The sequence below is a fragment of the Gopherus flavomarginatus genome, chromosome 16 (assembly GCF_025201925.1).
Source record: "Gopherus flavomarginatus isolate rGopFla2 chromosome 16, rGopFla2.mat.asm, whole genome shotgun sequence".
Taxonomy (NCBI): Eukaryota; Metazoa; Chordata; order Testudines; family Testudinidae; genus Gopherus; species Gopherus flavomarginatus.
The window spans coordinates 19,530,554-19,670,028 of NC_066632.1; the positions used below are offsets into that span (position 1 = coordinate 19,530,554).

Consider the following 139,475-nt stretch of genomic DNA (forward strand, 5'->3'; position numbering starts at 1 on the left):
ACCATATACATGGAAATACCATGTAATTCAGCAAAATAAGCCTCAGGGTAACTTGTGACCTTTGCCTCCAAAAACACAGGTCTACCTTGTAAGTCAAATGAGTACTTCCACCTTTTAAGGCTCTTATTGAGCAAAACACCAGCATGTCCTAAGCAACCATTAACTTTAAACACATGCTAAATATCATCCCTCTGCAGCATGGAATGGGACGTATTGGTGCTTTAGCCAGGAGGTGGAAATTGCATACATACAAGCAGGTCTGAAGATCAGTATTCGATTCAGTACAAGGCAGTAGAACAAGCACAAAGTGGTCAGTCTGTTACAAAACTTCTGGGAAAAGGAGGTGTTAAGGGTGGGAAAGACGGAAAGGCAAAGGAGGAGTGTGTGGTGAAACAAGTGATCCCTATACTTCCTGTCTCCCTATGTTCGGCCTCCCTGCCCAGCATCTATCATCTGGCAGGATCCTCCCTTTCCCTGTAGCTCTCCCTTGGATAAAAAAATGCTTTTCTGAAGGAACATATGCTGTATCCTGGCTATTGTCCTTTTTTAATGCATTATGACCCATCATAAAACGAAACACTGCACAAGGTTCTGTTTTACGTAAGGAACAGCATGATTTGTCTTTCTAAACCAATACAAGAACCTGGTAAGCAAACTCACTGGAAAATACTGGTTAAATGTTATAAGAAGATAGTTCTGGTTTTATTATCTGTAGTTTCCATGCGCTGTGAAGTGGCATTTTCTTTTTTTGAGAAATGTGATATTTATGAGCTTAACTGACTGTGCAGAAAGTAAGCTGTTTGAGCCTGATCCAAAAGACATTGGAAAGATTCAGGTGACTTCAGTGGGCTTTGGATTATGCCGTTAATATGATATAGTGATGAAATTACAAGTTCTATTCCAAGATGAGTAACTTCATTAAAGGGACACTGTCAATTCAAAGAGTTTTGTTTATATTAAGTAATTTTAAAACATCGCCAGTTACTAATAGAGTGCCCCTTTAATATTATGTTCTGACTTTTTTAAAAACTAAATTCTGTTCCAGAATGTTGTGCAGGTTTTTCTGCTCCCCTGCTGATGTTTGTCTAATTTAGCAAGGATGAAAATGATTCAATAATTGACCCTGCACTGGAAAGTGTTAAAGTAACTGTACTCAAAATGCTATCAAATACACAAAGTAAATCAGCCTGGAGAAAATAGAGAGAAATAGGTGTAACCATAGTGGGTACAAAATTTTCAGACAGAATTGTGATTTCAAGTTGATAGTGTTTTTTTTAATCTGTTACTAAGTTATGAATATGCATCAAATATTTAAGGGAAAATTATGCTTTAAAAATTAAAAAAATCAGTTCATAAATGTGTGATATTCTAGAGATTCAGAGTTATGGGTGCATTTAAAAACAAAAAGTGGAATGCAGAGTTAAGTTATATCAGACAAAACTCTACTCTATGTTTGTGTTCTAATCTACCCTACATCCAAAGATAGATAACTGAATATTGACACATTATAAATGATCAACATTGGCAATACCAGCTGCATACCCCTACTGTACAATGCTATGCTTGACATATGGACATGTGCACTTGCTTGTGAGTTGCTGGTACCAAGAAAATAAAAACAATTGGAAGTTGTTCTATACTCCATCAGGACCAGACTTACTCTTCTTTACACAGATTTGGGCCCTAGTCAGAGGCCGACATACTCATGTAACCGAAGAGCAGAATTTGACTCTAATATGGGTTCAGTCTCTCAGTTAGGCCTGTCTTTTTATCTTACCTATTGATATGGCATCCATCCCTATAGCAGAAGAGCAGCTGTCCCATTTCAGACAAGATACATCAATATCTATATTGTTTATTCACAATGTTTTTATCTCTGTTGTATTGTTCCTTTTGAGAAATAAGAAAATAGAGTAAAAGTAAAATGTACTTTTTATCTCAAATCTATGTGCCATTCCTGATCTTGTTTTAACAGGACAGAGTGTCTTTCCTTTGGATTAAGAATCCAGCGGAGACAGCTACCCCAGTCCCACACATTCTACAAGGGAATCCAAAGTCAGAGCAATGGCATTCAGAGAAGTGTAGCTGCTCTCTTTAAACATCCTGATAGATGAAATAAAGGACTGGGGGGTCATCATTAAAAGTACCTTAAATGGGAGCTCAATCCCCAGAGCTACGATTGCTGAATCAGGAAAAAACAAGAAAGTAAGTCCTCTCAGGGACTGGCATATTCAAGTTTACATGAGAGATGACAAAGACTGGCTGTGATGTAGAAAAATCAAAATTCAAGTTTGCCAGTAAGAAAAGAGCCTGAGTAATAGTCAACTAAAGAATGGAAGGGAACAGTTTACCTAGGAAGTTACAAAAGCCTTTATTAAAATGGAGAGCTACTTTTGTCCTTCTGTCTGCTTGTTTCTGACAAAGGTTGACTCAGGAATAGAGGGGGAATCTCTTGGGGTCCAGCAACTCTGCTGGCTTGGGAAAGTGGGCACTGCATCACCCACACCTCCCTATGTGAGACAATCTCTGTGCCTGTTTTGACAGTTTAAAACCTTTAAAGATATCTTTCTCTACAGCTCAATATAGAAATTGCCAGAACCTAGTCCTGTACTTTTTTATTTAAACACAAACAAAGAAATGAGGATGTTTGCACTAAAATGATATGAATCAATGTCTGTATTTTTATCAGAGGGGTAGCCGTGTTAGTCTGGATCTGTAAAAGCGGCAAAGAATCCTGTGGCACCTTATAGACTAACACGTTTTGGAGCATGAGCTTTCGTGGGTGAATACCCACTTCTTCTTGCATCTGAAGAAGTGGGTATTCACCCACGAAAGCTCATGCTCCAAAACGTCTGTTAGTCTATAAGGTGCCACAGGATTCTTTGCTGTATTTTTATATATTTATATGCCAAATGAATATATAAAAATCTGCATTAAAATAATGATTTGTAAGTTTACAATATTGAGCAATGGAAAGTTAGGAAATGCCAGGATTCAGGTAGTCTGAGTACAGTGCACATTCATTTTGACACAGTCTTTAATTATGCTATTTTTTTCCACAAGCTCCCTCATTCAGTGGTAATTGAAGTTTTGTTTGTTGTTTGCCTTCAGACACTGGGCAGCTGTGTACATACTTCTGCAACATGAACATATCAAGTCAGGTTCCAGGTCTCAGTCCTTCTCTTCAAGGTGCTCAATGGCCAGGGCCCAGTATATCTAAAATATCCGGTAAATCCCTGGGATTAAGATTAAGATTTTTTCCCTTAGGCCAGGCCTGCACAACTCGTAAAGTGGCGAGGGCCACATTACTCCAAAGAAAACAGCTGAGGGCCGAAACCTCCTGGCCCCACGGAAACACCCCGCCCCCCGGAAACACTCTGCCCCAGTGATTGAAGCCAAAGGAGTTACATGAGAGATGAATCTGGGCCCGTGTATGTGATGTCTGCTCTAGACTGTCTGATGGGAGCTGTCTAGCACATTGCATGCTGTTTGATGTCTGCTGCCGTGGTCTGTTTCCTGGGCAACTTGGCAGAGAGGACCATTTCTTTTTATTAATTTGAATAAGAGCAGAGAAGTCCCTCCAGCCCAGCACCTTTTATAACTTCACCTTTTTTACTGAAGGTGCATCAAACTCTCCACCCCTCAGCTCTTCAAGATATTCTGTTCATGTCAGAGAAACAGGAAGTCTCCTCTGAATGAGTTTCCATACACAGGGCTTAACTGCTGCTCTGGGCCAATGGGGGCTGCTGAAGCAATGGCCAGTAAATCCCTCGGACCGTGCCGCTTCCAGCAGTCCCCATTGGCCCAGAGCAGGGAGCCGCGATCGGCTGGACCTGCGGACGGGGCAGGTAAACACACCGGCCAGCCCCGCCAGAGGCTTTCCCTACACAAGCAGCAACCCCTGTTTGAGAAACCCTGTCTTAGAAGAAGTGATCAGTTTCAACTGGTTCTCTTGGATTTGGCTATTGTCATAACTATAAAGGGAAGGGTAACAGCCCTCCTGTGTACAATACTATAAAATCCCTCCTGGCCAGAGACACCAAAATTCTTTTATCTGTAAAGAGTTAAGAAGCTCAGGTAAATTGGTTGATACCTGACCCAAAGGACCAATAAGGGGACAATATACTTTCAAATCTTGGTGGGGCGAAGGCTTTTGTTTGTGTGCTCTGTTTGGGGGGTTGTTCACTCTTGAGACTAAGAGGGACCAGACATCAATCCATGCTTTCCAAATCTTTCTGAACAAGTCTCTCATATTTCAAACTTGTAAGTAACAGCCAGGCAAGGCGTGTTAGGTTTATCTTTGTTTTCTCAACTTGTAAATGTTCCTTTTCCTAAGTAGGGTTACCTCTGTTTGCTGTAACTTTGAACCTAAGGCTAGAGGGGGTTCCTCTGGGCTCTCTGAATCTGATTACCCTGTAAAGTTATTTTCCATCCTGATTTTACAGAGATGATTTTTACCTTTCTTTCTTTAATTAAAAGCCTTCTTTCTAAGAATCTGATTGATTTTTCCTTGTTTTAAGATCCAAGGGTTTGGATCAGTGTTCACCAGGAAATTGGTGGAGAAGTCTCTCAAGGCTACCCAGGGAAATGTTATAGTACTTGGGAGGGAAATATTCTGGGGGGGTGGGGAGAGGGAGACAGAGTTTTCCAAATGACTCATAAATAATTTGGGTGGTGGCAGCAAAACCAGATTTAAGCTGGTAGTTAAGCTTAGAGTTCTCATGCAGGTCCCCACATCTGTACCCTAGAGTTCAGAGTGGTGAAGGAACCTTGACAAGTGGTGATTTTCTTGCTGGTCCAAGAAATGTCAAGTATATCGTAAGAACTTGGTCCCAATTCAGTCCTGGCATAAAATGGCATAGCTTCTGTGGATTTCACACACCCGCTTATCCCAGGGAGAATTTGGTGCTTTCTCCCTAAAATTCACTCCATTATGGAAAATTCCTCCACAACTGAAGCCTGACCCCTGTGGAAGAAACAAAATCCACTCTCAGGTTGAAAATCATGGACCCTCTTGGTAGCTTCCTCCCACCAATAAACAAATGTTCCCACTGCCCATCATGGATTTTAGGTGACACAAGAGCGCCTCTGAGGCGGACAATCTTATTTAAATCGAAGGTACTTTCTAGTGGGAATTGTTTAGATAAATCATCATGTGTGTAAAAATTCCAATTCTCTAAGTACTTACAAGTCCCGGGACCATAATGCACATACATAAAATAAGCAGGCATGCCTTTCGGTGGAGCGGGAGTAGTCTTGGACTGATTTCCACCCATTCTCTAAGTGTGTGGGGGTGCCCTGTTTGCTGCAGCAGCTCACAAACTAAGACATGTCTCTATCCTGTCCACTGAGTCAGCGGCTCATAAAGCTAATTACCACACCAGTCCTCAGGAACTCACACAGGAAACATTTATCGAGGATGTTGCACCCCTTCTACACCCCCTTCAGCAAAGAGCGTGGGCTAGTCTGGTTCATGCAGGGAGGAGAATGGGAGAAAAGATGTAGTCACACAATCCTAGCCCCAGGCAGCCCCCTCGTCGGTCATGCCATGCAGAGATAGCCCGCCTTGGGTCAGATCTTTTACCGATCCACTAAGATGCAGTATTTGTTTGCCTTTACCTAAAAGGGAAGCCAATATACCTGGACTCACTTACCCCCTCATTTCTACACCCCATCCCTCTCAGCTCTACACCCTCACTGTATCTCCTTCATTTATACACCTCATCCTTCTCAGCTCTACTCCCCCACTGTATCCCCTTCATTTATACACCCCATCCCCCTCAGCTCTACTCCCTCACTGTACCCCCTCATTTCTACACCCCAGCCCTTTAACCTCTACTCCCACACTGTACCCCATCATTTATACACCCCATCCCCCTCAGCTCTACTTCCTCACTGTATCCCCCTCATTTCTACACCTCATCCCCCTCAGCTCTACTCCCCCAATGTATCCCCTTCATTTATACACCTTATCCCTCTCATCTCTACTCCCCCTCTGTAACCCCCTCATTTCTACACCCCAGCCCCCTTAGCTCTGCTTCCCCATTGTACCCCTCATTTCTACACCCCATCCCCTTCAGCTCTACTCCCCCACTGTACCCCCATTTCTACACCCCATCCCCCTCAGCTCTACTCTCCCACTGTATCCTCATTTCTACACTTCATCCCCCTCACCTCTACTCCCCCACTGTACACCCTCATTTCTACACCCCATCCCCCCTCAGCCCTGCTTCCCCACTGTACCCCTCATTTCCACACCCCATCCCCTTCAGCTCTACTCCCTCACTGTATCCCCTTCATTTATACACCCCATCCCCCCTCAGCTCTACTTCCCCACTGTACCCCCCTCATTTCTACACCCTATCCCCTCTCAGCTCTACCCCCCCAATGTATCCCCTTCATTTATACACCCCATCCCCCCTCAGCTCTACTCCCCCACTGTACCCCCCTCATTTCTACACCCCATCCCCTCTCAGCTCTACCCCCCCCACTGTATGCCCAGTCTATATGGGGATAGTTTAAATCCCCCATTATTCTTGAGTTTTTTATTTTAATAGCCTCTCTAATCTCCCTGAGTATTTCATAGTCACTATCACCATCCTGGTCAGGTGGTTGGTAAGATATCCCTACTGCTATGTTCTTATTATTAGAGCATGGAATTACTTTCCATAGAGATTCCATAGTACAGTTTGGTTCATTTAAGACTTTTACTTGTTTCTACACTTCCTTTCTCTCACACCAGCATGACCTGTTCTGTCCTTCTGATCTATTTTGTACCCTGGTATTATTGTGTCCCATTGATTATCCTCATTCCACCAAGTTTCTGTGATGTCTATTATATCAATATCCTCATTTAATACAAGGCACTCTAGTTCACCCATCTTACTATTTAGACTCCTAGCATTGGGATATAAGCACTTTAAATCTTGTCACTTTTAAGCTGTCACACCACAGCATTTGCAGCATAGGGCTTTTCTGAACCCTGAGCAAGAAGTGAAGAATTAGCCTGGGGCCAGACCTTAGGGGAAACATGCCCAGTATGCAGGGAAGGGTCGGAACCAGGAACGGGAGGGGAGGGGTTCAAGTGATGGCCTCCCAATAAGCCATTGCTAAAGAGTTTGGGCCCCCGCTCTCAGGTATTCTGAAAGCTCAGATAAAGCACATGGGGGCCTTGGGCCCAGAGGAGCTCCCATTCCTTATGGGTCAGGTGTGCCCCATGGCTTCCTCCTGCCTCTTGGAAAGGTCTCAGCTCAGTGTCAGAGCAGCAGAGCTGCAGACTGAAGACTGCGCCTAATAGAGTAGCTTCAACTCTAGCTCCAGCCAGGCCTTACCTAGACCAGTCACTCTGTCCCTGTTTGCCAAGGGCTGTAGCCATCAGGCCCCTGGGTGGAGACCCCCAACCCACCCCAACTTGTTTCACATGGGCCACTCCAAAATGGGCAGGATTGGAATATGGACTTCCTACCACATTCCTCAGAGAATGCTATCGCTGTAGAACCTGGACCACATACTGAGGAATGGATAGCAAAGTTACCCAGGCCCACAGGATAAGTGTTAGCGATTTTATTTATTATGATAACAAAGCCCTAGCTGGGCTGACACTGGCTGCTCTGAGCAGCCTCTGTCATATCCCTGGTGCCAGAACTGAGATAGCTTGTGATGCCAACGCAGGTTGAGCTCTTTGGGCTCCACTGTGGTTTCCTCATCCTGTTCTCCTAGGCCCTCTCCCAGTGCCACATGTTCTGTATGAGTTTTAATGAAGTGTCTTTCTCCTCCATCCACCCTAGAGACCCTTTAACAGAGTGCCCACAAGGCTCCCCTCAATGCCCATTGCAGTGTTTGCAACTTTCCTAACTGCACCATGAAATCAAACCAACTTTGTAAATAGATCGCAACGCAACGTGTTAGACTCCTCTGCAAATGCTGCAATTTCCACTCGCTCCCTGTTGAGGCAGAAGCTTGCCATCGTAGAGCTTGGTTCCCAGACCAGTTTGTGGAAAAATACTGACATCCCAAAATGGAGCCCAGTATCATGTAGCCTGGTCACATGTCCTTGTAGAGTCAGAGCAGCCATTACTTACAGGCTGTCTGTAGCATTCTCAGGAAGGCTAACCAGGTAGGAGATAAGCTTCTCCTAAGGCCTATTCTTCTTAATAGCCCATTGCACCGACCAGACCCTTCCCCACTCACTATCTAGATGGAGAGCATCTCAGTGGGTGATACCCAGGTGTAAACACATTTGAAGTACAGATACATAGTCAGTATTTATAACTTCAGATACAAAAATGATACATGCATACAAATAGGATAATCATACTCAGCAAATCATAACCTTTTCAATGACATCTCACTTGACCCGACTTGTACAAAATGCATCATATCATAATAATATTACCGTGAAGAATATGGGGTGAAGTGTGTCTTTTGAGATAAAAGCCCTAAGTGCTAGTTCAATCAATGCAAAAAAAGGCCTCCATTCGAACTCCATTCCAGCCCTCCCAAATGGCTCTGACACAGTGCACCTGGCTGAGGAATGGAAGGGCACTGGAGACACAGCCAAGCACAACTGTACAGACAGGATCTAGCTCCTAAGCTTTTTGGGGGTGGGGGATGTGTGTATGTATGTGGGTGTGCGTGTGTGAAAGGGGTGTATGTAAGTGTGGTGTATGTGTCATTTCCAGGCCAATGCCACTCACTGGATTGTTTTGACAAGGGACACTGATGCAAGGGAGACAGGTGCTGCCCAAGATGAGCCCAGCGCCATTCCTACACAGATAGGCCATGAAGCTATAGGTCAATTCTGGGCCGGAAGCTGGTGGGGCTTGTCTGTGACACCCGGAGCTGCTCATCAGTGCTCTACCCGTCTGTTTAGAACTGCCTGCAGGGGCCCCTAAGGAGGATGGCACAGGTGCCAGGTGGAGTGTGTGTTAACACTGGCTCTGATGAAAGGTGCAAAACCTCCAGAACACCAAGCAGCAGTGTCAGGGTGGCGCTTGGAGGGGGCACCAAGTCACCGACCTGGTTGCCAGGGTGGCACCCACGGGGCAGGAGCCACCCAGTCACCGACCTCATTGCTGGGACAGCTCCCGCAGGGCAGGGAGAAAAGGAGCATCCAGTCACTGACCCCATTGCTGGGGTAGGGGGAAGGGGGAGGAGGACCCAGTAACTCACACTGTCAGTGGGGCAGAAGGGAGGCACCCAGTAACTGACATCATCGGCTGGCTGGGGAGGAGAGAGGGACCCTGTAACTCAGCATTTTTCAAAGTTCGGATTGCAATCCAGCACTGGGTCGCTTTGGTCAGCACCACTGACCGGGATATTAAAAGTCCCGTCAGTGGGGCTGCTCAGCTAATGCAAGCTAGTGCCCACCTGTTTCGACACTGCGCCCTGGAAGCGGCCAGCAGTGGATCTGGCTTCTAGACAGGGGGGCCATGGAGCTCTGCATGCTGCTACCACCCCAAGCTGGCTGTGCAATGCCATTGGCTGGGAACCAGCCAATGTGAACTAAAGAAGAGGGGGTGGTGCCTGAGAGCAAAAGTCAGGTAAGGCTTGCACACCCCTGCCTAGGATCCAGATCTGCTGCTGGCCACTTCCAGGGCTCAGCGAGGTACGCGGTGCCAGGACGGGCAGGAAGCCTGCCTCTGCACCCCCCTGGCTGTGCTGCTGACCGGGAGCCGCCGGAGGTAAGTCTGCACTCCAATTCCCTGCCCCAGGCCTGAGTCCCGCCAAACCAGGAACCCCTTCCTGCATCCCAAAGCCTGCACCCAGAGCCCTGACCCCAATTCCCCTCCCAGCACCCACACCCCCTGCCTCAGCCAAACCAGGAACCCCTTCCTGCATCCCAAAGCCTGCACCCCCAGCCCAGAGCCCTGACCCCAACTCCCCTCCCAGCACCCACACCCCCTGCCTCAGCCAAACCGGGAACCCCTTCCTGCATCCCAAACCCTTCATCCCCAGCCACAGCCCAAAGCCTGCACCCCCAGCCCAGAGCCCTGACCCCAACTCCCCTCCCAGCACCCACACCCCCTGCCCCAGCCAAACCGGGAACCCCTTCCTGCATCCCACAGCCTGCACCCCCAACCACAGCCCAAAGCCTGCACCCCCAGCCCAGACCCCAACTCCCCTCCCAGCACCCACACCCCCTGCCCCAGCCAAACCGGGAACCCCTTCCTGCATCCCAAACCCTTCATCCCCAGCCACACCCCAAAGCCTGCACCCCCAGCCCAGAGCCCTGACCCCAACTCCCTGCCCCAGCCCAGAGCCCTGATCCCAACTCCCCTCCCAGCACCCACACCCCCTGCCCCAGCCAAACCAGGAACCCCTTCCTGCATCCCACAGCCTGCACCCCCAGCCCAGAGCCCTGACCCCAACTCCCCTCCCAGCACCCACACCCCCTGCCTCAGCCAAACCAGGAACCCCTTCCTGCATCCCAAAGCCTGCACCCCCAGCCCAGAGCCCTGCCCCCAACTCCCCTCCCAGCACCCACACCCCCTGCCTCAGCCAAACCGGGAACCCCTTCCTGCATCCCAAACCCTTCATCCCCAACCACAGCCCAAAGCCTGCACCCCCAGCCCAGAGCCCTGACCCTAACTCCCCTCCCAGCACCCACACCCCCTGCCCCAGCCAAACCGGGAACCCCTTCCTGCATCCCACAGCCTGCACCCGCAGCCCAGAGCCCAAAGCCTGCACCCCCAGCCCAGAGCCCTGACCCCAACTCCCTGCCCCAGCCCAGAGCCCTGATCCCAACTCCCCTCCCAGCACCCACACCCCCTGCCCCAGCCAAACCGGGAACCCCTTCCTGCATCCCAAAGCCTGCACCCCCAGCCCAGAGCCCTGACCCCAACTCCCTGCCCCAGCCCAGAGCCCTGATCCCAACTCCCCTCCCAGCACCCACACCCCCTGCCCCAGCCAAACCGGGAACCCCTTCCTGCATCCCAAAGCCTGCACCCCCAGCCACACCCCAAAGCCTGCACCCCCAGCCCAGAGCCCTGACCCCAACTCCCTCTGAGTCCACTTGTGCATCCCAACCCCCAGACCGCACCCAGACTCCCTCCCGGAGCCTTAGGAAGGTGGGGGAGGGAGGGGGCGGGACTTGGACCCATTCTGGGCCTCGCCAAAAACTATACAAAGCTGTCAGGTCTGTGGGGGAGGGGCAGAGAGGGACCCAGTCACCGACCTCATAGCCGGGGAGGGGGCGGGGCGCACCCAGTAACTGACAGTGTCGCCAAGGCAACGCCCCGGGACTGGTAACGGGTCACTGACTCCGCCCCCGGGTCCACCCACGCGCACTCGGACTCGGTCTCCCTGCAACTTAGTCACGTGACCCCCCCACCTTAGCCGCGGAGGAGCGGAAGTGGAGGTCACGTGAGAAGAGGCGTTTCCGGCCTCCCCCGGAGCTGGAGCCGAGATCCTCCCACTTCCGTTAGCTGCGGGCCCGGTAGGTGTAGCGGCCGCTGAGGGGCGGGGGTCGCCAGCGCGGGGCTCGGGGGGGCGGGGCCGGAACACCCAAAGGCGAGCCTGGGCCAGCCCCCGCGGGGGCGGGAGGGACCCCTAGCTCTGCTCCGGTCCAGTTCCTGCCTCACGGCCCCGTGCCAGCCCGTGACTCTGCTCCCACCCCCCGCCTGAGCTCAGACCCGGCCCCAGCCTCGGCCCCCTTACCTCTGTCCATGCCCCCCTGGAACTGCGGGCACCTGGACTGGGATAAGCGGGGTGTGACCCTCAGAAGTTTGGGGACTGCTGGGGTGCGACCTAGAATGAGGGTGCAGGGCAGCAATGCAGAGTGAGCCCATAGGGGAGAAGGGCACATTTAAAAAGGTTGTTACAAAGAGTAGGGAGAAAAGTTGTCCTGTCCTCAGAAGTTAAGGAGAACAAGATGCAATGGGCTTAAATTGCAGCAATGACAGTTTGAGCTGGACATTAGGAAAAACTTCTTGTCAGGGTGGTTAAGCGCGGGAATAAATTGCCTAGGGAGGTTGTGGAATCTCCATCACTGGGGATTTTTAAGAGCAGGTTAGAGAAACACCTGCCAGGGATGGGTATGTACCTGGAGAGGGAGCCAAGAGGAGGAGAGGGTGTGGCCTGTGGCATCCATCACTGGATGGGGCAGGAAAGAATAATCAGTTGGGGATGGTAAGGGACAAGAAACAGAGTGGCAGGGGATGAGGAGGAATGGTTGCGGCCAGGATGGAGGGGACAGGGATAGGAGAGGCAAGCACTGGGTTGAGGGCCAATGGCAGCGGCCAGCTTTACATGCTAGTAAACTATGACCAGCTAAACAGCACAAGTAATGGGGCTTCTCCCATCCACTATCTGTCTCAGTGATGCTAAAATGTTGCTGTTTGCTGGGGCAGGCTGATAAGGGTCACAGTCCAAGATACCAGCGCAGGCCACAGTGGACAGCTCTGGTCCCTACTGCACACCATCCCCACCCCACTGTCTTGGTTAAAGGAGAAAGTTGGGTGAATGTGTCTAGTGTAGGTGGGAGTGCAGGAGGGGATGCTGGGAGTGCAGACACAGGTAGGCATGCAGGCTAGGGTGCTGGTATCATAGGTGGGTGTGAGCTGGGAGTTAGGGGATGGTTGGTAATGCTGCTATTGGAGGTGGGTGAATGGGCAGCCATGGTGAAAGTCGGTGGGTGGACAGTGATACTAGGGTGCTTGAACTGAGTGATTGTAAGTATTCCTCTCCAATTACTAGTCTGACCCAGGCCCAGTGCTTACTGGTACTGGGAGCATTTGTACTGGTTCCTCCCAATGCCTCCCGCTCTGGCAAGGCATTTAGTGTTGGACCTTAAATCTCAAGTTGCTGAGCATTAATGCACATAATACTCCTGGGGGTATTCTGCACAAAACATTAAACACTCTGCACACAATATTTTTAAAATCTGCAAATTTTATTTTTTAATATCACTATATAATCATGCCAGTTTCAATTAATTTTGTAATTTCTTCAAAATACCTGTCTGCAAGCATGTCTGTAACAATACAGACACACACACACACATTCCCTCAGGAGTACAGTGTTAAAGAAACCCCTGTGATAACCCAGTTCCTGATTCTCTGCCCCAGCAGGCCAATGGCCGCACCCAGCTTTACATGCTAGTAAACTATGCCCAGCTAAACAGCACAAGCAATGGGGCTTCTCCCATCCACTGTCTCAGTGATGCCAGAATGTTGCTGCTTGCTGGGGCAGGCTGATAAGATCACAGTCCAACATGCCAGCGCAGGCCACAGTGGACAGCTCTGGTCCCCTCAAGCCCAGCTGGCAGGCCACAAACTCACAACCCCTCCCCACCAGAGCCCAGTCACAGCCCCCACAGCCTAAATTCCCTCTAAGCTGCATGGCCACGCAGCTGCCTATTAAGACTCGTACAGAGGCTCAAGGCTGTGATGGGGAGAGATGTCTCTCCCCCAGTGTGGGACTTGCCCTGGACTTTCCGTGGCCAGGGGAGAGGTGGCCATCTCCGCTAGGCCTAGAGTGACCAGACAGCAAGTGTGAAAAATCGGGATGGGGGTGGGGGTAATAGAAGCCTATTTAAGAAAAATACCCAAAAATCGGGATTGTCCCTATAAAATTGGGACATTTGGTCACCCTAGCAGCGTGTACCTGTCCTGGACTTGCTGCAACAGGGGGAGAGAAGCCCGCCCCTCCCTCCCTTGGCCCGGCCTAGGCCCCCGGAGCTGCTGCAGCCAGCGGGAGGCGCGTCTCCCCCTGCCTCAAGCTGCCGTGGTGAGAGGGGGCTGGAGGGAGTCCTCTCTCCCCAATGCTGCCCCATGGTAGCCTGCAGCCCCAAACCCCTAATTCCCATCCCCGCCTTGGAGCCTAGACCCCCTGCACCTCAGCCCCGATCCCTGTCCCACACCCTAAACCCCTCATCCCCAGCCCCACTCCCAAAGCCTTCACCCCCAGTCAGAGCCCTCAACCCCTTCACCCAACCCTCTGTCTCAGGCCTGAGCTCCTTCCCATGCGCTGAACCCCTTGGCCCCAGCCCCACCCCACCCTATGAATTTTGTTCTGTGCACCGATATGGAGGTGATGTGTCACACATCATCCCCATATTGGTGCACAGAACAAAATTCATTCCGCACATGGATGTCAAATTAGAGGGAACATTGCTCCCAGTCAATATGTCTGACCTCTTCCCCTTCAAAGTCCATTCATGGGGGGGGGAGGGGCGTGGCCCAGACACCCGCACCTCCCCACCCCCAGAGCATAGCTGTGCCCCCCCCCCAGCTTAAACACCCACCCCCCTCCAGAGCTTGGGATCCAGAAGGAGGAACAGCCTGATTCTTGGTACCAGGCTTGCATGGAGTTTTCTGCATGCCATGCTCCCCTTCCCTCGGGGCATGCTGGGAACTGCAGCTGCCAGGAACCCTCTAGCTCCTTCTGCCTCCCCACAGCAGTGTCTTCTATGGGTGAGCTGAGCTCTTCTGGGTCCAGTGAATTCTAGTGGCAGCTAGCAGCACTGCAGCCCATTTCTGTGGAGGAAAGGAAATTCTGCACGCACATTAATTTCTTCAAAATTCTGCATTGCGCAGTGGTGCAGAATTCCCCCAGGAGTATGCTTTCTGCTCTCCTGAGATGACAGAGCCTGCCCCAGTCCTGCTTCCACAGAAACATCCCGAAGCCCTGGCCATCCACACTGAGCATGCCACAAGAGTAAGCGAGAGAGACAGAGAGTCACGCACTCTCACTCACTCACACACATGACTGCCCAACCCCCCCCTGGCAGCGATTTATGTTTCTACTAGCAGCTCCAGGTGCCCATACCAACCTGCCTCTGCTGCCTCTGTCAGAAAGTCATTTTTCTGCAGGGAAGCAAAGAGATCTGCAGGGAACCTGATTTCCGTGCATGTGCCGTGATGCAGAATTCCCCCAGGAGTAATATAACAGGCGTGGTCAGACTGTGGCTCTTTTACAGTTAAAGTGTGGCTTGCAAGCCCCCCTGCCCAACACCATACACTCCCCCAATTTTCCACCTACATGACTGGGCAGGGGGAATCTCAAGGCTTCTCCCCTGCGGGAAGGAGGTCTAAGGGTTTTAGCCCAGCAGAGGGGAATCGGGGCAGAAGCCCCACACACTGGCAGGTGCTGCCCTGCGGGGCAGGTTGTGTGTATCTTGCAGTTCTTGAACTTCTGAAGATTATTGTGGATGGCTCAGAGGTTCAGTAAGTTTGGCCACTCCTAACCCAGAACTTCAACAAATGCATAAATAGTGAATCTTTGTCCCTTGGCATGTTCCCTCCCCAGCAAAGTCTGAGAGGGTACTCTAGGCGACGTCTCTGTAGGTAGTGTCCTTCAGAAAGGATTCTACTAAAGACCTCACTACAGGAGGACTCTAACCATAGAGATTCTTCCTAGAACGTGCTGATGTGGTCATAGAGACAGGGAGCAATGCTGGGCAAAGAAATGTAGGGTGTTATTCTGGCCGTTTCCTTGTGGCTATGGGTATATTTGTGACTGTGTTTAGGACTGGGGTGGAAGGGAGGGATTTTGCAAAGATAGTAGAGTCTGCTTTATGGCACAGCCCCTTGAGTTGAGGATACAAGAGCTGCATGTGACAGCAGCAGCAGTAAGGGTAAGAATTGGAAAAGCCAGCAATTTCACAGGAAGGATGCAGTGCCCGCATTTGTGCAGATGTATATGAATTTGCCTCGTTTACGTATGCCCTATGTCAATTCCTTGCTTCAGCTTCTTGTCAGTTCAGTATATTCTCCTCATCAACCCCATCATTTCTGCCCAGCCCCCAGGTTGGCTCCCCTTTGAATTTCCCCCACATTCCCCTTCAAGTTCTCCCTGCCCCTTCTCCCCAGTCTGGCTCCACTACAGTTCCCTTCCCATCTCTCCTGCTCTGTCCCAAGGAGTTTCCCCCACATCCTCTGCCCCTTATCTCTGTTTGAAGGGGTATTGTCACTTCTCTGTGGCAGTGTTTCATCTGCTAGTATTGCCAGTGACACCTGAGATTCCAGTAACCGAAGGAGGTGAAAAACACATTAATATTTGTCCCTATGTTTTCAGTTTGTCTACTGTGGGCAGTTGGTAGCACTCTACATGCAGTCATTGTCAGTCAGTTTGTGTGGGGTTGTCACACGCCACCACAGGAGGGGGAAACATTTTTAGAATAGAAAAATGAATGTAAAGCCTCTGTGCTTTTCAATGGGAATGCAGGGATGGGGTAGGGATAGGACTTAGCACCACTTTTAACTTTCTCTTTAAAAACTGTCAGGGTTTCAAGTAAACCAGGCTGTTGTCACCCCCTTTAAATGTGGACACAATAAATCATACAAAATAAATTATTTTGGGGAAGTAATTTGACCTGTGTTATACAGGAGGTTAGACTAAATGATCACAGTAGTCCTTTCTGACTTTGGAATCTATGCAAAGCAGAGAAAGGTCTAACATCATCCAGTAACTGGAAGTTGAAGCTAGACAAATGTATACTGGAAATAAGTAGTAAGTTTCTAATGAAGCAAGTAATTAACCATTAGAACAATTTAGCAAGTGTTGTAGAAGATTCTCTATCACTGACACTTTTAAATCAAGATAGAATTTTTTCCAAAAAGATCTGCTCTGGGAGTTATTTTGGGGAAGTTGTATGACCTGTGTTATACGAGAGATCAGACTAGATGATCACAATGGCCACTTCTGGCCTTGGAATCTAAATCTATGAAAAGAATATGACAGCAGCAAACTGGGATTCCACCTACCTCTTTGCTCAGAAATGTAATTACAGCTCAGAAATGAATCTTGCATTTAGAGATGCTACTAAGAAGTGATGTTGGGTATGTAGTGATAACAAAAGTATTTTTAAAAGTGCAGTTAATAACATGACGACATAATATGAAACCAGGTAAAATCCAACAGGTACCTAGGTATTGTAATGCTTAATCCCTAGGATTGGGATCCCTTGTGGAATGGAGTCCTAAATTAGGTGGCCAGTCTCTCCATACAATGCATGGGGAGAGTTGGGTACCTAAGGAAGGGCTTCACAGAAGCCAGCAAGCTGAGTGGGGAGCTGCGTAAGTTAAACCGGAGTGAAATGCAGAAGAAAGGATTTAGGCCCTCAGCCAGCTCCTGTTGGTCTGGGTCTCTAGGGGCCTGACTGACAGGCTGGAGGGATGTGCCTCCCTCCACTCAGTCTCAGCCATAAGCTCTTTCCTGAAGTTACATGGTGCCTACACAAGGTCATCTGCTTTAGTAGCCTCCGCCTTGGCAGTCAAATCCTAGGCCTTTCTCCTTAGGGTTAGTAGAGAGAGCTAACCCATCACAGATAATAGTCTTGTGTTCGGGCACTCACCTGGAACACGGGAGACCTGTTTTCAGGGTCTGGCTCTGCCTCATTTGGCAGAGGTGAGTGCCCTCACCACCGGGCTGGGGTGGTCTCGTTCAGTCTCGTGTATTGGAGCTGTTACACTTGGTACAACTAATTAAATATTCATAGGAGTGAGGACTTGACCCTGGGCCTCCCACATCCCCAGTGAACACCTTGACCCACTGAGCTGTAGAGTCGGTCTCTGTTTCAGGCCCACTGAATATTTAATTATTTATACAAAGAGGAACAGCTTCAACAGGAGAGACTGAGCCCTCTGGCCCCAAATACAATGGTGACTAGGGCACCTAACTGGGTTGTGGGAGACCTGGGTTTAAGTCTCTGCTCCAAATCATGTTTGTCCCTATCTGTCTTTTGTAACATAACAGGTCTTAAGCACGCTCTGTGAACACCTTTGGGATTTGGCCCTGCTGTCAAAGGGGTCACCAGGGCTTTGGTTTCAGTGAGGGCTCTGAGCAGCTTATTAGCTGTGGGTGGCATCAGGGTGTAGGCCGCTTTGAACCTGCCTACTGGTGGAAATTTAGAGGCCTATAGAGTTAGGTGGCAGCTGAGTGTTGGTTTTGAGAATGTCATTGGTGCCTACATGGTGGACTTAAGCACCTAAAGAGGCAGTAACTTTGAGATTGTAACCCACACTGTCTTTCATACAGGACTATAGGGACAAGTGATCATGATTTGATTACGTTCATCATGAGCAAAGAGAAGAAAGTCTAAATCAATAATATATGGTTATTGCTTCAGAAGAGCTGATTCCCACAACAGAGGAATATGACAAGCAAAATTGACTGAGAGGAAAAATTTGGACAGAAAACTGAATGAAAATTTGGGTTTGTTTAAGAAGAGTTTACAAGATGGCTCAAAGGCACAATTGCATAACTGAGAGATGGTAATTTTGGTTAAAAGATCACCTTGGTTAAGAGTGCAGGCAGTAATTTATGTACATTAACAAATGGGAAAAGAGGTAATAGATAGCAAACGATATAAAGGAGAAATTATGAAGTGTAGAAAATTAATAAGGAAAGCTAAAGACATCAGGGAAAGTTCCATGGCTTGGTAGGGCTGAGGTCAACAAGAAGGTTTTCTAAGTATATCAGGAACAAAAGAAATCCTAACAATGGTATAGGCTCATTACTAGATGGATATGATAAAATTTAATGATGCAGAAAAGGCAGAAGTGTTCCATAAATATGTTCTGTATTTGAAAAGAAGCAGGATGATATACTAATATTACAAAAGGATGAAGAAGTACTTTCCTGTCCATTAGTAAGGACAATGTTAAATAGCATCTGCTAGGAATAATTTTTTAAATCAATAGGTCTGGATAACTTACACCCAAGAGTCCTAAAAGATTTGGCCAAGGATGATGGCACACTGATATTAATTTTTAATAAATCTTGAAATACTGGGGAAATTCCAGAAGGCTGGAGGAGTGCCAGTGTGCCAACATTCACAGAGAGTGAGCATAATTATCCAAGTAAATATAGTCTGGCTAGTTGAACATCAGCCCTAGGCAAAATAATGAACAAGCTGATGTAGAATTCAGTCAAACTTTTAAAGGACAGAAACATCATTAATGCCTGTCAACATGCCTTTTTTTTTTTTTTTAAATAAAATAGGTCTTGTCAAACAAACCTGATTTTTTTTTTTTTTGAGATTACAAATGTGGTTCATAAAGGTAACCACATAGTTGTAACATACTTAGACTTTTGTGAGTCATTTAACTTAACACTATAAAACATTCAGAATAAAAAAAATCCACACTAATATCAATAAAGCACACATTAATTGGATTAGGAAACAGCCTGACAGTTCTCAAAAAGTAGTTGTCAATGGGGAAATCACTGAATGGGAGTCTTTTCAGGGGGTTCCACAAGGATTGGTTCTAGGCCTGACACTATTCAATATTTTTAATCAATGCTCTGAAAGTAAATAATCACTGCTGATAAAATTTGTGGATGACCCAAAGATTGGCAGAGTGGTAAATAACAGTGAGGATAGGATACTCTTACAGAGGAATTTGGATTGCTTGGAAAGCTGGGCGCATTCAAACAAAAAACATTTTAATACAATAAAATGTAAGGTCATACACGGAAGAACATAGAATGTAGGCCATACTTACATTATCCTGGAAAACAGGGATTCTGAAAAGAGTGTAGGGACCCCAGTGGACAAATATCTGAATGTGAGCTCCCAGTGACAAAAGAGTTAGTGCAGTCTTTGGATGTATAATCAGGGGAACAGTGGGTAGCAGCAGGGAGGTGATTTGCCTTCTGCATAGGCACTGGTGAGACTGATAGTGGAATACTGTGTCCAATTCTGTATTTGCATTTTTTAAAAAGATGTTTAAAAATATTGGAGAGGATACTGAAAAGAGCCACAAAAGTGATTCAAAGGACTGAAGGAAATTCCTTTATGGTGTGAGACTTTAAGAGCTCTAGCTGTTTAACTGAGCAAAAAAGAGGATCAAGAGGTTGCTTGATGACAGTGTACAAGTACCTTCACGAGGAGAAAATGCCATATACTAAAGGTCACTTTAATCTAGCAGAGAAAGGCAGAACAAGATCTAGTGCAGTGGTGGGCAGCCTGCAGCCAGTCAGGATAATCAGCTGGCAGGCTGCGAGACAGTTTGTTTACATTGACAGTCTGCAGGCACAGTTGCCCACAGCTCCCAGTGGCCAGGAATGGTGAACCACGGCCACGGGGAGCTGCGGATGGTTGATATAAACAAACTGTCTCATGGCCCACCAGCAGATTACCCTGACGGGCCACAAGTTGCCCACCACTGATCTAGTGGCCAGAGGCTAAAGCCAGACAAATTCAAATTAGAAATGAGGAAGAAATTTTTCACAGTGCAGGCGATTAAGCATTAGAACAAACTATCACAGGAAGTGGTGGATTCTCCAAGTCTTGATGCCCAACACTAGTTACTAGGCTTACACTTAGGTTACTGGGTTGAATTCTCTGTCCTGTGCTATCAGAAGGTCAGACTAGCTGATCTAATGTCCCTTCTGGCCTTAAACTCTTATGAATTTAAGTTAGAGATGAATGTAAGTCCCATTTGAAGGCTAGGATTTCATTCTCCACCCCCGCAAAAAAAAAAAAAAAAATACAGCACTTGCTTTAGCTTTCTGAAGTCCTCCTGATACTAGTTACCAGAGTGAAGGGGGAACTGTAGTGGTAAGAAAAGGCATGAATGTAGCCAGAATAACTTTCAGGTTTAATGTCTCACAAACTACCAAGGCTTCCTGGTGGTCTGCTGGGTTCATTTGACCACCCATCACCTTCCATTCCTTAGGACCTTCTTTCCTTCACATGCATCAGCCTTAGTCATAAAGGTCCCACAGGCCAAGTTCTCGCTTCACTTTTGTAGCCCTCCATGGTAACTGTGCAAACCCACTGAAGGTGAATAGGCTGCACAAGTGTCAGTGAGAGCTGAATTTGGCCTGGCCAGCCTGTTACTAGTGATTGTACATGAAAAGGAAAAAGCTCAGTTTGATTCTCCAACCTCGGGGGGCAGCAGGTCCGAAAACAATTTTTTTACTTGTGAGATGAGCAACCTTGCTCTGAAGTCAGTGGGAGATGATGGTTAAAGTGCCGTGTTTACAGATTAGAGAGAGACTTTGTATTTACATAATTAGGATTACAGCATTCAGGGATTGCAAAGGTTCCTAACTCAGCTCAGGGACAGAGTAGTTACCAGCAATGCTGCAGTGATGTTTCATGTGACCAAGCACAGAGGAACCAGTGTCAGCCATCCGTACAAAGGAGGCTGTGGCTCTGTGAGAGAGGTGCTTAGTAGACCAAATTTATCCTACATGACTCCACGTTGCAGATCAGCTGAGTGGACACTTACATGATCAGCCTGAGTGGCCTCAAGGACTCAACAGCAAGCAATATCTTCTCCTGCTGGAAGTATCCAAATATGTACTTATTTGCAACAAGACAACTCTAAATCTCAGTGGTTTTGCTCCAGTTCAAGAGCAGACGGTCAGTTTGTCTTGGATGCATTCTGTCTAGACTGGACAGTAGGTCTCCTTTGTGCATTTCCTGCTCCCAGCTCCTTCAATTGAGAGTTCTCTGGGGCGGGGGGGGACCCCACACACATGACAAAGCCATAATTATTCTGATTGGCCGGGCTTGGGGAAGCTAAGAGTGGTTTTCAGATCAACTGCAGCAGTTTACTAGCCTCTTCCAGGGCCGAATTAACCTTTTGTGGGCTCAGCACCAAACTTATTTGTGGGCCCCCATGGAGGTCAGTCCCTAGAGTGAGGGGCCAGCCAGAGGCAATGGGGCATGGCATGGTAGAGGCAGCCCAGCTCTGCCCAGCCCAGTGTGAGGGCACTATTTACAAACCGGCAGTTGCCAGACACCCTGTCCCACCTGGCCTTGTGCTGCCAGCATGCCTCTTCTCCTCAGGGGGCAGGCTCATGCTGTGCCACACAGCCCCCACCACCCTTGACTCCCTCTGGCCAGAGCCCCCCCAACCCACTATGCCCAGTATCCCCTCAGCCCCCTCCACACAAATGCACAGCACCCTGCACAACACCATCCCTGCCCAGCAGCCCCACCACAACTGCCCAGCACCCTCCACAGAACCCCTACTCCCTAGTGCCCCAACATACACATCTTCCCTGCCCCCCTCACAGCCCAGCACCTCCACCCCCTGCAAGAAACCCCCTTCCTCAAGCTCTGCCTCCCAGCCATACTCGCTGGCCCTACTGGGAGGCAGCTGTGTCTGCCAGGCTGAGACAGCAGTGCAGCAAGAGCTGGTCCTGGGGTGGGGAAATCACTCCAGTCCCTTGGGAGTGGTGTGATCAGCTAGGCCAGGGCCTGCCCTGGCCCTGCTCCCTTAAGACTCACTTCCCCTGGAGGGGCCCAGCCAAGCTTCCTACCCTGTCCCCTTCCCCCACCCTCCCAACCCTGGCTGAGAATGGCCAGGCTTCTGCACCAGTCCCAGGCAGCTCAGCTCCAGGGAGACAGGTGGGGTCCTACAGGTGGTTGGAAGCAGAGACTGCCCAAAGCCAGAGCTGTGCTGGGGTCTGGCCAGGGGTCAGAGAGGAGCAGGGGGATGGGGCTGATGAGACAGCAAGCAGGCAGGCCAAGAGGAGCAAGTGGTGAGAGCCAGAGGGGTCTCAGGGCACAATGCAAGCAGAGCAGGCTGGGGCCCCTTCCGAGCATGGGCCCAGCTCCATGGAGCCGCTGTAAACCCAGGACTGGCCTCTCCCAGTAATTCCAGACCTGTTGACCCAGCAGAGAGGTTGGATTTGCCATCTAGATTCATATTTTCTCCTCTTGACAGCATGGCTCATTGGACTTTGACACATCTGGAACTCTCCTGTTCATAAGTATCATAGCAGATTAAGGTTGGAAGGGACCTCAGGAGGCCCTCTGGTCCAATCCTCTGCTCAAAGTAGGACCAACCCCAACTAAGTCATCCCAACCAGGGCTTTGTCAAGCTGGACCTTAAACCCTTAAGGATGGAGATTTCATTATCCTCCTAGTGAAATAGTGTTTCCTAATATCCATCCTACACCTCCACCACTGCAACTTAAGACCATTGCTTCTTATTTTGTCATCTGCCATCACTAAGAACAGCCAGGCGCCATCCTCTTTGGAACCCCCTGTGACGGGTTTGATCACAGAAACCCCTTTGGGACTGTCATCAGATGTGCTGAGACTATCTCTGAGGCAGTTTGGGCCTCCAGAACCCTGCCTTGTTGAGCCAGACATGCCAGTCTGGTCTAACACAGACCCAGAGTCTGAACCACCTGCCCCAAAGCTGCAGACTTAATAGAAAACATCTTAAGTGCTCCTGTCTCCAGCACCAAGCTCCTAATGGGATCCAAACCCCAAATGAATCAATTTTACTCTGTGTAAAGCTTATACAGGGTAAACTCATAAATTGCCCACCCTCTAATACGGTGATAGAAAAATATGCACAGCTTTTAATACCTGGGGGAGCAATAAACTTACTCTGGGTTAATTAATAAGCAGAAGTGATTTTATTAAGTACAAAAATTAAGATTTAAGTTGTTCCAAGTAATGACAGAACAAGGTACGTTAGAGCAAAATAAAAAGAAGCACACAAGTCTAAGCCTAATACATTAGGCAACGGATTACAGATAAGTCTCACCCTCAGATGTTCTAATAAGCTTCTTTCACAGACTAGATTCCTTCCTAATCTGGGCCAAATTCTTTCCCCAGTACAGTTCTTGTTAGCTCCAGCTCAGGTGATAGCTAGGGGTGTCTCATGACTGGAACTTCCTTTGTTCTTTTCCACCCCTTTATATAGCTTTGGCACAAAGTGGGAATCATTTGTCTCTCTGGGTTCCCACCCCTCTTTCTAAATGGAAAAGCACCAGGTTTAAGATGGATTCCAGTACCAGGTAACTGGGTCACATGTCCTGTGAGACCCCAAGCCTTCATTCTTCCTGACCTGACTTACAGGAAGGCTTGCAAATAAACAGAGCCATTTGCAACCAATTGTCCTAGTTGATGAGAGCCCTCAAGATTCCAAACCACCATTAATGGCCCCCACTTTGTATAATTAAAATAGGAGCTCAGAGTTATTTCATATTTCTAGTTTCGGATACAAGAATGATACATTTATACAAATAGGATGATCACACTCAGTAGATTATAAGCTTTGTAATGATACCTTACAAGAAACCTTTTGCATGAAGCATATTCCAGTTACATTATATTCACTCATTAGCATATTTTCATAAAATCATATGGAGTGCAACATCATGCCCCCCCCTTTCCCATAGTTGAAGCATGCTATCAAATCCCCCCTCACTCTTCTCTTCTGTGGACTAAATAAGTCCAGTTCCCTCAGCCTCTCCTCATAAGTCATGTGCCCCCAGCCTCCCTAATCATTTTCATTGCCCTCCACTGGGGGTTGAGGTGCAGGGTGCACACCGGGGCCAGGGCAGGCTGCCGGCCCCAGCCCCCCTCCAGGAAGTAGCTGGAACCATGTCCCTGCGGCCCCTGGGGGAGGGGGGATGCAGGGCTCTGCGTGCTGCTTGCTGGGCCTCCAGGTACCTCCCCCGAAGCTCTCAGTGGCTGTGGTTCCCCGCTTCAGGGAGTGGGGTGAGGTTTGAGGGGGGCAATCCTGCAGCTGTAGTTTGCCCACCCCTGGCCTGGAGGTAGGCCAGGCGTGGGCCACAGGAAATAGCCCTGCAGGCCACATGTGGCCCACATATGAGACCCTTGCAATATGCCATTAGCCTTCTTGGCAAGAAGGACAGACTGCTGACTCATACACAGCTTCTCATCCACTTTAATCCCCAGGTCCTTTTCTGCAGAATTGCCATTTAGCCAGTGGGTCCCCAGCCTGTAGCAGTGCATGGGCTTCTTTGGTCCTTGTTGAACCTCATCCGATTTCTCTTGGCCCAATCCTCCAATTTGTCTAGGTCACTCTGGACCCTATCCCTACCCTCCAGTGTATCTACCTCTCCCCCCAGCTTAATGTCATCCACGAACTTGCTGAGGGTGCAATCCATTCCATCATCCAGATTATTAATAAAGATGTTAAACAAAACCAGCCCCAGGACCGACCTTTCTATCCACCTATTAGTCCATTCATCCAATCCATACTTCAGGAGGGGCAGGAGGTTCCACTGAACTCCAAGAAAACATTCAGCTCGATGGTGTTGGGATCATAAGTAGAAGAGATTCTCTTTGTGGGCAACTAGCAATAACAAACCCAGATTCAGCTTCTCTTCAATCCACGTTGGAGTGCTTGCACCATTTGAAATCTCTCCCTGCAGTTAGTAGCATCTTGGAGCCCTTGCTGCTCATCATGCATTGGTTGGACAAAGGACTGTGTTCAGCCACAATTTAGTTAAGAGGTTTCTGAAGAGGTTAATGAATGTCTACCCTCTGATTAGAGAGCCCACACTGATGTGGGACCTCAGTCTAGTACTGACTCAGCTCCTGCCATAGACAGACAGCTCCTGGTGCTCTCCTGAGCCTCTTTCATTTTTCAGAAAAGAGTCTAGACGTACCCATAGTTTCTGCCGTATTGGCGGGTAGCGATCGATTTCTTGGGGATCGATCTATTGCGTCTAGATGAGATGCAATATATTGATCCCCAAAAGCAATCCCATCGACTCCGGAACCCCACCAGCACGAACGGCTGTAGCTGAGTCGACAGGAGGAGCCGCGGACATTGATTTACCTCGCGGCACGGGATCAATCTAAGATACGCAACTTCAGCTACGTGAATAGCATAGCTGAAGTTGAAGTATCTTAGATAGATTTCCCTCCCCCCCATGTAGACCAGCCCTATGAAGACTGAGTGAGCTGCAGGCTCTCATAGTTGCCTTATATGGTCATTCACAAAAATAGAGTGTCTGTCCTCCAGCCACATCCAGCATTGCTCCCCAAGCTGGGCACAAAATTCCATCTTAACCAGTCCAACTTGCCAATATTTTCCCCTAGACCTTGCTCTCCCTCAGTAAGCTGCTCACCTTGGATGCTAAGAAGTCATTTAGCTTTCTATTAGAATAGATCTAAGGATCTATACTCTGTCTCTTATGGGGTGTCACATGGGGTCACTCACCACACTGATGCCTCCTGTTGGGCATTTTGGGAATTAGCTCAGTCCCAGTAGGCACACCTGTGGGAGGAGGAAGGGTGGCTCTCCCATCTTCGCTTACGCCTGCAGACCCTTTATGGCTCCTTTCTCTCAACATCTGCTTCGTGGCACAGCCCTTTGGTCGTATCACCATCCAGTTCCCCCCTTTTGTGGGGGGGGGGGCATTTAGGGATCTGAGGCAAAAATCTGTCTAGAGATTGGTCCTGCTTTGAACAGGGGGTTGGACTAGTTCATCTCCTGAGGTCCCATCCAACCCTGATAGTCTATGAATATCAGAGAGTTCAGCCACTCCTCTCAATGGCTTGGCAGTCCACAGACAGGCCACTCCTTCAGTGGCTAGCAGGGGAGGGAGACAGGCCTACCTACTACTCCAGGTCTTGGGACCCTGCAAAAAGCAGCTTCCTGATGCCTCTTCCTTTCAGCTCACTGTCTCTGTTCCCTGGGCTACTTGCCCACAGCCTCAGTTCTTTCTGCTCCCACCTCTGGTTCTGGCTCCATCTCCTTTGCCCTCTTCACAGGGCCTCAAGCCTGTAAGTCCTAGCAAACCACCAGGAATCCTCTAGAAAGCCCATTTTCCTCTTAGGACTTCCTGCAGCAGACTCACTCAAGGTGGTCTGCAGCTTCTTTTTATATGGGCCAGCTGGGCCCTGATTGGCTGGGCCAGCTGCTGCCCTAATTGTCTGCAGCCTCCGCCCTAGTTGGCTGTTTCCCCTGCAGCCCCTCCTTTGGCTGCTTGCCCATCAGCCTCTGTAGGCGGGATTTAACCCTCTCAGCGCCAGTGGGGGGCAGGCATCCCTGTGACATTGTAGTCTATATAATTTTATAAAAATATGCTAATGAGTGAATATAATGTAACTGGAATATGCTTCATGCAAAAGTCTCTTGTAAGGTATCATTACAAAGTTGGTAATCTACTGAGTGTGATCATCCTATTTGTATAAATGTATCTGAAACTAGAAATACGAAATATAACTCTGAGGGCCTATTGTAATTAAGCAAAGTGTGGGCCATTAATGGTTTGGAATCTTGATGACTCCCATTAACCAGGATAATTGTCTGCAGCTGGCTGTGTTTTACCTGTAAGTTTTCCTGTATACCTGTGTGCTGGCAAGTGGGCAGTGATGTCTTGCAGTGATATGTGATCATGTCACCTGAACTGGAATCCATCTTTAACCTGGTGTCTTTCCATTGAGAAGGAGGTGGTGGGAACCCAGAAAGGGACAAAGGATTTCTGCTTTATGCAAAAGATATATAAAGGGGTGGAACAGAACAAAGGGAGGAGAGGAGCTATCATGAAGAATCTTCTAGCTATTACCTGAGCTGGACTAAGGGAAGGAATTGTGCCCAAGCCTGAAGGTGTCCAGTCTGAGGAAATTACTGTAACATCACTAAAGGTGAGATTATCTGTATTCAGTTTGATTAGACATAGATTTGCATGTTTTATTTTATTTTGCTTGGTGACTTACTTTGTTCTGTCTGTTACTACTTGAAACCACTTAAAATCCTACTTTCTGTATTTAATAAAATCACTTTTTACTTATTAATTAACTCAGAGTATGTGTTAATACCTGGGGGAGCAAACAGCTATGCATGTCTCTCTATCAGTGTTATAGAGGGTGGACAATATGTGAGTTTACCATGTATAAAGCTTATACAGGGTAAAACAGATTTATTTGTGTTTAGACCTCATTGGGAGTAGGGCATCTGGGTGTTAAAGACAAGAACACTTCAGTTAGCTGCTTTCAATTAAACCTGCAGCTTTTGGGGCAAGTAATTCAGACCCTGGGTCTTTGTTGGAGCAGACAGGCATGTCTGGCTCAGCAGGACAGGATGCTGGGGTCCTGAGCTGGCAGGGAAGGCAGCTCACATGGGGAAAAGAGAAACAATGAGGCACTCGGATCCTAATGTCTTTCCAAATAGCTTAGACTCTGTAATGAGGAGCATTGTAAACATACCTGTGTTCTGCTTCCACAAGGGTACACTTGATTATGGCAAAGGGTGCTTCCATGGCCTGCCTTATGCATATTTCTGTATTAGAGAGCTTCAGAACTGCCACCTAGAGCTCAGCTCATGCTTTCCATAGATTTTACAGCTACGTTGGCTGAGTTTGGTGAGGCAGCACTGCAGTTCTTATCTAGCTAGGTCTCCTCATCCCACTCCACTGCAGGAGGAGCACTGCTTGCCAGTCTCCCAGGAGTGGGTATGTGTAGAGGCCACTGGAAGAACAAATGAAGGTTGCTCCCCATGATTCTCCAAGATAGACCCTGCTCATCCATGCTCCCTGGCCAACTTCCCTCTTGCTCAGAGTCCTACTTACAATCAGAGTTGGTGAAGGAACTGAGCCAACCAGCTCACCAAACCCCTCCTTTTATAGCCTCACCTCTTAAGAGTCGGGGCCGGTAATGTGAGGGGTACAAGAGAACTCCAATGAGCATCACTGTGAGAAGAGACTAGCTTGCGGAGCTGTTGCATTCCAGAAGGGGTGAATGTGCAGAGTCCATTTTCAAGAACTCCTTACAGGTCAGGAACCTGCATTTCCAAATGCTGCCTGCACTTTAACTGTAGTGTGGGAGGAGGGGATCTAAGCCAAAAGACAAGTCTGGGATCCAGGACTTCTGGGTACTGTTCTCTGCCCCTGTCTCTGTGGGTGCCCTTGGACAAGGCATTTCATCCTGCTATGCCTTAATTCCCCATCTTTAATATGGGGATGATGTGCCTTATCTCCTCCCATAGGGTTGGGAAGGTAAATTCATGTCTGGCTGGGAGGCACACTACAGTTGGGAGCACCATGGAACAGCCTAGTAAAGGGGACACCCCATATCCACAGGTCTTTAGCCTGCGGAGCCTAAGGGCTTTGCTAGCATGTGTGGCACTGTCCTGGCACTCTGGAACAGCAGATGTAAGAGCCAGTGACAGCACCATGTCCCACCTAACATCACGGTTAGACACCTGCGGTGGTGACAGATGATCTTGCTAGATAGCTCTGGCCTCTGCTTGGTTGCCATGTCTCCATCACAGCACCATCTGGGTTATGCACAAGCTGTACAGAATATGGCACAAGGGGCAGCAGAAGGGTTTAGTTGGCACCAGAAGAGGAACTCGCCAGCCATTGATGGTGGTGGGGAAGGGTCTGGCCACTCTGGCTGCAGGGGGAGGGAAGAGGGGTTGGCTCTTCTGGCCAGGGGCAGAAGAGGGGCAAGCTGCTTTGGTGGTGGGGGAAGAGGGACTGGCTGTTCTGGCCAGGGGCAGGGAGTGGAAGAGAGTTTGGCTGTTCTGGTGGGAGGGAGAAGAGGGACTGGCCGCTCTGGCAGCGGAGAGAGTAGGTGGCCGCTCTGGCAAGGGGGAAGAAGGGCCGGCCACTCTAACAGCAGGAAAGGATCTCACCACTCTGGCAGCAGGGGAAGGAGCCAGCCATTCTGGTGGAGGGCAGAGGCTGGCCACTGTGGCAAGGGGGAGTGGCTGGCAGCACATGGGGGAGGGACTGATTATGTTTTGTGCTTGCCTTTTGAAACAGGTGTGTGTGTTGGTGACTCTGCCACTAAAGTTGCCTCCATGGATCCTGCTTCTGTCTCACTCAGCAGCAGCTGCTGCAGTGCCTGGCTTCTTGTGCTGCTGGGGATGCTGGGGACAGCTCTGCTTGCGGCAGCTCACAGACTGGGGCTGATCTACCAGCTCTGGCATAAGGTAAAGCTGAGATGGCTCCCCCTTTCACATAGACTCCTGCCATACAAGGCTTGGAAAGAATGGCAAGGAATGCAGGTGCATGAGGGGAGCTTGGGTAGCATCTGCACTGAGACGGATTCACTGCACTGGTGGCTACCCAGGACTATGTGCTGATGAGGCCGCTAATGGCAAAAGTGCACATGGTGGGGCTGCCCCCCAGCACGAGCTCTCAGGGCCCTGCACTGCTGTCCTGATTCCATAGCTAAGGTGATGGGAGTTCCTGTGGGTTTGGTGGAAAAGTCTCCCTGTCCAGGGGATGTTCATGCTCGGGATGTCCCATATTCACATGCTGGTTCTCAGGCGACCTGGCACCTGCACTGGTTACCTCCCAGGGGAGAGGGATATCAAAGGGTTTCTCTGCATTCAAGTTCCTTGAGTAGGGCCCTACCAAATTCACGGTCCATTTTGGTTAATTTCATGGCCAGGTTTTTTTTAAATTAGTCAAGTTCATATTTTCAGATATTTACATCTAGTTTCACTGTGTTGTAAACATCAGAGTCCTGACCCAAAACACAGGTCACAAGGCTATTGTGGGGGTGGGGAGGGGTCATGGGATCGCCACCCTTACTTCTGCCCTGCTGCCGGTAGAGGCACTGCCTTCAGAGCTCAGCAGCCAGAGCAGAACGCAGCTGGCTGGACATCCAGCTCTAAAGCCAGTGCTGCTGCCAGCAGCAGCAGTGCAGAAGTGAGGGTCACAGGGTAGGAAGGTGGATTACCATATGTTTGGCTTTCCAGCAGTCTCCCACCCCAGCGTAAGGATGTGACAGCTGGAGCCGTGGAGCTTCCAGCAACCAGGGGAGATCCCAGAGGTGGGTCTGACTGGCCCAGGGAGCAGCCCCTGCAAGGGAAGAGGAAGTCTCGATCCCAAGGAGTCCCCAGCTGGGTGCCAGATTTCACAGGGGAGATCATATTTCACCATCTATGATGTGTTTTTCATGGCAGAGAATTTGCTAAGGCCCTACCCGTGAGAAGAGCCCTAGGAAACATCACACGCTGCCCACACAATAGGGACCTAGGATGCCCCTACCTCACTGGTCCCTGCAAACACAGCTGGGGCATGTCCATGCAGCAGCATCCCCATGCCTTGTGGCAATGCATTCTGGGGAAGTCCAGGCTGCTGTTCAATCCTCTCTTAATTAGAGCATGTCTACACATGCCTTGGGCAGTGTGAGCTGCCCCAGCAGCTCTCTGGGGTACCCTACCACCCATAGAGCTGCTGGAAGGAGAAGCCAGCCAATCTGCTTACACAGGCATGTCTGGGGGTCCCATCTGCCCTGCAGAGTCACATGGTGCCAGATTGGATACAGTGCCAACCTAGACTCCTGGCATGACAACTCACCATGAGCTGCTAGGGTTCCTAATCAGATGGGGGATGAGCACACAGCATGTTCAGAGCCAACCAGGTCACTAGCTGGTTATCCCTGGGTCCCAGTGTGTGCTGGAGCTGCACGTCTCTGACCATTAGCACCATCCCTGCTCTGCACAATGTCCCCTCACAGCATCCATGGGGAGCCATCTAGACACTGCCCCACTGGGCTGGCACTCTGCTGGTCTGCATCTGACCCCACCTCCTGTCGTGTCAGACTGGTGCTCTGATGGTCTGCGTCCTGCCCTGCTGGGCCAATACTCTGCCAGTCGGCGTCCTGACCCAGGCCCAGTGCCCTGCTCTGCGGGCCAGGTGCTCTGCGTCGTGCCCCAGACCTCGTCTGCCAGTCTGCATCTGACCTGGTCCCTGCCTCCTGCTCTGCCAGGCTGATGCTCTGCTGGTTTGCATCCTGACCCAGCCTCTGCCTCCTGTTCTGCCAGGACAGCACTCTGCCCGTCTGCGTCCTGACCCAGCCCCTACCTTTTGCCTTGCCAGGCTGGCACTCTGATGGTCCGCATCCTGACCTGGCCCGCGCCTCCTGCTCTGCCAGGCCAGTGCTCTGCCAGTCTGCATTCTGGCCTGGCCCCCTTGCCCTGCCCTGGCAGGCTGGTGCTCGGCTAGGCTGATCTCTGCTGGTCTGTATCCTGCCTCGTCCACACGTTCTGTGCTGATGGGCCAGGGCTCTGATGGTCCTTATCCTTCTCAGGCAGAGCCGAAGAGTACCCGGCACGGTGGGGAGCTTGTTGCAGAGGTCCTGAAGGCCCATGGGGTGCGTTATTTGTTCACGCTGGTAGGAGGCCACATCTCGCCCATCCTGGTAGCCAGCGAGAAGTTGGGCATCCGTGTGGTGGACACAAGACACGAGGCCACAGCTGTGTTTGCTGCTGATGCAGTCGCCAGGCTCTCAGGTATCCACCACACAAGGAGACCTGCCCAGGGTCTGGGTTGGGGGCTCTCTGAGCACAAGGACATTGCCTGGGGTGCCCCCTGCAGGCATGTCCTCAGCAGAGCCATGTCTCCCAGGGGCATGGGCTCTGCCCTCCCCCCACCCAGTTCATCTGTGCCCAGCTCACCTGTCAGTCTCTGCTGGCAGGAACATACTGTGACAGGCTGGCCCCCATGTGGGAGTGAAGTCTGTTTGGGGGGAGTGGCACCTTCCCCCTCCGGTACCATCCACTAACTTCTGGTCCGAGGGTTGAGTGTGGCATGGCTCCGCCCACCAGGGTTAAATGAGTGAGAGGCTCCTCCCTGTCTGGGTCGGGGCTGCCCAGAGGATTTAGGAGGCCTGGGGCAAAGCAATTTCAGGGGTCCCTTCCATTAAAAAATTGCAATACTATAGTATCATGTATTTGGAAATGTAAAAAATAACCAGTGAAATACATTCAAAAATTAATTTTTAATAAGCTGAAAATACACCTCTACCTCGATATAATGCTGTCCTCGGGAGCCAAAAAGTCTTACCGCATTATAGGTGAAACCGCGTTATACTGAACTTGCTTTGATCCACCAGAGTGCGCAGCCCCACCCCCCAGGAGCACTGCTTTACTGCGTTATATCCGAATTTGTGTTATATTGGGTCATGTTATATCGGGGTAGAGGTATACACGAAATACATGATTTAAAAACATTAAATGCTTTAATGGTATGTATACATTTGCAATTACATAATGGGCTGTTGCTGGGTGATGGTGATGGCTAGTGCCAATGGGCTGTCGCTGCCTGGGGGTGGCACTGCTGTTGCCCAGGGCTGGGTAGGGAGGTGGGCTCTGGGTTGGGGGGTGCCCAGTTCACCGGGGCTGGGCTCAGAGCTGTGGGGGGAAGGAGTCAGGGGTGCCTGGCTCAGAAGGACTGCGCTCAGAGCTGGAGGTCAGGCTGTGGGGGCATGGGGTTGGGGGTTGCCTGGCTCACAGGGACTGGGGTCAGGGCTGGGGGGCGGGGCGGGTCAGGAGGGGCTGGGGTCAGGGCTGAGGGTCAGGGCTGTGTGGGGGATCAGGAGGGTATGGGGTCGGGAGTTGCCCGGCTTGGAGGGGCTGGGCTCAGAGCTGGGAGTCAGGGCTGGGAGGGGAGGGGGTTTGGTCAGGGGTTGCCTAACTCGGGGGGGGGGGGGTCAGGAGGGGATGGGGTTGGGGGTTGCCTAGCTCAGAGAGGCTGGGCTTGGAGCTGGGGGTCAGGGCTGGTGGGGGGCGGGTCAGGAGGGTGTCCGACTCAGAGGGGCTGGGCTCGGAGCTGGGGGTCAGGACTGGGGGGGTGTCAGGAGGGTGTCCGGCTCAGAGGGGCTGGGCTCGGAGCTGGGGGGTCAGGGCTGGTGGGAGGGGGGGTCAGAAGGGTGTCCGACTCAGAGGGGCTTACCATGCTGCTTACTCCCGCCTCTCCCGGAGCCTCAGCACGCGCCGCGTCCAGGAGCTGCCCTGCCCCTGGGACAGCGCAGCAACAGCCTGGCTCCGTCGGGACCTGAGCTCACAGCCCTGCCCCCTTACCATGCAGCTCCGAGCGGGAGGCACTCAGGCCCTGACCGAGCCGTGCCCCTTTAGCTCTGTCCAGGGCTGCTCCTGGCCGTGGCATGCTGAGGTGCCGGGGAATGGGGGAAGGCGGAGGTGGGGAGGAGCCTCTGACATTCTCTGGGGGCCCCTGTGAGGCCTGGGGCAAATTGCCCCACTTGTCCCACCCCAGGCGGCCCTGCTATGGGGCTGTGGGCGGTCAATCCACCTCACTACAGGGAGGCACAGGGGGAAAAGGGAGCTGGGGACGCAGACTGACTGACACCCATGCTCTGTCCTCAGCTGGGTGCAGTGCGACTCACTGTGGGACCTTCCTCCTAAAGCTGTGTCTGCCATACTACAATAGACAGGGGCATGGCTATGGGCAAAGGGGCGGTGACCAGCTCACCCCAGCAATGAGCGGGCCATGGCCATGGGTGGCAGGGGCAGTGACCAGGTCACCCCTGTCATGGGCAGGGGCATGGCCATGGGCAATGAGACAGTAACCAGCTCTCCCGAGCAACAGGAAGGGCCATGCGCAACGAGGGCAGTGACCAGCTCAGCCAAGCAATGGGCAGATCATTGCCTGAGTTCTTGTTCTGGCTTGGGGAACAAGGCACAGGCTTGCTGGAGCATGCAATCTGGCTTCCAGCCACCTGCCCTAAACTGTCCCCTGTCCTCCCGCTGCCTGGCCTGCCCACCTGTCTGTGCTAAGGGTGCAGTTGATCACATCTGCCCTGCTGTGGGCTGGCTGCTCTGCATTGCAGGGACAGTCGGAGTCGCCGCAGTAACAGCGGGACCTGGGGTAACCAACACCGTGACGGCTGTAAAGAATGCCCAGATGGCTGAATCCCCGGTGCTGCTAATTGGAGGAGCAGCTGCAACACTGCTGAAGGTGAGTCTGTGGTGCTGCCGATAGCAGAGGTTGCTGCCATGTCGTGGCAAGCAGGTGCCCAGTGCTGACACACCACAGCAGGAAAACTTTTCCTGCCCCAGTCTCAGGCAGCTGGAGCTGTCCAAACAGAAGGACCAATTGGCGCCATTGTGTGGAACAGGAGTAGTCTGACTTAGACCATGCTGCTGGGGAAGAGGGACAGCCAGCCCCACTTGCATTCCTCACTCCTACCCAGGGTCAATACCACATCCCTGTTGGCTGTGAGGTCTCATTCCTCCCAGCCCAATGATCTTTGCTGCCCCATTGCCAGACAGACACTCAGAGGGCCATGCCCCTCTTATCACCCATTGTGCTTGGTCACTGGGGAGGAAGCAGCCTGGCTGGGGACATCCTCAGGCGGTGGGTTCTACATGGCCATCGGCGCATGGATTGTAGTTCTGTCTGTCTGCGCAGGGCCGGGGTGCTCTCCAGGACATTGACCAGCTGTGCCTTTTCAAGCCACTCTGCAAGTTTTCTGCGTCAGTGAGGACCGTGCGGGACATCGTCCCCACACTGCGAAGGGCCATCGCAGCAGCACAGTCTGGCACCCCAGGTAAAAGCCTTTCTCCTGGTGCTTATCCTTCTATGCAGCAAAGGATTAATGGGCTGGGAGGTTTTCCTACCCAGGTCTCACTAGGCCCGTCCCACTACTCTCACTTCTGCAGTCAGATCAAACTCTCTTGAATGTAGGTCATAGAATATCAGGGTTGGAAGAGACCTCAGGAGGTATCTAGTTCAATCCCATGCTCAAAGCAGGGCTAACACAGACTAAATCAGGGGTCTCAAACTCAAATGACCACAAGAGCAACATAAGGACTAGTACATTGGCCCAAGGGCTGCATCACTGACACCCCACCCCACAGCCCCAACCCCACTTCACCCTTCCATGAGGCTCCACCCCTGCCCTGCCTCTTCCCACCCCTTCCCTGCCCCCATTCCAACCCCTTCCCAGATATCACCTCTCTAGGACGGAGACCCACTTCTCTTTGCCTCCTGATTGGGGTTTTGCAGGCTGCACAGCTCCCTCTCCACACTGTGAGTTACCTTGCCCTGCATATATTCACAGAAGGAACCATTATAATCGTTTCATCTGATCCCTGCGTAGCACAGGCCAGAGAACTTCGCTGAAACAATTCCTGCTCCCAGTCCTGTAGTTGTGTTAGAACTAGAGCACTTCTCTCAGAAATACTTCCCATCTTGATTGTAGAACTGACAGTGGTGGAGAATCCACCCTTGGTAAATTGTTCCAGTGGATAATTACACTCACTGTTAAAATATTACACCTTATTTCTAGTCTGAATTTGCCGAGTTCCAACTTCCAGCCCTTCAATCGTTTTATACCTTTCTCTGCTGAGGAGACCAGTATCAGTTTTGTGTTCCTTAGTAGGTACTTAAGAACTGCAATCAAGTCATCCTTTAATCTTTTTGTTAAGCTAATTAAATTCAACTCCTTTTGTCTATCACTATAAGGCATGTTTTCCAAACTTTTTATCATTCGCGGGGCTCTTTGTATCTTTCCTCTGTATTGGAATAGCTTGTGTCTGGGCTGCCCTGACTATGCTGGGCGATGGTGTGGGACATTGGCATCAGCATTGGGCAGGGCCCAAGTTCTGTGGGCCTTTAGCGTTGAGCAGGGGCAGGGTTGCCCATGCCCTATGGGGTGACAATTTGGGATATCAGTGTTGGGCGGGGCTGGATCCTGGTTTGCCTGTGTACTGCGGGGTGATAATTTGGGGCATTAGCATTGAAGAGGGTGGGAGCCTCTGTTGCCCATGCCCTGCAGGGCAGGGATGGTACCTGGATTTGCCACCGCCCCACAGGGCATGGACTTCAGCAGAGCGGGAGCCTGGGTTGTCCATGCCCTGCAGCGCACTGATACTGGGCAAGTCCAGAGCCGAGCTGCCTGTGTCCTGTGGGGCCATGGCTGGCTGACCATAGCTCTTTGTGCTACAGGCCCTGTGTTTGTGGAGTTCCCAATCGATGTGCTCTACCCATACTACTTGGTGGAGAAGGAGCTGGGCTTCAAAGAGACCCCGCGGGGGCTGCTGGGTGGAGTCATCAACTGGTGAGTCCAGCCCTGTCCTGCCAAGGGCAGTGCTCAGCTGAGAGCTAACAGCTGTCCCTCCACCTCACTCGCAGGTACCTGGGCAACCACCTCAGGAACCTGTATGCAGGGGCCTGGGAGACAAGGGACTTTTCTCCCCTTCCGGTGCAGGTGCCACAGGCCACAGCAGAGCAGGTGAGAGCCCCTGGATTGCCTGGGGCCTGGTGCTCTCTCCCTTCAGGGAGCACATCTGCCCCCCCCCCACCCCTTGGGAGCTTCCCCCCAGAGCTCCTCATTAGCACATTGCCCTCCCCCGCACGGCAAGCCTGTGCCCTGTTGGACCCTGCCCTCAGAAGGAGAAGGGAGGCGGGGAGGAGCATTGCAGCACTGTGGCAGGGCAGGGGGTCCCTGGGGTCGTCGTCACCCTCCAACCTTTTGGTGCCAGCCCCAGCCCCTTCTGCCAGCCCTTGACCTCTCTCTGCCTTCCACCTCCCTTGGCACTGGTGCTGTCATGTCCTCAGAGCTGGGCACAGCCTCTTTCCTGCCCTCCCCTGCCTCATCCCTCTGTGGTTCCTGCTAGATCCTTACTTCTAGCTTCCCTGCCAATTCCTTCCTCATGCCACTGGCTAAACTCTGCCCAGGAGCAGCTCCAGGGGCCATGCGACAGCTGCTCAGCCATTGACATTGACCCCACTGACCGTCCAGCCCTGCCCAACCACTGACCACCCCGCCCAGTCACTGGCAGTGCCCCCCAGCTCTGCCAGGTGCCACCTAGCCATTACACTGCCCCCAACCCTGCCAGGCTCTGCCCAGCTGCTGCATTGACCCCAATAACTCCTGGTCTCACCAGGGTGCACCCAGGGCTGCCCGGGGGGGAGGGGGGAGGAGGGCAAGAGGGGCAATTTGCCCTGGGTCTCGCAGGGGCCCCCACAAGAGTTTTTCGGGGCCCCTGGAGCAGGGTCCTTCACTCGCTCCTGGGGGACCGGAAAACTTTTACGGGCCCAGGCCCCCAGAGCTTCTTCCGCTCCTGGTCTTCCCTGGCAGGGGGTCCTTCTGCTGCGGGGCGGAAGGACCCCCCGCCACTGAATTGCCGCCGAAGCGAAACCCACCACCAAAGTGCAGCTGGGTCTTTGGTGGTAATTCGGCAGCGGGGGGCCCTTCTGTTCCGGGACCTGCTGCCGAAGTGCCCCGAAAACCCACGGTAGGGACCCCTGGCGCTGAATTACTGCCGAAGACCCGGCTGCACTTCGGCGGAGGGTCCCGCTTCGGCGGCAATTCAGTGGGGGGGGTCCCCGCCGTGGGTCTTCGGGGCACTCTGGCGGCGGGTCCCAGAACGGAAGGGCCCTCCACTGCCGAAGCAGGGGCCCCCCGCCGCCAAAGACCCCTGGCCTCCTCTGGGTGCGCCCAACAACTGCACTGGCCCCAGTGACTGCTGGCCCTGCCAGGCTCTGATGGTGCTTCCCATTTGCGTGCAGGTGCAGCAGTGTGTGGAGCTGGTCAGCCGTGCCAAGAAACCTGTAATGCTCCTGGGCAGCCAGGTGACCCTGCCCCCGACGCCTGTGGAGAAGCTCAGGTGAAGAGTCAGCTCCATGCAGAGTCCACTCTCTGCCCTGCCCCCGGTTCTGTGGGGGCAGGGGGCACTGCTGGCCAGCCCTTGGTGCTCTTACCCAGTTTTTTCAGCTCTGCCTATCTGCAGGCTGGTGGCCGTGGCTTCCCCCAAGTGCCATGTGTACACAAGGTGAGAGCCACTATCTGTCCTGGCCTGACCGAAAGAGATCTGAGGCTATCAGACCGGACAGAGGGACATCAGCAGAGCTGGAATAGTAGGGGCTGCAGGTTGGGATTGAGGGGCATCAGCAGAGCCGGATGGCACAGGGTCTGCACGGCAAGGGTAAGGCTCACTGGCAGAGCCATCTTTGGCACCTGCTTCCTCTGGTTTCAAGGAGCTGTCCTTTAATTAATTAACCAAAAACGTGTCTTCCCCTCCAAGAAACAAGCATGTGGCATGTCCTGCCGCCACGCGTGCTCCCCGCGCTCTCACACGCTCGTGCTCTCACACACACACACACGATACCTTGCTCATTGGCTGACATGCACCCTACTCAGGCACTGACGCACCCTGCCATGCATGCCCTCCACTGCCATGCATTCCCCCCTCAGGCATGCTGCTGCGCGCACCCTTCTCACACACTCTTCCACTTGCTCAGCTGTCTGAGCGCACACGCACATGCGGGCTGCGCTGGTAGTGCCCATGTTCATAGTAATGTGAAGTGTCCCTTTGCCATGAGGTGACTCAGCTGCTGAGAGCTAACCCTTCCCTGTGCCCCGCAGGGAAGCCCTGGAGGCTCTTGGCATCCCTTGCTTCCTGGGTGGGATGGCCCGGGGCATGCTGGGAAGGGACAGCCCACTACATATCCGCCAAAACCGCCGAGAGGTGCTGAAGGAGGCTGACCTGGTCATTCTGGCAGGTCTGTGGAATGCTGCATGGGAACTGGTCTGGAAGGTGTCGTGACTTGAGAGTGACAGGGAGCTGGGATGGCACATCAGTGGAGTGGGTTGTGGGGCAGGGCTGGGGGTGAGTGTTGGGGTGTTGTGGGGCTGAGCGTTATCAGTGACATGGGGTAATGCTCAAAGTGTTCTGGGGCTGGGGAGTTGTGGGATGGAGGAGCCTTTTGTGGAGGTGTGGTGAGGCTGGGCAGTGGCATTTGGGGGAGATAATGCTGGGGGGTTGTGTGGTTGGGCAGTGGTGGGGAGACAAGGCTCAAGGGGTTATGGGGCTGCAGGGGTTGTGGGGTGGGGGAGTCTGGGTGTGTTGTGGCTCAGCAGTAGTGTGGGGGGGAACCTGATGTTGGGTGTGGTAGTGCTGAGCAGTGGCGTTGTGTGCGGGGAGGGCCTCATGGGGGTTTGGTGAGGCTGGGCAGGTAATGCTGGGGGGTTGTGCAGAGGGGGTGGGATGGGGGAGCCTAATGTTGGGGTGTGGTGGAGCTGGGCAATGGCAGTTAGGACTAATGCTGGGGGGTTGTGGGGTGGGATGCAGGAGTGTGATGGATGGGTGTGATGGACTGGGCAGTGGGAGGGGGGTAATGCTCAAGGCAGTATGGGGTTAAGGGGAGCTTCTGGGGCGGGAGAGCTGACCTAACCCTCACCCTCATTTTGCCCCCGGCAGGCACAGTGTGTGATTTCCGTTTGTCCTATGGCCGTGTGCTGAGCCGGCGCAGCACAGTCATTGCCATCAACCGGGACCGTGCCCTGATGCTGCGCAATTCGGACATCTTCTGGAAGCCCCGCATGGCCATCCAAGGTGAGAGGCAGGCAGGCGCTTGGCGCTCCGCCTCAGAATCAGCTCCCATCCTGCCTCTGCTGGCCTTCCCCTGTCTCAACGAGTGCTTAGAGTGCTGCCCAGGCTCAGATCAGCCTGCACACCCTCCTGCTGGGAGCAGAGCAGGCACAGAAGATGGAATGACAGAATCACAACTAGAGATGATGGGAACAGACCCCGCTGAGTAAGTGGTTCATACAGGCAGCAGACCCATGTTGGAAAGTAGGTGGGTGCTTCAGCCACGTCCCTGCCCTGCTCCTCCCAGCACCCACCTGTCGTCTAAGCCTGCCCACCATGCTGTTGGCAATAGGTTGGGATACGTAACTCAGCTCTGCAGCTGTGCCTCCGCAGACTGGCTCTTCTCTGATACTGGTGCTGCTTGGGGCCCATGGGACTAGCTCCTGCTCAGGTTGGCCTGTCAAAATCTCATGCTGCCTGCTCTCTTCGCAGGAGATGCTGGCTCCTTCCTCCTGAGCCTTTCCCAAGGCCTCAAGAGTTACTCACCACCTCAGGACTGGTCAACAAGTCTGAAGGATGGCGACAAAAGGAAGGAGAAAGCAAACCGGTAGGTGTAGAGCTGATAGGGTGGCACTGTTCCCATAGTGCCACCCCAGGAGGGGTCATAGGCTCAGGTCTGTGCCGGGCAGGAGGGAGCAGTGTTGCCCAGGGAAGGGCCATAGGGCTCAGGCCTGTGCCGGGCGGCCCAGGGAAGGGCCATAGGGCTCAGGCCTGTGCCGGGCGGCCCAGGGAAATGTCGCCCAGGGAAGGGCCGTAGGGATCAGGCCTGTACTGGTCGGCAGGGGGCAGTATTACCCAGCGAGGGTCTGGAGGCTCAGCCTCATGCCGGGCTGCAGAAGTGTGGTGTATGGGTTTATCTGGGGAGCTGAACCTGTGTGTACTCCCAGAGCTTGGGCACTCCCAGGCACTTGCTGTCCTGGTCATGCTGTGAGGGGCTGGCTGGGCTCCTGAGCATGCCAGTGACTGCCCTCCTATGTGCACAGAGAGAAGTCAGAAGAGCCCACGGAGCAGCACCTGAACCCACTCAAGCTCCTACACCATGTGGACAACTTGCTGCCCGAGAACAGCCTGCTGGTGTCAGACGGGGGCGACTTCGTGGGGAGCGCTGCCTACATTGTGCAGCCCCGGGGGCCCCTGCACTGGCTAGACCCAGGTACTGGGGGGGTCTCTGGAGCTGGCACTGCTCACAGTCTGTCATGGGGGCTGACAGTGGCGGATCTCTTGTAAGGCTTCTGCAGTGCAGCTGAGCCCAGAGCTGTGCTCTCACAGCTCTGAGCTGGGGCTGGCAGTCCCCAGAGGTGGTCTCCTGCCCCATGGATTTGGAGCCTGCAGCCCTGGGCCAAGAAGGACAATGCCTGAGGGGGAAGGTGGGCGGCATCACTGGAGGGCAAAACCTGAGGCTGCCCTGAGCTGACCCCGTTTTTCCCCGCTGGTGACGGGAGCCCATGGGAGCAGGTGAGGAGACACTGATCCACTCAGCAGTCCCTCTGCTCAGTGAGGGCTGGGCTCAGGAAGGGACAGGGGTTGGTTTCATGCCCCTGCTTTCCATGGCATGCCCAGGCAGGGCCAAGCATCCCCTCTGCATTGTCCTCTCTCCCCAGGAGCTTTCGGGACACTGGGTGTTGGAGGAGGATTTGCTCTTGGCGCCAAACTCTGCCGGCCGGATTCTGAGGTCAGTAGAAAGCCAGCCAGAAGAGGGCTCTAATGGGGTGCCCCCATGGCCTGCCGGGAGGGCTCTAACAGGTGCTGTGGGCAGGGCAAGTTCCCCCCTCATCCTGATGGGGGCTTTAACCAGGCTTGCCATGGGGACAGGGTAACCCAAGGCTCTGGTGAGGGTCTCCGGTATAGGGGATGCCACATTCCCAGGCTTTCTGATCTGTCTCCTGAATCCCCCATTGGTTCTCCTGGCCCCAGACTCCCAGCTTCCCTCCTGCTTTCCTCACTTTGCCTGCTTACTTCCAGAGGCTCTCTCTGAGCCGCTGGGGCCCCTGACGCTGCCTGCCTGCACACACTAATACCCAGCCCTTCGGGAGGCAGGCGCCAGCACTCTCCCCCACATTAACTGGCACAGAAGGTGTAAGTGTTCACTCCTCCAAGGGCTCTGCCAGGGGAACCTCACTTCCCTCCCCTGCCCTCAGGTCTGGATCCTCTACGGAGATGGCTCCCTTGGCTACAGCATCATGGAGTTTGACACCTTCGTCCGTCACAAGGTAACCTCCTCCAACCCTGTGCCAATGGGGACCCTGGGGGGCCGGTCTCAGCTACACCATGCCCATGGAGTCCCTGCTTGCAGTGACCCCTGGGGGCCGGGCCCAGCTACCCAGCGCCAATGGGGTTGCTGCAGGCAGGGACACCTTGGGGGCCAGGCCCAGCTACCCCACATTGCCCCAAATTCATACACAAAGTGAGGACTGAAGGGGCCCTACACGTGTGGGAGTGGCCACAGCCCTGGAGGCACTGCAAATGATTTTGAGATCCTGTAGTTAGTCCAGGCAGCACCTGTGACCAGGCCCCTTCACAGCCTCCCCTTCATTGCTGTTCCTTTTCCAAGGCAACAGGAGCTGGCATGGACTCAGTGTAGTGGGAGGGGGCAGGGCAGGGCCCTAGGGCAGAGAGGACAGGACACTGGAGATGGAGTGGGTGGGGCCCTGAGACTTCGCCCCTCCTTTCTGGTGCCTGAGGAGCCGCACTTTCCTTGCTTTTTCAGACGCCCATCATCGCGCTGGTGGGGAACGACGCCTGCTGGAGTCAGATCTCCCGTGAGCAGGTCCCCTTGCTGGGCAGCAATGTGGCCTGCGGCCTGGCCTATGTGGGTGAGTCTTGGTCCCCATTAGCTGGCTGCCCTGGGGCCATTACTCCAAGACGCTGTGCAGTGATGGCAGCAGTATGCTCAGCATGGGCCCTGGGTGCCTCCAGATGGTGTTGCCTGTGCAGCCTGTCCCCAGGCGGGCAGACATGGTGTGCTGCTTCTTGCAGGTCACTCCCATCGAGTCCTATCACACCTCTGGGTTCATAGCCCAGAGCTGATGCCTGCTCTGCCCACTCAAGCAGGGCTCCCCAGGGGAAGGGAACTTTTGCGGTTGGTTCCCACGAGCTGGGGGATTCCTTCCCTGCCAGTGTTCTCCTCTGTATTCCTGGAAGCTGCAGACCCCAGCATGCCTTCCATCCCTCCCTGCTGCCTGCCACTCGCACACCTGGTGTGCCCATTGTGGCCATCTTCCTGGAACCAGCTCTGCCTGCTTAGTGGCCTATGTGGGCTGTCACTGCCATGCCCAGGCCCCGCTGCAGCAGCTTTGCTAACAGCCGGTCTCCTCCCTGCGCAGATTACCACCTGGTGGCAGAAGGCTTGGGCGGGAAAGGTTTCCTACTCAGCCGCCAGGACGAAGCCTCCATGGACAACATCATCCAGGCGGCGCAGGAGGCCTGCAGAGAGGGACATCCCACCCTGATCAACGCCCTGATTGGCAGAACCAGCTTCCGGGAGGGATCCATCTCTGTGTAGGGCTGGGGCCAGGTCTGGCAGCGCTCCCTGCCCATGCCAGAGTGCAGCAGCCTGCCTTGGGCCCCCTACAGACACCTGCACAGTACTCCCTTCAGCATTTAGTTGATCATCCTCCTCGTTCTGGCCCCAGAGCTGCTGCAGACTGACACAGCCACCCCTATCAGGGACTGGGGTCCTAACCCAAGCCCCTCAATAGGTAACCGGTGCCAGGACACTGGCCAGTAGGGGTCAACCTGAAGAGAGCCCCAGGACAGCAGGGACAAGAAAGCTTCTCTCAGTTCAGCACTGGGCAGGTGCCTACTTCTGTGGCAGATGGGCCTTGTGCTTTGGCAAGCTCCTGCCAGTAGTGAGAGCAGCTGCAGGGATCTTGTTCTGCTGACAGGAGGGCGTCTTGCAACTGGGCAGCCTAGGGCTGGGCACTGAGGGGTGGGGGTCCGGGGGCTTGTTGCCCAGCTCTGCAAGCCAGGGCAGTAGGCTGGTGCCTCTTTCTGGGGCATGAGCCTGGCCTAGGCCTAATGTTTGGACAAAGTGGAGCTGCTGAGCCCTGCTGAGAGCCTTGGTTGAGGGAAATCTGTCAGGATTCACTCCAGATCCACCAGGGCTGTGATTCTCCCAACACCCTACAATGTGCTATGAGGACATCTCCCTGGCTGACCAGCCCAGGGACCCTGCTGCCCCAGAGCCCTGCCATGCAGAAATGCATTTCCTGAATAGCTTTGGGCAAGGCCCGTCACAGCTATGCTCTCCAGTCCCATAACCAGCACCAGGAGCTGCCATTGCACTGCCACTTCCCTGCTGGGCTGCAGCCGCTGCCACACGTAGGAGCCTAGGGAGGGCCTGCATATTCAAAGGGCACAGGCAGGGCCATGCGTGCTGCTGCTCCCAGCCCCAGGTGCCAAGCTCTCCATTGCCATAGTGTGAGGTGGCGTGGTCATGCAGGAGGGGTGGTACGCGGTTAACTGGGATGTTAACAGAGCAGTTCCCTCTCTCTCTCCAAGCACAGGCACTCCACCCACTTGGTTTTCCCCAACAATAAAGAGAATGATGGCACCAGGCCAAGTGTGGCTCTATAGCTGCTCTGTGGGGAGGGTGCCATCTAATGGTTAACGTGGTGGTTTGATAGGATTGGTGGCCTAGAGCAGGGGTGGGCAAAGTTTTTGGCCTGAGGGCCACATACAGTTCTGAAACTGGATGGAGTGCTTGGTGCAGTGTATTAAATTGCTCCCTGTAGGAATGTGCTACTTAGGCTGCCAGTCCTGGTGCTCTAAGCAGCATGGTATGGGGGTGGAGAGTGGGGGGGTTGGATAAGGGGCAGGGAGTCCCAGGGAGCAGTCAGGGAACAGGGGTGGTTGGATTGGTGTAGGAGTCCCAGGGGGTTGTCAGGGAGTGGGGGTGTGAATAGGGGTTGGGGCAGTCAGGAGACAGGGAGTGGGGGCGGGATTGGATAGGAGGTGGGGTCCTGGGCTGGCTGTTGGAGCAGGAAGTGGGAGGCAGTGGATGAGGGCAGGGGCCAGGCTGTTTGGGGTGGCACAGCCTTTCCTACCGGGGTGTAGTGTATTAAATTGCTCCCCGTAGGAATGTGCTACTTACAGTGTTCTACTTACAGCTGCAAGTTCTGGTGCTCCGTAAGTGGCACATTCTTAGGGGGAGCAATTTAATACAGTACACCCGGTGGCTCATGCAGCTGTGCAGCCCGGCAGGAGCTTGTAGCACTGGCGGCATGGTGAGCTGAGGCTGTGGGGGAGAGGGGAGTAGGCCGGGGGCTAGCCTTCCCAGCTGGGAGCGCAAGGGCCAGGTTGGTTGGTCCCGCAAGCTGGATATGACCCGCGGGCCATAGTTTGCCCATCTCTGGCCTAAAGGAGAAGCTGTAGATGTGATGTGTCTTGATTTTAGTCAGTCTTTTGATACTGTCCCACAGGACAGTCTCATACAAAAACAGGGGAAATGTCATCTAGCTGAACTTACTGTAAGCTGGGTTCACAACTGAGTGAAAGACAGTATCTCAAAGAGTAGTTATCAATGGTTTGCTGTGAAACTCGGAGGGCATAATTAGTGGGGTCCTGCAGGGTCAGTCCTGGGTGTGGTACTGTTCAGTATTTGATTTGGATAATAGAGAGGAGAGCATGCTTATAAAATTTGCAGCTGACACCAAGCTGGAAGGGGTTGCAAGCACATTGCAGGACAGGATTAGAATTCAAAATAATTTGGAGAATTGATCTGAAATTAGCAAAATGAGATTAAATAAAGACCAGTGCCAATAAGTTCATTAAGGAAGTAAAAATCAAATACAAACCTACAAAATGGGGAATGACTAGCTAGAGATAGTACTGCTGCAAAGGACCTGGGGGGTTATAATGGATCACAAACTGAATATGAGCCAACAATGTGGTGCAACTGTGAAAAAGTCTAATATAATTTTGAAGTGTATGAAGAGGAATGTCACATGTAAGACATGGGAGGTAATTGTCCTGCTCTACTCAGCACTGTTGAGGCCTCAGCTGGAGTACTATATGCAATTCAGGCTGACGCACGTTAGGGAAGATGTGGACAAACTGGAGAGAGTCCGGAGATAAACATGATAAAAGGTTTAGAAAACCGGACCTGTGAGGAAAGGTCGAAAAACTGAGCATATTGAGTCTTGGGAAAAGAAGACTGAGGGGGAACCTGTTACCAGTCTTCAAACGTGTTAAGAGCTATTTTTAAAAATGCCTGTGATCAATGGTTCTTCATGGCCATTGAAGGCAGGAGAAGTACTAATGGGCTTAATCTGCACCAAGGGATGTTAGACCATTAGAACAGCCATGATGGGTCAGACCAAAGGTCCATCTAGCCCAGTATCCTATCTTCTGGCAATGGCCAGTGCCAGGTGCCCCAGAGGGTATGAATAGAAGAGGTAATCAGTGATCCATTCCCTGTCGCTCATTCCCAGCTTTTGGCAAACACCATCCCTGTCCATCCTGGCTAATAGCCATTGATGGACCTATCCTCCGTGAATTTATCTAGTTCTTTTCTGAACCCTGTTATAGTTTAGCCTTCACAACATCCTCTGGCAAAGAGTGCCACAGGTTGACTGTTTGTTTTAAACCTGCTGACTATGAATTTCATTTGGTGACCCCTAGTTCTTGTGTTGTGAGAATAAATAACGCTTCCTTATTTACCTTCTCCACACCAGTCATGATTTTATAGACCTCAGTCATGTTTCCCTAAGCTGAAAAGTCCCATCTTATTAATCTCCCCTCTTACGGAAGACGTTCCATACCCCTAATCATTTTTGTTGCCCTTTCCTGAACCTTTTCCAATTCCAATATATCTTGTTTGAGATGCGGCAATCACATCTGCATGCAGTATTCAAGATGTGGGCATTCCATGGATTTATATGGAGGCAATTTGATATTTTCTGTCTTATTATCTATCCGTTTCCTAATGAGTCCCAACATTCTGCTCACTTTTTGATTGCCACTGCACATTGAGTATATGTTTTCAGAGAACTATCCATAGTGACTCTCTTTCTTGAATAGTAACAGCTAATTTAGACCCCATCATTTTTTATATATATAGTTGGGATTATGTTTTCCAGTGTGCATTACTTTGCATTTATCAACATTAAATTTCATTTGTCATTTTATTGCCAAATCACCTGGTTTTGAGAGATACTTTTGTAGCTCTTTGCAGTCTGCCTGGGACTTAACTATCTTGAGTAGTTTTGTATCATCTGAAAATTTTGCACCTCACTGTTTACTCCTTTTTCCATATCATTTATGACTATGTTGAATAGGACTGGGCCTAGTACAGACTCCTGGGGAACACCACTCTCTCCTCTTGAAAACTGGCCTACACTTTGTTTCCTATCTCTTTTAACCAGTTACCAATCCATGAGAGGACCATCCCTCTTATCCCATGACAGCTTACTTAAGAGCCTTTGGTGTGGGACCTTGTCAAAGGCTTTCTGAAAATCTAAGTGCATTATATCCACTGGATCTCCCTTGTCCACATGTTGACCCTCTCAAAGAATTCTAGTAAATTGATGAGGCATGTTTTCCGTTTACAAAAACTATGACTTCCTCAACAAGTTATGTTCATCTATGTGTCTGACATTTTGGTTTTTTTATTAGAGTTTGCCCGGTACTGAAGTCAGCCTGTAATTGGCGGGATGACTGCTGACGCCCTTTTTAAAAATTGGTATCACATTAGCTATCTTCCCGTCATTTGGTACAGAACCTGATCTAAATGATAGATTACAGACTACTGTTAGTAGTTCTGCAATTTCACATCTGAGTTCCTTCAGAACTCTTGGGTGATACCATCTAGGCTTGGTGACTTATTCCTGCTTAGTTTATCAATTTGTTCCAAAACCTTCTCTAATGACACCTCAATCTGGGACAATTCCTCTGATTTGTCACCTAAAAAGAATGGCTCAGGTTTGGGAATCTCCCTCACATCCTCAGTCATGAAGATTGATGCAAAGAATTCATTTCGTTTCTCCACAATGGCCTTATCCTCTTTGAGTACTCCTTTAGCATCTTGATCATCCAGTAGCCTCACTAGTTTAGCAGGCTTCCTGCTTCTGATGTACTGAAAACATTTTTTGCTATTACTTTTTGAGTCTTTGGCTAGCTGTTCTTTGCTTTATTTTTTGGCTTTCCTAATAATACATTTAAAGGATGTCTTTTTGCCTCTGACCGCTTCTTTTACTTTGTTGTTTAGCCACAATGGCACTTTTTTGGTTCTCTTTCTATGTTTCTTTAATTTGGAATATATGTTGAGCCTCAATTATTATGTCTTTAAAAAGTTTCCATGCAGCTTGCAGAGATTTCACTTTTGGCACTGTACCTTTTAATTATCTGTTTCACTAACTTCCTCATCTCTGTGTAGTCCCTCTTTCTGAATATAAATGCTACAGTGTTGGGCTGCTGTGGTGTTTTCCTTGCCACAGGGATGTTTAAATTTAATTATATAATGATCACTGTTACCAAGAGCTCCAGCTATCTTCACCTCTTGGACCAGATGCTGTGTTCCACTTTGGACTAAATCAAGAATTGCCTCTCCTCTTGTGGACTGCAGGACTAGCTGCTCCAAGAAGCAGTCATAGAAGATTAGGGTTGGAGTAGATCTCAGGAGGTCATCTAGTCCAATCCCCTGCTCAAAGCAGGACTAACACCAACTAAATCATCCCTGCCAGGACTTTGTCAAGATGGGCTTAAAAACCTCTAGGGATAGAGATTCCACCACCTTCCCAGGTAACCCATTTCACTGCTTCACCATCCTACTAGTGAAATAGTGTTTCCTAATATCCAACCTAGACCTCTCCCACTGCAACTTGAGACCATTACTCCTTGTTCTGTCATATGGTACCACTGAGAACAATCTAGATCCATCCTCTTTGGAATCCCTTTTTAGGTAATTGAAGGCTGTTATCAAATCCCCCCTCACTCTTCTCTTCTGCAGACTAAACAAGCCTAGTTCCCTCAGCCTCTCCTTGTAAGTCATGTACCCTAGCCCCCTGATCATTTTTGTTGCCCTCCACTGGACTCTATCCAATTTGTCCACATCCTTCCTGTAGTGGAGGTCCCAAAACCGGACACAATACTCCTAGATGTGGCCTCACCAGTGCCGAATAGAGGAGAATAATCACTTCCCTCGATCTGCTGGCAGTGCTTCTATTAATGCAGCCAATATGCTGTTAGTCTTTTTGGCAACAAGGGCACACTGCTGACTCATATCCAGCTTCTCATCCACTGTAATCCCCAGGTCCTTTTCTGTGGAACTGCTACTTAGCCGGTTGGTCCCCAGCCTGTAGCAGGGCATGGGATTCTTCCCCCCTCAGTGCAGGACTCCGCACTTGTCCTTGTTGAACCTCTTCCAATTTCTTTTGGCCCAGTCCTCCAATCTGTCTAGGTCACCCTGGACCCTGTCCCTACCCTGCAGCTTATCTACCTCTCCCCCCAGCTTAGTGTCATCTGGGAACTTGCTGAGGGTGCAATCCATCCCATCATCCAGATCATTAATAAAGATGTTGAACAAAACCAGCCCCAGGACCGACCCCTGGGGCACTCAGCTTGATATCTGCTGCCAGCTAGACATTGAGCCATTGATCACTACCCATTGAGCCCAACAATCTAGCCAGCTTTCTATTCACCTTTATAGTCCATTCATCCAATCCATACTTCTTTAACGTGCTGGACGGAATACTGTGGGCGACCGTATCAAAAGCTTTGCTAAAGTCAAGATATATCGCATCCACTGCTTTCTCCATATCCACAGAGCCAGTTATCTCATCATAGAAGGCAATCAGGTTGGTCAAGCATGACTTTCCCTTGGTGAAGCCATGTTGACTGCTCCTGATCACCTTCCTCTCTTCAAGTGCTTCAAAATATTAGGATATTATTGGATATTGTGAAACACTATTTCACTAGGAGGGTGGTGAAGCGATGAAATGGGTTACCTGGGAAGGTGGTGGAATCTCCATCCCTAGAGGTTTTTAAGGCCGGCTTGACAAAGCCTTAGCTGGGATGATTTAGTTGGTGGTCGTCCTGCTTTGAGCAGAGGATTGGACTACATGACCTCCTGAGGTCTCTTCCAACCCTAATATTCTATTAAAATGGTTTACTTGAGGACCTGCTCCACGATTTATCCAGGGACTGAAGTGAGGCTGATGGGTTTGTAGTTTTCTGGATTCTCCTTCCCATTTTTAAAGATGGGCACTATATTTGCCTTTTTCTAGTCATCTGGGACCTCCCCCAGTCACCACGAATTTTCAGAGATAATGCCAATGGCTCTGCAGTCACATCAGCCAATTCCCTCAGCACCCTCAGAATCATCAGATCTGGACCCATGAACTTGTGCATGTCCAGCTTTTCTAAATAGTCCTTAACCTGTTCTTTCACCACTGAGGGCTGCTCATCTCCTCCCCATACTGTGTTGCCCAGGACCTCAGTCTGGGAGCTGACCTTGTCTGAAAACCGAGGCGAAAAAAGCATAGAGTACTTGACCTTTTTCTAGTTGCTAACATACCTATAGAAACCCTTCTTGTTACCCTTCACATGCCTTGCTATTGCAGCTCCAATTGTGTTTTGGCCTTCCTGATTACACCTCTGCATGCTCGAGCAATATTTTTATACTCTTCTCTAATCATCTGTCCAAATTTGCACTTCTTGTAAGCTTCTTTTTTGTGTTTTAAGTTCATCAAAGGTTTCGCTGTTGAGTCAAGCTGGTTGCCTGCCATATTTGCTAATTTTTCTGCACATTGGGGTGTCATTTAATATGTCAAGAAACTTTATCTCTGCATCCCATCCTGAGGTGACATGTACTCAGTCAATATGGGGATAGTTGAAATCCCCCATGATTATTTTTTTATTTTAATAGTCTTTCTAGTCTCCCTGAGCATTTCACAGTCATATCACCATACTAGTCAGTAATGTATCCCTACTGCTATATTACCATTAGAGGATGGAAATATCCATAGAGATTCTATAGTACAGAGAGATTCATTTCATTTAAGATTTTTACTTCATTTGATTCTATGCTTTCTTTCACATATAGTGCCACTCCCCAACCGGCACGACCTGTTCTGTCCTTCCTATATATTTTGTACCCTGGTATTACTGTGTCCCATTGATTTCCCTCATTCCACCAAGTTTCTGTGGGCATGTTTACACTTACCTCTGGAGTGATCAATCCACCGGGGTTCGATTTATCGTGTCTAGTGAAGATGCAATAAATCGACTGCCCAGTGCTCTCCTGTAGACTTTGGTACTCCACCAGAGCGAGAAGCATAGGCGGAGTCAACAGGGGATCAGCAGCAGTTGACCTACCACAGTAAGTAGCATACCTAGCTATCTCTGTTTCTAATGATTGAATTGCCCATTATTAATACCTGTCTCTTCCTAATTGGAGTTCCCTCCCCTGGAGAGGTATCCTCAGTGCGAGAGGAAACCACAACATCAGCTGGAAGGAAGGTCCCAACTATGGGATCATTTCCTTCTACTCCAGTTGGATGTTCTCCTTCCCTGATACTTTCCATCCTCCTCAACAGCACAGAGGCTGCCAGCCTGGGGGTGGGACCATTGTACTGTGTCCCAGAAAGTCTCATCTGTGAACCTCTGTCTCCTTTAGCTCCTCCAGCTCAACTCTTCTGGTCTCCAATGCCCACACATGGTCTCTGAGGGCCAGGAGCTCCTTGCACTGAATGCATACATATGTCACCTGCCCATAGGGCAGGTAATAATATATGCTGCATTGGGTGCAATAAACTGTATAGTTCCTACCGTGTTGCTGGACTTCTGCCTGCATTCTTTTTTTTTTTTTTTACTCCTGAAGTTCCTTCCTTTGTTGCTGTTTTGTTTTTATCAGGGGGCCTATAGAGGGGTTGTTTTGATCAGGGGGCTTTACGTTTAAAGAATGGTGTATCTAGCACCCTCCCTCCCACACACACACACACACTCCCATGGTGAACTCACTTGCAAAACGCCCGTTAGCCGCTCCTGCTAGCTTCTCTGGTCATTTCGGGCTTTTTAAAGCCCTGGTCTTCCTGAGTAGCCTCACCCCCTGGTTAAGGGTTGATGGGTGCTATAGGGCTTAGGAATCAAAGCCTCATTAAGAAGCTCTCAGCCTTGCCTAGCAAGCTCCCAGGCTCAGCACACACCCAGTCAGCACATGGTTTCCCTAAATAGACCACATGGTATATTTCAGTCAAGCAGCAAGCACACCACAAACACACATGCAACAAACTTACCCAAAGGGTCATGTAATCGCTCCTCCTTCATTTGGAGAACTCCCTCGCAAAGCCCCTGTTCGCTACCTCCTCTGGTCGCTTAGGAGCAAACTTTCTCATGCTGACATTAGTTAAGCCCTGGAACAGACTTCCAAGGGAGGTTGTCGAATCCCCATCATTGGAAGTTTTTAAGGACAAGTTGGACAAACAGCTGTCAGGGATGGTTTACGTTTAGATGGTCCTGCCACAGCACAGGGGCTTGGACACGGTGACCTCTCGAGATCCAGCCCTACATTTCTGTGATTCTGTGGTATTGGCACAGGTGTCCCTACTATCAGCAAGCAAGAGCTGGGCTGTGGCTTTCAGCCCCTGCCTCAGGCCTAACCTGTCACTCCTGCTGGAGTGCCTTGCCAGCATGGGCAGGCGGAGAATTGGGCCAAGGGCTGTACACAACTGGAGCCACAGTCCCCCACCCTCCCTTCCATGTCTTTCTCAGCACATTGAGCAGAGCCCTTGTGCCCCTCACCCAGCCTGTGGTGGGGCAATGGAGAGGGGACTGGCTAGGGTGCAGGGCACAAGGGCTCCTCTGCTCAATGTGCTGGGGGAGGCAGAGGCTGAGAGGGTGGGGTGAGGAGCTGTCTCCCCAGCACAGGTTTGCTGCTCCCTGCCCATTTACTCATACTCTTGCCCAGTTCCTGGAGGTCAGGCTGGGATGAGGGGCACTCTCACTGTGCCTTCTAAGTTAGCTCCTTGCTGCTTTCAGGCTCTGGTGCTCAAGTGCTGCCCCACAGCAAGGCAGTGATCTAGCTTGGCAAAGGGTTAAAAGCCAGCAGAGCCAGCACCCAAAGCAGGAGGCCATGGTTTCTGATGCAGGGGCAGAGTCTGGGGCCAGCTGCCTATGCAGAGAAGCAGTTGTACCTTGCTCGCCCTGCCAGAGCAGTGGGCATGACCTGAGGGCTTGCAGGCCATGCTCCTCCCATGTATCCTTTCTGCCCATTCCGGCTGCAACTGGCACACATTGCAGTTTTAGGCTGAGGCAAGCAGGGGGGCCTTGCTGGCTTCCACATGGCATTTGAGCAGTGGAAACATCTATTCCTGGGGTAATTCTGCACTACTGCGCAATGCAGCATTTGCACAGAATTAATGTGCAGGGGCCACTGGACTTCACAGAGCCCAGCTCCCAAATAGGAGATGCTGCTGGGAGGAGGGGATAAAAGCTGGAGTCATCCCAGCAGCTGCAGTTCCCAGCATGCCCTGAAGGAAAGAGGTGGCATGCAGGAAACCACCTACAAGCCCTGGACCCAACATCAGGCTGTTTCTTCCTCGGGGGGGGGGGGTAGGGGAGTGGGTGCCTGGACTGAGGGGCACCCCACAGCTGAGCTCTGGAGGGAGGGGGGTGTGGGTGCTTGCCCTCCCCAGCTGGGCAGGGAGGGAGAACAGAAGGAGGAATTGGGTTGTTTTAGGGGTATCTTTAACTCTCTGCCCCTGGAGGAAGTTCATTTGTTGTCTGTGTTGTTACAGATATAGTAGCTGACAGGTATTTTTAACTAAATTATCAAAATAGTTGAAACTGATGTGAGTACATTATTATTGTTACAAAATATGCAGAATTTTAAAATATTCTGCACAGAACTTTTAAATCTTTGGTGCAGCATTCCCCCAGGAGTAAACATTGCTGCTCCTGCCTGCAGGGACCCCCAGTTCTAGCTCCAGCACCGTGACACTGCCCAGCAGACAGGAAGGCAAAGCTGGTGCCTACAGCCACCCCAGGAGGGCAATGAAGGGGACAGCCCTTCCTGCCCATAGGAGCCAGGCTGCTGCCCCCCAGTGATGCTCCAGCTTCCCAGCCTGACCCCACCCAGCCCTTGCTGCCATGGCCTGAGTGTTCTGCACCTACAACAGCTGGGTCAGAGGCAGCTGGAGCACTGGCAGAGGCACCCTCTTCCCTTGGTGAATGTGGCCCCCACGCGCGTGCACACAAACACAATGGCGGGTGTAGCCGGTGTCCTTTATTGCTGGTGTTGGCAGTGGGCAGGATGCCCTGGTGTGCATACATGGGTACCATGCTGACTCCCACCCTGGCATGGGTATTTCCTTAACACACAATAAGTAGCCATCTCCAATTCCCCATGGCTGGGGGTGCCAGGCAATGGGGGGAATGGCCGGACCATACATCCCCCCGCCCCAGACAGGGCCCCCCAAGGCATAGCTGCTTCTATAACATGGTGTGAACCCTTTCTTCAGTCCCAGATCATCCATGGCAGGAGGCACTGCAGCTCTCCCTTCACATTCACATGGGGTCCCTTAAGCTAATACTGGGTGAAGGGCCCCTGCCCCCAAACTCTGGGCACTTTTCCTCCCTGCCAGAGCAGCTCAGAAGGGGGCTACTGGGCCTTGTGCTTTGAGAGAGGATGGGGTAAATTTCCATTAGAGCCTGGAGTGAGGGGAAGAGCGTGTGTGATGGTTTTGCCCCTTCCCTCTGCAAAAAAAAAAAATGGCTTTTTTCCCTATAACTGAGTATTTTATAAACATTGTGAAAATCCAGACGTTAAATATCCACAGAGCAGTCAGTCTTCACGACCATGCGCACACAAACCGCATCCCTACACCACACACATCTCACCCCCAAAGATGTACACACAAACATATACGCACATCCCACTCACAAACGTCCACACACAACTGTCCATCCCCACCTTCTCAAATGTATACACAAACCACACCTCTACACCCTTCCACACACAAACATCCAAACATACACACACACACACTACACTGCACACACACCCACACATGTATACACACCCCCTACATCATACATACACAAGCGAGAAATCTAAATAAAGCTGGCCTCTCCAGTACCAGGCTCCCTGGAGGATGGTTGTGCAGGGGGATTGGGTGCATTTCCATGAGGCCCTGCAGTGAGCACCCTCAGGCAGCTGTGCCTGGGCACCTGGCACACTGAAATCAGCGCTGCAGGCACAGGCTCTGCAAGGCACAGCAGCACTGGGTATCCCAGCAGTACCCAGGGAAATGCCAGAGCTGGCCTGGGTGCAAGAGGGCACTTGATACCTTGAGCTGAGTTTGGGGCTAGTCTGCCCATGTGTTGCCCTTTCATGGGATCCATTTGGGGAAAGGCACATCCAGGGAATCAACTCCCGCTCCCCACCAGCCCTGCGCACCCACCCAGCAGGGCCACAGTTTGGAGCTCTGTTTGCTACTGCCCAAGGAGGCCAGTGGCCTTGGTGCAGCCTCCGTACTAGCCTCCCCTACTCTGCAATGCAGAAGGTGGAGGTGACAGCCAGTGAGCTGGAGCCTCCAGATCACATCTAGGGGTGTGCCTGCTTCTGCTGCTCAGTCAAGAGTGCATGGGAGGCCTCCCTGCCAGGCCTGGCCTGGCCTGAATAGCAGGCGCAGGGAAAGCCCAGGCTGGAAAGAGCTGGGGGCTTGGCTGCCAACCCCAGGCCCTGGGCTCAAGGGCAGAGATTGGGAGACCAAAGATGCTCATGAGAAGCAGCCACAAAGAACGCCAGGCCCCAATTTCTTGCTCATGTTGGTCTGTCCACGTGCCATGGGATCCCAGGGCTGCAGCTCCCCTAGGGTGACCAGACAGCAAATGTGAAAAATCAGGACAGGAGGTGGGAGTGGGGGGGGGGGTGGTAATAGGAGCCTATATAAGTAAAAGATCCAAAAATCGGGACTGTCCCTATAACATCAGGACATCTGGTCACCCTAGTCTCCCCTCACTGTTCCACCAGGAGCTGCAGCCAAGCAGGATTGGAGGCAGCAGCCAGGCTAGGGGAGCCTGGAGTAAAGAGCCTGGAGTATTGTCAGGTTAGGGGAGGATGTAAACGTGGCACCAAGATACTAACTAATGCCATGGCAAGCTGAGAGTGAGGTGCCATACATAACTGGCACAGCCCCTCCTCCTCCCTGGCAGGGTGCCGTAGATTGTGGCTTCTGTGTGAAGCAGCCCCGGAGCAGAGCACACATGATGGAGGTCAGGGACCCTTGTCGATATTCTAACACTATACGGGGGGACGCCTAGCCTGGGATGGAGGGAGGCCAGGAACAGGCCTTAGCCCTGGCTCTCTCCTGGCCCAAGGCTGCCCCCCACCCAAGTGGGACACAGGGTGGCACTCAGTAGCAAAACACTGACAGCGAGGCCACTCCCACAGCAGACCAGACTGAGACCACTGCAGCTAGAGCCCCGCGGCAGCCATGAGACCCATCTTCCTGAGACCCAAGTCAAACTCCCACCTGCAAGGAAAGCTCCACTTGGGATGCTAGAAGGGGCATCAAAACTCACCACCCTTGGGGGCTGGGAGGGCTATTACCCCCTGGAGGCTCCCTGCTGACCAGAAATACATGCCACGGGAGGGATAGGTACATGGTGCTCCTGACCCAACCCCTGTACCACGCCCAGGGCCTGGCGCTGCCTTCCCGACTAGCCTGCATGAAGCACCATATTGGCACAGCTGCTACAGCCTGGAAAGCCCACTGCCAGGGTCACACAAGCAGTGCCCCCAAACTTCTGCTCCAGTCCAGCCAGGGGACAGGCTCAGGCTCACAGGCTGATTCTTTGGCTTCTGAAATCCAGAGAAAAGGCGGCTCAGGAGGGAGCCGCTCCCCCTGCCCTGTGTGCTCCCTGCACGTGGTATTTTCCAAGGGCTGGGAGCCAGACCAAGGGAACGCCAGGATCCAGGCTCCTTCCAGCCCATCACACAGGGCTGTGATGCTGCCCTGTACCAGATAGCGCTACTATGTCACCCACAGTAGGCTTGGAGTGACAAACACTGCAGCAGTGAGTGACCCTGAGTGCAGCCCCCTGGCTGGCTCAGCCCCTCATCCATACTCCAGCCCCAGAGCCCCAGCCTCAGTGAGCTGCCACACACTGGCCTGGTGGAGCACTGCCCTGGTGTCTCCAAGCCCCCATCCATGCTGTGCAAATCAAAAGGCTGCGAGAGCCAAGTGCTACACAAATTTGGTCACACTCCAAATGGCTTTGGCTTAATCTCTGAGTTCCTATTAATACTGGGAGCTTGGCGGCCACGCCTGGGCGCGTGCCTCTGGGAGCTCGGCAGCCACACCCAGGCGTGCACTGTGTTGGTCTCTCCCGAGCTCCAAGCCCAGAGGGCAGAGTGTGCTGGAGCCCATGAGAGAGCATGAGAACATCTCCCGTACGCTGTACCTGCTGCTCAGGGCCTCTGCTCCTGGGCAGGTTGCTGGATTAAGGCTGACCGCATGAGTCATCGCCTGCTACAGGGCTGGGCCAGGCTCCTGAGCGTGGAGCCTAAAATTCTTTAGCTGAAGCCCCACCATCTGGTTCCTGGCACCTCCCCTGCTGGCTCATGTTTTGGTGACTCTAGAGCCCAGCAGGGGATGTGGACGGTCCCAGGGAGTGTTGGGGCAGGGAGAGCCAGGCCACTCACAGGCACACATTGATCTGCTTGGAGAGCTCTCGCTCCAGGTCCAGGATGAGGGCATCAAAGTCCTTCAGGTTCAGGCGGGGGCTGAAGGGCGCCTCAGGGTCGTCAACCAAGGCAAAGTCCCCCACGAAGACCGTCTGGCTGGGGCCACCCAGCCCCTCCCGCAGGTCCAGCACCTCATTCTCGCTGTCGCTGCCGGCCACCTCGGTGTAGTTGATCTCGTGCCCTGGCCCGGCCACCAGCCCATACTCCTGGCTGCACACACTCCACTCCCCAGCGTAGCGGTTGGTGGGGGGGCTCTCCAGGCCTCGGGGCCGGTGACGAGCCACCACCTCGCTCTCCAGCAGATCCAGCCGCAGTGCAGGACGGCGCCTCTGCCGCAGGCAGGTGGACTGGGCCCTTTCCCGGCCCTCCACATCACGCCCTTTCCTGTAGGGGGCTGGGGAGACAGATCGCAGTTACCACAATTCTCTCCTCCCACAGTCAGACAGGCTAATCAGGGGCTTCAGTCCCAAGGGGAGAAGCCCTGGCGGCGCATTCTCTCCCCACCCCGCAGCAGGCCCCTGGCAGCATGCTCTCCCCTCAGCCCCACTGCGCAACAGGCCCCCGGCCGCATGCTCTCCCCCCACCCCTAGCCTGCAGCAGGCCCCCGGCCGCATGCCCTCCCCCCACCCCCATCCTGCAGCAGGCCCCCGGCAGCATGCCCTCCCCCCACCCCCATCCTGCAACAGGCCCCCGGCAGCATGCTCTCCCCTCAGCCCCACTGCGCAACAGGCCCCCGGCAGCATGCTCTCCCCCCACCCCTAGCCTGCAGCAGGCCCCCGGCAGCACGCTCTCCCCCCACCCCCAGCCTGCAGCAGGTCCCCGGCAGCACGCTCTCCCCTCAGCCCCACTGCGCAACAGGCCCCCGGCAGCATGCTCTCCCCCCACCCCTAGCCTGCAGCAGGCCCCCGGCAGCACGCTCTCCCCCCATCCCCATCCTGCAGCATGTCCCCGGCAGCATGCTCTCCCCCCACCCCCACTGCGCAGCAGGCCCCTGGCAGCATGCTCTCCCCCCAGCCCCACAGCGCAACAGGCCCCCGGCCGCATGCCCTCCCCCCATCCCCATCCTGCAGCATGTCCCCGGCAGCATGCTCTCCCCCCACCCTCACCCCGCAGCAGGCCCCCGGCAGCATGCTCTCCCCGCACCCCCAGCCTGCAGCAGGTCCCCGGCAGCACGCTCTCCCCCCACCCCCACTGCGCAACAGGCCCCCGGCAGCATGCTCTCCCTGCACCCCTAGCCTGCAGCAGGTCCCCAGCAGCATGCTCTCCCCCCACCCCCACCCCGCAGCAGGCCCCCGGCAGCACGCTCTCCCCCCACCCCCACCCCGCAGCAGGCCCCCGGCAGCATGCTCTCCCTCCAGCCCCACTGCGCAACAGGCCCCCGGCCGCATGCCCTCCCCCGACCCCCATCCTGCAGCATGTCCCCGGCGGCATGCTCTCCCCCCACCCCCACTGCGCAACAGGCCCCCGGCAGCATGCTCTCCCTGCACCCCCAGCCTGCAGCAGGTCCCCGGCAGCACGCTCTCCCCCCACCCCCACTGCGCAACAGGCCCCCGGCAGCACGCTCTCCCCCCACCCCCAGCCTGCAGCAGGCCTCTGGCAGCACGCTCTCCCCCCACCCCCACCCTGCAGCAGGCCCCCGGCAGTATGCTCTCCCCCCACCCCCACCCTGCAGCAGGCCCCCGGCAGCACGCTTTCCCCCTAATCCCATCCTGCAGCAAGCCCCCGGCAGCACGCTCTCCCCCCACCCCCAGCCTGCAACAGGCCCCCAGCAGCACGCTCTCCCCCACCCTCATCCTGCAGCAGGCCCCCGGCAGCATGCTCTCCCCCAACCCCCAGCCTGCGCAGGTCCCCGGCAGCATGCTCTCCCCCAACCCCCAGCCTGCGCAGGTCCCCGGCAGCACGCTCTCCCCCACCCCCACCCTGCAGCAGGCCCCCGGTGACACCCTCGCCCCCCTACCCTGCCGGAGGCCCCCAGGGCGCTCTCCCCTACCCCCCAGCAGTCCTGTGGCCACACGCTCCCTCCCCTCAGCTGCACTTACCAGGCCAGGCCTGCAGCAGGTAGTGCAGCACCTCAATGTGCCTCTTGAAGTCGACAGCACTGGAGATCTCCTCGCAGTGGGCATAGCTGCGGGCCCTCTGGCACCATGGCTCCTGATTCTGGTTGAGCAACACTGGCCCAAAGCACACGGCAATGTTCTGGGAGTTCATGCGGTTAAAGTCGTGGAAGGAGGCCACCAAGCTGAGATGGTCCAGCAGCACGGTCAGCGTAGCCTGGGGAGAGGGTAGCGTCAGTCCAGGGCCTGGCCCTGACCCACCCAGCCAGTTTTGTGGGTTCAGGATCATCCCAGAAATCCCACATTTTTGTACCTCAGAGGTCACAGCCTTAGTCTGTGCCCAGCTGCCAGGCTCCTTGGAGGGAAAGTACCCGACTCGGAGAAGCTGGGGGAAGGGGTGACGGCCTGACACTGAAGCCTAGGTGGCTAGAAGCTAAAGCCAGATAAATTCAAACTGGAAATCAGACACAAGTGTTTACCAGGGATGGGGATGAACCACTGGCACAAACTCCAGGGAAAGTGGTGGATTCTCTGTCTCTTGATGGCTCCAAAGCCAGGCTGGGGCTGGGCTGGGAGATGCTTTAGCCAAACACAAGTTACTGGGCTCGATACACAACATGGGGGTAACTGGATGACATGTAAGGGCCAGTGCTGCCCAGGGGATGTCAGACTGGGTGATCTAATGGTCCTTCCTGGCCCTAAAATCTGTGAATCTACGAGAACTCTGCTATTTCCTCTGATTCCACTGCGGTGAAATCCCTCGATCCCAAGGGGCAGCCAACCTGGAAAGCAGCCCAGGATCTTAGGCCCCTGCAGGGAGCAGCACTGGCTGCGTGCCTGAGGCTGTGCCAGAGGAGTGCCCAGCCCCCATGTATCCAGCACTGAAACAGGCATATGCAGCCCGTGTGCACAGTGCAGCCAGTGTGCACAGCAGGGGCAGCACTGGATCCATGCCACTGGCACTGCCAGGTGTGCCCAGCCTCTGTGTGCATGGCAGGGACAGCGCTGGCTCTGTGCCGGTGCCAGTGCCAGGTTGCCCAGCCTCTGTGTGCATGGCAGGGACAGCGCTGGCTCTGTGCCGGTTGCAGTGCCAGGTGTGCCCAGCCTCTGTGTGCATGGCAGGGAGAGCGCTGGCTCTGTGCCGGTGGCACTGCCAGGTGTGCCCAGCCTCTGTGTGCATGGCAGGGGCAGCGCTGGCTCTGTGCCGGTTGCAGTGACAGATGTGCCCAGCCTCTGTGTGCATGGCAGGGGCAGCGCTGGCTCTGTGCCGTTGGCAGTGACAGGTGTGCCCAGCCTCTGTGCGCATGGCAAGGGCAGCGCTGGCTCTGTGCCGGTGGCAGTGCCAGGTGTGCCCAGCCTCTGTGTGCATGGCAGGGGCAGCGCTGGCTCTGTGCCGGTTGCAGTGACAGATGTGCCCAGCCTCTGTGCGCATGGCAGGGGCAGCGCTGGCTCTGTGCCGGTGCCAGTGCCAGGTGTGCCCAGCCTCTGTGCACATGGCAGGGGCAGCACTGGCTCTGTGCCGGTGCCAGGTGTGCCCAGCCTCTGTGCGCATGGCAGAGGCAGTGCTGGCTCTGTGCCGGTGGCAGTGCCAGGTGTGCCCAGCCTCTGCACATGGCAGAGGCAGCGCTGGCTCTGTGCCGCTGGCAGTGCCAGGTGTGCCCAGCCTCTGTGCGCATGGCAGGGGCAGCGCTGGCTCTGTGCCGCTGGCAGTGCCAGGTGTTCCCAGCCCCCGTGTGTGGCAGGGGCAGTGCTGCCTCCATGCTGGTGGCAGTGCCATGTGTGCCCAGCCCCCGTGTGCATGGCAGGGGCAGCGCTGGCTGTGTGTCCAGGGTGGTACCAGGGGAGTGCCATGCACATACCTGGCCCACATATTCAGCAAAAGCAGCACTGTCAACCACTGTCACCGGCATGCCCAGCCCCCCTGTATGTGCAGGGGCAGCGCTGGCTCTGTGTCTAGATCTATGCCATGCATATGTCTGGCTCTCACATGTGCAGCAGGACAGTGCTGACTCCATGCCTGGGGCTGTGCCATGCACATGCCCAGCCACCATGTGTGTGGCAGGGGCAGAGCTGACCACAGCCTCCCACCTAGGAGATGGGAATGTGACAGTCTATAGTGACATTGTTGCAGTCGCACCAACCAGCCCCCCAGGACTGCTCCAAGGGCACCATGACTTGGCTTCACAGCCAGGTGTCCTTTCCTACCTGCCCACAGTCCTGTGCTCCGCTCACTGGCAGGCACTCACCTTCTCGATCTCCGGCAGGCAGTCCAGCAGAGCGACCGTCTCCTTCGCAGTCTGCCTGCTAAGCATATCTTGGGGCTGTCGCTGGGCCATGGCCTCCAACACCACCTGGTAAAGGGTCTTGGTGATGAGGGGCGTGGGCAGCTCCCGCAGATAGTCCTTCAGGATCCCTGCAGGAAAAAGGCCAGACTCCTGTCAGCTCCTTGGCAGGCTCCTCTCCCACACTGGTCCCTCCTGGGTCCCATTATGGGGAGGACATAGGACTCATGGCACTGAGCAGCCTATAGAAACTACAGAGAGTGCACAGAGAGCCCGGACTTCTGGGTTCTATCTCTGGGAGGTGAGTGGGGTCTAGTGGCTAGAGCAGAGGGACTAGGAGTCAGGACTCCTGGTTCTACCTGTAGCTCTGGGAGGGGAGTGGGGTCTAGTGGGTTCAGAGAGTCTAAGGCCAGAAAGGACCACTATGATCATCTAGTCTGACCTCCTGTATAACCGGCCAGAGAACGTCCCAAAATAATTCTAAGAGCAAAGCTTTTAGAAAACCATCCAATCTGATTTAAAAACTGTCAGTGGTGGAGAATCCACCATGACCCTTCTTCCAATGGTTAATTACTCTCACCATTAAAATATACACCTTATTTCCAGTCTGAATTTGTCTGCTTCAACTCCCAGCCATTGGATGGGTGTTACAGTTTTCTCTGCTAGATTGAAGATCCCCTTCTTAAATATTTCTTTCAAATGTAGGTACTTACAGACTATGTAAGTCAATCTTTAACCTTCTCTTTGTTAAGCTAAATAAACTGAGCTCCTAAAATCTGTCTCTGTAAGGCATATTGTCTTCCTTCAACCATTCTTATGGCTCTTCCCTGACCCCTCTCCGATTAATCAACGTCCTTCTTGAATTGTGGGCACCAGAACTGGACACAGGATTCCAGCAGGGTCGCACCAGCGCTGAATACCTCTCTACTCCTGCCCAAGGTTCCCTTCCTTATGCATCCAAGGACTCTTCTGGCCACTGTTCAGCTGATTATCCACCAAGATAACTACCAGATCTTTTTTCAGAGTCCCTGCTTCCCACGATAGCATCCCCCCATACTGTGAGTGTGGCCTTGTTCCTGAAGTATACATTTACATTTAGCTGTATTAATACACACATTGTTTGCTTGTGCCCAGTTTACCAAGCAATCCAGATCAGTGACCTGTCCTCTTCAGGATTTGCCACTCCCCCAACTTTAGTGTCATCTGCAGACTTTATTAGTGATGATTTTATGTTTTCTTTCACCAGGCCATTAATAAAAGTTAAATATCGTAGAGCTTAGAACCAGTCCCTGTGGGACACTACTGGAACCACACCTGCTTGATGACAATTCCCCTTTTACAATGACATTTTGAGACTTATCAGTGAGACAATTTTTAATCCATTTAATTTGTGCTGTTATATTTATATTGTTCTAGTTTTTTAATGTCAGGGGGTACGAAGTCAAACGCCTTGCAGAACTCTAAGTATATGACATGTACACTACTACTTTTATCAGCCAAACTTGTAATCTCATCACAAAATGGTATCAAGTTAGTTGGACCAGATTAGAGTGGGGGGCCAGGAGACAGGACTCCTGGGTGCTTTACCTTGCTCTGGGAGAAGAATGGGATCTAGTGGGTTAGAATGGGGGGGCTGGGAGTGAGGACTCCTGGGTTCTACACTCAGTTCTGAGAGGGGAGTGGGGTCTAGTGGCCAGGTGTTGCAGCGAGCCTCCTACTGACTTGCCTGACTGTGGGTGGGGGGGCGGCAATCCGGGAGCTGTGCTGGTGCTGCATGGGGGTGAGGAGTGGCTGGGCACTGACCTGTGATGACGTTGATGTCTGGGTACAGCTGTTCAGAGAGCGTCACAGCAGCACTGTCCCTCTCGAAGGCATCACGCAGCTGCTTCTTCACAGCCGCTGAGCCACACAGCCGGTAAAGCCCTACAATCTGGGCAGAGGAGGTGCTGTCAGAGGGAGAGCCCAGCCCTCCCCACTTGTCCCAGGACCCAAGGGGAAGCATGGGGAGGGGACAGGGATACAAAGAGGGAAGACAGCACGGAGGACATGGCCTGCTGGGATCCTGCCTGCTCAGGAGCCGTGCTCACCGGCTCCTTGCCATGTACTTGCTGTGCTTGTGTTAACTGCGTGGCACGGGGCTGGAGTGCCAGGTGTCCTGCAGAGCCCACTCCCCTACTATCGCCTCCCCCACCACTCACCTTCAGTCCCCGCTTCTCGATCTGGGAGACACATTTCTGGATCAGCAGCGGCACCTTGGTGACAGTGTTCTCTCTTTCCACCAAGTGACGCAGCTCCACGCCAAAGACCCGGGGCTCCCGGTCACTGGGGCTGCTCGGCATGTCCCACTGCTCCACCAACATCAGCTTGCAGTAGAGCAGCCCGCGCGGCTCCAGCCGCACTGCCAGCTGCTGGGCCCTGCACCCTGAAGAGCAGAGGGCACCGGCACATGTCAGACCAGAGCGAGATGTGGACGATCAGCAAGGGCCAGCTGGGAAACCGCAGCATCTGCCCTACCTAAGTTCTGTCCTATGCCCCCCACAGCCCTGTCCACCTGAGCGCCATTGGATCCTGGCTCCTGCCCATTTCTATGTGTCCCCCAGAGTCCTGCCTAGCTGAACCCCATGGGGCGCTGATCCCTGCTCATCTGTATGTGCCCCCCAGAGCCCTGTCCATTTGAGCCCCATTGGGCATTGCTCCCTGCCTGGATGCCACTGCCCCCGCTCAGGCCCTTTCCCGATCACCAGAGCCCCCGTCTCACTGGCTGCTCCCGTTACCTCTGAAGATGTGGGGCAAGACAATGGTGCCATGGCAGCACACACGGTTCCGGCAGGTAGCCAGGTCCCAGGAGAAGACAATGACCTTGAGGTGTCGGGCCCCCTCCAGTTCCAAGTTGAAGGTGTGGTTGAGGCTGAGGAAGGCAGCTGTCCAGGGCAGCAGGGCCGTGCGCGCCCTGGGGGCTGTGTCCACCTGCAGGACGCAGAACACCTCCCTGGACTCAGCCTTTGGAGGCTTAAGGTCCCCCACACCATGCAGGTGGACACTGACTAGGCCCGAGATGGGCTGCACACAGCGCGGCTGTTCTAAGGAGCTGTAGGGCTGGAAGGCATCCACGTCCAGCCTAATCCCAAGCTCATGCCCCTCTGGCCCAGGACAGGCACGCTTGTCCGCTTTGGCCAGCAGCTCAGGGGAGTCACCATCACTTAGGTAGCCGCCCTTGCTGGCTGCCTTGGCACGGTGCGGGCCCTGCTGGGATGCCACGCTGCTGTCCAGGTGGTAGCGGCTGATGACATTCCCCGGCTCCTTGCGGGCATCCTGGGGTGAGGTGCTGTCACTGCCCTCAGGCTCCTGCCCCCGGGGCCGGGCACTACGCAGACTCAGCTTCCTCCTCAGCTCAGGCAGCTTCTTCATCTTCAGGGAAAGGCGGCGCACGGTTCCCGGGGACTTCACTCTGCCCAGGGAGCGCCCCTTCTTGGAGACGCTGGGGCTCAGCGGGGGGGATGGGCCAGCCAACCCCACAGCCGCGCTCACACATGAAATTGGCAACTTCCCTGGGGGGAGAGACTTGATGAGACAGGCACCCCAGCCCCAGTGGACACTGGCATGCATGGAGAAAGGAGCCCCTTCATCTGGGGCATGGAAGGGAAGGGCCATTACAGGGAGCAGGGCCTGTGGGACCCAGAGCAGCCAAGACTGACTTGCTGGGGACGGAGAGAGTGGCTGATCCCACACAGGGAACCGGGCTGCAGTGGGGATTTGGATGCAGGGACAGGGACCTGGGGAGGGGCTCTATGGAAAGAGGGCGACCCCACGGGATCGGGTGCCCCATGGGATCAGGGAACCAGCAAGGGAAGGCCATGGGAGGGGAGGGGCTCATGAGATCAGGGTGGAGCTGCCACGAGCAGATGGTGGGGCCACGTGGAAGCAGCTCTCTGTCTCATGTTTCTGCCATGCTGTTCAACCCACAACACACCCTGTTAGCACCATACCCCTCACCATACGCCTGTGTCCTGCCGGCACCCGTCTCCTCGCCTCGACCCACTGGCCCAGCTGGGGTAGGTGCATTCTGTGAGCTGGGGATCTCCACTTGCCTGGCGATGCTCCTGGGGGGCTCTTCATCACCTGGCTCTGCCCTGCTGGGCCTGGCCTCGTCCTTGTCAGATTCCTGGCTCCTTGTGCCACTGCCCCACTTCCTCCAGGAGCTGGCAGGCTCGGTGCCTTGCCTGACACCCACAACGTCCTCATCTTCAGGGATAGGGTTGTACCAGATCTCCCCTTCGCTGCCCATGGCGCCCACCTCCTTCAATTCTGTGCTGGCGCTGGGGGACAACTCCTCTGGGCCCTGGGCCTTGCCCGAGGAGAGGATCCAGTGGCGGCTGCTCCTCTCCAGGTTCTGCAAGTAGGCACCATGACTGGCACATCTCACAGCACTGCCAGAGGCGCAAAGCTCCACATACCTGCACATCGACTCAGCCTCCTCATCACCAGGGGCCAGGCCGGGCTGAGGGGTGGGGGGCGCTGGGGCTGGGGGGCTCTCCACAAGCCATGCCTCATCCTCAAGGGCTGGTCCCCCTGTATGGGTGGGGAAGAACTGCTCCTGGGGCAGCAGAGAGCACTGGGGGTCCCCGTCAGTCTCTCGCCCTGGCCCTACCCCTTCACCCTCATCCTGCAGCTCTGCGGAGGCCGTGGGACTGGCAGGCACCTTCCTGCTGTAAGAGCTACACGGCACGTCCCGGATGCCACATGAGAACTTGGCCCAGCTCTGCTTCCTGGACACAGTGATGGTTGCTCCTCTCCGACAGCTCCCGTCAGGGTCATGAGACACTGGCTCTGGCCCAGGGCCTGGCTCCAGCTCCATCAGAGAGTCCACCATCCTCGAGGGGAGCTCTGTGGGGAACAGGAAATGTGAGCTGAGGGTTAATATCAGAACATGCCCTGCGCGCACACATGCCATACCTAGTGCACACCTAGTGCATACGCCAAGTGCCCACCCAGCATATACACATACACACCATACCCAGTGCACTGTCAGTATGCACCCAACACGCACCACAGCCAGCACACACCCAGTGGTTACACGCCCACCCACCATGCCAAGCGTTCTCCCAGCACACACAGTCCAACATTCACTCAGTGCACACTCAGTACAGACACACCACAAACCTCTTAATGCCAACTGACAAGGGTGTGCAAAGGGGTCACTGGAATCTCCTGATTCTGGCGTATACATTCTGGTTCACCAAAGGATGTTGTGAGAGGTCTCAGATAAAAGCTGGTGTCACACTGGTCAATACTATCATTGTGAAATGTACCTACAGATACTATGTAAAGAGTTATGTAGATATACTGAAAATATACTCAAGACTGTGTCTAGAGACTTGGCACCAGCAAAAGAGAAGAACAGGTTTCTCTCCAACAAGAAATGTTTCTCTATCCAGCAGTTTGCACATAAATTGAGTATTGTATGTTTCACAGTGGGTGCCTTATCACCGCTCTGGACTGAATGCAAATGAAGGATTGTAAGAATTTCAAAAGAAACTAAATAGAAAGAACAAAGCAGCTGTGGGGTGAAAGAGACCTTATCTGCAGGTAGACATCAAATATGTTTTGGAGGCAAAGATACCCAGGCACCCTTGACTGAGGAAGAAAAAGAACAACGCTTCTGTTTCATGGAAAAGGGATAAGAGTGTGGTTGAGGCTGGTATGGGTTGGTGCGGGGGTATGGCCATGCAGGCTGATGCTTGTGTGGGTTGTGTGGGATGGGAACATGGCCATGTGTTGTTGTGACTGGTGTGGGTTGTATGGGAACAAGCATGAGGCATGGCCTATGGGACCGGAGTGTGGCCATGCAGGCTGAGGCTGCTATAGGCTGTAGAGGAAGAGGTGTGGCCTGTGGGATAGGGGCTGAGGCTGGCACGGGTGGTATGAGAGAGGGCATGACCCATGGAATAGGGTTGTGGCCATGTATTGCTGCAGGAGAAAGTGTATACATTAGCTGTTACCACTTAAGAAAGAAATCTTGGAGTCATCATGGATAGTCCTCTGAAAACATCTGCCCAAAGTGCAGCAGCAGTCAAAAAAGCGAACAGAGTATTAGGAACCATTAGGAAACAGATAAATAATAAGACAGTAAATATCATAATGCCATTGGATAAATCCACGGCATGCCCACACCTTGAATACTGCATGAGGTTCTGTCACCACATCTCAAAAACATATATTAGAATTGGAAAAGGTACAGAGAAGGGTAACAGATGACACAAATTTGGGGGAGTGGTTAAGTAATGAAAAGGTCACTGATTCAGATCGCTTGGTAAACTGGGCACAAGCAAACAATATGTGTTTTAATACAGCTAAGTATAAATGTGGACATCTGGGAACAAAGATTGTAATACGCACAGGATGGGGAGCTCTATCCTGGGAAGCAGTGATTCTGAAACAGATTTGGGAGTCATGGTGGATAATCAGCAGAACATGCGCTTCCAGTGCGATACTGTGGTCAAAACAGCTAATGTGATCCTGGGCTGCATAAACTAGGGAATCTCACATAGGAGCAGAGAGGTTATTTTACCTCTGTATTTGGCACTGGTGCAACCACTGCTGGAATCCTGTGTTCAGTTCTGGTGCCTACAATTCATGAAGGATGTTTATAAATTGGAGAGGGTTCGGAGAAGATCCATGAGCCTGACTGAAGGATTAGAAAATATGCCTAATAGTGATAGACTCAAGGAGCTCAATCTATTTATTGTAACAAAGAGAAGATTAAGGGGTGACTTGATCATAGTCTATGATTTGATCACAGTCTATGAGCACCTACATGGGAAAGAAATACTTAATAATAAGATCTTCAATCTAGCAGAGAAATGTCTAACATGATCCAATGGCTGGAGGTTGAAGCGAGACAAATTCAGACTGGAAAATAAGGTGTAGATTTTTAACAGTGAGAGTTATTAACCATCGGAACAATTTTACCAAGGGTGGTGGATTCTCCATCACTGACAATTTTTAAATCAGACTGGATGTTTTTCTAAAAGATCTGCTCTGGAAATTGTTTTGGGGAAGTCCTCTGGCCTGTGTCATACAGGAGGTGAGGCTAGATGATAACATCTATGAAAAAACAAAATGATTCGAGAGATGGAACAGCTTCCAGAAAAGGAGAGATTAAAAAGACCTGGACTGTTCAGCTTAGAAAAGAGACAACTAAGGGGGGATGTGATAGAGTCATGATTATAAAGTCATGACTGGTGTGGAGAAAGTGGCTAAGGAAATATTATTGACCCCTTCACATAAGAGAAGAACCAGAGGTCATCCAATGAAATTAATAAAAAGCAGGATTAAAACTAACATAAGGCAGTACTTCTCCACACCATGCAGAGTCAACCTGTGGAACTCATTGCCATGGGTGCTGTGAAGGCCAAAAGTATAACTGGGTTCAAAAAAGAATGAGATAAATTCATGGAGAATCCATCTATCAGTGGCTATTAGCCAAGGAGGGAGGGATAGCTCAGTGGTTTGAGCATTGGCCTGCTAAACCCAGGGATGTGAGATCAATCCTGGAGAGGGCCATTTAGGGAACAGCAGTTAAAAAAAACTATCTAGGGATTTGTCCTGCTTTGAGCAGGGGGTTGGACTAGATGATGTCCTGAGGTCCCTTCCAACCCTGATAGTCTAAGATGGGCAGGGATGCAATCCTGTGTCCCTAGCCAGAAGTTGGGACTGGATGACAGGGAAAGGATCATTCACTAGTTGCCCTGTTCTGTTCATTTTCCTCTGAAATATCTGGCACCAGCCACTCAGACCAGACACTGGGATGGATGGATCATTGGTCCTACCCAACATGGCCATTTTTATGTTATGGGGGAGGCAGCTCTGGACACTCCCTGCTCAGGATGTGCAATGCTGGGGGAAGGGATGGGCTGTCTGCAACCTCTGCTCGAGGGGGGCTGTTCCCTGCAGGGGCCTGAGCCAAACCCTTGCACAGTGGAGTCCTCCCCCAAGTCTTTTGCCACAGCCGTAGCACTCGCTCTCGGCCTCCTGGGCCTAGCTGCCTCAGCATGTGCAGCAGGGCTGACAGAGGCATCATTGTGGAAACACTGGCTGGGCAGGCGGGGAGCTCCCAGCACACACAGCTGCTCACAGCCCCTGCCAAGTTGGATTTCCTGTTGTTTACTGCCTGGCTGTGAGGGCAGTGCTCCCTCCTCCCAGCCTGGCCTAGACCGGCCCCGCAACGTGGGGACACTGAACCCTTTGCGGAACAGGGCCCACCCCCTATGTACAGGACCTGCCTCCCACAGGCCCCTCCTGGGAACAAGCCCATAGACCAGCATCACATGGGCACACCAAATATGGGACTGCAGAGAAGGGGCTAAGCCCTCCCCATATAATCTCCACTCGTCTCCCTCCCTACAAACGCATATACCTCCCTACAGACGTTCCTCTCCCCCGCACACTCCATTGCCCCATAACTCCTTCCCACTCCTCGCTCCCTCCCTCCCACTCACACTCCCCCTCCCAACCCACTGCTCCCCACACATGCACCCTGCTCCCTCCACATGCACCCCATTCCCCCCCACGTGCGCCCCACTCCCCCTCACACATACTGTGCTCCCCACTCACGTCCTCCCCGCTCCCCACACACACGCACCCTGCTCCCCACTCATGCACCCTGCTCTCCCCCACATCCTCCCTGCTCCCCCCTCACACACACCCTGCTCCCCACTCACATCCTCCTCGCTCCCCCCACACACACACCCTGCTCCCCACTGACACGCAGTCTGCTCCCCACTGACATCCTCCTCGCTCTCCCCCAATACACCCTGCTCCCCACTCACATCGTACCCGCTCCCCCCTCACACGCATCCCACTCCCCCCACACATGCACCATGCTCCCCACTCATATCCTCCCTGATCCCCCCCACACGCACCCTGCTTCCCACTCACACAAACCCAGCTCCTTGCTCCCCATACACACCCCGCTTCCCCTACACACGCCAACACTCCCCACTCCCCTGACACACAGATCTCACTGCCCCCTCACATCTTCCCCACTCCTGACTGCCTCCTCACACCATGCCTGCTCCTTGCTTCTCCCCACTCCTCACTCCCCCCACACAGACCACTGCCTCCACATCAGCTCCTCTTCTTGCTCCTCACCACACTTCTCACTACCCTTCCCTCCCACACATGTGCACCACACTACTGTCCCCCACACACACCCTGCTGCCCCCCCACATCCTCTCTGTTCCTCACGTACATGCGCACCTGCCTCCCCCTCCCACACACATGTGTGCACCCCATTCCTGACACCCACACATCCCCATCCCTTGGCACACCTGCTGGGGCTGGGTGAGATCTCTGCTCACAGGTGCTGGGGAGCTGAGGGGCAGGATGAAGCTGGTTGAATCACAAGGGACCGGAGTTAGGGAAGCGGAGAACAAGAAGGAGCCAAGAGTGAGTTTACAGGGCGGCAATGAAGGTTGGCCAGTTGCTGTGGCAGGAGGATGGCTTAATGGCCATTGGCTGGAGGGGTTGATGTGGGTGTCAAAATCTGACCCAGAATCCCCACATTTGAGAGGTTCAAGATTCCCCCAGACACCTAGGACCCAGGGCCCTACAAAAAGGACAGTATGTGGGCCACACCCAGCATGGACCCCGCAGAAGGGCGGACCAGTGCCAGCCAGGGTTCAATCCCCAGAGCTCCTGGGCCCTGGGGCTACTGGATCTGAGCAGGGGGACAGGGTGGGGAGGGGGAGACGGGTTCTGGGGCTGCACGGGGGGAAGGGAGACCAGAGCTGGGTCTGCACAGAGGGGACAGGGAAGCCTTGAGCCACTGCGTCTGTATGGGGAGATGGGAGGAGCTGGGGCCACTGTGTGTAGGGGGGAGGCATGGGGTGATGGAGCCATTGGGACCACATGGGGTGAGGCGAAAGAAGCTGGGCCTGAACGGGGGGATGGGCGGGACTGGGGCCATTGGGTCTGAAAGGGTGGGGAACAGGGGGGGCTGGGACCATGGAGTTGGTGCCGTTGGAGGGTATTGTGCAGGGTCGAGGGGATCAGAGCTGAGGCCTCTCATGAGAATGGGAGGGGCTCGGGAGCGGGGCTGGGGCCGCTCAGTGGGGTAGATAAGGCTGGGAGCATTGGGTCAGTGTGGAGTGGGAGGTGGACCTGGAGCAGAGCTAGGGCCACTGGAGTGGGGGAAGCGGGGCTGGGACCATGGGGGACAAGTGGGGCAGGGGCTGCTGCATCTTCACGGGGGGGTGGGCAGGGTGGGGGGAGTGGGGCTAGGGCTGCTGGGTCTTTGCAGAGGGAGCAGGGCTGAGGCTGCTGAGAGGCCAGGGGGAGCAGGGCTGGGTCCACTGTGTGGCACCCCAGTGAGTTGACTCCACTAGCCCTGCAGAGGCACAAGGACCAACAGTCAATCACAGAAAAGAATCGGCACCATGTGACTCAACTGACAGCATAGGAAATAACGCCCCGAATCTCCCGCTCACTGGATTGACCCAGTGACTTGATCCCAAGAACGGCAGGGCCCCAGGATCAGGCTAGGCCAGCGGGTGCTGCCTAAGGGACACTCCCTGGTGGCAGGGGGAGTGACCTGCCCTGAGGCAGGCTCCTTGCCTCCTGACCCCACTGCGCCAGCGCCCCAAACCTGCCAGCAGCAGGACTCCCACCCCAGATCTCCAGAGTCCCAGCCCAGCACCTCATCCCCAAGGGCAGTCAACCTCTCACAGCAGCGCTTCTGAGCAGTCACCCCCTCACTACTAACCCGATTCCATCCTTCCAGGTGCAAGAGCCACCTCCTCTGCAGCGTTGTACCCTTGCCTACCAGGGCCCAGTCTGACCTTCCCTCCCTGGCCCACGGCCCTTCATCCATTCCCTTTGTGGCTGGACACGGTCATCGATTCACCCCCGTGGCCTCTCCCTGCTGTTCTCCAGGCTTGCCCTGCATCCCGCTGCCCTCTCTCCTGGGAGCAAATCTGTAGGGAAACACTTGGAACACAGAAAGGAGTCCAGAGGAGCATGTGTGCCGTCACTGGTGAGTGCCCCCTGACCTGTGCTGAGAGTGCTGGGACACAGAGACTGGCAAAGACTGCCTCTTTGCCCTGGCCCCTGTTGCCTCCCATGGGCCAGGATCACTGGAGGTAATTACCCTGCAGTTGTGCATCGGGGTGACAGTGCACCAGGATGGCATCCAAAGGTACCTGTGGCCAAGCACCAGCAGCAAGGATGGGACACTGCCTCAGCCCATGGGAGGCAGCAGGAGGCCTGGCTTGTGGATGCTGCTAGGTCACAGATGAGTGCCAGTGTGAAGCCCTGAAGGCCTAGACCATGGCTGTTCTGTGCCTCAGAGGTGCTCATCCTCAGGCCAGGCAGACCATGCCACGGCCACAAGCTCTCCTCCAGGTGAGGGAGCCCCACGTACCGCTCTGCAACCCCTCCTCAACCATGCACTGCTCACAGCCACACAGGGGGCTGGTGGGGACCATGCTGCTTCTGTGGGCTGTGATGGGTGGACAGAGCGGACTCCCTGCATCACGCAGTCCAGGAAGCATCTTCCTTCTCCTAATGGCTGCATGCAGAGAGTGAATGGCACCAGCAGACAACTAGACCTGCAGGGGCTCTGCAGGAGATTTGCAATTTCCCATCACCACCCACATAAGACAGCCTGCTAAGGACAAATCAGTCCACATGGATGCATTTCCTTGGCCCCTGGCTATCCGCATGGCCTTTTCTGATGAATCACAAGGCTGCATAGCAAGGGCAGGACAATTCCAGGAGCTGATCTAGCAAAGGGAATTGCCAAAACATGGATTGCAGGCTGTTCTCAATCACAAACTCACCAGGAACCGGAACCTGCACCTGCTCTGACTGCAGGAAGCCACTCGTCCTGGACTCCTGTCAGAGGCTTCTTGCTGGGTCACTCTCTCACCCCTTTGCCATGTCCTCCCGGTCTCGGTGGGGGCTGGCTCTGGCATGAACAATTCCTGCCTCTGAATATTAAAGAAACTTGATCCTTGCAGGGGTGGGGTGACCATCTGGGGTCATGGTTCCAGCCTTTCTCCCCCACCACCAGGGCCAGAAACTCCATGTTTTTGTAATGAAAGTTGCCAATTTTCCCAAATCCCAGGACTCCAGGAGCTGAGGCTTTGAGTCACTCCACATAGTGCAAGTGCAACCCATACACACCTTCTGGGTGTGGTGTTCTGTCCCATCTAGTGGCACTGAGAGAGAGAGAGAGCTTAATAAGTTTGCTCTACAGCTCAGCTAACAGTCAGTTGGCTTTTAGCTCATGCAATAGAGGCTCATGCAGTAAGCTCCAGAAGTCCCAGGTTTGATCCGGGGGGGCGGGGGGTGGGGTTACACAAGACTTCTGTCACACTGGGAGATGTGGCCAGGCTATTCCTTGGTTCTGACTACGCCAGGCCATCTCTCCATGATGTCCCCTCCTCCACCCATCTGCTCAGCCCCCACCACCCAACCTTTGCTCAGTGCCTGTCACTGCTGGTCCAGGTCCCCCTTGGCACTCACACCCAGACCCCCCCCCCCCTTTACCACTCACTCCTTATGCCACAGCGCACAGAGACCTGTCAACCCATAGCGGTCCTGACACACAAACTGGGACCCGGACTCCTGACAGGCCAAGATTGGTGCTCGAGTCTGTGCTAAAACAAACAGTACTGTGGGCACCACAATCAAACCCAGCGCAGGAAGCCGGTGGAGGGGGGGCAGCTCGGACTGCCCTGTGCTGGGGATTGCAGGGCAGCTGGGTGGCAGGGTGGGTCTGAGCCCTCCCCGCTGGGGTGGAAGGGTTTGAGTTTGCCCAGGGAAGCAGGAGTGCCAGGGCAATCTAGTCTTCTTGCCCCAGCTGTGGGGGCGCTGGTTGGCTCCTGCCCTTTCCCCTTCCAGCCCTCCCCTCGCATTCTCCCTTCCTCTCTTCGAGACAACGGTTGGGGCTCGAGCACCGCCCCCTGCCCCTCCGATCGCAGCTCCCCTGGCGCCCCGCAGTCCCTGCCCCGGGCGGCCCGCTGAGCGCTGGACTGGATGGGACGGGGCGCGCGGAGAGCGCCCGGCCCCCTCGGAGCCCCTCTGGCTCAGCCGGGCGCTCTGCTTCCCCGAGCATCCTGGCGCCGGTCCCCCCTCCGCTGCCAGCCAAGTCCCGGGCCGGAGCCGCGCGTCCCAACTGCGCTGCGCCCCGCCCTGCCCGCGGGCCCCTCCTCGCCCCGGGGCGCCTGCAGCCCGGCTCCGCGGGGGTAGCCTGGCCGCGCCGCCGGCCCAGCAGCCCCGCGCTCCTCATCGTCGGGAAAGTGAAACTTGGGCGCTTCCCCGGTGCTCGGCGCAGCGCATCCCTGCCCCGCCAGCGAGCCCGGCAGTACCTCGCTCCTTCTTCCTGGGCAGCTTCTCTTTGCCCCTCAGCCTGGAGAACGTCCTCCGGAGCAGGAGCTCGGCCATGGCCCGGCCGGGGCGCACGAGGCTGGGGGGCTCCTCACGCTGCCAGGCTGCCCCCGGTGCCCAGCGGTCCCTCGCCGACATCCGCCCGCTGCCGCCCCGCCATCCCGCGGCTCGGCCTCGGGCAGGAATCTACAGGAAACGAATTCCAGGAATGCTTTCCCCAAACTCGGCCGGGCTCGGCCCCCAGCCGGAGCCGGAGCAGGAGCTGCTGGGAGCTGTAGTTTCCTGGCCCCGGAGCTCGCGCGAACTCGCCACTTGGCTCCGTCCCCCGGGGTCCGAGGCCCGAGCTGAGGAGAGCCTGCAAGAGTGACGCGTCCGTCCCCGGCCGAGCAACGGGTCATGCCCGAAGCAAAACGCACCCGAGGATGGGGAGGGGGCAGGCAGCGCCAGTCTCCTGCCCTTCCATGGGACTGGGGGCTCTAGAATACGGGGTGGGGGCTCTGGAGGGTGCGGGCTTTGGGGAGCGCTGGGGTTGGAGCTCTGGAATTCTGAGCTGGGGGCTCTGGGGACTCGGGAGCGCAGGAGGGGTCTCTGGAATATGGGGTGGGGCTCTGGGGAGCATAGAGGGGGTGGGGGCTCTGGAAAATGAGGTGATGCCTGGAGCACAGAGAGGGTGGGGTCTGTGGAATAGGGGTTGGGGGATCTGAGGAGGGGGTGAGTACTGGAGCAGTCTCTCGAATATAGAGGTGGGGGCTGTGGGGATCTTGGCCACATAGGGGGCTGCTTTTGGTGGTTGGGGTTATTTTTTTACTCTTCTCTGGTTGGTTTAACTCAGCCATACACAGGACCCCCAGCCCTCTGGGCGCTAGAGAGCTCCTTGGAGGGCTCCAAGCTGCAGGCTCCCTCAGCCTGCCATTGCAAGGGCGGGGGATCTTTCCCAAGGAGAGTTCTGCTCCCAAGGGCAGAATTTACTTTGGAGTAAATAGAAGTTGGCAAAAACATACCCACACCAAAGTGTTTTAAACTGTAAGGAAATACATCTTTCCTCCATCACCCCAGATCACAATTCTCCCTCCAATGCAGTCTGCCCCCATTCCCGCAAAGCATCCAACCCCCAGACAGGCCCCAATACCCCATGGAGCCCCTTTCCTCCAAAGCATCCCCCAGCCAGGCCCCAGTGCCCCACAGAGCCCCATTCCTGCCAAGCATTCCCTGACCAGGCCCCAGTGCCTCACAGAGCCCCGTTCCTCAGATCATTCCCTGGCCAGGCGCCAGTACCCCACGGAGACCTGTTCCTGCAGAGCATCCCCCAGCCAAGCCCCAGTGCCCCACGGAGCCCCGTTCCTGCTGAGCATCCCTCAGTCAGGAGCCAGTACCACACGGAGCCCTATTCCTGCAGAGCATCCCCCAGCCAGGCCTCATTACCTCACAGAGCCCCGTTCCTGCCGAGTATCCCCCAGTCAGGCCCCAGTGCCTCACAGAGTCCTGTTCCTCCAAAGCATCCCCCAGCCAGGCCCCAGTGCCCCACAGAGCCCCATTCCTGCCAAGCATTCCCTGACCAGGCCCCAGTGCCTCACAGAGCCCCGTTCCTCAGATCATTCCCTGGCCAGGCGCCAGTACCCCACGGAGACCTGTTCCTGCAGAGCATCCCCCAGCCAAGCCCCAGTTCCCCACGGAGCCTCATTCCTGCCAAGCATTCCTTGGCCAGGCCCCAGTACCCCACAGAGCCCTGTTCCTGCCAAGTATCCCCCAGACAGGTCCCAGTGCCCCACGGAGACCAGTTCCTGCAGAGCATCCCCCAGCCAGGCCCCAGTACCTCACAGAGCCCCGTTCCTGCTGAGCATTCCCTGGCCAGGCCCCAGTACCCCACAGAGCCCTGTTCCTGCTGAGTATCCCCAAGCAAGGCCGCAGCGTCCCATGGAGCCCCATTGCTGCAGAGCATCCCCCAGCCAGGCCCTAGTGCCCCACGGAGCCTCATAGGGGCCTTTCAAGTTATTTTTTTAAGGAGAATTGAAATTCATGGCTGTCAAGGCCAAGGGACCCTGCAGCCTGATCTCCTGTAGCACCAAGTGAGAGAACTGCATCCAGAGCCCCTGCCACAGGGGCACTATTCCCCCGATCCACATGAGTCCCACTGTCCCAGAGGGCCAGGTTGAGCTGATGCAGAGCTGTCAGAGAGATGCCTAACCACACAGCAGAGGCTCCAAGAGATGGAGAATCTGCCCCATCCTTGGGTGTCATTCCAATAATTAATTCCCTCCCCATTAAAAAGTTGCACCATGTCACCTTGAGGGGAGGGATAGCTCACTGGTTTGCACATTGGCCTGCTAAAACCCAGAGTTGTGGGTTCAATCCTTAAGGGGACTATTTAGAGAACTGAGGTAAAAATCTGTCTGGGGATTGGCCCTGCTTTGAGCAGGGGGGTGGACTAGATGATCTCCTGTGGACCCTTCCAACCCTGATATTCTATGATCTCCAGTTTGAATGTGACTCATTTCAGCTTCCAGCCATTAGATCACATTATGCCTGATTAAAGACCCTCTAAAATCAGATACTTTTTCCTCACATAGGTACTTCTAGACCTCAAGTCAGTCATCCTTAACATTGTTTTGGAGAAACTAAACAAACTGAGCTCCATTAATCTCACTATTCAGCCAGTTTTCCTGACCTCAGATTTTTCTGGTGCATTTTCCCAGAGCCCTTTCCCCCATTTCAAATCCCATGTTGCAATGTGGACTCCAGAGCTGGGTGCAGTATTCAATAACAGCCTCTCTGGTGTTATATACATCTAATGTTCCAAACTCCATGACTATGTGAGCCACTAGCAGGCACTAGTCCCACCATATTTCACATGTTCACCCTGCTGACCTGATGCCAGATCTTAGCAAAAATGCCACTAATTTTGGAATTTCAGGATGCAGCCCCCTGCCTGTTTTCATTAGGGAGGGATTAACCTAGTCCCTATCTGACATGCTCAGATCAAGACAGCAAACCTTACTGCTGCCACAAGGGATGTCACTCTAAAGAGCAGAAATAACTGTCCATGCAGAGAAGGAGGTATTCTCTGTAGCTGAAGGGCACCTGGATCCGGTGAGCTTCATGACATATGATGAGCCCTCCCCAGTCTCTCTGACCAGCATCCAGAACCACTGGCCAGCATGGGGGTTCATCACCCATTGAATACTGCCCCAGCTATCACCACTACTCCAGCTCTGTATGCAGTGAGTGCGCTCTCCTTAGCAAAGCATGTGCAGCTTTCTCACCGCAACAGGCTGCTGCCAATATGTGCCCCACCACCTCCTGTGCCCTGCACCAGCCTCTTCTAGCCAAAATGAGAGTTACCTGAAAGGGCTGACAAGAGAAAGGGACAATTGTGCTGGGAACCCGAGTTCAGGGACCCTCCAGAATGTCTGTAATAGGGAGTAATGGGGAGTGAAATGGGAGAGTGGAGACACAGCAAACATAATGTACTGTAGCCCAAAATTTCTCTCAATGGACCTGTGCACAAAGGACAATGTTTGACACAGGTCCTGTTCTGTGTTAGATCCATGCCTCACCACTGGTTGGACCAGAAGCTGCAGACTGAAATCTAGAGTGTGCTGCACCAGAACCAATTTGCTTGACTAAGTTGCTGAGCTAACGCCACCAGTGGGCAGGGGAGCCAGAAAGGAGAGCCGAGCTCTCCCACAGCATTCACAGAGCAACCCTGCTTACTGCGGCAGTAGGACCCATGAGATGTGCTCCCAGATGTCTGCACAATACATGTGGCACCAGCGTAGGTGCAAGGTGTTATGGCAACTGGATGGTCTGCAGCATGGCCCCTCTCCTTCATGATTGGCTGATCCCAGGGATGTAACTGGGTGGGGCAGGGGTCACCCCTAGAGTCACACCCCTAGAGTCACAAAGTCAGCATTCCCATCTGGGTCATACATTCAGAGAGTTCAGCACCAGCAGGGACCATTCTTATCATCCAGCCTGACATCCTGTGTAACACAAACCAGAGAATGTCCCCAAATTAATTCCTAGAGAAGAGCTTTTAGAAAACCATCCAATCTTGATTTTAACATTGCAAGTACTGGAGAATCCACCACAACCCTTGATAAACTGTTCCACTGGTTAATTACCCTCTCGGTTAAAAATTTACACTATACTGCCAGTCTGAATTTGTCTAGCTTTAACTTCCAGCCATTGGGCCATGTTATGCATTTCTCTGCTAGACTGAAGTGACCATTATTAAATATTTGTTCCCCACGTAGGTACTTTATAGACTGTGATCAAGTCACACCTTAACCTTCTCTTTGTTAAGCCATATAGATTGAGCTCTTTGAGTCTATCACTATAAGGCATGTTTTCTAATCCTTTAATCATTCTCATGGCTCTTCTCTGAACCCTCCTATTTATCATCATTAAGGCTATGTTTTAGTCGTGGGTATTTTTAGCAAAAGTCATGGATAGGTCATGGGCAGTAAACAAAAATTCATGACTTGCACTATATACACCTGACTATATCTTGGCGGAGGGGACAGCCCAGGGACGACATGGGTGCTGGAAGGGGTGGCCTGGGACCCCTGCTAGTGCTGTGGGGGGAGGGAAGTACTGCGTGGCCCGGGACCCCCACTGGTGCTGAGACAGGGCAGTTGGTGGGGCTGGCAGGCTCCCTACCTTGCTCTGTGCTTCCCTGGAAGCAGTGACATCCCCATCCCTTAGCTCCTAGATGAAGGCATGGCCAGGCAGCTCTGTGCACTGCCTCTACCCCAAGCGCTGGCTCTGTAGTTCCCATTGTCCAGGAACCGTGGCCAATGGGAACTGCAGGGACAGAGCCTGCAGGTGGAGGCAGCATGCAGAGCTGCCTGGTCACACTTCTGCCTGGGAGCTCAGGGATGTCGCTGCTTCCAGGAAGTCTCCCCGAAGTAAGCACCTTCTAGAGCCCTCACCTCTTCCTGCACCCCCTCCCACACCCAAACTACTGCTGCTGCTGGAGTAGGGGGGCAGGCAATGGCCTGAGACTGCCCCAGCAGTGGCCAGTGAGACTGGTCCGGGGGCTGCCCAAGCGGGCTCCGGGCCCCGAGCCCACCGCTGCAGAAGTCCCGGAAAGTCTTGAAATCTGTGACTTCCATGATCTCTGTGACAAACTCGCAGCCTTAAGCATCATCTATCTTGAATTGTGGGCACCAGAGCTGGACACAGGATTCCAGCAGAGGTCCCATCAGTGCCAAATACAGAGGTGAAATAACCTTCCTACTCCTGCTCAAGATTCCCCTCTTTATGCATTCAAGGATCACAATAGTCCTTTTGGTCACAGCATCGAAGTAGGAGCTCATGTTCAGCTGATTATCCACCATCACCCCCAAACCTTTCTCAGAATCACTGCTTGCCAGGATAGAGTCCCCCATCCTGTGAATATGGCCTGCAGTCCTTGTTCCCAGGTGTACACGTAACACCAACAGACCCCAGTTGTTGCTGTGCAGGATTGAACCTGGGGCCTCTGAATCTTAGTGCATGAGCTTCTACAGCATGAGCTAAAAGCCACCTGGCTGTCAGCTAAGGCTGTAGAGCAGATTCATTAAGCTCTCTCTCTAAGCGGTTTCGGTGCCGCTAGATGGGACAGAACACCACACCCAGAAGGTGTGTGGGTTACGTACACATTTACATTTAGCTGTATTAACACACATATTGTTTGCTTGTGCCCATGTAACTCACACACCTTCTGGGTGTGGTGTTCTGTCTCACCTAGTGACACCGAGACCACTTAGAGAGAAAGATAAAATAAGTCTTCTCTACAGTGTTAACTAACAGGCAGTTGTCTTTTAGCTGATGCCATAGAGGCTCATGCACTAAACTCCAGAGATTCCAGGTTTGATCCTGCCCACCAACGACCGGGGTCTGTCGACGTTACACCAAGTTTACCAAGTGAGCTGAATCAATAACCTGTCCTTTTCATTACCTACTACTTCCCCAATTTTTGTGTCATCTCCAAACTTCATTAGTGATGAGTTTATGTTTTCTTCCAGGTCATTAATAAAAATGTTAACTAGCATAGGGCCAAGAACCAACCCCTGCAGAGTCCCCCTAGAAACACATCCATTTGATGATGATTTCCTGTTTACAGTTACATTTTTTAGGCCTATCAGTTAGCCAGCTTTTAATCCATTTAATGTGTCACGTTAATTTAATATCTTTCTAGTTCTTTAATCAAAATGTCATGCGATACCAAGTCAAATGACTTACTAAAGTCTATGTCTATTACATCAATATTATCAACCAAATTTATAATAATATAAAAATATCAAGTTAGTTGGACAGGATCTATTTTCCATAAACCCATATAGATTGGCATTAATTATATTTCCCTAATTATTATATTAATATTAATGTTTTATTAATTCTTTCCGTGTCTCTCAGGGTAAGTTTATGCTACCCACTGCATCGGCGGGCAGCGATTGATCCAGCAGGGGTCGATTTATTGTATCTAGTCTAGACGTGATAAATCGACCCCTGAGTGCTCTCCTGTCGACTCCTGTACTCCACCGCCGCGAGAGGCACAGGCAGAGACAACGGGGGAGCGGTAGCAGTTGACTCACCACAGTTATTCATGTAGCTGAGTTGCGTAGCTTAGATCAATTCCCCCGCCCCCCAGTGTAGACCAGGCCTCAGTGATCCACAGCAGAAACACGAACCATTCTCTGAAAGTGCCTGAGATGCCCAGATGAGAAGGATGGGCTGTAGACTCAACACTTGCAATATCGAAGGGGCCAGAGTGACTCCATGGTGCGGGCCCTGATGAGATTTGCATTTGAAATGAGAGTTAAATCTCCTGACTGTGCAAGAAGAACTCAGGCCTTGGCTACACTTGCGAGTTAGTGTGCAATAAAGGAGCCCCGTGCTCTCTCCCCGTCCACACTGGCAAGGCACGTAGAGCGCTCCTGGTACTCCACCTCAGCGAGAGGAATCATGTTTGCTGCGCCTTGGCTACAATGCCTGGGCATCAGTGTGAATGAGGTGTTGCATTACTGCACTTGGATCGGCCTCCGGAAACATCCCATAATCCCCTTAAGTCAAGTGGCCACTCTTGTCATTGTTTTTGAATCACTGCAGGAATGCGGATATGCCCTGTGAAAGCTCCATTTCTGACAGCTGGCTGCTTATCTGCTTCGAGACAAAGCAACCATTAGTGTGGAATGCTGTGTGTGTGAGAGAGAGAGGCAGGGGGAAGGGGGAGTCTGCTGCTGTCTGAACTTACAAGACAGCATGCTGACATGCTCTCAGCCCCCCCAAAGCCCACTTTCTCTCCCCTCCATACACACAACACACTCCCTGTCAAACTCCCTCCTCTCCCCATTTGAAAAGCACATTGCAGTCACTTGCATGCTAGGATAGCTGCCTATAATGCACCGCTCCCAGTTCCGCTGCAAGTGCTGCAAATGTGGCCACGCCAGTGCGCTTGAAGCTGTAAGTGTGGACAAACTGCAGCGCTTTCTCTACTGCACTCTAGGAAGGCTGGTTTCATTCAAAGTGCTCTTAAGCCATTTAATGTGTCAGTGTCTGTTCCCCACCTCTCTGTCCCAGTTCTTGCCTGGCTGTTAGAGAATGGAGCACATAGTCTGAGGCTCCACAAGGAAATCTCTTTGTTACTGTATGGGTTATTTTGCAGGCAGTTAAGCAACACATCTTTTGACCCATTCTTCCAATGCCCCTAGCAGAGTCCTGAAACTTGTGAGCTGAAAATGGATTCACTGAAGATTATTCCAAACTCTGAAACCAGTTATTTTGAAAGTTTATTCATGTGCATGTTTTTTATTTATGATGAGACAGTTAGAACCATTTCTCTTCATTCTGCAGTGATTTATAGATTCCAAGGCCAGAAGGGACCATTATGATCATCTAGTCCAATGGTTCTCAAACTTTCCAGAGTACTGGATCCCTTTCAGGAGGCTGATTTGTCTTGTTTACCCCGAGTTTCACCTCACTTAAAAACCACTAGCTTACAAAATCATACATAAAAATACACAAGTGTCACAGTGCACTAGTACTGAACAATTGCTTCCTTTCTCATTTTTACTGCATAATTATAAACTAAAATCACAACCTCCAAACCACTGAGAAACACTGATATAGAGCAGTATAAACAAGACCATGACGTTGACCATGAAATTTTAGTTTGTACTGACTTCTCTAGTGCTTTTCATGTAGCTTATTGTAAAACTAGGCAAATCTCTAGATGAGTTGATGTACCTCCCTGGAAGACCTTTGTGTACCTCCGTTGGAGAACCACTGACCTAGTCTGATCTCCTCCTGGATAACACAGGCCAGAGACCCTCCCCAGTTATTCCAGCATCCAGCCCATCACTTCTGGTTGACAAGATCTTTTAGAGTTACCCAATCTTGATTTAAATTAGGACTGTCAAGCGATTAAAAAAATTAATCATGATTAATCACATTGTTAAACAATAATAGAATGCTATTTGTTTAAATATTTTTGGATGTTTTCTACATTTTCAAATATACTGATTTCAATTACAACACATAATACAAAGTGTACAATGCTCACTTTATATTTATTTTTTATTACAAGTATTTGCACTGTAAAAAAAACAAAAGAAAGGGTATTTTTCAATTCACCCCATACAAGTACTATAGTGCAATCTTTTTATCATGAAAGTTGAATTTACAAATGTAGAATTATGTACAAAAAACCAGTTTTAATTTTTAATACAATGTAAAATTTTAGAGCCTGCAAGTCCACTCAGTCCTAATTCTTGTTCAGACAATCGCTCAGACAAACAAGTTTGTGTACATTTGCAGGACATTGTTTACAATGTCACCTGGAAGTGAGAACAGGTGTTCTCATGGCACTGTTGTAGCTGGCAGTGGCATCGCAAGATATTTATGTGCCAGATGTGTTACCTGCACACTTTAGGGCATCCCACCTTTTCCTAATCCGTAGGGCTCCAGGTGTAACCCAGTTAATTTAGACACCCCCACCTTTTCCCAATTTGTAGGGCTCCAGGGAAAAAGCACCTACCCATACCCAATTCGTAGGGTTCAGGGTGTAACTAACCTGGTCAATTTAATTACCCACACCCTTTCCCCAATACGTTGTGCTCCGGGTATATACTACTTCTGCAGATGTGCAGGACATTTTATCAGTGAAAGAGCCTGACACAGTAATATCCTGATCCTCTATTTATTAACAGTTACCAAGCAGAATACACATTAAGCATACAGTGCCATGCTCACCAATCCTGATCACACAGGCAGACTTTCCAAGTTGGCCAGCCAAAGTTGGTCTCATCTGAGTCCCAGTTGCTGCACATCATGGTCATGCAGAGGATTCTCACCAGCTCTGATCTTAGGCTGAGTCTTGGGGGCGAGTTCTTCTTCTTCCAGGTCTTTCCTTCTTCTTCTTCTCCTTTTCCCAGCTGGTCTCCTTCTTGGACCCCTGTTTATATAGTGAAACTTGGGTCCTGATTAGCTATAACTTAACCAATCATTTTACTGAAATCTATCTAACCAATCCTAACATATAGTAACTTAATTCTCTGACCAGTTATATCCCACTATCCTAATTAACTTACATCTAGCAAAATTAATTATACAGCAGACAGAAACAATTAAAGAACCAGACAGAGATCATACAGGTAAACTATAGGGAAGTGGGGACCATAATGACAAAACAAGAAAGAAAAGATCGCAACCACAGCTATTGATAAGTGATTTCTTGCCAGACAGGCTGCTATCAAACTAAGTTTTCTTTAACCAACTTAAGATCCGTTTCTTTATCTGGTGATAGTGGGTGCCATTAGGATGGGGTCTCCTTAACAGCCTGATATTACATTGTTTTAATGTAAATTAGATGGAATGTGAGGATGTGACTTCTTGCTTCTCAGCTAATGGCTGCTGCTTGGCTGCCCTTTTAATCTGGCTGCAGACGAAGCCTTAGACTTCAGGCTTGCAATATGGCTGCAGACAAAGGCCTTATCCTTACAGTTGCACTAAAGATTCATATGTCCCTTCATGTTTCAACCACCATTCCAGGGGACATGCATCCATGCTGATGATGGGTTCTGCTCGATAACCATGGACCAATGCGTGTTCATTTTCATTATCCGAGTTAGATGCCACCAGCAGAAGGTTGATTTTCTTTTTTGGTAGTTCAGGTTCTGTAGTTTCCGCATCATTGTTGCTCTTTTAAGACTTCTGAAAGCATGCTCCACACCTCATTCCTCTCAAATTTTGGAAGGCACTTCAGATTCTTAAACCTTGGATGGAGTGCTGTAGCTATCTTTAGAAATCTCACATTGGTACTTTCTTTGCGTTTTGTGAAATCTGCAGTGAAAGTGTTCTTAAAATGAGCAACGTGCTGGGTCATCATCCGAGACTGCTATAACATGAAATATATGTCAGAATGCGGGTAAAACAGAGCAGGGGATATACAATTCTCCCACAAGGAATTCAGTCACAAATTTAATTAACACATTTTTTTTTTAAATGAGCATCATCAGCATGGAAGACTGTCCTCTGGAACGGTGGCCGAAGCATGAAGGAGCATATGAAAGTTTAGCATATCTGGCACATAAATATCTTGCAATGCTGGCTACAAACGTGCCATGTAAATGCCTGTTCTTACTTTCTGATGACATTCTAAATAAGAAGAAGGCAGCATTATCTCCTGCAAAAGTCAACAAACTTGTTTGTCTTAGCGACTGGCTGAACAAGAAGTAGGACTGGGTGGACTTGTAGGCTCTGAAGTTTTATATTGTTTTATTTTTGAATGCAGTTACGTAACAAAAAAAACCTATATCTATATGTAAGTTGCACTTTCATGATAAAGAAATTGCACTACAGTAGTTGTATGAGGTGAATTGAAAAATAGTATTTCTTTCGTTTATCATTTGTACACTGCAAATGTCTGTAATAAAAATATAATATACACTTGGATTTAAATTACAACATAGAATACAATGTATACGAAAATGTAGAAAAACATCCAAAATATTTAATAAATTTAATTGGGATTCTATTGTTTAACTGTAGGATTAAAACTGCGATTAATCATTATTAATTTTTTAAATCACAATTACTTTTTTTGAGTTAATCACAGGAGTTAACTATGATTAATTTACAGCCCTAATTTAAATTGGTGATAATCCACCACATCATAGAATCATAGAAAAATAGAATATCAGGGTTGGACGGGACCTCAGGAGGTCATCTAGTCCAACCCCCTGCTCAAAGCAGGACCAATTCCCAACTAAATCATCCCAGCCAGGGCTTTGTCAAGCCTGACCTTAAAAACCGCTTAGGTCAGTTGTGCCAACGATTAATCACCTCCCTTGTTTAAAAAAAATTGCACCTTATTTCTAGCCTGAGTGTATCTAGTTTCAGCTCTCAGTCACTGGATCTCTTGCTGCCTTTGGCTGGAAGATTAAAGAGCCCCCTGCGTACTTATCAGGATCCAGTCACCTTGAAAGTCACCTTTGTGTGAAGCCTCATCCAGTAGGCAACCTCTGAAAACACCCACCAGAGTAGGTGGGCAATGGGGAGTCTGAGGATCCCAATGGGACTCAGGCATGAGCCAGGCATTATGTAGCTGGCCATGCTTGTACCTGTGGCAGAAGTGCTTAGGAGACTTTATAGTGGCAATTTAGGCACCAAGGGACTTCGGTGCCTACACAGTTAGGTGGTGTTTTCTGGATTGAGATATATAAATTAGAGTTGCCAACTTTCTAATTGCACAAAACTGAATACCCGTGCCCCATGCCCTGCCCTGCCCCTTCCCCGAGGCCCCACCCCTACCCCATCCCTTCTCCAAGACCCCACCACCACTCAAGGGGAAGGGGGCTCTGGACTGGGGCAGGGGGTTGGGATGTAGGAGGGGGTGCAGGCTCTGGAATGGAGTTTTGGTGCAGAAGGGGGCTCAGGGCTGGGACAGGGGATTGAGTTGCGGGCTCTTGGAGGAAGTCTGGGTGCGGGAGGAGGGTACACATTAGGGCAGGGGGGGTTCAAGGTGAGGGCTCCAGCCGGTCAGCAGTGCAGCAGGGTTAAGGCAGAGTCCCTGTCTTCCCTAGCGCTGCAGGGCTCCCGGAAATGACCACCAGGTCTGGCTCCTAGGTTCAGCAGCGGCCAGGCCCTGCATTGTGCATGCTGCCCACACACACAGGCACTGCCACCACAGCTCTCAGTGGCTTCAGTTCCTAGCCAATGGGAGCTGCAGAGCCAGCACTCGGTAGGGGCAGAGTGTGGTGCCTCCCTGGCCACCCCTGCACCTAGGAGCCAGACATGGCCAGAGGCAGCTCCAGGCACCAGCGCTCCAAGCGCGTGCCTGGGGTGGCAAGCCGTGGGGGGAGCCCTGCCGGTCCCTGCAAGGGTGGTAGTCAGGCAGCCTTCAGCGGCTTGCCTGCGGGAGGTCTGCCAGTCCCGTGGATTCGGCAGCAATTCGGCGGCAGGTATGCCGAAGCCATGAGACTGGCGGACCTCCTGCAGGCAAGACGCCGAAGGCAGCCTGCCTGCCGTGCTTGGGGCAGCAAAAAAGCTAGAGCTGCCCCTTGACATGGCGACTGCTTCCAGGATCTGCGTGAAGCCAGGTCTGTCAGGGACCCTGCCTTAACCCCACTGCACTGCCGGCTGGACTTTTAACAGCAGTGCTGACCAAAGCCACCAGGGTCCCTTTTCGACCGGGCATTCCCTAATGTAAATCCCTTTGCAGATCTAGCCGCACTTGGGTGGGAAAGTATTTGTAGCTACTTGGATGTAGCCAGTTTTTTTTGTTTATTATTCATTTATTGTGCAATGTTATGATTAATCAATATGTCACATCATATATATTCATTGTATGTTAATTAGAGTTAAGTTGTACGATTATAGAAGTATAAAGTTAATCAATATTTAAAGGAATCATTATTAGATATAAGTAAGACAAGCTGAAACGCAAGAACCTGTAGGCTGAGGCCTGCAAGATTTTAGCTTAGCTATTTTAGGCCTTGGAGAGAAGAAATGCTGACATGTAAATGACCGAGAAATAATCCAATGCTCTAAGATTATGGGAAAAGAGGTACCAAATGGTAATATTGTGAAAGGCTAGCCAGAAGATTAAATTTTAAATTATAAAATACTGTAAAAGCAAATATTGTCTCCAACATGTGTCTTAACCACAGAATATAGAGAGTACATCAATGTTAGTGAGAACCTACACGGCCTATAGAATTTAGGGCCTCTTATGTTTCTAGGGGACACAGACCAATAAGAAAGAGAGGGTTGACACTTCACCTACATTCTGCGCATGTATATGATAGACAGAATCACATTATAAAAAGGTGCCCACAGGGGCGGCTCTCTGTTTTTTGCCACCCCAAGCACAGCAGTCAGGCAGCCTTCAGCAGCGTTTCTGTGGGAGGTCTGCCGCGGTCATGCGGATTTGACGGCATTTCTGCGGGTGATCTGCCGGTCCCACGCCTGTGGCGTACCTGCTGCCGAATTGCCTCCAAAGTGACAGGACCAGCGAACCTCCCGCAGGTATGCCACCAAAGGCTGCCTGACTGCTGCCCTCCAAGCGACCGGCAGGTCGCCCCCTGCGGCTTGCCGCCCTAGGCACATGCTTGCTGCGCTGGTGCCTGGAGCCGCCCCTGAGTGCCCAGAGCAGGAAAATTGAGCTTCCTGTGGGAAACCTCCATCAGGGATCATCCCCGCATTGATGACACATATTAGTGCACATAACAAAATTCATTCTGCACAACGGTAGGAAAAAGTAGAGGGAACACTGGTTGCAACCCCATTTTAATGGGGTCACCAGGGTTGGCTTACACTTCCTGGAGCCCAAAGCCGAAGCCCAGGCCCCACCACCCCACTGGGCTTTGGTTCCCCAGCTCAGGGTGGTGGGGCTCAGGCTTTCCCCCACCCCCTGGGGTGGCAGGGCTCAGGAAAGCTCAGGCTTCTGTCACCCTTCCTGGGGTCATGTAGTAATCTGTGTTGTCAAAAGGATGTCATGGGCAATGAAGTTTGAGAACCCCTGATCTAGGGGTTCCTTTTCAACAATACAACACAGAACCAGCTTGAGTCCCCACCCAGTAACCTAGGACAATTACACACCACCACTGGGTGCCTCTGTGAGGCAATACTTCCCTACCTGCAAGCACAGAGTCTGAATGTAGAAAAGAAACTTAATGAAAGGAGGGAAGTCACCTGACATTAATAAGGGAAAATGCCACAAGCAGGATTCATAATCATAAAACTGTGAGCAGGACACCCACTCCGGAGTGCCTTGTGCAGAGTCTTCTGCCTCATGTTCTTAAGTTCTACAACCAAAAGTTCCTTTTCTGTGCCCCTGTCATAACTACAAAAGGAAGGGAACAACCCTCCTGTGTACAATACTATAAAATCCCTCCTGGCAAGAGACACTAAAATCCTTTTACCTGTAAAGGGTTAAGAAGCTCAGGTAACCTGGCTGACACCTGACCCAAAGGACCAATAAGGGGACAAGATACTTTCAAATCTTAGTGGGGGAAAGGCTTTTGTTTGTGTGCTCTTTGTTTTGGGGGTTGTTTGCTCTGAGGACTAAGAGGTATCAGACATCAATCCATGCTTTCCAAATCTCTCTAAACAAGTCTCTCATATTTCAAACTTGTAAGTAACAGCCAGGCAAGGCTTGTTAGTTTTATCTTTGTTTTCTCAACTTGTAAATGTTCCTTTTGCTAAGGAGTTTACCTCTGTTTGCTGCAACTTTGAACCTAAGGCTAGAGGGGGTTCCTCTGGGCTCTTTAAATCTGATTACCCTGAAAAGTTATTTTCCATCCTAATTTTACAGAGATGATTTTTACCTTTCTTCCTTTAATTAAAAGCCTTCTTTTTAAGAACCTGATTGATTTTTCCTTGTTTTAAGATCAAGGGGGTTGGATCTGGACTCACCAGAAATTGGTGGGGGGAAAGGAGGCAGAATGGTTAATTTCTCCTTGTTTTAAGATCCAAGGGTTTGGATCGGTGTTCACCAGGGAACTGGTGGAGGAGTCTCTCAAGGCTACCCAGGGAAGGGTTATAGTATTTGGGAGGGAGAAATTCTTGAGGGGAGGCAGACAGTTTCCCAAATGATTCATTAACAATTTGAGTGGTGGCAGCAACCAGATCTAAGCTGGTAATTAAGCTTAGGGGTTCTCATGCAGGTCCCCACATCTGTACCCTAAAGTTCAGAGCGGGAAAGGAACCTTGACAGCCCCAGTCTGCTCCCTCACTATACCCCACTCACAGTGGTTGTCTTTGGTCAGTGAGGACCCAGGTTTCAGAGGTGCATCTGTTTGAGGTCATCTCCCAACCAGGGAAGAAGACACCTTGCTTGCTCTGCCATCCTAGCACTTGCTCTGGCTGGCTGCCGAGCCAGCCATAGTTCCTTGCAGCTGGCTCCCTTGCCAGCCGTTTGTTGCCTTGCCAGCCATTCGTTCCACTCACCGGCTCGGCAGCCGTTATTCACCAGCTGACTGTTAGTCACCTTCTGCTGCCACCGGCTTTGACCTCTGTGTGATGAGTTCCCCCCTCAGGGTGCCACTTGGAATTGGGGTACCACTGAGCCCACCTGGTACACCAGCCTGGGCTCTCTTTACACTATATTGCTGAGGCAAGCCAGCAAACACCTCCCTCAGGGTTCACACTCACTTTACCAGCAGCACACATACAGGTAGGATTCAGAACTCAACCAAGAAGCTATACACACAAACGCTGAGATCAGCTTTGCATGAGAAGGCTCATCTAGGGAACTACCCAGTGCTCAAGTGCACATCCCTCCTCTAGAAAGGTGTGCATTCACTGCTACAGCGCTTTCTGCTGGGCAGTCCAGGAATTAGCTCTTTCCAGACCCGGAGCACCTCCTGCTGGCCAGTTTCTCTCCCTTGGTTACTAGCTCCGTTGTCTCTACCACTTCTGGCCCCATGTCCCTCCCAGACCCTGGTACCCCTTACCCTGGGGTGCTGCCTCACAGCAGTGCCCTCACACGCTGGGTCTCCCCTCCTCAGGGGAACCCCAAACCCCCATACCCACCTTGCCTCAGTGGCTACTGCCAGCCTTCATCTAGCCCCCTTACTCAGGAGCAAACTGTAGTCTGCAATGGCCACTCATCATTGGCTAGGCGGCTGGACCTGCTGCCTTTCCCTGCAGCCCCAGTACCTCCCTAGACCTTCCTGCCAGGCCTCAGCCTGGGAGGTAGCCAGGTCTGAGCTCCCCAGCACTGCTCTGTTGAAGGTACCCTGTCTCTCCCAGGCAGCTAAGTTTTTCTCACTCCAGGGCTGGAGTGAGGCTCTTTCAGCTCCCTACTCACAGTCCTCTTATCAGGGCCAACTGTGCCCTGATTGAGCTGGCCATACCTGTGGCCTGGTATTCAGCCAACCTCCCTCAGCTGCTCTCACTCCTTTTATCCCAGGAGTGGGGTCATCGCCCCACTACAGAGGGTAAACCCAGAATTATACCATCTTACCCTGCACAGAGAATTGTACAGTATAAGCTAATGAAATTCATCCCCTCCCTCAATGTGGAGGAAGATATGCAAGAAATGTTTGCCCCCCAGTTATGAATTCCACACATTGGGTTTTAGACAAAACAAAAACAAGTTTATTAACTACAATAGATAGATTTTAAGTGATTATAAGGGGTAGCAAACCGATAAAAGCAGATTACCCAGCAAATAAAACAAAACACAATCTAAGCTTAATATACTAAAGACATCGGTTACACATAGCAAATTTTCACCCTAAATGATGTTTTAGGCAGATTGCAGAAATTGCTTGCAGCTTAAAAAAATAATAAATAAATGAATATATGGAGATACACCTATCTCATAGAACTAGAAGGGACCCCAAAAGGTCATTGAGTCTAGCCCCTTGCCTTCACTAGCAGGACCATGTACTGATTTTTGCCCCAGATCCCTAAGTGGCTCCCTCAAGGATTGAGCTCACAACCCTGGGTTTAGCAGGCCAATACTCAAACCACTGAGCTTAAAACTTCAGATATTGCATTCACAGGCTAGACAACCATCTAGCCTGGGCCCAGTCCTTCTCCCCTTGTCCAATCTATTTGTCAAGTGTTTCCAGCTGTCCTCTTTCTTGGGCAGGGAGTCAATGAAGAACCAGCCACAATTATGTCACTCCCCTGCCTCAAATAGTTTTTGCATGTGGCAGGAATCCTTTGTCTCCCAGTATAGTTCCCACCCTCGTTTAGTGGAAAAATTATCAGGGAGTCCAGTACCAGGTGACTTGGTCACATGACCCTGAAGCCATAACTCAGAGACTGTAGTGTCCCCAGGAAGACTTCTCAGTGGATGATTAGCATCTTCTAAGACCTATTGTTCTCCCTAATGGCTGTTCCCAGTGAGACATCTACACTAGTGGGCACATTTGTAATAGATGCATAGTCAATATTCCTAACTTCCGATACCAAAATGATACATGCATACAAATAGGATAATCCTATTCAGTAAATTATAACCTTTCCAGGGATAGCTCACATGCCTTAACTTGTATGAAATACATCATAGTTATGCCATAATCATATCATAGCAACATCTTTATGAAGAATACGAGGGCATAATACCACACTCTGCACATCAGTCTCTCAGTGATTTTCAGCTCTTTGGAGGCTGGGCAGAAACACGACCTCACCTCAAGTGATTTCAGACCTCATTTGAGCACTTTACCATAACAAAAAGGCTCCTATCAAAGCCTGTTTAGCTCTATCTTTGAACAGTGGGGAAGGAAGAGGTTAAACTAGACTTGGGGATCCTTAGGGAGTGTCTATACCTCCTGGCTAGGACACCTGTCCCTACTCCTCTTACTTTCATAGGGGGCTGGCGTTCAAGCCATTGGCTTAGCAAGTTCCTTTCAACTGAGGGTGATCCCTCAATCGGGACAAGCTCAGCACAGTTCTGCTCCCCTTTATTCATACAAGGAAGATAACAACATTGATAGCATTTCACTCCCCCTGCATTCAATACTATAGTGATCTGTAATCCAACACCAGCCAAAGCTGATCACTTAGAGCTACTCAACTCTTGTCTGCTAGACACCTACACACAGTGGGTGTGTTCATGTAAATACAGTATGCTCCTGAAGTCTCTCCCCCTTGTGGAAGGTGGATCCAGCTGAACCCTGCTCAGCAAACACTTGCAGGACAGCGCAGGAGTCCTGGGTGGTGCTTTGGTGGCCTGACCTGGGCCTGCTGGACGTGCCGCAGGGATAACCACCTGCCTGCTGGCCCAGGGCAGGATTGAAAGACGGACACATACTGTCTCACCACATAGAGACAAGTTTTGGGAACTGAGAGCACAGAGCCTTCCCTGGGGAAGCTGGGCTGGCTTGGACCACCATTTTGGACTGGCAGGACTCTGGATCAGACAGATGCGGGGTGGAGACCTTTGTTGTTTTAAAATCATTTTTCTCTAAATCCCTTGCTCCTGTGGTACAACTGGTACCTTGGGTTAAGGAGGCTGTGCAGTCACTATTCACCGCTGGTGTGGCACTGGCAGACCAGGTGCCAGCTCATGCCAAAACTCCTAGACCTCACTGAACATTGACAAATGCAGAGCTGGGAACTAGGCTGGCTCACCTGTGTATCAGCAATGTTAGAACAGGTGTGAAGTTCATAAGAACTTGTTTAGTCTTTGGACCTTATAAAAGGCTTGTGAGTTGCTGCCTGCATTAATCTCACTTATAAGAACCGTATCCCATGTTATAAGGTAAGATTTCAGTGTTTGCTCTGTAACTATGTAAGTGTTTGCTATGAAACTGGAACCCCCCCCTCCCCCCAGTCAGGACAGAAGTATTACCAAGTGTGAAATTAGTTTGTCATCTCCTGCCCAACAAAAGAAGGCCTACAAACACCTAATGAACCATTATGGAACATCAGTGGACAAAAGACTTTTTTGCTTGCTCCCCCTTCCACGCACTCATGAAGCAATAACATGCACAAACCCTCATCCCATCACAGTTTGAACTCTGACAGACAGGAATAAAAACACCTGATCACTGAGCTGTATGGCATTTGGGGAGGGCAGGATTTCTAAGCATAAGCAAAGAATCCCCAAGCAGCTTAGCCTGGGTTAGCCCGAAAGGACAGATAGAGCTTGCACATTGCCTTTTGGAACCTGACTGCACCTCACTTGTGTGTGTCTGTTACCTGCTTTCACCTTGTGAATAACTCTCATTTCTTCTTCCTCCTTAATAAATCTGTAGTTAGTATTACAGGATTGGCTACAAGCACTGTCTGTGGTTTGAGACCTGGGGTGTAACTGACCTGGGGTAAGTGACTGGTCCTTTGGGACCTAGAGTAATCTGAATATTGTTGTGATTCTTGGTCTAAGGGCCCATCTATTACAAAGGCCGGCTTGCCTGGGTGCAAGCTACACTGGGGTGCCCAAAGGGAATGTCCGTGACTGCATGAAAGGCTGTTATAGTGCTTTAGGAGTTCACGCTTGTTACTTGGTGAAATCATTCTAGAGCACATCGCCAGTTTGGGGTTTGTGCCCTGGTTGGCACCCCACATCTGTGAGCTTAGGCATTTGCTAGACTTTAAAAGAGCAATTCCAAAAATTAAGCACCCAAACTAGTTTTCTTGGAGGTTCATCTTAAAGGTTACAAGCAAACAAAAGCATCAGGGGTTAGCACAGAGGAGATCCACAAGCCAAAATAAGAAATAAACCTGATAGTATCTAACTAAACTTTTCCTATCAAATTATTCCTTCTAGATATGGAAAATACCTTTTCATACCTTGTTCAAACCTTACACAGCATTTCTGCTTATAGCATTTCTGCTCCATCCCTGCAGCCCAGAGACAGCAACCACAGACAAAAGGAAAGTTTCTTTCCCCATTTAAAAAAATTCTAGCCTTCCCATTGGCTCTTTTAGTCAGGTGCCCACTTTTTTTTTCTTTACCTGGGAGACTTTTTAACCCCTTACAGGTAAAGCAAGTAAAGAACAGCTACCAAGAGGGATTTTACAGCTAACTGGCTGGCTGGGTGTCCATCAAAGGGAGCTATCCCTCCCTTTATTTATCACAGGCTTCAGGACTGATCTTGATAAGTTTCTGGAGGGGATGGGATGGTGGGACTGCCTACAATAGCATGTAGCCGATCTGCAACTTCTAGCAGCAACTATCTCCAATGGCTGGATATGGGACACTAGATGGGGACAGCTCTGAGTTACTACACAGAATTCTTTATCAAGTGTCTGGTGCTGGGTCTTGCCCACATGCCCAAAGTCTAATTGATCACCATATTCGGGGTTGGGAAGGAATTTTCCCCCAAGTCGGATTGACAGAGATAGTGGGTTTTTCCCCCTTCCTCTGCAGCATGGGAAATGGGGTCACTTGCAAGTTTAAATTAGTGTAAATGGTGGATTCTCTGTAATTTGATGTCTTTAAATCATTATTTGAGGACTGCAATAACTCAGTCAGAGGTTATGGATCTATTACAGGAGTGGGTGGGTGAAGTTTTGTGGCATGTAATGTGCAGGAGGTCAGATTAGATGATAGTGCTGGCAGATGACAGAACAAGGAGCAATGGTCTAAGTTGAAGTGAAGAAGGTTTAGGTTGGATATTAGGAAAAACTATTTCACTAGGAGGATGGAAAGCACTGGAATGAGTTACCTAGGGAGGTGGTGGAATCTCCATCTTTAGAGGTTTTTATGTCCCGGCTTAACAAAGCCCTGGCTGGGATGACTTAGTTGGGGTTGGTCCTGCTTTGAGCTAGATGACCTCCAGAGATCTCTTCCAAGCCTAATCTTCTATGATTCTATGATCATGATGGTTCCTTCTGACCTTAAAGTCTATGAGTCTATGAGACTCTTCTTTAATTTATGCTATGGGGAAGCAGGCAGAGCATAAGAACATAAGAATGGCCATACTGGGTCAGACCAAAGGTCCATCTAGCCCAGTATCCTGTCTTCCAACAGTGGCCAATGCCAGGTGCCCCAGAGGGAATGAACTGAACAGGTAATTAAGTGATCCATTCCCTGTCGCTCATTCCCATCTTCTGGCAAATGGACCTCTCATCCATTAATAATCCTGTTATAGTCTTGGCCTTCACAACATCCTCTGGCAAGGAGTACCACAGGTTGACTGTGTGTAGTGTGTTGTGTGAAGAAATACTTCCTTTTGTTTGTTTTAAGCCTGCTGACTGTTAATTTCATGTGATGACCTCTAGTTCTTGTTTTATGAGGAGGAGTAAATAACACTTCCTTATTTACTTTCTCCACACCAGTCATGACTTTATAGACCTCAATCATATCCCCCCTTAGTTGTCTTTTTTCCAAGCTTAAAAGTCACAGTCTTATTAATCTTTCCTCATACGGAAGCCATTCTATACCCCTAATCATTTTTGTTGCCCTTTTCTGAACCTTTTCCAATCCCATCTTTTTTGAGATGGGGCAACCACATCTGCACACAGTATTCAAGATGTGGGGGTACCAAGGATTTATATAGAGGTAATATGATATTTTCTGTCTGATTATCTATCCATTTCCTAATGATTCCCAACATTCTGTTTGCTTTTTTGACTGCCGCTGCGCATTGAGTTGATGTTTTCAAAGAACTAGCCACAATGACTCCAAGATCTCTTTCTTGAGTGGTAACAGCTAATTTAGACACCATCATTTTATATGTATAGTTGGGATTATGTTTTCCAATGTGCATTTCTTTGAATTTATCAACATTGAATTTCATCTGCCATTTTGTTGCCCAGTCACCTAATTTTGAGAGATCCTTTTGTAGTTCTTTGCAGTCTGCCTGGGACTTAACTATCTTGAGTAGTTTTGTATCATCTGAAAATTTAGCCACCTCACTGTTTATCCCTTTTCCAGATCATTTATGAATATGTTGAATAGGACTGGGCCCATTACAGACACCTGGAGGACACCACTATTCTGAAAACTGACCGTTTATTCTTACCATATGTTTTCTATCTTTTAGCCAGTTACCAATCCATGAGAGATCCTTCCCTCTTATCCCATGACAGCTTATTTTGCTTAAGAGCCTTTGGTGAGGGACTTTGTCAAAGGTTTTCTGAAAATCTACATACAATATGTCCACTGGATCTCCCTTGTCAACATGTTTGTTGACCCCTCTCAAAGAATTTTAGCAGATTGGTGAGACATGATTTCTCTTTTCAAAAACCATGTTGACTCTTCCCCAACAAATTATGTTCATCTATGTATCTGACAATTTTGTTTTTTACTATAGTTTCACCAGTTTATCCGGTACTGAAGTCAGACTTGTAATTGCCGGGATAGTATCTGGACCCCTTTTTAAAAATTGCCATCACATTAGCTATCCTCTAGTCATTTGGTACAGAAGCTGATCTAAATGATAATTTACAGTTAGTAGTTCTGCAACTTTACATTTGCGTTCCTTCAGAACTCTTGGGTGATACCATCTGGTCCTGGTGACTTATTCCTGTTTAGTTTATCAGTTTGTTCCAAAACCTCCTCTAATGACACCTCAATCTGGGACATTTCCTCAGATTTGTCACCTAAAAAGAATGGCTCAGGTTTGGGAATCTGCCTCACATCCTCAGTCGTGAAGATCGATGCAAAGAATTCATTTAGTTTCTCCACAATGGCCTTATCCTCTTTGAGTGCTCCCTTAGCATCTCGATCGTCCCGTGGCCTCACTGGTTGTTTAGCAGGCTTCCTGCTTCTGATGTACTTCAAAAATAATTTTGATATTACTTTTTGAGTCATTTGCTAGTTGTTCTTCACATTCTTTTTTGGCCTTCCTAATTGTATTTTTACACTTCATTTGCCAGAGTTTATGCTCCTTTTTATTTTCCTCATTAGGATTTAACTTCCACTTTTTAAAGGATGCCTTTTTGCCTCTCACTGCTTCTTTTACTTTGTTAACCACGGTGGCACTTTTTTGGTTCACATACTGTTTTTTTAATTTGGGAAATACATTTAAGTTGAGCCTCTATTATGGTGTCTTAAAAAGTTTCCATGCAGTTTACAGGGATTTCACTTTTTGTGCTGTATCTTTTAATTTCTGTTTAACTAACTTCCTCATTTTTGTGTAGTCCCCCTTTCTGAAATTAAATGCTACAGTGTTGGGCTGTTGTGACATATCTTTAAATCCTTTGACTTTACTGAAGTCACAAAGATGACTACGTTTGTTGTATACTTTGTAACCCTTCTGCCAGGTGGAGCCAGCAGCAACAAGGGCCTTTTTCAGTATCTAGGTGTTCCTTTTCAACAATACAACACAAACCCAGCTCGAGTCTCCACCCAGTGACCTGGGATAATAACACACCACCCCCTGGGTGCCTCTAAGAGGCAATACTTCCCTTCTCGCAAGCACAGGGTCTGAGTGTAGGGGGAAAAAATTAATAAAAGGAGGGCAGTAACTCAGCATTAATTTGGGAAAACACTGAAACTAGGGTTCATAAACATAAACCATGAACAAAAGACCCACCTCCAAGTAAGTTGGGCAGTGTTCTTTTCCCCTCAGTTTCTTAAGTCCGGCAACCCAAAAGTCCCTTTAACGTGCCTGTCCCTTCTCTGCATCCCACTCACAGTTCACACAAGAAGGATAAAACAACAAGGATAACACGAGAAGGATAACAACCCTTTATTACTCTTTCCCCAATAACAAAGGAGACTGGAGATTCAACACCAGCTACAAGTGGTCTACTGTGGGCAACACAATATGAGGAGGAGGTGAGCAGCCCTCAGAGGTGACTGAACATGTTAAGGACTATTTAGAAAAGGTGGACATGCACAAGTCCATGGGTCCAGATCTAATACATCCACGAGTGCTGAGGGAGTTGGCTGATGTGATTGCAGAGCCATTGGCCATTATCTCTGAAAATTCGTGGCGACTAGGGAAGGTCCCGGACGATTGGAAAAAGGCAAATATAGTGCCCATATTTAAAAAAGGGAAGAAAGAGAACCCAGGGAACTACAGACCGGCAAAATCATGGAGCAGGTCCTCAAGGAATCCATTTTGAAGCACTTGGAGGAGAGGAAGGGGATCAGGAACAGTCAACATGGCTTCACCAAAGGCAAGTCATGCCTGACCAACCTGATTGCTTTCTATGATGAGATAACTGGCTCTGTGGGTATGGGGAAAGTGGTGGATGTGATATATCTTGACTTTGGCAAAGCTTTTGATACAGTTGTGATGGATTGGGTCATAGAGAACCCCTTGGGACTACCACCTGAGATGCTGAGACTACCTCTGAGACCATTTTCCCTGGCAGCTTGGGACTTCAGTACCCTGTCTTGTTGAGCCAGACCCGCTAGCCTGCTACAAACACAGACCCAGGTCTGAACCACGTCCCCCACAAGCTGCAGACTAAACTGAAAACTGCTTAAGAAGTGCTCCTGTCTCCAGCACCCAGTCACCCAGCTCCCAATGGGGTCCAAACCGCAAATAAATCTGCTTTACTCTGTATAAAGCTTATACAGGGTAACCTCATAAACTTTCCAGCCTCTATAACACTGATAGAGAGATATGCACAGTTGTTTGCGCCCCCAGGTATTAATCAGTTACTCTGGGTTAATTAATAAACAAAAGTGATTTTATGAAGTATAAAAAGTAGGATTTAAGTGGTTCCAAGTAATAACAGACAGAACAAAATAAATTACCAAGCAAAATAAAACAAAAACATGCAAGTCTAAGCCTAATACAGTAGGAAACTAAATGCAGGTAAATCTCACCCTCAGAGATGTTCTAATAAGCTTCTTTCACAGACACCTTCCTAATCTGGATCCAGCAATCACTCACTTCCCCGTAGTTACTGTCCTTCGTTCCAATTTCTTTCAGGCTTCTCTTCGGAATGGATAGGCTATCTTCTGAGCCAGCTGAAGACAAAATGGAGGGGTTTTCAGGGCCTTATATAGTCTCTCTCATGTGGGTGGAAACTGCTTTGTTCTTCTGTGTAAAATCCCCTGAACAAGATGGAGTTTGCAGTCACCTAGGTAAGTCACATGTCTATGATTCAGCTTTTTGCAGGCCGATGCCATTGTTTACATGTTAGTTCGAATGTTCCCAGGAAAGCTCAGATGTGGATTGGCATCTCCCAAAGTCCATTGTCAGTTAAGTGTTTCCTGATTGGGCACTTACTGAGAATAGTCCTTTCTGAAGACGCTGACCAAATGCTTCACTGAGGCTATTTAGAATCAAACAAATACATAGACAATATTCATAACTTCAAATACAAAAATGACACATACATACAGACAGTATAATCATAACCAACAAACTACAATCTTCCCATAAAAAGCAACAAAGAGTCCTGTGGCACCTTATAGACTAACAGATGTATTGGAGCATACATGCGTCTGACGAAGTGGGTATTCACTCATGAAAGCTTATGCTCCAATACATCTGTTAGTCTATAAGGTGCCACAGGACTCTTGTTGCTCTTTACAGATCCAGACTAACACGGCTACCCCTTTGATACAATTTTCCCATAGACATCGCACCTAGCCTCCTCTGTAGAAGAACTGGTGCAACCATAGGACCCTGGTTGCAACAATGATCTATAAGATCACAGTTTATGTCAATAACGTCAAAACAGTCTCCCACAGTATTCTTGCCAGCAAGTTAAAGAAGTATGGATTGGATGAACAGACTATAAGGTGGATAGAAAGCTGGCTAGATTGTCGGGCTCAATGGGTAGTGATCAATGGCTCAATGTCTAGTTGGCAGTTGGTATCAAGTGGAGTCCCCCAGGCCGGGCCGGCTTTAGGAACTGCAGAGCCTGATTCGAATACCTGGCGGCGGTCTGAGTCTTCAACGGCACTTTGGTGGTGGAGGGTCCTTCACTCGCTCCGGGTCTTCCATGGCACTGAAGGACCCCCCACTGCTGAAATGCCGTCGAAGACCAGGAGCAAGTGAAGGACATCCCTTGCCCCCCCGCCCCCCACACCGCCGAAGTGCCGCCGAAGACCTGGACCATCACCAGGTGAGTAAAAAAAATTAAAAAGGCGCCTAAGGCATGGGGCCCTCTTAGGAATAAGGCCCAATTCTGGGGAATCAGAGGAATCAACCTAAAGCCGGCCCTGGCCCCAGGGGTTGTTCCTGGGACTGGTTTTGTTCAACATCTTTATTAATGATCTGAATGATGGGATGGATTGCACCCTCAGCAAGTTCACAGATGACACTAAGCTGTGGGGAAAGGTAGATATGCAGGAGAGTAAGAACAGGGTACAGAGTGACCTAGACAAATTGGAGGATTGGGCCAACAAGGACAAATGCAGAGTCCTGCACTTAGGAAGGAAGAATCCCATGCACCGCTACAGGCTGGGGACTGATTGGCTAAGCAGCAGTTCTGCAGAAAAGGACATGGGGATTATAGTGCACGAGAAGCTGGATATGACTCAGCAGTGTGCCCTTGTTGCCAGGAAGGCCAATGGCATATTGGGCTGAATTAGTAGGAGCATTGCCAGCAGATCGAAGGAAGTGATTATTCTCCTCTATTTGGCACTGGTGAGGTCACACCTAGAGTTTTGTGTCCAGTTTTGGTCCCTCCACTACAGAAAAGATGTGTACAAATTGGAGAGAGTGCAGCAGAGGACAACAAAAATGATTAGGGGCCTGGGGCACATGACTTATGAGGAGAGACTGAGGGAACGGGGGTTATTTAGTCTGCAAAAGAGAAGAGTGAGGGGGGATTTAATAGTAGCCTTCAACTACCTGAAGGAGGGTTCCAAAGAGGATGAAGCTCTGATGTTCAGTGGTGGCAGATGACAGAACAAGGAGCAATGGTCTCACATTGCAGTGAAGAAGGTTTAGGTTGGATGTTAGGAAACACTATTTCACTAGGAGGGTGGTGAAGCACTGGAATGGGTTACCTAGGGAGGTGGTGGAATCTCCTTCCTTAGAGGTTTTTAAGGCCCAGCTTGACAAAGTCCTAGCTGGGATGATTTAGTTGGTGTTGGTCCTGCTTTGAGCAGGTGTTTGTACTGAAAGATCTCCTGAGGTCTCTTCGAACCCTAATAGTCTATGATTCTATGATCATTTGGGCAAGCGGTCCTCTCATGCTGAGTATCTAGGCAGGATGGGTGTGTCCATGGAACAAGATCAGCTCCTGCAGTCCTTTTCCACACTTCACCACTAGATGTCAGGGGAGAGTTCATTCGGACTCTGCTTAGGCTGTATACTTCAGAGAAATGTGATTTATGAAAGTGCATGTTTCCACCAAAGAATTCAAGGTTGAGGGGAAAATGTTCAGTGTTTTAGAAGAACTCTGCATACATTGGCTGAAAACTGATTTGGGGAATTCAAAACATGAAAATAGCAGAGACTATTAAGTTAACAGATAAAAATCTTTCATAGCAGCTACAGTTGAAGAGAGCTTTAACCCTAGCCACAGCTATACAGAGGGCAGCGCTGTCTGAGCTGGCAAGACAGCAAAACCTACAGCAACTTGACAAACCTGAAACTAGCTTAGAAACTATAAGGAGACACTTGAGTGTTAAAAGTCTTTATCATAAATCCCCTGAGAGGAGAAGCAGATGTTGTGGATGCATATAGATCAGTGTCAGAAAAGAGAGATTACTCCAGCTACAGAAAGCAACCTCCACAGACAGGCAACTTCAGGAAGTTCTATGTTACATTAGGAGAGGCTGGAAAGTGACAGGAAATTACTTTCTGGTTAGCGGAGAATTAAGCAAGTGAAATGGGCTCATGAGATCAAGGATTAACTAAATGCTGTGAACAGGCCAACCAGACCCTGTGGTGGTCAGATATCAGCAAGGACATAAAGAATAAAGTATCTGCATGCACAACTAACAGACCAACACAACACAAAGAACCTTTAATAACACCTGTACCAGACAGACCTTGGAAGAGACTAGATACAGATTTATGCAGATTCAGAGGACATTGTTACCTGGTTTTTCATGGACTATTTTGAAATAATGTACTTGAAAGACATAAATATCATAGTGTTACTGAGAAAGTGAAGTGCAGTTTTGCTCACTTTGTCATTCCAGAACAACTAGTTACAGACAACAGACCACAATTCACTGCAGCACAATCTAAGTAATTGCAAACATAATATAATTGTAGCCAAGAAAATCCTACCACAGGAAGATCCATTCCTCTCTCTTCTGGTTACAGATCAACACCAATACCAGCTCCTGGATATAGTCTAACACAGCTCCTGATGGGATGACAATTCAGAATGGCTGTTTCAGCTTTGGAAAAGGATCAATTGCCGAAGTGGCCAGACATGAAGAGAATAGCCAAATAAGATAAAAAGGCTAAAAGAGCCTACAAACACTTTTACAATAGACATCAATCAGTTACAGAAATGTCAGACCTATGTTCCTGTCAAATTAGATGGAGAAAAAAGATGCACAATTCCAACTGTTGTTAAGAAAAGGAATTCATTGCCCAGATCATATGTGAGTGAGACTGACAGTGGAGAGTTCAACAGAAAGAGTCAACATCTGAAGTTTGTTCCTCAGAAAGAACAATTAGCAGAGAAAATTCTACACAGGGCAGATTCAGAAGAAGAACTCAAGGATTCCATACTGACCACAGCCAGTCATTGCAACCAGATGTCCAAGTTGTTTTGCATTCAGGTCACGTAATTAGAAAACCAGTACAATTCAGAGACACATAACAGACCGACACATACTGAACTTCAAAGATAGTGTGATAGTGTAAACTTTGTAAATGGCAGGAATGTAGAAACTTAAAAGGGAGGAGTTGCAATGAAATGCTAAACTATATTAGACCACTAGGCGGCACTGTGTGTAACATACCTCATGTAACCCTAGCCATCCGGCAGAGCAATATAGGATATTATGAGGAACACATCAGGCATGTGTAAACGAGCTCTGTCACCAATCCACATCTGGTATAGGGACATGACGCTTGGAGTGCAGGGGCAGAGGCCTGCCCTAGCAGGATCCATGCCAAACATGGGGAGGGGGCCCACAACAGGGGATCCACCCTGTCCATTGGGAGTGGGGTAAGGTTGCCAACTTTCTATTGGCACAAAACCGAACACCCTAGCCCTGCCCCTTCCCCAAGGCCCCACCCCTTCCCTTCCCCGAGGCCCACCCCCACTCATTACATTCCCCCCTCCCTTGGTGGCTCGCCCTTCCCCACCCTCACTCACATTCACTGAGCTGGGGCAGGGGGTTGGGGTGAGGGAGGGGGTGAGGGTTCTAAATGGGGGTGTGGGCTCTGGGGTGGGGCCAGAAATGAGGGGTACAGGGTGTGGAGGGGAGCTCTGGGCTGTGGCAGGAAGTTGGGGTGTAGGAGGGGATGAGGGCTCTGGCTGGGGGTGCGGGCTCTGGGATGGGGCAGGGGATGAGGGGTTTGGGGTGCAGGAGTGGGCTCCAGGCTGGGGGGTGGGGCTGAGAGATTCGGAATGTGGGAGTGGGTTGCGGGTTGAGGCAGGGGGTTGGGGTGTGGCAGGGGTGAGAGCTCTGGGCTGGGGGTGTTTGCTTTGGGGTGGGGCTAGGAATGAGGGGTCGGGGCATGGGGGGGGGTCCAGGCTGAGGGGTGGTGCCGAGGGATTCAGAGTGCAGCAGGGGCTCCATTGGGGGGGCACAGGGATGGGGCAGGCAGTTGGGGTGCAGGAGGATGTACGAGTTCTGGGCTGGGGGTGAAGGCTCTGGGGTGGGGCTGGAGATGAGGGGTTTGAGTTGCAGGAGAGGACTCCAGGTTGGGGGGGGGTGCTGAAGGCTGGGTCAAGGTGTTGGGGCTCGGGGCTGGGGCACCAGCTTACGTCAGGCGGCTCCCAGTTGGCACCGCTGTGGAGCTAAGGCAGGCTGCCTGCCAGTCCTAGCTCCATGCTGCACCCCAGAAGCGGCCAGCAGGTCTGACTCCTCGGCCGGACGGTCAGGAGGCTCCGCAGCGTGCGCTGCCCTTGCCTGCAGGCATCACCCTGCCCAGCAACCATTGGCTGGGAGCTGGTGCTCAGGGCGGGGGCAGCACACGGAGCCCCATGGCCCCCTCACCTAGAAGCTGGACCTTCTGGTTACTTCCAGGGCACAGCACGGAGCCAGGACAGGTAAGGGACTAGCCTGCCTTAGCTCCGCAGCACCGCCGACCCGATTTTAACCGCCTGGTTGGCAGTGCTCACCAGGGCTGCCAGAGTCTCTTTTTGATTGGGTGTTCTGGTTGAAAACTGGACATCTGGTCACCTAGAGTGATGAGAGGGGCCTGCACTAAGGGGAAACACTGTGCTGATGGGGAGGAAGGACTGCACTATGAGGATTCACCTTGTTCTTTGGGACTGGGAAACGGAGCCCGTAGTAGGGGGGAATCCATGGGGAGAGGGGCCCCTGCACTAGGGGGTCCATGCCATCCATTAGGGACTGGTTCCATGCTACAGGTATCTGTGCATCCCCATGCAATGATGGGGACGCACTAGGGGATCTATGCCATACATGGTCACCCCATCTCAAGAAAGATGTATTTTGTAGGCACCATTTAGTAGAAGGGCCTCTGAAATTAATTGGGAGTGTTCCAGCTGGGAAGATCCTGAGTTCTGCAATCAAATCCCATGATGCCTTGAGGGAAAAGAGAGAGCAAGTGAGGGAGAGAGAAAGAGAGAGACTTCCTCTCCCAGGGAGTGCAAGGAGAGCATGCAGTGGGCTCCATTTTGGAGAGGTGCTGAGGTTGTTTTGATGGAGCTCTGTCCATACCAGGAGCTATAGGGACCGACTCCGTAGGTAATCCAGGGTGGGAGCATCCATGGAAAAAAAAATAATGGGTGTTCATCACCCACCAGCCACAGCTGTTTGGCCACACTGCCAATCAGCTGGTGGGCGGCGCCCCCGATCAGCTAATCTGGGGCGCTGCCAAGCAGCTGATCGGGGATGCAGCCAAACAGCTGATAGGTTTGAGGGAGGACGGAGAGCAGCGAGCATCAGGTGGGCAGGGGACCTTGAGGAGGGGGCAGGGTGAGGGTGAGGCTGTGGGGGAGGGGCGGAGCAAGGGCAGGGCCTCAGGGGAGGGTGGAGCAGGGGTGGGAAGGAGCAGAGTAAAGGTAGGGCTTTGAAGGAAGGGGCAGAGTGGGGGTGGAGCACCCCCGGGGAAAAGTAAAAGTCGGTACCTATGGCAGAAGCTGCGACTAAACTGCTGCTAGGAATCCAGAAGCTGCTGCTGAGACCTGCTGGTGCTTTGATCGAGCAGGGAGCCTCAAAGCTGGTTGCAGGCTTCACTGGAGCGAGGGCAGAGCCTGTTGCTGTGCCCAGAGCTGACTGAGGTGGGCCTGCAGTGACGGTCGTGTGAGTAACCACCACCCACGTTTGGGAAAGTGCTTGCACAGGAAGAGGGACAGCAAAGAGCCTCTAAGGGGTTGTCTGAGAAGAGGCAGAGCGGTCTTGTCATCAAACCAAAACCCAGGATTGCTGACATCTGGTCAGAACAACTCCAGTCTTCAGAGGCGGTATGCAGCTTGGCCTGATGCAAATTAGAATTAGAAGGCTGGACTGATTCACTGGACCAGCAGAGTGCTGCCCCCAGCTTCAAGATCTCCAAGTGCACCCATGCAAGATAGTGTTTAGAACTCTGAAATCCAGAGGCATGCATCAGGTAAATGATGACACGTTAGATAAGTTTCCTTTACTACCGTAAACTGTATTTGTATTTAAATATGTATTTATTGAACTGCCCGCTTCTGATTTAAATTAGTAGTGACACTCAGTCTCAGTCTGTTAGGCCATGTGTCCTTAAATTGTTAACTAAAGGTGTGTTAACTCCAGCCTAAGTGTCTATTGGATGTGTATTGTTTATAACTGATATTTCTGAGTTACACTCATTGCACAGATTAGATTAGGTTTATTCCTGGAGGCTCCCAAGGCACACCATTGAGTGTGTTACATACAGGGCCCAGCCAGAAGAAGACACTGCCAATTTTAATTGCCTTTACAAATAAAAGGACTGCAGCAGAGAGGAGAGAGGATTCCCCCCATCCAGTGTCACTACTGGGATACTCAGTCTCTCTTTTATTGGGAACAACATCAGGCACCCAGGCACACAGTTGAGCATTGCCTTCTCCCGAGTAAAACAGGAGGGAAAGGGAGGTTATAATTAGAACTGGAAAAGGGAGAAGGGCAACAAAAATGAAATAGAAGTACTTGTGGCACCTTAGAGACTAACAAATTTATTGTAGCATAAGCTTTTGTGGGCTACAGTTCACTTCATCGGATGCATGTAGTGGAAAATACAGAAGGAAGAGATATATATATATATACACACACAGGGAACATGGAACAATAGGTGTTACCATATACCTTATAACAAGAGTGATCAGTTAAGGTGAGCTGTTGTCAGCAGGAGAGAAAAAGCTCACCTTAACTGATCACTCTCCTTATAATGTGTATGGTAACACCCATTGTTCCATGTTCCCTGTGTACATATATATCTCTTCCTTCTGTATTTTCCACTACATGCATCCGATGAAGTGAGCTGTAGCCCACGGAAGCTTATGCTACAATAAATTTGTTGGTCTCTAAGGTGCCACACGTACTCCTGTTCTTTTTGCAGATACAGACTAACACGGCTACTACTCTGAAACCTGTCAAAAATGAAATAGCTTCTGTATGAGGAGAAATTTTCAGTTTGGAAAAGAGACTACTAAGGGGGGATATGATTGGGATCTATAAAATCTTGACTGGCATGGAGAATGTGAATAAGGAAGTGTTGTTTACTCTTTCACATAACACAAGAACTAGGGGTCACCTAATGAAATTAATAAGCTGCAGGTCTGAAACAAACAAAAGGAGGTATTTCTTCATATAGCGTGCAGTCAATCTGTGGAACTCGTTGCCAGAGGACATTGTGAAGGCCAAGACTACAACAGGGTTTTTAAAAAGAACTAGATGATTTCCTGGCGGATAGGTCCATTAATGGCTATTAGCCAGGATGAGCAGGGATGCAACCCCATGCACTGGGTGTCTCTAAGTCTCTGTTTGCCAGAGGCTGGGAGTGGATGACAGGGGATGGATCACTCACTGATTGTTTGTTCTGTTCATTCACTCTGAGGCACCTGACACTGGCCACTGTCAGAAGACAGGACACTGGGCTAGATGGATCATTATTCTGACCCAGTATGGCCGTTCTTATAGGGAGAGAGAGGCCAGCCCCTGCAGGATCTTTGCTGTCCATGGGGAGAGGAGCCCTCACTAGGGGGATTTGCACCACCCATGGAGAGTGGGGGCTGGCCCCAGGGGGTCCACACCATCCATGGGGAGTGGGGGCGGCCCCAGGGGGATCTGGACGATCCGTGGGGAGAGGGAGGCTGGCCCAGGTGGATCCACACCATGCATGCGGAAAGGGGGCTCCATTAGTGAGATCTGGCCATCCATGGGGAGCAGCACCTCATTCTGGGGTAACTGGGAGAGGGCACCACTTTGTTCCTTTAGTCTGACCCCTGCTGCCAGTGGGTCCCTGTACCTCCTGGTCTTCTCTGACGTTGGGGTCAGATATCTTCCCCCTGCCCAGCTCTAGGGGGTGCTGCCCAGTCCCAGCTGAGGCCCTCTGCAGACTCAGACAGTGTTGCTGTGTCAGCTACACTCTGGCCAGCTCCCCCATCTCAGGGCGATGGACTCGGCTCTCTGCACACCCAGGCAGCACTTCTGCATCAGTTACGCTCAGGGCAGCTCCTTCCTCTTACAGCTGTGGGCTCAGGTTCTCTGCAGACTCAGGCAGTATTGCTGCATCAGTTATACCCACATCACTATTTCAAGCTTTTGTTCACAACCCTGATTATTGTTTGTTTGTGTCATGACAGCAGCTGGAGGCACTAACAGATATTGGGGGCCCAATTGTGCCACTTGTTCCACAGACAGAGTGAGAGACAATCCCTGCCCCAACGAGCTCACAATCTTGCACAACAGACCAAAGTTGCGAGGGTAAACAGAGGCACAGAGAGGGTCAGAGACTTGCCCAAGGCTCATCCAGCAGGTTGGAAACAGAGCTGGTACCAGAACCCAGCTCTGCTGGGTCCCAGGCTGTTGCTCTGCCCACCAGCCCCACTGCCTCTGGGAGATTTTGGGGTTCAACCCAGACCAGTAAGGGGTTGTGTTACTGCCAGCCCTACACCTCTAGGTGCCCTAAATGCTCTGCTGCTGTAGCTCACAACCTGGACACCAACGGCAAGGCATTCAGGTCACACCCTGGCTTTCATGGCCCAGTGACTGTTTGCAGAGTGGCCCCAATGTCCTCCAAGTCCCAAATTCCCCCCCACCCCCACACACACAGTCTTCCTCTCCAGGAACAATTCACACAAGTTCACTGCTCCTTTAAACAGACAGAAACAGCAGCTTGTTAGCTCGCCTGGAATTAACAAACACTTCAATTCCATCAAAGCACCGGGGTGGTTTAGATAGAAAGTAAAATGAGTTTATTAAATCAAAGAGAGAGAGAGTTTAAGTATGTTCAAGTCTAAGGGATAAAGACAGGACATGTTGTGAATAACCAAAGTACAAATACACTTTGTAATGGCTAAGACCTAATTTAACAAGCTTCAGTCTTTGAGGCAGGTTCCTCACAGATCTTCCTTTCCCACCAATGGCTGACTAGCTCTCAGTCATGATTCCCACAGAGTCCAAGGAGCAGGTTTTCCTTGTCTCCTCAGCTGAAGCATAACTTAGGGCAGGGGTCGGCAATCTTTCAGAAGTGGTGTGCCAAGACTTCATTTATTCACTCTAATTTAAGGTTTTGCGTGCCAGTAATACATTTTAATGATTTTTAGAAGGTCTCTCTCTCTCTATGTCTATATATATATATATATAGCTAAACTATTGTTGTATTGTAAAATAAACAAGGTTTTCAAAATGTTTAAGAAGCTTAATTTAAAATTAAATTAAAATGTTGATCTTACGCCGCCGGCCTGCTCAGCCCGCTGCTGATCTGGGGTTCTGTTCACCTAGGCCAGCAGCGGGCTGAGCAGGGCCTGCGACCGGGACCCCGGCTGGCAAAGGTCCAGCAGCCAGAACCCCAGACTGGCAGCTAGAACCCCAGACCGGCAGTGGGCTGTGTGGGGCCGGCGGCTGGGAGCCCAGCCCACTGCCGCTCAGGGCTTCCATCTGCTAGCTCCTGCCAGCCGGGATCCTGGCTGCCAGACCCACTCAGCCCACTGCCGGTCTGGGGTCCCAGCCCTGCCCACTTACAGTGAGTACCTACCTTCTCCCTGGTCCTGGCCCATTCTCTTCTTCTCTCTGCACTGAGCTGAGGGTGGGAGTGCACTGAGCACAGGGCTGGGATGAAGGGTCTGACCAGGTGCTAGAATGAGGGAGGGGGTTCAGGGTTGGGACAGGAGGTTTGGGTGTGGGGCACTTATCTGGGCAGCTCCCATTTGGTGCGAGGGGTGCAGGTGGGAATGGGGGAGGGTGCAAGAGCTTCTGTTTGGTGCTCAGGGTGGGGGTGGGGATGTGGGCGGTGCAAGAGTCAGGATGTGGGTGCTGCATGGGCAGCTGGGTATGAGGGGGTGCACGAGTCAGGGCAGAGGGCTGGGGGCATGTGAGGGGGTGCAAGTGTCAGGGCACGGGGGCTGGGTATGTGTGGGGGTCCCAGAGTCAGGGCTGGGGTCATGGGGGGTGAAGGAGTCAAACATAGGGCTGAGTGTGTACGAGGGGGGCACAGGGCTCAGGGCAGGGGCCTGGGGGGTGTGCGAGGCACAGGGCTCAGGGCACAGACCTGGGGGGCATGCAGGCCTGCGGGCTCAGGGCAGAGGGCTGGGTGTGTGTGAGGGGGGGTCAGGGCACAGGGCTGGGGTGTGTGTGGAGGGGGGGTCAGGGCAGGGGGCTGGAGGGGATATCCCCCGATTCCACCACCCCCTTCCCCAAGGCCCTGCCCTGCTACTTCTCTGCCTCCTCCAGGATCAGCGAACACGCTGACTCCACTCCTCCCCGACCCCCTCCTTCACAAGGGCCATCAGCTGATCAGCAGAGAGGGATGGAGAGGCAGAGGAGGGGTTAGGAACCCAGCACACTATGGGAAGTGGCAGGGGAGCCAGCAGGACCAAGCTTCTGCCCCTTGCCCCCTGCCCCTGCGGGGGTGGGGGGTAGGGGGAGCAGAGGGTGGAGAAGAGCAGGCTGGGCTGGGCTGAATAGGATTTTTAATGGCCCATTGCTGCCTGCCGGGACTCCATTAAAAATCGCCTCACGTGCCGTCTTTGGCACACATGCCATAGGTTGCCAACCCCTGACTTAGGGGTTGTCTGCCCATCTCTTTATAGGTTTGAAAACCTTTGGAAAGTCTCTCTCTCAAATTCATTGACCCTGTTTCAAGAGGCAGGATGGCTTCCTGGGGTGCAGTCTCCATCCCCCGGTGAGATTGTTAAGTGATCACTTGTTCCCCACTTGCTCTCCTGATGACTTTGCCTGGCCTGCAAATGCTTTTTTCTTTGTCTTTGGTCCCACCTTGCTCCATTTACATAGGAGACACATTCAAGCAGGTGGAGCTGCAGCCCTTTGTCTGGAACAACCCTGTTAACCCTGACATGCCTGTTTTCAATCCATTTTAATTATGACTCCAGCACCTCTGCATTATCCTTCGTGGGTTGACCATACATACATCATGCACAAATATTAATGATCTGTGTTATTCGTATGCCAGTCACATGTAATATGACACCTTTTAGCTACAGACAGTAACCCTAGTACATGGGAGTTTGATTCTATGTCCCATATTCTTCATAGAGATGTGCTTATGATACAAATATGACACAGCTAAGATATGTTTTATGCAAGATGGGTCATGTGAGGTATCACTGGAAACATTATGATTTACTGAATGTGATGATCTAATTTGTATGCATGTATCATTTCTATATCTGAAGTTAGGAATAGTGACTATGTAACAATTACAACTGTGTTTTCACCTGGGGAATGCCCACCAGACAGTATGCAAACAGTCTGTATGGGTCACTGGGGAACAATAGGTCTTTGAAGATGCTAATCTCCCTCCTTCCCAACAAGTTTCCTGGGCTGTTGCTTTGACACTGCGAGGTCAGGTGATCATATCACCTGGTACTGGGCACCATCTTGGACTTCTAGTGTTTCTCCATCATGAGGAGGCGAGGATCAAACTGGGAAACAAAGGATTCCCACCATATGTAAATCCTATTTAAGGCAGAGGAGTGAAGTAATTCTTCTCCACTCCCTCCCCGCCCCAGAAAGAAGACTGTTGAAAACACGTGAAGCAGCAAAGGAACTAAACTGGGGGGTAGGGGCTGAGCCCAGGTGAGAAAGGCCTGGCCTATGAAAGGAATACCTGGAGATTTAAGCTGCAAACTGTGCAGTTTACATTCAAGAAACTCTGCAACCTGCTTGAAACAACACTTCGGGTGAGCATTTGCTACCATTAGCGAGTTAATTTTGTGTACTAAGCTTAGTTTGCGTGTTCTGGTTTTTTTACTCAGTAATCTGCTTTGATCTGTTTGCCGTCCCTTATAATCACTTAAAATCCGCCTTTGGTAATTAATAAACTTGGTTTTTGTTTATTCCAAAACCAGTTTGTGTAATTCAGACTCGGGGGGTGGGGGGCAAAAAGCTGTGAATGCCTTCCTCCACATTGAGGGAGGGGGCAGATTTCATGAGCTGATGATGTATAGATTTCTGTGCAGTGCAATACAATATAATTTTGGGTTTACCCTCCAGAGGGAGTCTGCATTTGAGTGCTGGGCAATTCCCTACCTGAAAGCCTTCCCATGCTGCACTGATTTCAGTATTGGTGTCATTCTGCAGCTGGGTGTGTGTGTGTGTGTGTGTGTGTGTGTGTGTGTGTGTGTGTGTGTGTGTGTGTGTGTGTGTGTGTGTGTGTGTGTGTGTGTGTGTGTGTGTGTGTGTGTGTGTGTGTGTGTGCGCGCGCGCAGCAGGACAGGGTGAGGGATCCCAGGCTGGTGGAACAGGTGAGCTCAGTGGAACCCCAGTACATCAAGTGGCACCGCAGAAGGTGGGACAACCCGTCACAGGGTGCACTGAGCATGGCAGGCCTGACAAGAGTGGCTGCCATGCTCACCAATGGGCTGCTGTGTCACAGCTTCCCCATAAGGGCTGGACATATGTTTTTAAAGGACAGCTGAGATCCTGCCATCACTACAAGACCCTAGGGCCTGTGCAGAGCCCTGCAGGACATAATGCCAACCCTGCCACCGGGAGCCTCGACTAAGCATGATATGACCGAACCAATATCGGCACAACCTGCTGGGAGCAGCATCTCATGTGGGCAGAGCTTGGCCAAGGCAGAGTGTGGGAGATACAAAACCCTGGATTTTTAAATGGATGTTGGCGGCTCTCATGGAGTCTGAGACATGCAACAGCAAAGTGAGCACCCGGCCCCTATTCTAGATGGGGCATGAACAGCCCATCTTCCTCCACACTGCAGCCAGGAATCGCGCTAAGCTCCGGGTGCCCCAGCCAGGGGTAGGGTGCTCATGTTTGCTGATTGCAGTCCAGTTGTATCCCGCTGCTCCCTCAACTGGACAGTCACAACAGCTTTAGCAGGAGAACTGGGGGAAGGATGGACAAAAGACGGCAATGGGCGGTGGGACGGGGGATAGGTGTGAGAATATGTGTGATTAGACTCTAGGACTATGGGGCTCTGGGCTGCTGATGCTTCTGCACCACTGGAAGCTTCGACTGGACTTCTGCTGGAGGACCCTGTGGAGCTAGGCTCTGAAGGAACTAACACCCAGCAAGGCCTGAGTGAAGGACCCTCACAGCCCAAGCATTGGCTGATGCTAGTATTTAAACCACGAAACCATCATAGGGAGCTGTCTGAGCAACCACACAGACTGCTTCTGCCCCAGACCCTGCTTGCTGTAGACCCTAGACTCCGATTTCTGACCCTGCTTTGTCCCTGACTTTGCTATTTGCTTGCTGTCTATAGCCTAGCACCTGACCCCAACTTTCTGACCTGGCTTAATCCTGACTCTGCTGTTCACCTGCTGCCTGCAACTTGGGGCCTGACCTTGACTTCCTGGCATTTTGACCCAGCTGGCTTCTGACCCTACTACTCATCTCCTTACCACAATTTAACAGCTGACCCCTGTCGTCACATTGCACTCCATATGGAAATATGATTATGTGTCAAGATAATGTAACTGGAATATGCTTTATGCAAAAGGTCTCTTGTAAGGTATCATTACAAATCTTATTATCTATTGAGTGTGTTCATCCTATTTGAATGAATGAATCATTCTGGTATCCGAAGCTAGAAATATGAAGTATTACTCTGAAGTCCTATTGTAACTATGCAAAGTGTGGGCCGTTAATGGTGGCTTGGAATATTGATGGCTCCCATTAACTAGAACAATTGGTTGTGAATGGCTGTTTACTTGCAAACCTTCCTGGATACAGCCCTGCAAGAATGGAGAAGGTGATCTTACAGTGACATGTGATCATGTCACCTGAACTGGAATCCATCTTAAACCTGGTGCTTTTCCATTTAGAAGGAGGGGTGGAAACCCAGAGAGACAAAAGCTTTCTACCTTGTACCAAAGCTATAAAAGGGAGGTGAGTGGAACATGAGAAATCCCCTCCTTACCACCTGAGCTGGAACTAACAAGGACTGTACCAGGGGAAAGGATTGGGCCCAGACTAGGAAGGCATCCAATCTGTAAAAGTTTATTGGAATATCCCTGAGGGTGAGATTTACCTGTATACAGTTTCTTAACGTATTAGGCTTAGACTTGCGTGTTTTGTTTTATTTTGCTTGGTGACTTTGTTCTGTTATTATTTGAAACCACTTAATCCTACTTTTTATACTTAATAAAATCACTTGTTTATTAGTAAACCCAGAATAAGTGATTAATACCTGGGGGCGCAAACATCTGTACATATCTCTTTATCAGTGTTATAGAGGGCAGGCAATTTATAAGTTTACCCTGTATAAGTTTTACACAGAGTGTGACAAGATGGCTGATGTAGTATGGTGGGTCCTGCACTTTTCTTGGTGTTAGAGTCTGGGTCTGCTAAGGCAGCCCAAACCCTCCAGATCCCTCTCTGGCCAAAACTCACGCTGGACCTGGTGGAGACAACTGATGGATCGCTCCTATCTTTGTGATCGATGACTCAAGACTATCCCCTTAGAGACTGTAGTGGAAGGGCACCAAGAAATAATATGCTTTGATGTGATCCACTCTCCATTCTTCCTGATAATTCCTGGCATTCTTTGGTTGGTGCAACATGACTCCTGGTAACAGAGGAGCATAAGCTTCTTCTCTGAATACTGTCAGAAAGCATGCCTTCAACAATATGACCAAGCCCCAAGTGACCTACATCCAGGGCCCAGGATTGGATAAGACCCTGGGAAGTGAAACCCCAGATGGTAGGAGCTAATCAGACAGGAGGGGCTCCAGACCAGAACATCAGCCCTCCTGACAAGTAGCAAGTCTACCTGGATGTGTTTGGAAAGAAAAATGGATTTATTACCCCCACACAGGGACTAGAGTTGTTCAATAGACCTACAACCCAGAGCAAATGTGTCCTACAGATGGATATACACCATGTCTGAACCAGAGCTGGAGGCATTACATGTGTATATCCAGGAAAACCTCACCAGGGGCTTCATTCAGCAATCCACCATGCCCATTTATAGTGCAAGCAAATGTGTCCAATGTGGCCCTTGGGGTAGCAACTGAGACCTCAGTCAGTTTTGCATCCCTGTGCATTCTACTCTCCAAGTTACCCCCACCAAAATGAACTATGAAATACTGGATAAATAGCTGCTCACATTAAAAAGTGCATTTGAAAAATGGCGTCACCACCTTGAGGGAGCTTGGCACCTGGTACAGATTTTCACCAATCATAAGAACTTTGTGTACCTCTGCAAGGCCCCAGCATTGAACCAGAGGCAGTTAAGGTGGGCCTGGGTCATTTCGTGGTTCCAGTTTACAATCACCTGCTGTGGCGGATAAGGAAGCAGGGTGGATTTGACCTGGGAATGTTGCAGGACAGTTACATAGGTGATGGGGGACTTCCCTTGAAGGAAGCTACCTGAGCTGTAACCTGAGCCAGGAGGAGGGTTGGGAGAAGTGACACCTTCTGCCTGGGAGAGTGAACAAAGGAGAGGAGGAGCTGGGGGGAGAGGGAAGAGAGCTGCTGGAGGGGTCTTTGTTTTTCAATCTTGGGCTGGGTGGTGCAACACAGGGAAACCGAAGCTGGGGTCTAAGCTCCCTGAACTTCTCAGAAGGACTTGATTGAGGGGTTCTGGTTGTACCTACATGCTGCGCTTGGTACTGTGTTCCTGTCATCTAATAAGCCTTCTGTTTTACTGGCTGGCTGAAAGTCACGGTGAATCTCAGGAAGATGAGTGCAGGGCCCTGACTTCCCCGCACTCTGTGACACCTACCACCCAGTAAAATGAAACGGGGAAGCCAATGGTCTATCGCAGAAGGGGCAATACTACCGGGAAAACAAGGAACCAACTTAGGAGCCGTGGCCGCTCTAGGGATTTTTCTACCCCAAGCACGGCAGGCAGGCTGCCTCCGGCGGTTTGCCTGCGGAGGGTCCGCTGGTCCTGCAGCTTCGGCGGACCTCCCACAGGTGTGTTTGCAGGAGGTCTGCCGAAGCTGCGGGACCAGCAGACCCTCTGCAGGAGGTCTCTCGCCTGCAGGAGGTCCACCGAAGCTGCAGGACCAGCGGACCCTCCACAGGCAAACCGCTGGAGGCAGCCTGCCTGCCACCCTCACAGCGCCAGCAGAGCATCCCCCCGCGGCTTGCCGCCCCAAGCACGTGCTTGGCATGCTAGAGCCTGGAGCTGCCCCTGTTAGGAGCCCCCCTTCCTCCTTAAGCATAGTAATTTTGCCAATGCCACAATTCATCCAGAGCTGCTCTTCCTGATCCAGTCCACTTCTAAAGAAGACCTGCTTGCCCAAGGAACACAGTCTTTGCCATTGAGGGCTAAGATGCAGATACTTCAGTGAGCACATATGTGTGTCCCCAGGGCATCCCTGACTGGAGGTGCCATGGCTGTGCCACAACGCTCCACTGGCACATCAGTTTGGCCTCCAGAAGGCCTCCCACATGATTGCCTGTTTCTCTGGTGCCTCCACATTCAGGCCAAGGTCCAAGCATACGTGGATTCCTACAAGAGCTGTGCACATTCTAAGACACTCCAGACAATGGCTATTAGCCAAGATGGTCAGGAAACAACCCCATGCTCTGAGAGTCCCTAAGTCTCTGACTGCCAGAGGCTGGGACGACGGGAGATGGATCACATGATAACTGCCCTTTTCTGTTCATTCCCTCTGAAGCATCTGGCATTGGCCGCTGTCAGAAAGCAGCTACTGGTCAGGTGCCCAGCTCTGAAGGCAGCACCGCTGCTAGCAACAGTGGAGAAATAAGGGTGGCACAGTATGGTATTGCCACCCTTACTTCTGCACTGATGCTGGCAACCGCACTGTCTTCAGAGCTGGGCACCTGGCACCTGGTCAGCAGCCACTGGTCTCTGGCCACCCAGCTCTGAAGGCAGCTCAGAAGTAAAGGTGGCAATACCACGACTCTCCTACAACAGGCTGGTAATCCCTTTTTGGGTCAGGACCCCCAGTTTGAGAAACGCTGCTCTAAATGGCACTAGCATTTTGATGGATTTCTGTTAAGCTTGTATAGCAGCATACAAAGTCATTGTCATCTGTATGTTAATCTGTTTGCCATGACTAAGCGTGCACATTTAATTGCAAGTATTGACCACAATCGCAATTTTGCTTTTGCTCATATTACAATTGCTCATTGGCTTATTCATGCAACAGAAAAAAAACCTCAAGTGAAAAACAAAGAAGCCAAAACTGATTCAAGTGAAGCACCGCTGCACAGGTAGGAGATATTGAGAAGCAACCACACAAACAGTGAAGTGTGGTACCAATAAGGCCATGACACAGCATAAAGTCAAATGGAGGAACTATCAAGAGGAATACATACAATACAGCTTTACCTACTTAATTGAAAAAGTGGAGCACCCACAGTGTGTTTTATGCTCAGAAGTGCTTGCAGAAGATAGCTTAAAACCCATAAAACTGAAGAGGCATCTGCAGCCCAAACATGCCGTGCATGCTGATACGCCAGCAGAGTATTTCCAGAGGAAGGAACAAGAACTTTAAGGTCAATGGGATATTATGAACAAACAAACAATACCCCCAGGAAATGCACTAATGGCTTCCTACGAAGTTTCCTACCTAATTGCTAAATGTAAAAAGCCATACACAATGGGCGAAATGTTCATTCTTCCTGCCACAGTAGCAATGTGTTGCATTATGCACAGTGACAAATTTGCAACTCCACTTGTCCAATGAAACAGTTGCACAACGCATTGATGAAATTGCCAGCGACATAAAGGTTCAGCTGATCAAACGTGCTAAATATAGCCCCAAATACACCTTGCAACATGATGAGTCTAGAGACATATCTAATTCAGCTCAGCTACTTGTGTATGTGAGATACTGCTGTGACAGGAAGCGCCAAGAAGATTTATTATTTTGCAATTCACTTCAAGGAAAGACGACAGGACAAGAAATATTTTGCAATCTTGCATGAAGAAGGGCTGGAGTGGTCATGCTGTGTTGGTGTATGTACAGATTGGGCCAGTCCTGTGGTGGAGAAAAAACCTGGACTGAAAGCAAAAGTTCTTCAAGTGGTGCTGTATGTTGTTTTTACCCAGTGTGTTATACACAGGGAAGCTCTGGCTTCCAAGACAGTCAAACTGGAACTTAACGGTGTCCTGCTAACTGCTATAAAAATAATGAACATTGTTAAGCCTCATCCCCTGATTTCAAGATTGTTTTTGAGGTTATGTAGAGAGATGGAATCAGAACAGGAGTAGCTGCTTTTACATACAGAAGTCTGGTGGCTAGCTCAAGGAAAAATCTTGATGCATTTATTTGAGCTGAAAGAGGAACTGTGCTTCTTCCTTCTTGACACCAGATCACCTTATGCAGAGCATCTGTGGGATTAAAAATGGCTTTCAAAGCTACCATATTTAGAAAACGTTTTTGAGAAACTGAATGAGCTCAGCGTTTCACTTCAAGGTCCCAGTACTAACATTCTGCTATTAAATTATAAAGTTGATGGTTTTTTGAAGAAATTTAATTGCTAGAAGGAACAACTAGAAGGTGGGATTGTAGAAATATTTCCAGTGTTTGCAGAGTTTTTTGGAGGATAATTAGGGGTGAAAGTATCTTATAGGACTTACCGGTACGGCCAGAGTCCTGAGGGGGGTGTGGCCTCTCCCGGAAGAGGCATGGCCTCTCAAGATTTAAAGGCCCTGGGGAACCAGCTGTGGCTGAGAGACCTAGAGCCTTTAAATCAACCAAGGGCTCCCAGCTGCAGAGGTGGCTGGGAGCCCCCCGAGGCTCAGGGGCAAATTAAAGGGCCTGGGACTCTGGCCGCCAGGAGGAACCCTGAGCTTTACGGGACTGGGGCCGGGATTTAAAGGGCCCAGAGCTCCTGCCACTGAGGGAAGTCCGAAGCCCTTTAAATCCCGGCCCCAGCCCGGCCGCCGGAGCAGCGGCCAGGATTTAAAGGGCTCTGGACTGCCCCCAGCCGCTGGGAGCTCTGAGCCCTTTAAATTTCAGCCATGGCCAGGATTTAAAGGGCAGCCCAGAGCCCTTTCAATCCCTGCCGTGGAAGTCGATGCAATCCAGCATGGTGTACTGGCTCTTGCCAGTACGCTGTACCGGACTGGACTGGTTTACTTTCACCTCTGACTGTATGTATGTGTATGTGTATGAATGTGCCACAAACAATGCAGCTGCAGCCTGCCACTGACCAGCAGTGACCCCAGCAGGCTGCTGCCTGCAGAGAGCCAGCAGGTGCCGCTGGGCGGGGTCTGCCAAGGAGTAAGTAACCAAGGCAAAAACCACAGCCAGCCAGGGAGGGAGATGGGGAAGTCAGGACAACTGGAATAGCCTTCATGAAATATAGATTAGATTATATTAGGTTTGGAAGGGACCTCAGGAGATCATCTAGTCCAACCCCTTACTCAAAGCAGGACCAATCCCCAAATTGCCCCCTCAAGGATTGAACTCACAACCCTGGGTTTAGCAGGCCAATGCTCAAACCACTGAGCTATCCCTCCCCCCAAGATATTGATCCCCAATACAAGATATTTAGAGAAAGTTTTGTCAATTTCAGCCTCTGCACTCTGCAAACAGGACAAAACAAAAAGAGATCTGAGATTGCACCCAATGTCCTAAGGACATTTCAGGTGTTTAAATCAATATATAAAGAGAGTGGATTGGAATGAAAACTGCTATTTCAAAGGAGACACAATAATTTCCCTGAATATTCAGTTTTTCCCTCCAATCCCTTTGTGGTTTTGTCTGTGGGAGCTATTTGCTTTCCCTGTGAATCTTTAGTTGCTTGAGCAAAATTGCTTTGCCCAAAATAAACCCTAATCATCTTGACACATCTTTCCACCATGTTCTCCATGTTTTTTGTTTTTTAAACAGTAACATTTCAAAGAGGATCTGCAAGCAGTTTGGACATCACAACCATGATCCTCTGCTGGGGAGGGAATGGGATAGATTTGAACTTGGAAATGATTCCTGATTTTGACTGTGTTTAGGAGATCCTCTCATCCCGGGGGCAGAAAAGAACTGCCCCTGCCATGGTCACACACACCCACCAACAACTGGGAGTGAAATTAACAAGGATGCCAGAAAGGGCTCCTAACTCTGGGCACTGAACTGCACAGGGAACAGCTGAGTTTAAACTGTTCTTTTGCAGGCAGCAGCAGCCGGCATCTCAGCCAGTGTCCCTACTGCAAGCTAGAGCCTAGAGGAGAACTCCTGCTGGGTGTGGAGGGGGGAGGAATGCAGAGCCTTGTCTGCAGCCTGGCTGGAGGAGGGGGAGGCAGGAGCCATGAAACCAATGTAACAGTGAGTTTTCCCCCTCCACCTGCTTTTATTAGCTCTGGATTTAAGCTGTGCAGCCAAATACTTGTATTTGTTGTGAATATTAGTATTGGAGAGATCCTCTCACCCCGGGGGCAGAAAAGGACTGCCCCGGCCATGGTCAAACACACCCTCCCCTCGACCCCCTCCCCCCAGCTACCATGAGTGAAAGTAACAAAGATGCCAGAAACCTAGCCCTGGGGACTGAACCATCAGGGAACAGCTGAGTTTAAACTATTCTTATGCAGGGAGCAGGCTTCTTTCTCCCTCCCTCAGTCAGTCTCCTTTTCTTACCGGTCCTCCTTTTCGTACCGGCCCGTACCCACTTACTTTCACCTCTGAGGATAATGAACTTCAGCTTGAAATGGTAAAACCAATAATTGCTCATCATCTCACTGGCCTCAATAGCTACTTTAAAAATATTTTGAGGATTTGTCTCTTGATAAATATGACTAGATTCGCCAACCACTTGCGACCACCTCTGCCAGAAATCTGTTGTCTGAGGCAAATGAAGCCCTCTTGGACTTGTCAAGTGACCAATCACTGAAGACAATATTTGCTTCCACTCCACTAAGTGAGTTCTGGCTGTCAATTTCTGGGGATTATCCAGTGTTATCCATAGCTGCAATGAATATCTTAATTCCTTTTGCATCTACCTACTTATGCAAAACAGCGTTTTCTGCCCTAGTTTACATAAAAAACAAACAACGATATCATTGTCACATAAAAGGGGATTTCCGGATCGCTGTCTCAAACATCCAACCCAGGGTGAAATTGCTCTTCTCTAAAAAACAGGCGCAACCATAACACTAGTAATAACAGTAATAGACAGTAAGCAGCATCTCACTTAAACTTTACATTACTATAGACTTAAATGGCCCTGTTTGAATTGATGCCTTACTGTTTTTAATATTTCATGAGACTTGCATGTTGATTATTTTTGTATTGGTATATGTACTTGTATGGCAGGCGGCAGGGAGGAGACGGACTAAACTACTACAAACATAAAGAGGGGGGGCATGATCAATAAGTCTGAGAACCACTGTGCTAAATGGACCATTAGCCTGACCCAGTATGGCCATTCCTATGATTAGACTCCTTGGCACCTTAGTACCACTGGAATCTCCACGTAGGTCTTGGTGTGCCATCAGCCTAGACTTCACTGTGGAACTCCCAGTGTCTGATGGCCACACCATAGTCTTAATGGCCATGGACCGCTTGACTAAAATGACGCACTTCATCCCCTGCAATCACCTTCCCTCTGCCAAGACTATCACCCAACTCCTGCTGCACAACATAGTTCAGCTCCTTGGACTCCCAGACCATATAGTTTCCAGCCAAGGTCCACAGATCACCTCTCGCTTCTGGCATAAAGCATTCTGGCTACTGAACATCTGCATATCCATCTCACCACATACTCCTCCCAAACAGATGGACAAACTGAATAGGTGAACCAAGTGTTGGAGCGGTACTTGAGTGTTTCATAAATTATCACCAAGATAACTGGTTCATGCTCTGGCCATAGGCAACATTTTCATTTAACAACACTAACTATGCTTCTGCAGGTCAGAGCCCCTTCTTTGCTAATTACAAGTTCCACCCTCATTTTTACCTGGTCTCCCCAAACCCTGCCACCACCAGCAAGGTCCAACGGATCCATCTTATTCAAGAGGAATGCAGGAACCATCTAGAAAAGGCGAAGAAGGCTTACAAGACGCACATGGACCCTGGGCAAAAAAAAACCTCAGTGTTCACAGGAGCCCAGAAGGTATCGCTTACCACCAAACATCTCCAGACCAGTCGAGCCTCCTGGAAATTAGGCCACCAGTTCCTGGGACCCTTCCCAATATGCCATCAGATCAACCCAGCTATCTTTAAACTACAGCTTCCCCAGTCTCTCAAAATATACCCAGTTTTTCATGTATCAGCGGGATAGCCGTGTTAGTCTGGATCTTTAAAAAGCAGCAAAGAGTCCTGTGGCACCTTATAGACTAACAGACGTATTGGAGCATAAGTCTGACAAAGGGGATATTCACCCTTGAAAGCTTGTGCTCCAGTTTTTCATGTTTCCTTTCTGAAGTCTTTCACTGACCAAACCACACCACAGCCCCTACCAGTGGAAAGCCAGGATCGTGAGGATACCAAGCGCATGCCATCCTAGATTCCCATGGGAGGCATGGACACCTGTACTATTTGTTGGACAGGGAAGGCTACAGCCCCAAAGAGCACTCTTGGCAGCCTGCCTCCCATGTCCACGCCCCTGACCTGGCAGGGAATTCCACAGGGCTCACCTGGACAAGCACCACCCTGAAGGGGGGCTGATGTAAGAACTTGGGGGGTTCTGGGTCACTGATGCTTCTGCATCGCCAGCTTAGACTGGGTTTCCGTTGGAGGACCCTCTGAAGCTAGGCTCTGCAGGAAGAAACACCCAGCAGGGCCTGAGTGACCACAGCCTCTCACTGCCCAAGTATTGGCTGATGCAAGTATTTAAACCAGGAAGCCATCATGGGGAGCTATCTGAGCAAACACACAGGCTGCTTCTGCTCCAGACCCTACTTGCTGTAGGCCCTAGACTCGGGCTTCTAACCCTGTTTTTTCCTTGACTTTGCTGTTTGCGTGATGTCTATAACCTGGCGCCTGACCCCGACTTCCTGAACTCCTGACATGACTCGACTCAGACTCTGCTAGCTGCCTGCTGCCTGCCGCCTACAACTTGGTGTCTGGTATTTTGACCCAGCTTGCTCCTGACCCTGCTACTCACCTCCTCACTGAAATTTAGCAGCTGACTAGTGCACACAGGCTGCCCACAGCCTGGTCCTGACAATAGGCTTGGGGGAGGGGTGGGGTGCATGTGACGCTTGCCAAGGTTGTGAGGCACCTCACCCCCACCTGCCCTTAGTGTGAGGAAGTGCCTGCTGGGGCTCAGCCCCCTGAATTCCCCAGTCTCTGGCAGCACAGGCACTGCCTTCCTGGTTGCCACAGGCCTCACTCTCCATACAGGGAGTGATAGGCATACACCTACCCCTGACCCATCTGAGTGTCCCTGTGTAGTGACCAGCCCGCTCACCAAACACTCACAGAATTCTCAGGGCTGCTGCTCCCAAAGAAACAGGGTCCCCAAACTTCCTCATTAGATCTTGGAACCCACTCCACTGAACACACACAGCACTTTAGGTCTATTTACAGTAAACAGAAAAATAAGTTTATTTTCATTGCAAAGAGATTGGAGTGCTAGTGCGTAAGAATACTGGAAACAAATGGCTAAGTGTTACCTAAAATTATAACATACTCTCTAGGGCCTCGTGACATTCCATATCCCAAAGTAACACCACGGCATCCTCATATTCACCAGTGTTATATAATTGCAACAAATCTTGCACAAAATATATCAGGTGAGGTGTCAATGAAAAAGTTATGGTTTGTTGAATATGATTATTTCAGTAAGGCATTTGATACGGTTCCACATGGGGAATTATTAGCTAAATTGGAAAAGATTGGGATCAATATGAAAATTGAAAGGTGGATAAGGAACTGGTTAAAGGGGAGACTACAATGTGTCGTACTGAAAGGTGAACTGTCAGGCTGGAGGGAGGTTACTAGTGGAGTTTCTCAGGGATCGGTTTTGGGACCAATCTTATTTAATCTTTTTATTACTGACCTTGGCACAAAAAGCAGGAATGTGCTAATAAGGTTTGCGGATGACACAAAGCTGGGAGGTATTGCTAACACAGAGAAGGACCAGGATATCATACAGGAAGATCTGGATGACCTTGTAAACTGGAGTAATAGTAATAGGATGAAATTTAACAGTGAAAAGTGCAAGGTCATGCATTTAGGGATTAATAATAAGAACTATTGTTATAAGCTGGGGAGGCATCAGTTGGAAGTAACTGAGGAGGAGAAAGGCTTTTGGAGAATTGGTGGATCACAGGATGACTCACCTGTGACCCACCAATGTGATATGGCTGTGAAAAAAGCTAATGTGGTCTTGGGATGCATCAGGAGAGGTATTTCCAGTAGAGATATGGAGGTGTTAGTACCGTTATACAAGACACCGGTGAGACCTCATCTGAAATACTGTATGCAGTTCTGGTCTCCCATGTTCGTCCCAAGGATGAATTCAAACTGGAACAGGTTCAGAGACGGGCTACTAGGATGATCTGAGGAATGGAAAACATGTCATATGAAAGGAGGCTGAAAGAGTTTGGCTTGTTTAGCCTAACCAAAAGAAGGCTGAGGGGAGATGTGATTGCTCTCTATAACTATATCAGAGGAATAAATACCATGGAGGGAGAGGAATTATTTAAGCTCAATACCAAAATGGACACAAGAACAAATGGATATAAACTGGCTATCAGGAAGTTTAGACTTGAAATTAGATGAACGTTTCTAACCATTAGAGGAGTGAAGTTCTGGACCAGCCTTCCAAGGGAAGTAGTGGGAGCAAAAGACTTATCTGGCTTCAAGACTAAGCTTGATAAGTTTATGGAGGAGATGGTATAATGCAATAGCCTAATTTTGGCAATTAATTGATCTTTGATTATTAGCAGATAAATAGGCCCAATGGTCTGTGATGGGATGTTAGATGGGGTGGGATCTGAGTTACTACAGAGAATTCTTTCCTGGGCGTTGAGCTGGTGAGTCTTGCCCACATGCTCAGGGTTTAGCTGATGGCCATATTTGGGGTAAGGAAGGAATTTTCCTCCAGGGCAGATTGACAGAAGCCCTGGGTTTTTTCACTTTTCTCTGCAGTATGGGGCACGGGTCACTTGCTGGAAGGTTCTCTGCACCTTAAAGTCTTTAAACCATGATTTGAGGACTTCAGTGGCTCAGACGCAGATTTGATACAGGAGTGGGTGGGTGAGATTCTGTGGCCTGCATTGTGCAGGAGGTAAGACTAGATGATCTTAATGGTCCCTTCTGACCTTAAAGTCTATGAATCTATGATTATCCTATTTGTATGCATGTATCATTTTTGTACCTTTTTACCATTTTTGTACTATACATCTGTATTTCAAATGTGCTTGCTCCTGGGTCATCCAGTCTAGCCAGCACATTGTGAATGAACTATTTAAGGTAATGGCCCATCAACTAAAACAATAGACCATGGGAAAAACTTATCCTCACCTGATGAGCTTTCCTGTGGATGCTTCAGCCAATGTATGGGTAATGCCTGCTATGACTCATCGAAGCATGCAAGGGCATGTGACTAGATAATGCAGTTTTGGACTCCATCTTGTGCCTGTATTTTTCCACAAACTGTACTGGGGACTTCGTTTGGGACAATGAAGTTCCCTGCCCATGGAAAAATCTATAAAAAGGGGAAGTGACATCATCACGGGGACTCACTCCCCTTACAACACCTGGAAACACCTCAGGAAAAAAGACTGAACTGGGGAAGGGGGACCCAGGTGGGAAAGAAGAAAGCCCTGCCTGTGTGTAGAAGATTGGTGGACTGTTTGTACCGTCAGGCTGAGACACTACTTATTTCAAATCCTGTCTATAGAATTTAGATTACGATTTTGTTTATTTCTTAGGTAACCAACTTTGATCTGTACACTATTACTTATAATATTTAAAATCTATCTTTCTGTAGTTAATAAATCTGTTTTATATTTTTTACTTAAAACAGTGTGTTTTGCTTGAAGGGCTTGGAGAATCTGCTCAGAAACAAAATATGCATTGTCCTTTCCTGCCTGGACTGGGTAATAAACTTACACTGGTCAGGCTTTTGACTAGTGCAAGATGGCACAGCTCTGGGGTGCTAGGCTGTGGAGGTCGGGAAGAGCTGCCTGGAACCCCTCTATTGTTAGTTCATGAGTCGCTAGGAGAAGCATCCATGTAACTGCAGCTGGGTGTGTCCCTGCCTGTGTAAGGCTTTGTCTACACTGCCACTTTACAGCACTGCAACTTTCTCACTCAGGGGTGTGAAAAACACACCTGAGTGATGTAGGTTTCAGTACTGTAAAGTGGAAGTGTAGACAGAGCACCAGCGCTGGGAGCCGCGCTCCTAGTGCTGGTAGCTACTCCCCTCGTGGGGTTGGGTTTTTTTGCAGCTGGTGCTGCGAATACACAGCCTTGTTAAAAGCGCTTTAACATGGCTAGTGAAGACATACCCTAAGTGTTTGTGTGAGTGCAGGACTGGGAGGAGTCGGCAGCTTGTGACAGCTTCACAGTGTGAGAGGAGGCCCAGACTGGAATGCCAGAGGCTCAATGGTAACCCACTTCCAGGTTCCACTCTGGGGAAGTCTGATTGTCTTCTGACAACCTGATTGCCTTCTATGATGAGATAACTGGCTGTGTGGATATAGGGAAAGCAGTGAAAGTGATATATCTTGACTTTAGCAGTGCTTTTGATACTGTCTCCCACAGTATTCTTGCCAGCAAGTTAAAAAAGTATGGATTGGATGAATGGACTATAAGGTGGATAGAAAGCTGGTTAGATTGTCAGGCGCAACGGGCAGTGATCAACAGCTCGATGTCTAGTTGGCAGCCGGTATCAAGCGGAGTGCCCCAGGGGGATCAGTCCTGGGGTTGGTTTTGTTCAACAGAGGGATTTCCCTACACTCCCCTGAATTCCTCCCCCCCCCACCAGTTTTGTGTATTAGTTACATGCAGTGTTGCCAATTTACTGATTGTTTGGAAATCTGAATTGAAATTGAGACATTAATACATACTTTAAAAACATATAAAGTGTATGATAAAATACATGTAGCTGAAAAAGTATAATAGATTTGAAAAGTGTGAACACAGCTTCCTTATACAGCTTTTGTTTTTATGATGATGTCAGTGCATTCATTTCGGTGACGCTGGCCAAATTATGATCTGTAAGCAAAGTCTAAATGAGTTCTCCCTGACAGCTAGTGATGAGCTCGGGAGAAAGGCTTCAGGACCAGATTGTGTTTACAGTCACACCTAAGCTACCTAGGTATCCAGCAAACGGAGCTGCATTGCCCAAGTGATAGGGTATGTCTACATCTACAATTTTGCAGCGCTGGTTGTTACAGCTGTATTAGTACAGCTGTATAGGGCCAGCGCTGCAGAGTGGCCACACTTACAGCAACCAGCGCTGCAAGTGGTGTTAGATGTGGCCACACTGCAGCGCTGTTGGGCGGCTTCAAGGGGGGTTCGGGGAACGCGAGAGCAAACCAGGGAAGGAGACCAGCTTCCCCGCGGTTTACTCTCGCGTTCCCCGAACCCCCCTGCAAACCGCAGGGAAGGAGACCTGCTTGCACAGGGGTTCGGGGAACGCGAGAGCAAACCGGGGAAGGAGACCAGCTTCCCCGCGGTTTACTCTCGCGTTCCCCGAACCCCCCTGCAAACCGCAGGGAAAGAGACCTGCTTGAAGGAGAGGCTTCCTCAGGTATGCTGGGATACCTGCTTATTCCACGGAGGTCAAGATAAGCGCTGGTAAGTGTCTACACTTGATTACCAGCGCTGGATCACCAGCGCTGGATCCTCTACACCCGAGACAAAACGGGAGTACGGCCAGCGCTGCAAACAGGGAGTTGCAGCGCTGGTGATGCCCTGCAGATGTGTACACCTCCTAAGTTGCAGCGCTGTAACCCCCTCACCAGCGCTGCAACTTTGTGATGTAGACAAGCCCATAGATTTTGGCAGGGTGGGGGGATGAAATGTTGTTGTTCTTATTGTATGAGTAAAGGGCAGTGGAACTGTACTTAGCCTGTCCTGATTGAGGGCATCAAGGGAGAGGGTGGGGACAGGTGTTTTCCTTGATGGTCTGCCTGAGTCAAAATACTATTTGACCTACCCCTCTCCACTGTTTAAAGACAGAGCTGATTAGGCTCCATGGAGAGTCTGTTGCTTTGTTAAGTAACCTCTAGAGCTGAAATCACTGATAATCAGGTCTAAGTGAAGAGGGGGCCCAGTCTGCACTAGCAGCAAGATTCCCCCACTGAGAGCTCAGCTGAAATCACTGTGAGCTGGGTTGAACCTCAGGAGACATGCCAACAAACATGGGTGTGGCATCCTGCTTTCTATTTAAGCAAGAGGTATCACACACTACCAACTGGAGGCCAATGTTAAGTGCATTGTCACTTGTTCATCTTGAACACTGGTTCTGAACAAAACCAGCAAATGCTCACTATCTTTCTGCAAGAAACTCAACTGACTGGCTGGAAGCATATGGTGCAACAGTGAAAGACTCAACAGTTGAAAAAGTGAAGAAGTCTCTCACCACATTCAAAAAATGTGCATACATGGCTGATGAATGCACTGATGCAAATGGGCAAGTATTAAGTCATTGTGTATGTTATCTTGAAGTCAGTGGTAGGCTAGTAAATGCATTTCTAGATGTTCAAGTTATAGAAGACACATAGGCTGCATCTGTGACAACCCACATCCGTTAAATGCTTGTCAATTGGACCCCAAACAAATGGCTGCTTGTGCATTTGATGGAGCTGCAAACTTCTCTATGATGCCATGCAGCCCACCTTCACTCTCAGGGTCTAATCCATCATTGGTCCCCACCACCACCACTCCGCCGCATACATTCGAACACCCCCCCATGACAGGTTAGATCACAGAACTCCCCTTGGGAGCTGCCACCTGATGTTCCAAGACTATCTCTACCTCTGCTTTTCCTGCCAGCTCAGGGCCCCAGCACCCTCTCTTGCTGAGCCAGACACTCCCATCTGCTCCAACAAAGACTCAGAGTCTGAATTACTAGCCTCAAAGCTGCAAGTTTACCTGAAAGCAGCTCACAGAAGTGTTCCTGTCTTTAACCCTCAGATGCCCAACTCCCCATGGGGTCTAAACCCAAATAAATCTGTTTTACCCTGTATAAAGCTTATACAGGATAAACTCAAATTGTTCACCCTCTAACACTGATAGAGAGAGATTCATAGACTTAAGGTCAGAAGGGACCATTATGGTCATCTAGCACAACGCAGGCCACAGAATCTCACCCACTGACTCCTGTAACAAACCCCTAACCTATGTCTGAGTTATTGAAGTCCTCAAATCATGGTTTAAAGACCTCAAGGTGCAGAGAATCCTCCAGCAAGTGACCCGTGCCCCATGCTGCAGAAGAAGGTGAAAAACCTCCAAGGCCTCTGCCAATCTTCCCTGGAGGAAAATTCCTTCCTGACCCCAAATATGGCCATCAGCTAAACCCTGAACATGTGGGCAAGACTCACCAGCCCAACACCTAGGAAAGAATTCTCTGTAGTAACTCAGATCCCACCCCATCTAACATCCCATCACAGACTATTGGGCCTATTTACCTGCTAATAATCAAAGAGCCTAATTTGACAATTAATTTATCCCATCATACCATCCCCTCCATAAACTTATCAAGCGTAGTCTTGAAGCCAGATATGTCTTTTGCCCCCACTACTCCCCTTGGAAAACTGTTCCAGATGCACAGTTGTTTGCTCCCCCAGGTATTAACACATACTCTGAGTTAATTAATAAGTAAAAAGTGATTTTATTAAATACAGAAAGTAGGATTTAAGTGGTTCCAAGTAGTAACAGACAGAACAAAGTAAGTTACCAAGCAAAATAAAGTAAAACATGCAAATCTATGTCTAATCAAACTGAATACAGATAATCTCACCCTCAGAGATGCTTCAGCAAGTTTTTTTCCTCAGGCTGGACACCTTCCAGGCCTTGGTACAATTCTTTCCCCTGGTACAGCTCTTGTTCCAGCTCAGATGGTAGCTAGGGGTTTCCAGGGCTGCCCAAAGGATTTAGGGGACCTGGGGCAAAGCAATTTCAGGGGCCCCTTCCATAAAAAAAGTTGCAATACTATAGAATACTATATTCTTGTGGGAGCCCCTGTGGGGCCCAGGGAAAATTGCCCCACTTCCTCCTCCCCCCCCCGTGGCCCTGAGGGATTCTTCATGATGGCTCCCTTCCCTTTGTTCTGTTCCACCCCTTTATATATCTTTTGCATATGGTGGGAATCCTTTGTCCCTCTCTGGGTTCCCACCCCTCTCTCTCAATGGAAAGACACCAGGTTAAAGATGGATTCCAGTTCAGGTGACATGATCACATATCACTGCAAGACATCACTGCCCACTTGCCAGGACACAGGTATACAGGAAGACTTACAGGTAAAACACAGCCAGCTGCAGACAATTGTCTTGGTTAATTGGAGTCATCAATTAACCAAGACATAATTGCATAATTATAATAGGCCCTCAGAGTTATATTTTATATTTCTAGTTTCAGATACAAGAATGATACATTTATACAAATAGGATGATCACACTCAGTAGATTATAAGCTTTGTAATGATACCTTACAAGACACCTTTTGCAAGAAGGATATTTCAGTTACATTATATTCACTCATTAGCATATTTTTATAAAATCATATAGATTGCAACGTCACACCCCCTAATTTCAATTCCTGGGGCAAACACTGGTTCAATATCTTCATTAATTATCTGGATGATGGGATTAATTTCACCCTCAGCAAGTTTGCAGATGATACTAAACTGGTGGGAAGGGAGGGGGAAGGTAGATATGCTGTCGGGTAGAGATAGGGTCCAGAGTAACCTAGACAAATTGGAGGCTTCAGCCCAAAAAAAAAAAAAAAAAAAAATCTGATGAGGTTCAGAGTCCTGCACTTAGGAAGGAAGAATCTCATGCACCGCTACAGGCTGGGGACCAACGGGCTAAGCAGTAGTAGGAGCATTGCCAGCAGATCGAGGGAAGTGATTATTCCCCTCTATTCGGCACTGGTGAGGCCACACCTGGAGTATTGCATCCAGTTTTGGTCCCCCCACTACAGAAGGGATGTGGATAATTTGGAGAGAGTCCAGCGGAGGGCAACAAAAATGATTAGGGGGCTGGGGCACATGACTTATGAGGAGAGGCTGCGGGAACTGGGGTTATTTAGTCTGCAGAAGAGAAGAGAGAGGGGGGATTTGATAGCAGCCTTCAACTACCTGAAGGGGGGTTCCAAAGAGGATGGAGCTAGGCTGTTCAATGTGGTGGCAGATGACAGAACAAGGAGTAATAGTCTCACGTTGCAGTGGGGGAGGTCTAGGTTGGATATTAGAAAACACTATTTCACTAGAGGGTGGTGAAGCACTGGAATGAGTTACCTAGGGAGGTGATGAAATCTCCATCCTTACAAGTTTTTAAGGCCTGGTTTGACAAAGCCCTGGCTGGGATGATTTAGTTGGGGTTGGCCCTGCTTTGAGCAGGGGGTTAGACTAGATGACCTCCTGAGGTCTCTTCTAACCCTAATATTCTATGAAGTCAATCACAGGTCTAAATTTAAATTCTCAAGGCAGGCTCCTACACGCTTACCACAAGTTCTCTCTCTGTGTTTTCAACCAGTTTGGTTGAGACCCCTTCTCCTGCCTGCCCCATCCCCTGCTGATAGTTTGTCTTCACAGAGTGAAGGATACCAGGGGCTAATCCACACCCTGATAGAGTTTCAAAAGTTTCATGTCTTACCACGAAACAGGATAATGAGGAGAACCAAGGATTGGAGGTCACACAATGAAATTAATAGGCAGCAGATTTTAAACAGACAAAATGCAAAGTCAACCTGTCAAACTCTTTGTCAGGGGATGTTGTGAAGGCCAAAACTATAACAGAGTTTAAAAAAGTACTAGATAAATTCATACATACATAGGTCCAGCAATGGCTATTAACCAGGATGGGCAGGGACATAACCCCATGCTCTGAATGTCCCTAGCCTCTGTTTGTCATCCACAACCAGCTTCTGGCAGAGGATGGATCATTCGATGATTGCTTGTTCTGTCATTTCCTCTTAAGCAGCTGGCATAGACCACTGTTGGAGGACAGGATACTAGCCTAGATGCACCATTGGTCTGACCCAGTATGGTTGGTCTTATGTTCTTACAACTACTGCTGTTTAATTCCTCCTCTTAATTTTCTCTCTTTGAAGACTTCACAATTCTTCATTAGCATTCAGTTCAGACTTCTGAGTGGATGCCCATTGTGAACCATACAGTACTTGATTTACATGCAAACAGGCAGAGAGATTAACATTTCTTGCCTGAAAGAAAATCTGCTTTTCCCCTTTCTGGATGGCCAGTACCTAAACACAGACCTTAAGAACATAATATTTGTGCAGATACACAACTCCTTAAATATCACCAGTCCATATACCTTGTACCCCTAGTGTCCTCTGCTAGTTGGCATCAAGAGGTCCTTGGGTCACAGTGGGGGACAGAGGGGTGGGGCAGGGGGAGGGCCAAAGCCTGGCCAGGTTGCTCGGTGGCTAGTCCAAGCAGGCTCAGGGCTCCTTCTCACACACCCAGTGATGCTGCTCCGTGCATGGGGCATCATACCAGTGCCCATCCTGCCGTGCCAGCGCACAGTTCTCCTTCTGCATGCCATTGGGCTCCCCTGTCTGCCAATAGCTGGAAACCAAAACAGGAAGAACAAGGCAGAGCAGGGCTGGTAATGCTACAGCCCCTGTGACCCCCACAATCCCCACAGCCACCAGACTGTGCAGTCCCCAGCCCCTGTGACTCCCAGTCCCCATGTTCCCTGCAGTCCCTGTTGCCTCATGGCAGCCACCAGCCCCTGCAAGCCCCAGTGCCCATGACACCTGTGCTGTGGCACCTTCAATCCCCATGACCGCCTGCGGCCTCCTGCGACCACCTACTCTGCCCAATGACCCCCACAGTGTGAGTAGGGGAGTGCTGGGGACCACAGGTGTCATAGGGACTGGTGGCTGGAGCAGGAGCTGGAGCGGGCAGAACTGAGGAGACAATCCCCATCTCACTTCTCCCCCAGAGCATCTCTTTGCATAGTCAGGTGGGGGTATCAGAACTCCCCATGGCCTCGGCTCCTCCCCAACAAACATTGCCCCATATGACTAAGTTCCCGGAATTTGCTTCCTCACATCCCACCCCAGGAAACAGAGGGACAATCAGGGGTAGGGGGTGTCAGTTCTCAAAGTGGGACAGCAGGGAGGTGGGAGATACTGGGATCAACTACACCAGGCACGTTAAGCCTGGAGACCAGGAGGGAGGAGCAAGGGCACAGCATGCTCGGGGGAGGAGGTGGAACTGGATGGAGGGGAAAGAGGCAGGGTGGGGAGGGGAATTGGGAGAAGAGGTGGAGTGGAGGCAGGGCCTGGGCAGAGCCATGGGGAGCACCCCTTGGCAGATAGAAACTTGGCCCTGCATCCACCCTAGGGACAGCCCTGGGGAGAACCCAGGTCTGGAACAGCGGGGGCTGCATGTCAAGATTGAGGGACATTTTCCCCACTCTATGGCTCCAGCTACTCTGGGATATTTAGGGCCTCTCAGCTCAGAGACAGTCTCCAATACCTGGCATTGGCTGCTGAGTGAGTCCCGTCCACCCACATCCAAGCCCCCTCGAGTGCCTGGTCCGTGAGGCCCATCCAGAAGGATGGTGCTTTCATGGAAGCCACGATGTGAGCCTGAGGTCAGAGAGAATAGTGTTACTCTCGGGTTGGCACCCAATCAGGGCCAGTGCAACCATTTAGGTGACCTAGGCAGTCGCCTAGGGCACTGGCATTTGGGGGGCGTCATTTTCTTCAGCCGCGATCGCGGCAGCCGGATCTTCAGCCACCCTAGTCGCCGCCGGCATTTAGGCAGAGGGAGCTGGGGCAAAGGAGCATGGGGAGGGCCGCCTGCAGCAAGTAAGGGGGGGCAGCACGCAGGAGAACTCCCCGCCCCAGCTCACTCCTGCCCTGCCTCCTCCCTGAGCACGCCGTGGCCGCTTCACGTCTCTCACCTCCCAGGCTTGCGGCGCCAATCAGCTTAGGTGCCGCAAGCCTGGGAGGCGGGAGAAGTGACGCGGCCACAGCATGTTCGGGGTGCTTGTGCACGGAGCAGGGGTGAGCTGAGGCGGGGGGGAGGGGTGCCACTGCAAAGGGGTGCCTCAGGACGGGAGCACGGGGCGGGGGGGGGAAGGGCACAAGGTGGAAGTTTCACCTAGGGCGCGAAACATCCTTGCACCGCCCCTGTGCCCAATCCTCCACTCACCCCCGCAGCACAGGGGCTGCTGGACATGGACAGGCCAGTGCTGCCTGTGGGGTTTCCGCAGGGAAAAATGGTGAAGCAGGGGCTCCATATGACATGGTGCCAGGGTTACGCTGGCCCCCAGGAGCCCTGAGCTGGGAGGGACCTGCTGAGTGCAGTGTCTGCTGCTGCTCATGGCATCTCTCTCCTTGACTTGTGGCAGCCCCACAATCCTCCCTACAGTGCAAGAACCTTCCCCTCTGCAGCTCCTGCCGCCCAATGAGATAAACTGGAGAGGGGCCGAGGGAGGGAGCACAGTGAGGGGGGATGGGCCGTGTGATGCTGGCAGACCAAGTACCAGCTCTTGCCAAGGCTACAGGCGTCAGCTGAGCACTGACAAATACATAGCTGGAAACCTGACCAGCTGACCTGTAGGTCAGTATTGTTCAAGACAGCTGTTACACTTGTAAAGCTGGGTTTAGACTCTATGGAATGCTTGTAAATTGCTGCATGCCTTAATTTCACTTGTACTGTTTGTATCCCATGCTATAAGGTGATATGTAAGTTTTACTTAATAATTGTAAAAGTGCCTGGTCTGAACCTACGAACCCAGTCAGGCAGAATGGTTCCCCGCCCATTCGGAAGGACTGTCAAAAACAAAATGGGCCATTATGGAACATCATGATCCAAAGAGATGGCCCTCTCACACCCATGAAGGCGCTACGTGTTAGAAAGCCCATCCCATCAGCTTGAATGCTGGAAGAAGGGAATAAAACAGACAAGAAATTTTCTTGTCTTTGCTGTTTGGACTCTCCCAGGGCTGGAGCTAGGAAAAAAGGAGCAGAGAGACCCAAGTCAAGCTGGGTTGGCCCTAAATGGCATTCAGTGGACAGATTATGGTTCCAAAAGGTGGCAGGACTGTGGTAGACTGTAACTCATTTGTGTATACACGTTACCTGCAAATATCTCTCATTTCCTTTTCCTAGTTAATAAATCCTTAGTTTCCAATTGGATTGGCTACAAGCATTGTCTTTGGTGTGAGATCTAAGGTACAAATTGACCAGGGGTAAGTGACTGGTCTCTTGGGACTGGAAGCAACCAGTATCTTCTGTGATCTTTGGTGTATGGCAACCAGCTCTCACTAGCCCAGCTTCCCTGGCTGGCAATATAGACTGGAGCCCCAGGGAACTGTCTGTGGCAAGACTGGTGTAGTGCTTCAGAAGTTCACATTTGTTAACTGGTTGGTGATATCTAATTATAGAACATACAGCTAATTTGGGGTGTATGCCCTGCACACTGACGGTCTGCCCTGAGCTTGGCACTCATGGTCATGAGCCACTCCAGACAGTGTGACAGGAGGGAACCCAGCGAGGGGGAAGGGCTGTTGCACTGGTGGGGGCAGGGACCGTTGTAGCCAGTTGTTTCTGTGATCCATTTCACTGATTGGCTGGCAATTTGGTCTCACACCTTGGCTGGGTCTCCAGTGAGAATGAGGGGATTCAGAGGGCTCTCCCCTCGACCCAGTCTTCCTTTCTGGCCCCTCTAATTAATGCCTCCAACCCAGGCTCCCCTCCCTGTTGCTGAGTCACTGTTCAGGCTGCACTCATCCTAGCTCCCCACTCTGCTCCTGGATCCCTTCCCCAGCTCCTCCCATCTGCCTTCCCCGCTCCCATGCTTCCCCCTATACCCCAGTGCCCCCTAGCCCCCAGAACACTCTGCTGCCCCACACATGGTCATCTCTCACCTGCTCAGCAAGGCTGGTCACCTGAAGGAGCAGGGCACCTAGAGAGGCACAGGAGCGGTTGGCAGTATCCCAGGTGCCCAGGGAGCAGGAGTGGAAGTAGCATCTGTCCTGGAAGAAAGTCCACCCCCTGCGACATGGGGTGCAGACTAAGGGCAAGGGGAGGAGGAACCATGTTAGTCATCAGAGCAGGGGAATATCTGGGCAGCCTCAGGATCAAGGGCAGTCTGCAGAGACTAGCAGGGAAGCCCAGCAGCTAGAGGACTAGGAGCCTGGATTCTTGGGTCTGCCTCTGCTGCCCTCTCCCTGGTGCTTGCCAGCAGGTCTCTGCTCCTCTTGGCACCTGAGACTAGAGCAAAGACCCTGTAAAGCCTTAATGTGGAGATGCAGCCTAAAGAGACTAGAGGGCCCAGTATGAGCTGCTTTCTGCCCCCTTCCTTTTGGGTTAAGATGGAGCCATACATGCTGGTACAGTCAGTCACAAAAGGCTGCAGCACCCCCAGCTAAGTGTTTCATGCCAACCAGATGTAGCCCCTGGACCCAAGGCAAGTCACTGGAATGGCCTTCATTAGCTCTGGGGCCCATTAGCCCTATGCCAATACCCAGGGGAGACACTCATGCTCTGAATACAGACCCCCATCTCCACACACCACCCAGTGCTGCCCCAGGAACTTAACCCCATCCTGGGGCAAGAATTCATACACCCTAATGGGCTGAGCCATAGAAGGAAGCCAGATAGCAGGCAAATTCGCCACAGGGGCCAGTGGCAGGGCTAACGCGAGCAGAGATCCTGTAGGCTGCTCAGCCAGCATGCAGCCACACAAATAATCATAACAGAGGGCTGGGAATTAGAGGGTTAGCAGCATGGGGGACGGGATGGGGCAGGGGCTTGGGCTGTCCCTGTGTCTGCCCCCTGTGCTGCATTTGACCCAAGTGGGTGGCTTGTCGCTTGATGACTCAGCTAGCACAATCTGCAGTCAGCAGGATAGCAAGGGGCACTAGGACGGAGCCCTGTGAGGGTGAACAAATTAAGGGCAATGTGGAAGGGTTGGCTTCAGCCACTGAACTCCATGGTAAGGCTCCCACAGACTTCAGTGCGGCTAGACCAGGGCTTAGATTTCAGAGTCGTCTCCCCACTGATATGCTGCAGGGGCAGCTCCCCGCCTCTCAGAGCCAACTCAGGCTGATATCTGTAACATCTGGGTCACAGTTACAATGGAGCACAGCTCTGTAGGGAGGATCCAGAGCCTGCAACTATTGGACATGAAGGCCCTGCCCATGGGACAGGAGCTCCTGAGACAAGACAGCCATTAGTGGAGACCAGATAGCCCTTGTCCTCATTTTCAGCAAAAGGAGTCCCAGAAACCCCGTGGAGTGGGATGATCTCAGATGGGACTCTTGGATTCTATTCCCAGCTTTGGGATGGGAGTGGGGATCTGGTGGTTAGAATGTGGGTGTGGCAGATTCATAGCTGCTGGAACTAGGGATGCTGGGGGTACGGCCACACCCCCTGGCTTGAAGTGGTGTCCATTATATACAGGGCTTACGGTTTGGGTCAATGGCTGGCTGTCAGCACTCCCACTATACAAGTTGTTCTAGCACCGCTGGGCTGGTTCCATCAGGTACATGGGCAGCGCTGTCATGGCTTGGAGCTAGGGCAGAGAGGGACACTTGCTGGCGTGTTTGAGGTGAAGACCACAAGGCTAGGTGGGCCCTGCGGAACTCACCATGACAGGCGCAGGAGCAGAGGTCCTCATGGCTCCCATAAACGACCCAACGGCTCCAGGGCCCATCCCCTGTGAACAGCATCACCACGTGGTTCTGGCTGTTGCCATAGTTGAAGTAGAGGTTCTCCTTGGCGAGGGCCAGCAGCCCATTTGCCCGGCACTCCCAGTGCTGCAGCTCCCTATGGGCCTTGCAGGGCTCCAGGTGCACAGCCATTCGGCTGAGCCGCTCTGGCACAGCTACGCACTTCTGGTGGGCCACACTCAGCAGCTGGCCCTGAGACAGCCACTGGAAGTGCTGGCTGGGGGCACCAGGGTTGCAAGGCGCAGCTGTCAGGGAGCCACCAGCTGTCACATCCACGCATAGCTGGTGTGACTCACTGTAGATCAGGAAGAAGCCAGAGGCTGGAGAGCCTGGGTGGAAAGAGGTGGTAAGTGCTGGGGCAGGGACACCACAAGCAATAGGAGCCTGGCTGCGAGGACAGGGCCCAGCCCCAAACCAACCCTCCAATGGTTGAAAACTGGATACCCCTGCCCCACCTCTTCCCTCACCCCCACCCAAGGCCTTATCTTCTGCTCTGCCTCCTTTCTCCCTCCAGTTGCTTGCTCCCCCCTCCCCTAGGACTTACCTGCCACCTGCAGAGCTGGGCTGGGAGGAACTGCTGCAGATCCTGCCCAATCTGGGCTCTGGTTCAGAAAAAGTCAGTCCCTGGAGTGAGGGGCCAGGGACAATTGTGGAACAGCGGGGCAGGGGGAGCACTGGTCCCCAAAGCAAGGGGCTAGGGATGATTAGGGCACAGCAGGGTGGAGAGGGGGGGGGTGTTGGTCCCTGGAGCGAGGGATTGAAGCAGAAGAAATAGGGTCACAGTGGGTTGGACTGTCCCCAGAGCCAGAGGCTGGAGCTGAGGATCTGGGAGCCAGTTCTCTCTGTCAGCAGCTGAGCAGCTGCTGCTCTTCCTGCCCTCTCAGCGGGGAGGATGATTGATGTTACTCTGGTAAGCAGACTTTTAGTGTCTGCTCAGC

At 51.1% G+C, this 139,475-nt stretch overlaps 3 protein-coding genes across 10 annotated transcripts in view; 1 reads left to right on the top strand and 2 right to left on the bottom strand.

The window, feature by feature from the left end:
* The first annotated feature begins 9,468 nt into the window (after positions 1 to 9,468).
* On the top strand, positions 9,469 to 46,947 carry ILVBL (ilvB acetolactate synthase like). Of its 4 annotated transcripts, none has more exons than XM_050925856.1 (17): positions 11,349 to 11,437; positions 21,162 to 21,241; positions 29,446 to 29,615; positions 31,727 to 31,928; positions 34,265 to 34,392; positions 34,846 to 34,984; positions 36,385 to 36,496; positions 36,571 to 36,670; positions 37,951 to 38,048; positions 38,807 to 38,943; positions 39,642 to 39,776; positions 40,245 to 40,359; positions 40,796 to 40,965; positions 41,414 to 41,484; positions 41,951 to 42,022; positions 42,520 to 42,625; positions 43,136 to 46,947. In XM_050925856.1, the coding sequence occupies exons 3-17, from the start codon at positions 29,484 to 29,486 to the stop codon at positions 43,312 to 43,314; spliced, it is 1,896 nt and encodes a 631-aa protein (XP_050781813.1). In that variant the 5' UTR covers positions 11,349 to 11,437; positions 21,162 to 21,241; positions 29,446 to 29,483; the 3' UTR covers positions 43,315 to 46,947. The 4 variants fall into 4 exon arrangements, with proteins under 4 accessions (XP_050781814.1, XP_050781812.1, XP_050781813.1 ...); XM_050925854.1 differs by lacking the exon at positions 21,162 to 21,241 and adding an exon at positions 28,306 to 28,451 and having other exon boundaries at positions 11,418 to 11,437; XM_050925857.1 differs by lacking the exons at positions 11,349 to 11,437; positions 21,162 to 21,241 and adding an exon at positions 9,469 to 9,683.
* A 10,499-nt stretch (positions 46,948 to 57,446) lies between these two features.
* SYDE1 (synapse defective Rho GTPase homolog 1) lies at positions 57,447 to 75,484 on the bottom strand. 3 transcript variants are annotated; one of them, XM_050925789.1, is made up of 8 exons: positions 75,205 to 75,484; positions 65,828 to 66,718; positions 64,609 to 65,382; positions 64,033 to 64,256; positions 63,638 to 63,764; positions 61,799 to 61,965; positions 59,538 to 59,769; positions 57,447 to 57,892 (listed from the first exon to the last, which is right to left on the bottom strand). In XM_050925789.1, exons 1-8 carry the CDS (start codon positions 75,359 to 75,361, stop codon positions 57,453 to 57,455), a joined length of 3,012 nt encoding a protein of 1,003 aa, XP_050781746.1. In that variant the 5' UTR covers positions 75,362 to 75,484; the 3' UTR covers positions 57,447 to 57,452. The 3 variants fall into 3 exon arrangements, with proteins under 3 accessions (XP_050781746.1, XP_050781747.1, XP_050781745.1); XM_050925790.1 differs by lacking the exon at positions 75,205 to 75,484 and adding an exon at positions 72,597 to 72,971; XM_050925788.1 differs by lacking the exon at positions 75,205 to 75,484 and having other exon boundaries at positions 65,828 to 67,061.
* Positions 75,485 to 132,172: 56,688 nt separating this feature from the next.
* Positions 132,173 to 139,475, bottom strand: part of LOC127035696 (macrophage mannose receptor 1-like) — a 9,617-nt gene continuing 2,314 nt past the window's right edge. For 2 of the 3 annotated variants that reach the window (XM_050925940.1, XM_050925941.1), the window contains 4 exons: positions 138,456 to 138,866; positions 136,732 to 136,877; positions 134,331 to 134,443; positions 132,173 to 133,412 (listed from right to left, as the gene is read on the bottom strand). In XM_050925940.1, coding sequence (XP_050781897.1) covers positions 133,286 to 133,412; positions 134,331 to 134,443; positions 136,732 to 136,877; positions 138,456 to 138,866 — 797 coding nt within the window. In that variant the 3' untranslated portion in view covers positions 132,173 to 133,285. Of the gene's footprint in view, positions 133,413 to 134,330; positions 134,444 to 134,840; positions 136,032 to 136,731; positions 136,878 to 138,455; positions 138,867 to 139,475 lie in introns of those variants that run through there. The other variant, XM_050925942.1, reaches the window with a different exon arrangement.

Bases quoted from the DNA above. Each gene is read 5' to 3' on its own strand.
- ILVBL (XM_050925854.1), top strand. From the start codon at position 28,418: ATGTGCAGAGTCCATTTTCAAGAACTCCTTACAG. The intron at 31,929-34,264 runs GTATCCACCACA...TCTGCATTGCAG, and splicing joins TGCAGTCGCCAGGCTCTCAG to GGACAGTCGGAGTCGCCGCA. The intron at 34,393-34,845 runs GTGAGTCTGTGG...CTGTCTGCGCAG, and splicing joins CAGCTGCAACACTGCTGAAG to GGCCGGGGTGCTCTCCAGGA.
- SYDE1 (XM_050925788.1), bottom strand. From the start codon at position 67,061: ATGTATACGCCAGAATCAGGAGATTCCAGTGACCCCTTTGCACACCCT. The intron at 65,383-65,827 runs GTGAGGGGTATG...CTCTCCCCCCAG, and splicing joins CGGCAGGACACAGGCGTATG to GGAAGTTGCCAATTTCATGT. The intron at 64,257-64,608 runs GTAACGGGAGCA...TCTGCTCTTCAG, and splicing joins CTTGCCCCACATCTTCAGAG to GGTGCAGGGCCCAGCAGCTG.